The following is a 106493-nucleotide window of genomic DNA, read 5'->3' as shown; positions in this document are numbered from 1 at the left end:
ATATATTACCGTAACAGTTATAGAACTGAGGTACCAGATCCAGCTCTAGGAATTGATCGAATGCTTATTGTTTCCGCGAATCCAAGACGGGGAAGAGTCACTCCGGGAACCCACATTGAAGTATTTATTAAGCTCCTCGGGTCCACCCGAGCTGCATAATATCTACAGTATCATTCTAGATCCATCCGGATTGACCACCTTACCATCCATCTCGTGATGAAGGACGAAAACGAAGAACACAACTTCCAACTCTTTCGAGAATGTCTGTCTACGCCACTTATTGAAAATTCATCCATTGCTCCAACAAAGAAAGTTCGAAAGGCTCGTGCGGGGCGTAAGACGGCTATCAAGCCCGTCTCAACCTCAGCGGAACAACCCGATGATGCAGCTGAGCTTGCGGATTTCATAGATGTAAGTATTATCTATTTGAAAAGAGATAGCAACATCCTGATCAAGGGAACTATAGTATCTGGCCACAGAAATCTTCACAAATCTCCCACCCGAGCTCCAAACACTCACATACTCAACATGGCTCAATACACCCTCTCTACAAAACCAATATAGCATCCCCGTCCCACCCGACACCATATCTAAGCTCATAAACACCCTCCCACTATCAATAACCGACACCCTAACCACCTACTCAATCCTCAGCCCCACAAAAACAACCCTTGAATTCATCAACCCAGTCTTGACATCCTATCTAGAGACCCTAACCACCGCTCCTCTACCAGGGTCCCAACTACGCGCCAAAGCAACAGAATGTGAGATCTGTCTACGGGAATGGGTACCGTTGACGTTCCATCATCTGATACCGAGAGCCGTGCACGCAAAGGTGTTGAAGCGGGGCTGGCATACCGAGGATAGACTGGAGAGTGTGGCGTGGCTGTGCAGGGCGTGCCACAGCTTCGTTCATCGGGTTGCGAGCCATGAAGAGCTGGCCAGGGAGTGGTTCACAGTGGAGAGGTTGATGGAGAGGGAGGATGTGAGGAGGTTTGGGGGAGTGGGTGGGTAGGGTGAGGTGGAAGGCTACTTAATTACGTGAATTGATGTTGGGATTTACAGATGCGCGAAGATGAGAAATCGTTGGGGATGAGAGGAAAGTGTATGTTTCAAGGTGACATTGGGTTATCAGCTGTGGTTTTTGGTTGAGCGTCTTTGAGAAAATGCTTGTCCTTCAGTCAATTGACACCCCGTTTTGTAAACCCGACTAACTCGTGAAGTCTGCTATTTCCTGCTTGGCACCTTCAATAGCCGGGACCCAGGGTACTCTGCTTCTCGTAAAGAGCTCGACTTGAGGAACGAACTCCAAAGAAGCATCTTTTCCATCAATACAGCCAGCTTTGATCACCATTACGCCAGGATATCCGTCGCTGGTCCGGTACAGAAGACTTCCGCACTCTGCACAAGCACTTTCAACAAATCAGTATGACGAATTCCAAAAACACGGAAAGAAAATCCAGGGCTTTGAATGCTGGTGAGGCAAAGGGTACGAACTGGTTGGTAATTGTGTTGCCACTGTTGGCGACCTTGGACCAAGTTTTGAGTTCACCAGAGAGAACTTTGAGCTCATCGGTAGACCACAGAATATTGAGGGCAAAAGCCGCTCCAGTGAGCTTTCGCTCGTCAAGACAATGACAGCGGAAGTTGAGGATTGGGGTTTCGCCGTAGGAGATGCGGTTAGCGCCGCAGAGACAGGAGGATTGAGTCATCGTGGATTTGAGTGTTTTTGGTTGTCGTTGGTGTCGAGTATTGTGGAATGGAATATATTTCTTGGTGATTGACGAATTGGAAGTGGAAATGAATGCATTGCATTGAAAGAGAAGGGAATACAGTTTCCTTTATAGATTTGAGATCTGAGAGGACCTTTCTTTCAGTCTTCTGTCTTCTCTCGGCCGGTAACAAGAGTCAAGACAAAACTTGGTCATCATACGGTACCTCTCATCAATCAACTTTTATCGTAGATTGCGGCCATGATACTATCTGCAAGCACAGTCCCGCTACGAGTGAGAATTTAGTGCTCATGTAGTAAAGTTATAAACGCTTTCTCCGCGGTTTGGTGGGGATTAATAAACACTTTATTCCAAAAGGAGCAAATGCGATAACCAATTGCAAGTTGACGATAGCTTGGCTTCAAAAGACTTAGAAGGAAAAGTCATGAACAGAAGCTGCTGTACAAAGATGACAAAGGTTTTATTTTAGATCGATCGACCAGAAAAGAATTTGGTGTGGTAGGATGTCCTTGAGCCAGCTTATTTACTCATCTTGAATAGGTTGATATGATGGCCTTTTGAAGCCATTATTTGGAATAGAGTCCTGTTCAGCGACAACATCTCTAGTCTTATTCCAGATGCCTAGATGATTAGAAATACTTCCGTCGGGAGAGGATACGACCATGGTGGGCAAAGCGAAGAAGAGAGAAGCTGGCGAAGGCCCAATAACCAATATCGGAGGCCAGATACTTAATATGTCTTCATCTGTGATAGGATATGTGATACGCTACTACATTGTAGAACGTGATGTGGGTGAGTTTGAGTTTGAGTGTCTGTAGAGAAGAAAGGATGGTTGACTGGGGATCCAAAAGTTTACTCGTAGCGGGCGGCAACTTTTCAGCCTCGTCGCGAGACGCGTTTTCCTGAGGAAACCGCGACGTCCAGCCCAAACTACCGCCACAATGTCTCTCGAAATATGAAGCATTCTCCTTGGGACCTTCGAATACAACAACATGTCATAAGTCCCCGACCAGATTGTACATGAATGTCCAACAGATTCCAGAGAAATGGCTTCGGTCGTTTCGTTAGGCCTGCATCAACCTACAGGACTTCAGCATGCAGTCCAAGAACACCTCCTCCCTGCAGACCCGCCCAGTACCTCATATACCTGGGACAATCACTTTGATAATAATGCCGGCTCGACGTACGATTCGATCGTGGATGAAGACGAGCTACTTGTAACTCCACGATGCGTTATTTGGTCGAGAGGAGGGGTCTACCGCAAAAGCTATAATTTTGACCTGGAGAAGGAGCCGGTCAGCCAGGCTTTGTTGACCTATTTTCCCAGTATTGGGCCTCTCGAATCCAAGGACACAACAGCTACGCAGAAAAATGGGGGCTCTAAGAGGTCGGCGGCCATCGTAGTCTTCTTGAAGACTCAGGCGCATGTTTACTTTCTTTCTGGCACGAGCCATGTTATACATCTGCCATTCGAGGTCGAATCTGCGATTGCTGCTCCAAATGGCATTATATTACAGCGAAAACTACGAGTCGACAATCTTGTCCCGGCTTCTTTGAAGTTTCCGAAAGTACCTCCAAACTCTTTCGTTTCGTCACAACCGCAGCCATGGTCTGCAGCAAGCTCTCAGCAGTCCACCTTCTCGATCGCCGACCTTGGAGCGCCGAAGCAGTATTCGACGCGATTCAGCTCTACATTGAAGGATTTGTGGGATCCTCCAGCTCTGAAGAACGATGCAAACTGGCCACGGTTATTCTCCCTTACGGATCCTCTCTCTGAGATGGGTTTGATAGTGGAGGGACCTTCGAAAGCTAATAGCAAGGGACATCGGAGGAGCTCAGGAAAATTTGCTGCGTTGGATACGGCAGAAGAAATACTGCATGTCTCACGTCGAGGAGAGTTCTCTGACAAAGACACCGAACATCCTCTTGTCCTGGCCTTGACATTAAACCGGGAAACCAGCATGTACACTGTCTGGAAGCTATCGTATATTAATGAAGAGTCTGCGAGCGAAAAACGCCGTGTTGCAAGTGATACGGCTCGTCGAAGAAGCTCTTTCGTTCCCGGTACAGCAACCGGAGCTACAACTCCAATCTTGAGTAGCCAGCCAAATTTTAGGGAAAGTCTCGGGGGCAACGCTGCTGGAATAGGGTTGAAACTAGGCAAGAAGCAGGCTGATGTTACGAAAGATAAGCCTGTCGATGTAGCTGCTGCCATCGATCCTGACTGGGAAATCCCCACAAACCCAAGAAGGAAGTCTCGTCGTGTAAGCTCTATGCTTGCACGAGCAGATCTTTCCGCCAACCATGAACGATCAGCATTTTCTGAACTGGCCACAGGCCATCAGCATACGACAAACAGACGCGGAGAGTCTTTAGGGAGCCAGCATGGCAGAGTCAGTAACGGGGTCTATAGCGGAACCGGTGGACCTAGTTTATCACAACCGTCACAATTCAGCCATAGCCTTAATAGCTTTTTGGAAGCCCCTGTAGATGAGCTACTCGATGAGCTTCGTGCGGGTGGGGATTTTGAAGGATTTCATAACATGGGCCTCGACGATGAGGAATTTGACGCTTTGAAACAAGAAGTTGTTCTCTCCAAGGTCTGCGATGTACCCGCTGAACACAGTAATGTCCGGTATTCGAGTCAACATATGCCTGCTGCAAGTCAATGTAAGATATTCATGCTTACTGCGCCGCCTTCTGCCGCTGATGAGCGGTTGGGAAATGCCATTGTTATATGCGTCCTAGATTTGGATGAGAAAAGGCTCCTTGTCCTGACGCTTTACAAGAACAACCTCGATACTAAAGAGAATCATCTTAACGGGAAAAGAAGAGAAAATCATATTTCTTTAGGCCCAAACCCTATCATGAGAGCGAAAGGTGTTCTGGATGCCTGCAGGCTTGACGACGGTCATATCTCACGTATTCTGGTGTTGACTGAAACTAGGGATGGCTTTGGTGAATTGAGCCTCCAGGCTCCATGGAGTGACATGATGAATATCACACTTCCTGTTACGTTCACTATAAGCAACATTCGGAATCTTGGGCATGATGCTACACCACGTGCCAGACGTGAAGGTGGGTTTAAGCGTGTACTAAGCCAAGGACCTCGTGCTCTGCGTGGTTTACGAAACTCGAAGCCGCATGGTTTTGTCGACCTCGTTGACGATGAAGGCAAGATGCATCAGCTCCAAATATTACTTGAGCCTCGGAATCCTCATGTAGGTAAAATCCTCGAGGTTTGTAGAGCTGTTCTTCCTGGTCCGAAACGTGGAGAAGGGTTCTTAGTTGGGTGGTGGAACGCAATGCAATGGCTTCGACTGGAATCAATAGATACAGTGGACATGGAATGGACAGCTCTGGTTATTACGTTGTTTTCGATGGTCCTCGGTCTCGGCAGAAGATCGATGTCCTCTGAAAATAAAACGCATGCCAAGAAAAAGTCAGGTCTCTTAAGATCTAGCAGCGGTGCGCAGTCGGATTTGGAGAGTTGGCAAATGATGCAAACGCAAGAGGCTTCATATGGAAACACTCTGCCCTCCTGGGCGGGGAATCCAGCGTGGAAGTGGCTTGCTGATGATGATAATACCGCCAGTAGGATAAGGGACGCGGAACCTCTTTCTCCTATTTTCCCATCTTTTGACGGTGATAAGCCCAACTTTGTACAATGGCATGCCAAACTGGCTCGGGATTTTACGAGCTCGACCATTGGTCAGTCTTTAGTGTCAGGAATTTTGCCAATTTCTGGAAATAGAGACACAGACTTGCGCAAGAGGGCACTCGTAGATACTTTTGTCGGCCTTCATATTCTTCATGAAGAGCAAAAGCTTGACACAACGATGGCCGACGCTTTGAGCACAGGTGTTGCAAGTCTGACACCCATTCTGGCTCAAATGTCCCACTGGCTTGGTTGGTCAACCTGGATCAACTACTACGAACTCGAAGAGTCTTCCCTGCTGGAGTTAAAGTATGATCGAGGTAATGCCACCTACCCTTTTCGAGGTTGTGTCCTGCTAACAACTACTACAGACTCGCCCATTGATTTCGTTATTCCAGAGCCATTTGAATGTCCTTCTATTCACCAATGGATTGAAATCTGTTTGACTACTCAAAATAATACGACGTTTTTGACTTTACCCGAGTTGATAGCTACTCGAACTTCGGAACAAATCAAGAACGCCTTTGAGTTCGATCACTGGACTCGACTTACCCCCAGAACCCTTCTCTTCGCACAATTCTTTGCTTCTAAGCAACCGGGCTGGTCACCTGTTCAATTTGTTGAAGCTTTGGCGGCTGCGGGGATGGACCGACTACTTCTCGAGACCCTTCCCGAAGCTGTTCTCGCTCCTTTACAGGAGGCTATCGTTCAATGTCAGACTGAACCGCCTACGACCTGGAGCAAGGATCTTTTAGCAATTGTTGGACGAGAAGATGTAAACATATTGTTGACTCCGGGACAACGACCCCGTCAGACCCCGTCAAGTCTACTTGTGAGTAATTTATGTTACCTTCAGATCGTCCACACTAACATTTCCAAGGTTCCAACTCACGAAGCGAGTCTTGATGTCCATGCAATTTGCCTCTCCATAACAGATACAGACGCGACGAGAGCGCTCGATGGGGCGGCAGAGATAGATCGACACTCTATTACCCGTGCTATATTCAAAGATGACCGGAGAATGAATGAAGCTATAAGCATACTCAACACATCAAGGCCCACCGTGGCACGTTGCAGACCTGAACCGCAATGGACCGAGTCTGATCTTCTAGAGGCCCAGAAAGAGCATGCACAAATGTTAGCCTATCGAACACTTGCAATTCCTGCTGGACGAGGGCTGCTGTACTTCAGTGCTCGCGTACCACTCTTGACCGAGAGGCTCATGATCGGTGGTTTTAACTTAAGTTGTGTTATGAAACCCGACAACACTACTGTTGGAGTTGATAAGAACGCATTTACGGAGGAGAAAGTGTGTTGGGCATTCTTCCACGCTGGAGTCGCAGCTGGCCTGACTATATCTCGTGATGCCAAGGGAATCGACACTTCTTGGATTCTGTTCAACAAGCCCGTTCAAGACCTTAGCAATCGACATGCAGGATTCTTACTTGCGCTAGGTCTCAATGGACATCTCAAGTCTGTGGCGAAGTGGGTGGCTTTCAAGTATCTGACCCCGAAACACACCATGACCTCGATCGGCTTACTGCTCGGTCTGGCAGCATCGTATATTGGAACAATGGACTCGTTGATAACACGGTTACTGTCTGTTCACGTCACTCGCATGCTACCACCGGGAGCAGCCGAATTGAATCTCTCTCCTTTAACCCAGACCACAGGCATTATGGGAATAGGTATACTTTACTGCAATACCCAGCATCGCCGGATGAGCGAGATTATGGTGTCTGAGATTGAGCATATCGATACTGAAACGGAAGAAGAGCCTTTGAGGAATGAAGGATATCGACTTGCAGCTGGTTTTGCGCTCGGATTTATAAATCTTGGCAAAGGTACCGATCTCAAAGGACTTCACGATATGCGGCTCACTGAGAGACTTGTTGCACTGGCTGCTGGTAGTAAGAAAGTCGATCTGGTTCATGTATTGGACAAGGCTACAGCCGCTGCGGTTGTAGCTATTGCACTCATCTACATGAAGTCTGAAAACCAGGTTCTAGCTAGAAAAGTCGATGTGCCAGACTCTCTTCTGCAATTCGACTATGTTCGTCCGGACATTTTCCTACTTCGGACCCTCGCAAGGCATTTAATTATGTGGAGTAGGATCGAGCCAACGTTCTTATGGATTCAAAAGAACTTGCCACCCGCTTATCGAGGACGAAGTTCACTACATTGCGTTAGCTCTTTGACAACTAATGATCTTCCATTCTACGATATAATTACTGGGCTTTGCTTCAGTATTGCCCTACGTTTTGCGGGTTCGGGCTCTTTGGTCGTACGAGATCTCCTTATTCATTATCTGGATCAATTCATGCGGATTTGTAATATCAACGCCGACACCTACGACCAGAAGTTGACGCGGAACACAATAAGGAATTGTCAAGATTTGATGGCACTTGGAGTTGCGACTGTCATGGCCGGTACAGGTGATGTCGTTGTTTTCCGTCGACTAAGATCCATGCACGGTCGGGATGATAGTGATACGCCGTATGGAAGTCATCTTGCTGCTCACTTGGCAATTGGTGCTCTGTTTCTAGGAGGTGGAACTTTTACCTTTGGCACGTCAAACTTGGCCATAGCTGCTTTATTGGTAGCATTTTACCCTATTTTCCCGTCTTCGGTCCAAGACAACAAGTCTCATCTGCAAGCCTTTCGCCATTTCTGGGCCCTGGCAGCTGAATCCAGATGCCTTGTAACACGAGACATTGACACAAACCAACCAGTACCAATGCCAATCACGGTAACGCTTCGCAACGGCGAGGTGACCCAGCGGCATACACCATCACTTCTGCCAGAGGTAGAGCAAATAAAGACAGTTCGTACTGACAGCACTGAGTACTGGAACGTAGTTCTGGATCTCGAGAATAATTCAAAGCATATAGCCTCTTTCAAAGCGACACAAACAGTCTACGTCCGCCGCCGGCCTGCTCACGATGCGAATACATCTGCATTCCAAGCTACGCTGCAAGCTTTGAACGATGATGATGGCACGTCATCGCATTCTCTAGATTGGCTCTTCGAACTCCCTGCTTTTGCATCACTTACCAAAGCCGAGAGAGCTCTTGTTCTCCCGCCCCATCATGGCGGCTCGAGCGATATACACGCTGGGACGAAAGAGACAGTCGTGGATGCTCGACTTGTGCTAGAGAACGCAACCATTGATAGTGGGAAGAGAGATAGGTTGTTAGGACTGAAGTTGTTGTTTGAATGGGCGGATAGTAAGAGTGCTGAGGGTGGTGATATGCAGTGGATTCGGCGAGAAGTGGTGGAGAGGTTGAAGGCTAGAGTGTGGATGGCTGCTGAGGAAGCATAAAGAGTGGCATTGGCGTTTTGCTTTGCATTACATTGGTGAAAAGGAAGGAAAAGGTGCATTAGATCTATACTTTGATCCGTGAAATAGAATCAATTGAGATATTAGCAACAATCGGGTGGGTTCCTGGGTAAGGGCGACCTTGTGTTACATAGGTCGAAGTACTGGAATTGTTGAATCAAGCATGTATCTTGGTAGTAAGGGCCGGAGAGGACAAGGCAGCTTTATTTACCTGTTACGAGTGAGTATCTGAGCCTTGATGCTGAGATTTGGGGGAAGTTGTGAAGCCCCCTCCCCACCCCCGGCATTACACGTGATCCCGGGGCTATATTCCGGATCCACGACAGGGGTAAAAAGAAGAATCCCATCATCGTGCAGCATGGCATTTGCCACTCGTTCATCTACAGCAACTTCAATCGTCACATCTAAGTATCGCAATAACGCGAATCATAAAACATCTACACTTATATCTGATAATCATATGTAATAGGACAGCTAATTAGGAGAGAATAAGGCCATTGAAACATAATAAATGCGTTTACATGTGTCAATTGATGTAACCATGCGATGCTTCCTTGTCTATCAAGTTCAAGCCCCTCGCTTCATTCCCCACCTGGCAACAAAGCCATGACGTCGTTACTATAGCATAGCATAGCATAGCTATCTAACTTTCCCTTTAAAACCTCCTCTCTCTTTCCTTCACCTTCTTCATCACAAAACAAACAAAACAAACACATCAATCATCTCCTCACAGTTCAGCCCAAGCCAACACAGCACCCTCATAACAACACAAACAATGTCTTTCCTCACAAGAACCACCCCAATGCTCCGCATCGCCGCTCGTGGCAGCGGAAGCTTCGCTCCCCGCGCTTTCTCGACGTCCATGGCGATGAAGAAGAGTCCGGTTGAGGCGGCCAAGGACGCGGCGAAGACGGTTGATCGGAAGGTTAGCGATACGCTGGTTGATGGGATTGAGATTGGTCGTATGTCTGCCCTGTTTCGTATCTCTACTCTACTCTACCCCTCTTTGCTTTACTGCACTCTAGTACCTTGCCCAACAACAATGGGCGGGGGATGGATGATGAGGAAGAGCGCTTCTGTACCTTTTGAGTAATGTGGGCTAATATATTATTGGTGTTGTAGAGACTGCAACTGAGAAGGCAAAGTCGGCTGCTGGTTTGGCATCGGATAAGGCGTCGGGTAAGACTGCTGAGGTAGCGGGTGAGGCGAAGGGCAAGGCGGCTGAGTTTAAGGGGCAGGCGAAGGGAAAGGCTGAGGAGTTGAAAGGGGAGGCGAAGGGGAAGTTGTAAATGTGATGTGATTTGATGCAACGAATGATGGTGTTGGGATGGGATTGAGTGTATGATAAGAGTGGAATGGAAGCATGCATGCATATATTCGCAAGAAGTACGTTTTCCTTTGCACTTTACACTCTTACTGTTCAATTGCCGTGAGACGTTTCCTTTTGAACCCCGAGACATGATGATGTCAATTATGAGGTTCTTTATCCCCATCCTATCTTGTTCCTCCTTTCACCTCCCAGTAAAGACCGGCCTCCTCTTCTCCCCAAAAGCCCTCAGCGCCTCATCCCTATCCTCCGTCCCCATAACCCTCTCATACATCTTATTCTCAACCTCCTCCCTCGCCCACCCCACTGCCTCCAACGCAGCCCTAACCGCCGCGGGCCCACCCTCACAAACATCCCCCGCCAACCTAACAGCCTCCCCCAACGCGCCCTCCTGCGCTCTCCTTCCCGTCCCCTTCCCGTCCACATCTCCCTCCTCAATATCCACCAACCGATCCGCGAGCCCCAGGAAATACGCTTCTGCAGCACTGACTCTCCGTCCCGTAAGTATCATATCCCTGGCTCGCGCTACCCCGATCAGCGCTGGCAGTCGGTAGGTGCCACCGGCGCCGGGGATGATACCGAGGCGGGTTTCGGGCATCGCGACGATGGCGGTCGAGGCTAGGACGCGGAAGTGCGTGCATAGGGCTAGTTCGAGACCGCCGCCGAGGGCAAGGGATGATATGGCGGAGATGGTTGGGATGGGGAGGAGGGAGAGGGCGGTGAATGTTGTGCGGAGGTTTAGGAGGAATGCTTGGGTTCTGGGGGTGGGTTTTAGTAGGGGTTCCTTGGACTAATGGTGATGATATGAGGATTGGATGGAGTAATAGGGATTGAAATGGAGGTGGAAATGTAGGGGTAGATGTATGGATCTATACTCTTCAGCAGTAAAACCCCTCCGTTCCTTCAAATCAGCCCCAGCGCAGAAACAGCTCTCCACCTCACTAGCCAGAATCAACGCCCTCGTCGGCCCCCTTCCATCTACCCCCGCTGCCCCGCCATAGCTTGCCTTCTGCGGTACCTCGTTCCCTTCGGCGTCGTATTCGGCGGCTATAGCATCGATGCTCGAGCGAAGTTCTTGTAGGAGGGCGCGCGAGATGGCGTTACGTGCTGAGGGGCGCGCGAGCGAGAGGATGCGGATCCGGCCGGTTGATGGCGCGGGGATGTCTGTTATTGTTATTAAAGGTGGGGATGTTGAGTAGAGGCGTGGGCGGAGAAGAAGCTTGGGGAGGGTGGATGGGAAAGGGCGGATAGGTAGACGCATTTTTGGGTTTGTGTCTGGTGGTGGGAGGTTGAGGTGAAAGCAGTTTGGGGAAATCCGGGGAAGCTGAATGAGCTTCAAACGATGTCATCAGAAGCTAGATATCCCTGCACATATATCGATTACTATATATCTTACAACTTCAATGCCACTTTCAAATCCTCTCCGTCCAAACACAAACTTAAGAATCAGGAATTCTTTTATTTATTAATTTTATCTAACATGGATCCTAAATCCTCAAACCTCCCACCCGAAGCTATTGCTTTCGCCTCGAGAATGTACGACGCTGCTAGAGCGGGGCAGATGGATATTTTTCAACAAGCATTGCCAGCGGGACTACCAGCTAATATGACGAATGAAAAGGGTGACAGTCTTGTATGTTTTCATGTTCTCATGTTTTCCCTTTTTTTTCTTCTCCTTCTAAATTCAATAAAACAAAATCTTCCACTGATGATTACATATCAACACAGCTTATGCTCGCAGCATATCACGGCCACGCCCCGCTCGTCAAACTCCTGTTATCGCACGGCGCAGATGCCAATTCGCTGAATGATAGGGGACAGTCGCCTCTAGCTGGTGCGGTGTTCAAGATGGAGTCTGAGGTGGTTGAGGTAAGTGGTTTTTATTATCTTATACGCCCATGCCACCCCCTCTTGTATTGAAAGCTTAGGCTTTTGCATTGGGGGAGTAGTGAGTGAGTGATTTGAATGAGGTTAATGATAACATAGACGTTACTTGAGGGGGGAGCGGATCCTGATTATGGGACGCCGAGCGCGATGGAGGCTGTGAAGTTGTTTAAGCAGGAGGAGAAGTGGAAGGGAAGGTTTGAGGAGGCAAGGGGGAGGGGGAAGGCTGGTGGGAAGTAGGGAAAGTGAAGTTTGAAGACATGTTTTTAATTGGAATAGAAGATAATTTCCATCTCGAAGACATTCCCTCCTTACGCGATCGCGCCTTCCTTGCCACTTTTGATTCTTTCCGAAGATAAAACCTGCCTCTCTGATCTCTCTCATTTACTATGAAGCTCGATTTACTGCTTCCAGAGAGAGGACAGATCACTTACATGGAACGACAACGACAGGAAAAGGAGAGAAAAGGAGAAGAGACTTAGACTTCTATAGAGAAGTCCCTCCTCCCCCCAAAATCAGATTCTCTCTTCAGACCCCTGCGATTTCCTCTGAGATACTACATACCGATAGGACCTCTAGTGTAACAACGAGAGCGATAGGAGTTCGACGACGATGGGGATCGCGGGAGGGTAATGAGTGCGTCCAGGTCTTGGAGAACTAGTTAGATACTAAAAGTGTGCAAATTAATTTTGTTCGTCTTTATGGCAAATGATACAAATTGCAGGCTAAGTAGCTGGACTAGGAGAGAAAACAAATAGATATGAGATCATATCGAAATTATGGGGTTGGGTAAGTTAGTAGTGTCTTGTCGTCGAAATCGGTTATTGCCGCTTCGAAGGATGCAACTTTGAAATTGTGGTGGAATATTGAGACGGGAGAATGCGAGGATACTTTTGAGGCTCCTGTTGCAACCGTTCGCTCAGCAGCTTATCATGGTGACCCGTGGTCTCTGCGAGCTATGATGTTGATGATGCGAGGGTTTGGAGCTTGCCAAAGAAAGAGCGACTCTGTTCTGTCGTTTTTATGACCCAGAATTTGTAACAGGAAGCCTTTAGACAGATCAGCAAGAGTTTGAGATCATTTTGGGACCTGGGTACGTACCTACACGAAGTCCCTCATCTCATCGTGGGAGCGCATCTACGTATACAAAACGTGTCCCGAAGTTCTCGAAAGGCATGAAAGCATTGTTTCTCTGGTTGAACTCCTTCCGTCCAGTCGTCTTGACCCGAGGTGCCAAAGGATGTTTACGCCGCTGGTGTCTAGAAATTTGCGAACAGATCTGAACCATAAAAGGTTACGCCACCAACGGAATCACCACGATGAAGGTTTCTAGGTTGGAATTTGTCACCGGAAGTTCCGACAAGAATTGTAGGATCTGGCGAGCGATCTCTGGTGAAGGAATCGCCAGCTCGGACCCAATTTGCATTGACAACTTGGCAAGCTGTTGGGTAACCCAATATGGCTTTATAGGAGAAAGAATCATGGCATTGTTTTCTTTGAATAATAATGGAGTCTATTTAGAGGTCAGTATTGCGAATGGCTTACTTTCAACAGCGCCAGCTAATGTAACTTTACGTAGATGTGGACATTGTCCGTGAATCCTTTCAATTTCAATAGTCTCCTCTTTCTCATCGGCATTACCGCCAATTATGAACAGGATCGCGTGGGAACATTACTGAAATCTGGCGTTGTTTGCCTTCGTACCTGAGTTTAGACATTCCAAGTATGCTGATGCTGAGCGAGCGAGCGAGCATGAGACCAACTTTACGAAGGAGGTAGTTCTTACAAGTTACAAGTCAGTATCGTAGTGCCTAGTTGGGTAATTATGGGCTATTTTGGGACATTTTTAAGTGTGAATCCGGAGCCCCATCCCATCTCACCCCAACCCTTTCAACCAGTGTACGGATGTACTGTACAAAGCCACCTCGGATTGCGCAGCGACGATGACCATCCCATGATTCCCATCACATCAATAATATTACCTGTGCCTTAGCCTCGCTGCCCGCTTAATATAGGTACATTGATTGCTGGATCCGCGACTCGCGATCCGAAGCTGTCAATTGGAGTGCTGCATTCTGGAAAAGGGATCTCGAGTTTATTGATCCTTTGCGGCAAGCATTGAAGACGGATTGCAGTAGTAACGTGTCACGGCATGGTCTACCCCAGAACGCGTTTTGGTAGTACCGGCATGGCATCTGCTTTTGCTTTCTTTGCGGTGTAAACTCGGTGCGAAGCATCTGGTGCATCGGAAAGATGCGACGATAACGGTCGTATATCTTCTCCCAGTACAGTAAGAAATAGGCGGAAAATCACCAACGAATAAATAACTACTTTAGGCATTACTCCTAAAACTCGCAATCAGAATAGTACACGCCAAATCACGAAGCCCGTGCTTGCAATCTGTTCTGAAGTTCTGCGCCGTCGCGCGCGCATGGACTTGCTCCGTAGTGAGCAAACATCATGAGTTTTGCGGGTTTGCACTTTGCACAGCCATCAGGATGTTAATCCTTCGCCGTCTCCATAGCCTCGCTATCCCCATCCAACCATGACACAGCTACCACATTCGTAGTGTTCCAACAGCCTGGGGTCAGGGCGAAGCGCAGTTATCCGACGTACAGTTAAGTAAACTGTCCAGTCGGAGTTGTTTCACTACACTACCGTCTGCTACTCGTGCTATCTTCCCATTGCGGCATAAACATAAACGTCCTTCCTACCTAAGCTCTTCAGTCTTTTCTCGCCCCTTTCCCACCGATTCGCTTTTTATACTGTCGATGCGGCTCCAAAACTCCCAAGTTCTCTCTGATCTAACAATTGCATCACTCGTAACAACTTCAACTGCCATATGCTCTACTATGGCCAACATGGAACATCCTCCTCGGGCGTCTTCTAGATGGCCCGCACCTGGACTTCATGTCAATCTTGAGTTTGGACTTTCTTTTGCCCATAACGATCCACCACATACCGCTTCGATGAAGTACACATCAAAAAACATGCAAGAAAGGATGTATTATCAACAGCAAGGACTGTACAGGCAACAAAACCCACAGCGCGTGATTCCAGGGAATACGCAAGAAAGGGTGAATCAACAGCAGGAGGGGCTCTACAGGCAACAACCCCCCCAGCGCCTCATGCTAGGGAACACGCAAGAAAGGATGTATCAACAACAAGAAGGACTGTACAGGCAACCAAACACCCAGCGCCTGATGCCGGGGAACACCCAAGAACGTCATCCTCGCTCACCACAACGACATCGAAGTTTGGAGGTCAGGCCGACATATGAATCCGAAAGAGGGCGCTCAGCTCCACCGACTCTACGGCCAATGAGTCCAGTCAGCCCCATGAGTCCGATTGCTCCGCTGCAGCATACTACAAGTATGCCAATAGAAGGAATAGACAGACGGGACAGACCGCTTCCTGCTACACCATCTCGATTTCGTCTTGGTGAAGATGATTTGCCCTGGTCCACTGAACCATTTTATCGGATTGAAGAACCAGGGGTTGTTAGTCCTATTAGACCTGCCATGGTTGAGATCGAACTGGAGGGAAGACGCACTGAAGATCCCCAGCGCGTGAGGGAGTTGGAGGAGTTGCACCAGGCAATGATGACGGTGGATAGTCTGGATCATGACGGATGGGAAGCATGGACTTGGGACAGCGTTGGAGATATTCCAAGAGGTCCAAGAAGTCTCGGGTGGGCTATCAGCACGACCCCGGCCTCAGAAGAGTGCTCTCAAAATAATCTCGAACCCCCGCCTCCACCATATGTTGTCAGTCAATGGGAGTCGACGTTTGGAGGGCAGCGTATCAGGCCACGAAGTGCCTTTTCATAAGATGGATGACTTCGATACTCTTGAAATACAAAACCATCACTTGTGGAACTCACGGACGAAGAAAGACAGAAAATCGGAAGTACGGAATAGAATCAAGGGCTCGACGAGACTACAAAAGGATCATCTATCTTGTTGACAAGTTCTGTTATGAATTAAGCGCGAAATCACAAGGTTTTCCTCTCCATTAGCTATATGCTATGGTTATAGCGGATTATACGTTCGCATATACGGTTGAAAGGGTTAAGGTGGATTATTAGCACTGCATTGAAGCAGGCAGTAAGCTCGGGCTTTCAGAAAGAAACATTTGGAACCACGTCAGTCACTACAAGAGTGCAGATGGGAGATGTATCAGGCTTTCACTCTCAAGTCAAATCAAAATAATATATGGACCAACTGATTTCCCTCTACCTCCGCATAGAATAACGTGCACCATTTCCGAATGTCTTCTGCAAATTCACTTGAATGTTACTATACTGCTATCACTTGCGTCCTTCTCCTGCAACAAGTATACTTGGGGTACTGTATCACACCGACTATTGCGGCTTCAATGCTCGAGTAGAGTAGCAGCTTCAGGATGTCAATCCCGGTATACTGCCCACCCACACAAACGCCCGATAAGAGTAGCTTTCCCCCTTGACTCTTCTAGTGTTTACAGCCTTCCCCACAGAAAGCCCCTGGACTGTAAACTCTTAGACTTTAGACATAAAAGGCGGTACTTGCTATCATCGCCTTTGATGTCCCACGCCATCTAGCACATTATAGTATAAATTGGTACTGCCGCTTATTCTATCAGTGGCAGCGCGAGACTTCTTTTCTTCTCTTTGGGGAAGAGGGAGGGCCGTAAAACACTACTACTATCCCCTACCGTACAGTAGCAGTCAAAATAGACCTTTTCCTCTTATTTATTATTAGCCCATCCTTAGATCAGATCAGATCAACCCCTTACTCCATACCCCAAACCAAACTAAAGCCAAAACGAAACTTCTCCGTGAACCCGACGGTCGGATGAAACCCACCCTGCAGACTGAAAGCTTTGTTTTGTTTTGTCTTCCAACGGAACTGTGACATTGGACGGCTGTGGCGCCTTTGTCGGGCCAATGGGAGAGAGAGCCCTGTCGTGTATTCATGTCCGTCAATTTGCGCGGGGCGGGGCTGAGCCCGCATCAACAAGTTGGGTCGCACATCACATCACAGCATAGCCTCAAATTTCCAGATAATGCTTGTTGAGGTAAAACACTTGCATTTTTGTTTGTTATTCTGTACCGGTACAGTACTCCCTTACAAGTGAACGTTACTTTGGATGTCTATCACATGTGTAAGTGAGTTAGGTTGTGGAGGGGGGTGCTGTATAGGGAGGTATTATCCGTGAATTTGGCCTGTGGCAAGTGACACAAAGAGGGAAGAAAGCAAGTGAGAGGGAATGCGAAAAGAAAGGAGGATGTCAAGTAAATAATGGTGCATATTGCGTTGTTATTTAGGCTTTGAATTGGGGATGAGTTTGAGATGTCCATTTCATATCCATATCCATATCCTTTTGATGGCCTGCTCACTCGGCCAGTTGGTTGGTAGAGTGTTGTTTACCTAGTCACAGCAAAGTCTCTATCAGTTCTCTATTTAAGAACTGTTTTCCGTTTTCTGTTCCTCGCCAGTGCTGGTGGTGTACTCTGCCTGTACTCAACCATTTTAATTGCTCGACTGTCCATTCCATACAAGATTACTTCGAATCGAATCGTGAAGGGAGGATCTCAAGTTCTGCATTTTGTTCGGATTTTTCTTGACTCATCAGTCTATTTTCAAATCCAGACCAGTGAATTTTAAGAAAAGCTAAGCGCTTTCCCGCCACTATTCCTTACTTCCCCCAAATACATCTCCTTCCTCCACGATATTAAAATATCATCACTTCAAGAAAGATTCCATAACCTGCCCAAGCACAACTGATTCTATCACTCGATGCGTCACCTCCACATTCAATATGGACTTGTTTGACGAAGTTAAGAATCTGGCAGTCAGTGCCGCATACGACGAGCCCGATGAGGATGACCCTTCCCAAGGCACGATCAAGATGTTCCAAGAGCGCTTTGGTTACACGTACGACCAAGCAGCAGAACTTGTCGGAATCACCAGGAACGTCAAGATTGCAGCTGCTACAACCCACCAAGCAATTTTATCTCCAGCAAAAGCACGCACTATCTATGCGCTGAAACTCGACGGCCCAATCTCCACTCCGCAAAAGGTCCAAACCGCCGCGAATCTTTCCACGGTGCCAGAGTCTTACCATGGTAGCAACGAGGGAGGAGATGCTGCTTTCTGCAAGGTGGACGGTCGTTCTAAGATAGCCATCGAGAATTGGCTTTCCACACAGAAGGAAACTACTTTCAAACCCTTGTTTGTACCTGAAGGGCGAGCATACAAGGAATTATGTCCGGATTCCCTTTATCCCACACTTGGCAAAGACACAACGCTCCCACAATACCGGCCCCAGAGTCTACATCTGCTCGAACAAGCGCCCTCCTTTGGTCGAACGTGCAAGCAATTTCCCGTCTGGTATTTCTTCTATGGTACGCTGACAGATATCCCGAAACTCCACAGTCTACTCTCTCTCTCTGAAGACGAGGTACCGATCTTGCATGAAGCGGGTGTGGTGGGCGCGATGATGAAGAGTTGGGGTATGGGAAAATACAATGCTCTTGTCAATGGGCCGGAAAGCAGTTGTGTCGGAGGATCGGCGTGCCTGGTTATGTCAGAGGAGCATGAGTATGCGTTGAGGAAATATGAGACGAGCGCGTATGAAGTTGTGAGGTGTTTGATCCAGATGAATGGCATTGTTGTTAAGGGATGTACGTTCAGATTTGCGGGTGAAACGGATTGATAGATAGCTAGAGGCCGTGATAGTCCCCCCAGAGCCCGAAAAGAATACATCGGGGAGACGGGTTATGATACATGATTGTTAATAGTTTCCTAACTTCCGAGTAGTATTCAATTCCAGAAATATACTACTCTATTTCGATCTAGAGAAAGCTTTAACATGATCTCTCCTATGGTTAGTTGAATCAAAATGTAAGCGTGAAAAGCCCAAGATAAAAAGAATAAAAGGACCTCACCACTCCCTATCCGTGGTCACATACCTCCTCTATCCTACAGCACTCCATCAATCAAGATATCAATGTCTCCCTTCGAATGCGAGCGAGCGCAAGCCCGTTAGTAGGGCTAGGGCCTATCCGCCCCGCCGCGGCCCCTTATAAACTTTTCGCTTAGAATATATTTCTTGGCATTAGCTACATTAGGTATTTCTTAGCTAAAGGAGTCCGGCGCTAAGCATTGGTCAGCGTAGGTAGGTAACCTCTCCTCTGCTGTTTTACGGCCGTTACCTACAAGGCTACGAATATACAGCCGGTATGATCCGAAATATGAGTACAATGTATGACAAGACAAGAGATATATCTATCTGCCTATATCCCTTTAATATTTCAAGTCTGATTAATCAATTTCATATCTTTCCAAGCCCTCATCCGATCTCATCCTAAACTCTCTATCCTTGATACTGTACAGTATTTCGCCCTTAATTTGCTTGCTCTTGCTCTTGCTCCTGCTCCTATTTCCTCCCTTGCAATACTCACTCACTTGACAATGGCATCCCAAATCCTCCTCAAAACGGCGTCTGGAATATTCCTCATCGGAGCCATCGGGCACACGATATTCGGCATCAACGATATCTTCGGCGAGGTGTCACCGATTAAGAAACGGGACACGAGAGCTATGGTGAAGAATGTATGGATGCAGCTTTCGGGGTATTTGGTTCTTAATAGTACGTTACGTGTCCCGTTACATCCCATCCCATCCCAATCCATCTCATCAAATCATATCATATCACATCACATTCAGCTGGTTTCATATGTCATATATCCATCCATCCTCATTGCTCCCTTTATGTATCAACTAACCAAATCTATCCCCACAGGCCTGCTAAGCTGGAAGTGGGCCCAATACGGTCTGGAGACATCCATTGACAAAACCATCTTCGGACTCATCTTGGGCATCACGACGACGGCCGGACTGAGTTATGCGAGGCAGGGGATCTACCTTCCTCCGCTGTTGCTTATAAGTCCTTCTGTGGCTTTGGTGCTGAGTCAGGTTGTGTAAGAATAAGAAGATTCCGGACGCGAGAATCAAGGGCCAAGAAAGCGATTTGCATGGAAGTCTACGATGTTGCGAATCCGGCAATTTCATCTGTGATGCTGTACGATGTTGTGTGCGCGCTTTGGGTACGGAGTTGTACAGATAAAATGAAGTCTTCTAGTATTAAATCTCTTCTCTGAGGATTCATGTCATAACATCAATGCACTGGTCCTTCAGATGTGTCGGTAGGTGTTTATTCACTTGAGCTGATGCGTAAAGCTGATTGTTATTATGGATGCAGGTTTTCATTCTTAGGTACAACTCATTCCGGGACAAGAAACAACTTGCATTATGCTCTTATCTGTTCGTCAGAGTCTGGCCGCGCAGGATTTCATATTCATCCAATCTAAGTTTCCAAGTTAGTACAAATATTTATACTGAAGTTAGGGGACTTGCCATTTAGCCGTGCAAGCCAGTCCTAGACTTAATGACCAAGCTAAATCCAACTTCTTCCCAGAGTCATTGATGCATTCAAACGCAGCCTTCATTTGTCCCACGAATACGGAAATTGAAAGATGTAACCCCCGGATTAGGGAGTAGTATGGAATATCCCTCTCAAAACTCTCTCTCTGGCACTTCTCGTACTCCGACCCCATGTCCAGCTCTGTGTTCAAGGAGAAACCTTTTCATATCGCGGGTCCTAAGACACAAATCATCACAAATTTGCGAACCTGAACGTTTGCTTGGACAGAAAGCGTGATGGCTGGTATGGCTGGTACACGCTGTCGCCGAATAGCCTCCAGCTTTTGCACTAATCAACAATTCGGAGTCCTCATCAGTATGGAAGTCGTGGCATTGCAGGCTAGCAGGGTGTTCGTCACTTGCGTTCTATTATCATACCCCGCACCATGGTGGTCTTCTCTCGCTTCCTTATTCCTCTGATCCCACTTAGCCTGTTGTCTCGTCCACCGCCCCTCCTTCTGCTTTGCAGGACACTCGTGGATAGGAAGATGGAGGGATCGACCCTCGGGGTACTTGTGGTGATGTGGAAAGAATGGGCGACTAACGGGTGACTCATGGTGTCGGAGAGCCGTGTTGTAGTCAGAAGAATTCCCTGTGTGGTGATCCTGGGTGTTGCGGTGGGGATAGCAGTATTTATTAGGAGCTCTGTTCCTAGAGGAAGCTCGGGGCTGAGATTCTCTAGAATGCCGAATACCCATAGTGGCAGACTGGTATTGATGATATGAATGATTTTAGATCTGCGAGTTTGCGTACACTGCACTGCTCAACTTATCTCTGACGCATTGCTATTTGCTGTTGCATCCACATCCGTTGTTGGCTCTCCCGTCGGGCTTTCGCTGCTTCTTCCAATATTTCCTCTCGTATAGCCTCCTCCGCACGCTCTCTCGTCCTTTGTGGACAGTTATCTTGAGGTTGGTGGTGACTCCAACAACCGGCCCACTCGTGGTGATGTGGGAATGGAGGGTGATGGCCGGGAGGTTCGTGGCGTAGCAAAGCTTCCTGATAGTGACATGAGTGTTCCGAGCGGTGATAACGAGCTTTGATGAAGGCTTCACGTTGGCGTTCGATATCTTTGCGTCGTTCAGATATCCGTTGTTGGGTAGCTTTACGCCGAGCTTGTTTGGATTCAGAGCTACCCATAGTAAGATGCCATGATATTGATGAAAGGGTGGATTGGTTTATAGGGTTAGTTTGGAGGTTGAAGAGCAGATATCTGAGGAAGAGGTGGGATAATTGTAGCCAAAAGTTCAGGTCTCCACCTGACAATTAGCTGTTGTCAAGAGAAGCAGGCGCGGCCCAGGTCAGACGTTTTCTGGCGGGGACCGCGAATGAAAGAAAACAAATGCGATATTGACCCACGAACAAGTCGTAGGCTACTATCATTTGTTTTTCAGGTTCAAACTGTATGTACTGACAATTTTCTGGTCTGGTCTAATTGATCTCTTGCTCATACTGCTACATTTCAATACCCACTTCTCACCGCACACTTTTGTCTCTATTTCTGGTGCTTTCTATTTTCTGTCTCGTTGATAGAGGGATGAAGTTCTGCTCTCTCCACCGTCTTGCTTACCATCATATGCCGATCGTTAAAAGAGCCGCCTAAGGTAACGCAGCATCACTCGTTCACTTGAGCAGTTCTTCAGCATGGATCAGACGAATTATCCCTTCCAAACGCAATGTAACAAAGACTTGTAAATAGATCAATATTCTGGACGGCTGAAATATGTATTGTAGGTTCGAAGCAGGGTTACAGACCAACAGATTCATCATTCATGGGCTGCCTCCTACTTCTTCCCCCTAACTCGAATTACAAAACGGCTCTGACTTCAGCGCAGCAAAACCACCCATTGAGCAGATGACAGGTCTGTAGAAAGGATCTAGGAACATAGGTAGAAAAACGTGCTGGGTAAAATGATATATATAAATGAAAAATTTGTCATCAAGGGAGCGATGAAGCGATCTTTTAGTTGACCGCTTAAACAACAGACCTTTCTAATAACACCAAGGCCGTGCCGATATCTCTCATGATAATATTTCGAGGTAGCATTTCTGTACCGCAAAGCTGTTATAAATATTCAAGATTGAAGATGAAGATATGCTTGAATCGCTCCCCTTTCCAGGAATCACAGTGACAGTTAGTCTACTCTAACAACCGGAAAGCCAACCCCTATCCCACTTACCGAATCCGATATACTGGGTCTGACAACAAGAGGCCCATATTAATGAAGTGCGAGGATGTTGAATGTCCCTTTCCACCCCACAACAATTTTGGCGATCCATCACATCAGCATCCCTGTTTACAGCGATGTGTCTCACAGCCCCTCACGTAAAAACGGCACAGCTTCCTTGTCAGCGGTGACCGTTGTACGAAGTACGAACAGAACAAAAATATAAACGTAGCCCTCTGTAGACAACGTGCTCTGTCCATCTCTATTCACATTCACATCAAAAATGCAACCTGATCCTCGCCTCAAGAAACTACCCAGAAAGCTGTTTGACGCGTTGATGACCACCTGGGTCCTAGGCACCATCATCTGCTGCGGCCTCTGCTTGTATCTTTACCTGTCGACATCTTCGCGGCGCTTGCCAAGTCTTTATCCGATGGAACTGGTGAAAGGGAAATGGGATTCGGAATATGAATATGAATCGAAAGCGACTGTGGATGGGAAAGGGAAATGGGATTCGGAATATAAATATGAATCGAAAGCGGCTGTGGATAGGAAAGGGAAATGGGATTCGGATTATGAATATGAATCGAAAGCGGCTGTGGATGGGAAAGGAGGATTGCCTGAGGTAGTGGTGCGGTGATTCCTGTGGGGGCAGGGAAAACCACCATGCCAGGGGGTAGAGCTTGAAATCCTGGTGCTGGAATATGCAGCCGGCGAGAAGGCAATACGACACGTGAAGGCTTTTATTATCCGTTGTGTAACGAATGTAGAGAGCACGACTTCTCTCGTTCTCTTCAAGAATAAGCCGCTTCGGTGGCTTATTATACTTGATGCTGGTGCACTTTGGAGCTGGGCATCGAGTGCCTATTAGCAAGAAGCAAGAAGCAAGCGATGGAGTTTTAGGTCCTCAAGTCGGCTACCTCTTAGGTTCGGACCCAATCCGCAATTACTGGACGCCAGAGTCTTTAGCGTTACGATGCTTTTTTTTCGGTATGAATTTGATATTCAGGCTCCTTTTGGACCCCTGAGACACTGGGGCTTGCCTTGGTCCCGAAGAGCTGGACGCCATCTTACTCGACAACTATTATTGCACACAGCAGCATGCCTCTCAGAGATCTAAATACCCTAGGCTTTGATATTATTTACTATTTGTAAGAATTATTAGGTTTATTTTCATCGCAAAATGATATCATTCATGGATCAGCTGGCATTTCAGAAGGAGCGTAAGAGGCTCCCGATAATTCGTGCCGGTGCCAATGTTTTTGTCGAGAAGAAGCTTCACTCGCTTCGTGAACAGGTTCCTCGACCGGAAGTTCTGACGCTCTGTTGACCTGGCGCCATTTTATACTACCTCGACGTCTCCGGAAAAGAATCCATCCGATGCCAGCAAATAAACACAGACCCAAAGGTACCCCAAGGCCTGCGCCCAATCCTATTGTATGCGCGTTTGAGTTCGAGTGTGATGCTATTATTGTTGCGGGCGGGGATGAACTAGTTTGGCGAACCGCCGGGGAAAGGCTCGAGGGAGAACTTGTTGTAATGGTAGATGCAATTGATGATTTCGTAGCTGACAAGATTGTCGTGATGGAGGATGTAAGGTGAGTGGTGATGGTTGTTGTTTGAGGTTGCCAACCGGCGGTCGTTAGAACAACAGGATCCTCTGCAGATGTTTGGAATCAGCCTCAGCGAGCTAGTCAAACAGTCGGCATTTCAATGGATTAGACTTACGATCAGGTAGCATAACATTCTCTTTCGTCGTGCAGTTCGAAGGAACAGAATCAACACAGTAGTAACCGCTTGTCGTCAACGCATCGCCATCGCAAGAGCCCATTGATTGCGTCCCGTTGAGAACATCATTATACGGAGGGCCTCTCTGGCAGAAGCTGGGACACTGAGACGATCTCCATGTGGAGTCAGTGCAACTACCACGCATCCATTCAAAAATAGTACTGTCGGGGGCGATGGGAGTTACTGAGGTCTGCATACACATGCCGTTATTAATGCATGCAAAGCCTTGTGGACAGCAAGCAGAATCTGCAGAATCATCTTGACACGCAATGTCACCAGGGGTTTGATCACCGCTAGGATAAAAGCATACTGAGCAGACGTGAGGACAATTAGACACGAGAGCGATAAAGAACAGAGATATCTGCTGAGGTGTTGAAAGTCGCATATTTGAATCTGTCAATTTGAACCGAATATTGGCGTGGAAGAGAAGAAGGGAAACACAGCTATTCATTCGTATCTCGATCAAGACTTCAAAAATAGTCTAAGCCTGTTGCTAGCATCATCCAACATGTTGGTGTTTTTCAGGCAGTTTCACTGGCCAACAGGTGACTAGCAAGATATGAACAAGGCTGAGTGAGCAGCTATGTTCCCGACAGAGCGGTACATCCCACCTTCGGATTGTATATTCAAGTAGGCAGACAAACAAGCATGGCGCAGATACATACAACAGCCCATAGCGATCGACAAAATGAAGACGACTTGAAAAGAAGTAGGCGCAGTTAATTGCATACAAAAAGAAGTGTGGGAGAAGCATCGTGTATGCAGAAGACTCTACGTCTCCTGCATCCTGTATGCGATGCGTCTACCATGAGGCATTGGCTGAACTTGCAGGACCAATGTTGTTTACGGAGATTTGAACATATTGGAATTAACTGTATCTTCGAATAGCTTCAAGATTCCGTGTATAGTAAATGGTGTACCGGTAATTGAAAAACAAGATGATGCTTCAGAATCGGTAGTCCGATTTCGGACACTTTCAATCTGTATATAGGACTTGGTAACGTATCTTATTTTTGAAGATATTATATGGAATACTTCATAAAGCCAACGCACCTAAATCTAAATTTATTATTGAGATTTGTAAAAGACTAAAAGCAAAGGATGAGTGAGATCGTGAGTGATTGAGTGAGTAGTGAGAACGTGAAGTGCAAGGCAAGATATTAGTTTCGGTCTCCGGATCGGGGTAAGATCCCTGTATGGAGGGGCAACGAAGGCTATTCCTACGCTAACCAAAAATATTCATGCCACCAAGTGACACGCCGAAAGAAATTTCGAGCTCTTCTTCCTCTTCATAACAACTCCGAAATATACACTTCTCAATCCTTCGCCAGAGACCCTTCGTAACCTTTCAAGAATACCCCCGAGATACCAGCAATCATGGCGTCTAATGATTATGCTCTCACTAAATCCCACCAGGATGTAAGATTCTAGTTGATATGAGGCCTACTTTGGATACAGCTGACTCGCCATCACAGATGCTGGAGAAGTCTTTGCTTGAAACTGATCCTGAGATCGCCGAGATCATGGTAAATAGCACCCCATGTCATCCCTACTACTTTTCTAACTTGGCTTGCAGAAACTCGAAATCCAGCGTCAACGCGAATCCATCATCCTCATCGCCTCCGAAAATGTTACCTCTCGCGCCGTCTTCGATGCTCTGGGATCGCCTATGTCAAACAAATACTCCGAGGGATACCCAGGTGCTAGATACTACGGTGGAAACCAACACATCGACTCAATTGAGTTGACCTGTCAGGCTCGTGCCCTCAAGGCTTTCAATCTTGACTCCGAGAAATGGGGCGTCAACGTCCAGTGCTTGAGCGGTAGCCCTGCCAATCTGCAGGTATACCAGGCCATCATGAGACCTCATGACAGACTCATGGGCCTCGATCTTCCCCACGGTGGCCATTTGAGCCACGGTTACCAAACCGCTCAACGAAAGTAAGTAAAACCCGCCACCCTAAAACCTAGAAAACTTTAGCTGACCACACTTGTAGGATTTCTGCCGTATCAACCTACTTTGAAACCTTCCCATACAGAGTTAACCTCGAGACTGGCATTATCGACTACGAGCAATTGGAGCAGAATGCCTTGATGTACAGACCAAAGGTCCTCGTGGCCGGAACCTCCGCATACTGCCGTCTGATCGACTATGCCCGCATGCGCAAGATCGCAGACCTTGTAGGCGCCTACCTCGTCGTTGACATGGCACACATCTCTGGTCTCATCGCCGCTGGTGTTATCCCTAGTCCCTTCGAGCACGCAGATATCGTCACGACCACCACCCACAAGTCCCTCCGTGGTCCCCGTGGTGCCATGATCTTCTTCCGCAAGGGTGTCCGCAAGACAGATGCTAAGTCCGGCAAGGAGACCCTCTACGATCTTGAGGGCCCTATCAACTTCTCCGTCTTCCCAGGTCACCAGGGTGGACCCCACAACCACACCATCACCGCTCTCGCCGTCGCTCTCAAGCAAGCCACCACCCCAGAGTTCAAGCAATACCAGGAGCAAGTCGTCAAGAATGCCAAGGCGCTCGAGGTCGAGTTTAAAAAGCTAGGCTACAAGCTGGTTGCCGACGGCACAGATTCCCACATGGTCCTCCTGGACCTGCGCCCACAAGCCCTCGATGGAGCACGCGTCGAGGCCGTTCTCGAGCAAGTCAACATCGCTTGCAACAAGAACTCTATCCCCGGCGACAAGTCTGCTCTCACACCCTGCGGTATCCGTATCGGCACCCCGGCTATGACCAGCCGTGGTTTCGGCGAAGAGCACTTCAAGCGCGTAGCCAGCTACATTGATCAGTGCATCAAGATCTGCAAGGAAGTGCAGGGCGCACTTCCCAAGAGCGATAACAAGCTCAAGGACTTCAAGGCTAAGGTTGCTGGTGGTGAAGTTGAGAAGATCAATGAGATGAAGAAGGACATTGCTTCATGGGCTGGCTCGTTCCCTCTCCCTGTTGAGGGATGGAGAGAATAGAGAATTTTTCATTGATGATCAGGGGGGCTTATTTGTTTTTCACGGGAAGGGCGGAGTGTGGGAAAAAGCGTGGATTTAACGGCGCATTTATCGTGTTGGCTACTTCAACCGTAGTCATTTTTGGGCTACTTCAACGCAGTCTTATGAGAGATATCATGGAGTTCAATGGGCATTCAACGGCTTATTAGCGTCGAGGTTCGCATTAGAAAGAGGATACTACCGAAGTAACTTGAGAAATGCAAGAGCATCTTGCCTGGGCCGCGCTCTTTATGCCCATTGATAAGTAGAATCTTAGTTTGCCTCATATGCCAAATCATGTGAAATATATAGGCTTATGCAAGACAGAGTATTTAAGCATAAGGGTATCATTTTCGTACTTCATAATATTCACAAAATTTACTCCTAGCAATCAAAGAATTCCAACAATATGCGCATCTCAAACTAGACGTTTCAGCTTCTCCTGACTCTCTGGACTAGATCCCTCCCTCTTCAACTTCTTCATCTTCTTCCTCCGCTCCTCACTTGTCAAACTTGGATCCGTCGCCTTCGTTAGCTCTTTGATAGACAGCGCTTGCCCGGGCGTCGTAGGAAGCTTGCTGTCTCTATGCTTGTGCTTGGATTTCTTGACTTTAACCTCACTTCCATTCGAGATAGGGTGTGCTGAGGCGGAAGGAGGTAGGTTTGAATGCGTGGACTTTGAGGGTTTCAGAGGCGAAGAAGCGGGTTCATGTACTAGCTTCTTAAGGATCGATTTTGGCGCGTCGGATGTCTTGAGTGGTGGTGCGGGGGGTGGGATTGGCGTTACGGTCTTAGTTGACGCTGATACTCTGTCTTCCTGCGAGCCGTTCTGCTTTGTCTTCTGTCGTTTTAGCTGTCTATCGTCAATATCTGGTGCTGGTTTCGACGAACTGTGCTTTGTCTTCTTCTCTCCTCCTTCGCTGTGCTTCCTCTTGAGTGGAGCGGAGCTGGCTGGTGCTTTTGAGACTTTGGGTTTGGGAAGGGGCGGTGCTTCGGTCATTTCTTCGTCCGACTCCTCATCAGACGAAGAGGCTATAGATGCCGGCTTTCTAAATCCGTTAGGAGCTTCTTCTTCGTTGTCAGAATCCGAGCTGCTCCCGTCTACCGAGTTTGTATCTGAGCCGATCGTGCCAGGGTTTCCGGTGCCGAATCCAATTGGGAGGAAACGCATCTTCAGGCCTATGGGTTGAGGACGTACGCGCTTCTTAGCTGGGACTGTTGCTTTTGCTGATGTGGCGGTGGAGTCGTCCATCCCTGGTATTTTGATAATCTGCTGAAGGTGAAGAATCTGGTCAATTGGCTTCCGAACTATCACAAAGTCAGCGGCATGTGCAAGGATAAGTAGTGCGCCTATGAATGCTTACCAGTCTGATACCCATCATCAGAGCTATTTGGAACCATAATCTTCGTATATGTCTTATCCTCCGCTGTATCTTTTACGAACCCGTAATCATGGTTGTTGTGAGAACAGACCTTCTCGCCATCTTCCACAGCCGATAGTGACATTTTCTTGATGGACGAGATAGGTACAGATGCTGGAGCAGTGAAATACCATATCTGCTTTCCCTCCAAACTAGACTTCTTGAACGTTGTAGCTGTTTGCGATGTGCCATTTATAGAGGAGGATTCGAAGCCAGCCGGAGCCTTGTATGGTGGGGGTGGTTGGATCGTAGCAGTCTTTGAGGCTGGCTCTTTGGAAGGTTTTCTATAGTTCAATGAGCTGCCGTAGCGTGTGATAGTAGCATCTAACTTACCTGACAGCTTTTACTGGCTGTATATCTTTCTTGGAAGGCTCTGCCTCTTCGTCGTCCCCGCTTTCCTCTTGGCTTCCTTTTTCGCTCTCACTCTCATTCTCACTGGAGCTTTCACTTCCGTCCGGGGCGGGCAATTTGCCATTGGACTTGGGCAAAGCATCTATAGGGTTCTCTGGTAGCGAATCATCTTCGCTATCAGACTCCTTGCCGTCAGATTCCTCGTCACTTTCTTCGACGAATTCGGAGCTTAGAGCAGCATTTGTGGTCGTGGGAATTTTCTCCGGCTTCTTTGGCACCGCAGCCTTTTTGTTCTTGGCCACCTTGTTCAGGGCATTTAAAGAAGGCATCTTTCCCAGAAAGCGAGTTCCTATGGCTGCGAGGCGAAAAGAAAAGGTGTTACGAGTTGTGGAAATTTCAAAGGCGCGCGTTGAACCTATAACTTTTTTTCAAGTTGCATCGGAAAATCGATCGGTAAATATCCGGCTTAACTTTTTACCCCAGCCAGCCTTGCCCTTCGGATTTTATACAGACAGAATTGGCAAGTCAACTCACGTCACTATAAACAGTTACCTTATGTCTTCATATAAGAAGAAACGAAAACTTGGCAATGAAACTCCGCGACAAACTCCACGTAAGAAGCAATTACCTAAATCAAGACCACATGCTAACTATATCTAGAACTGAGTGCTGTTGCTGCGAGACGAGCTCTGCAATCCAAAGCCTCAGCTCCTCCGACTCAGAATAACGACTTCGAGTCAAACGTCTATGATGATACTGACAGTTCAGCCTTTTCCGTCTTGAAAAAAACCGCTCCTGTCCCTCAAGAGGTGTCGGTACACGAGACGACCCAGAAAGACAGGAACGATGAGACTGGGAGCAGTACACCAATCATTGATGTTGAAGAAGAGGATGGGCAGAATGCATTATCTTCGTATGTCTTTTCTGAAGCCAAATGACATCTTCTTTCCATTTCTGACTTCAATAAAGCACTGGGTCACGTGTCGGATCCCCTGAAGTTGTTCTCGAGAGGCCTTTAATACCCTTGTCTTCGTTCAAGCCGAATAAGAACAACGTGAAGGAATCAAAAGGTAATACCATAGTGCTTAGTTTGGGCCCCGGTGAAGTAAGCTACTTGTCAAGACTTTTGTTTGCGATTTACTGACACGTCGAAGCGTTTGGTCTTTGTTGGTCAATGTGCTATCACCGTCCGAAAAGGGCAAATCACTCTCCTGGGTGCCACTCTGCAAGCCTCAAAAGCACTACACAGGGTCTACGCTCCATCTTCACATGCTTTGCCAGTCATTCGGTGTATGGCCACTGAACTTGATGCTGCAGAAGTTTGCCTTCATCAGTGTGAAAGTGGTCTGGGGCATTTGAAATCTCTATCACCGTTATTTGGCAAGCTTTGGAATGATGACTCAGAGCCTTTAGGCCCAGAGTTTGAGTCGATACTAGGAAATAAATATGCTAGTACATATCAAATAGTACGATCCACTCCCAGCCTAAATGAACATATGCTCAACTTCGACCAGTTATTCTCCTCGCAGGACGGGCCTCCGAAGGCATACTTATATCCCCTAATTTCTCCCCCAGAATGGAATGCCGCTCTGTCAAAATTGACGGAACCAGGTACTCAGGTCTCTGCTATCTTCGTTTGTGGACCTAAGTCGTCTGGCAAGTCCACATTTGGAAGACTATTAACAAATAGACTTCTGTCCAACCCGAACGGCATAGCTTTGCTAGATCTGGATCCCGGACAACCTGAATACTCAACACCTGGACATCTATCACTAGTCCACCTCCGGGAACCGAATTTCGGTCCACCATACACACACCCAATACCACATGGCAAAAGTCGAACAATTCGTTCTCATGCAATTGGCGCCGTAACGCCTTCAATGGATCCAGCTTTCTACATAGCATGTGCCTCTGACCTCCTCGCCCACTACCGCAATCTACTATCAAACTTTCCCAATTGTCCCCTCGTCATTAATACACCCGGTTGGGTCTTGGGAACAGGACTAGAAATCCTAGTTGGCCTAATCACTAAAATCCGCCCAACAGACATCATATACATGTCTCAAGCCGGACCTCCAGAAGTCATTGCAAATCTCAAAGAAGCAGCCAAAGAAAAACCGCTCTTCACATTACCATCACAAGCCAGCGAGTATACTACCAGAACAGCAGCACATCTAAGGACCATGCAATCAATGTCCTACTTCCACCTAGACCCATTATCAAACGGCGAAAAGTTTGATACTAAACCACTAACCTCAATCCCGCCCTGGGAAATACGTTACTCGGGGGAAAATCCCGGGATTCTCGGTATAATATGCTACGGCGAACAGCCACCAGCTGAGTTTCTCGCGGACACTATAAACGGCTCCCTAGTCTCAATCATAGCCATCGACCACGACGCTGCGATCCCCGGCTGGCACAGCCAGGACGAAAACAAACTCCGGGCAATAGACCAAGAGTTCATCTCCCTCACTACAGACCCAAATCTCGACCCCTTCGACACCACTGCCCAGCCGCTTCAAACACCCCTTCTAATCCGCACCCCAACCGAAGACCTACCTTACTTCAACCCTCTAAACAACATTACGCTCGACCCGACACACTCCCACACAATCGGCCTCGCGCTCGTACGCGGTATCGATATCCCTCGTCGTCGACTGCAAATCCTCACGCCGATTCCTGCAGCTCTGATTGAGGAGCTTAATGAGAGCGGCAAGAAGATAGTGCTGGTGAGTGGGAAGCTTGATACGCCTGGATGGGCGTATACCGAGTCTTTGGTGCTGGGGAAGGAGATGCGGAAACGGGGGGAGGATGTGCCGATGGGTGGGGGGATGGGCGAGGCGCCTTGGGTTGAGAGGTTGGAGGGGAGTCAGGGGCGGGGTGTTGGGGCAAGGGTTTGGAGGGTTAGGAGGGATTTGGGGAAGATGGGCGATGGCGATTGAGTGGTGTAGTTGCAGGTGTTGAAGATTCGGATGTACTGTATTATATTTATGACTCCTAAGATAATGTAACGGAAATTCTGAGTGTCCAAAAACGAATGATCCAGGAGCTTCTATATGTAGCGGTTGGGGCGTTGGCGTCTGTCTCCCTACTCCAAATAGTGATAATATCGATGGGGGAGGCAAAGGAGGTCTTGCAGAATTTCTGGCCAATTCGTAATCTCCCATACGAAGTTCTTCTGGCGAATACTTCTCATATTGAGGATCACAGCAGATGTGAAGAAATGACTCTACGCCGTTGTGTGAATCGCTCACTATGGAGATCATGGAAGTTAGGATCAATATTCCTTCAGGCATCTATGGGAGGGGTGGGACATTGTGGTGTTATTATCCCAACACTTCTGCTTGAGCCAGAGCACCCTGATTATAAGCTCTGTCACCGTTGTACACAGTAGCACATTTGGCCTTGAGGTCTAACTCCAAGCGGGCCCAATGGTTTGCGCTTCCATTTAAAATGGTCTTTTTGATATCCCGCTTTTTAGTATGTCCAGCTGTGGATATGATAATAAGCACCCTCTTTTTAGCGTTTAGAGCTCCTGGTCGAGGAAGGTCTCCGCGAATAGCTTCAAGACTTGCATGCCAGCTTCGCTCAAAGTCCGGACCAAATACTGCAGTTTCAGCATGACTCCATGGCTTGCCAGTAAGCTCAGTCTCGTGTAATAGCTGTAGGATTGTGGCGCGCATAACATCGCCGTGGATCCATTGATTATCTTCTGCATCTAGATTTGATCGTAGCTCGAATAAATAGGGTAAAAGTTCAGATCGAATAGGCCCAAGTAAGTCAGAATCGGAGATATGTGCTAGATCATCTAGAAGGACAGTATCGCGGACCATGGAAACGTCACCATCACTTGAAGGGGGTTTACCTATTAGAAGCCCCTTTTTCTCGGTTGATTTTAACGAGAGGAAATTGTCAACAACCATTCCATCGGAGGGGTCTTCAATCCGTTACTGTCTTGGAACAGGAGGATCACAGTGAGAATTGTCACGGTTTGGTCCGTTACGCTGTAATTGGGCTGAAAAGGAAGAAACATTCGCGTTGCGATATTTCAAATATGCTATTCTCGCTTGCCAAAGCGGAAAGCATCTAACTAACAAGCCTCAGTTACTTTCTTATAATAACTCATGATTGTAGTCTTCCTTAGGTTGGTGGTGATTTCTTTCGGTATATGAAATTGATTGATAGCTTTCTACATAGCTTTATATACGGCTTTCTATGTAGCTTTGAAATAGCCGCAACAGGGCACCGTAAAGCGAAATAATAAATGTAGACTCAGTCTAAGGTATATATATATGATACTACTGTAAAATTAATTGTATCCGTTTCTGCGTATTCGTAGTACAAGGGAATGATAGAGTTGGGGGGGGGGGGGGGGGGGGGAAATCACATGATACTCAATTCGCTCCTTCTCCAGCAAGCAAGATCTCTGTCCAAAATCGATCCCATCCCCTCCAGGCGTCCCAATTCCTTCGATACCCATATTAAATCGACCTCATTTACGGCGATGGCAATAAACTGAGCAACACGTTCCTTGGGCCCTCCGTCTTCGAAGCCTATTAGGTGTTATTTCTGTTAGCTCTGGCTATGGTCAACAATCCACAATCCACAGATATTAATCCAAAGATACAATCCGCAGAAACTCCACAAAGGGGTTCAAAATAGCGAGATTCATGATAGGTGATCCTCCTAACTGATAGTATCCAGTCTAAAACAGGCCACGGATCACGTGCGAAGGCTTGTACACGATATCTAAATGGACACAAGAAGCTTAATAGTAGTAATACGTAGTAAGCTTGTATCTGGATCCAACAAGGAGGAAGGAAGGAATTAATTTAGAAGTTGTCGGTATGAATATATGTTTGTTTTCGCTTAAAGCACGCTCCTTTTTTGAACGGCCGCCCCGCCTATTCTTATCTTACTCTATCGCCTAATCGTAACAGGACAGGGGAGGGGTCAATTCAATTAAGACGCGAAACTTTTACAGTAACACAGACGCGTTCCCGACGCGACTTCAACTCCAAATACAAAATAACTTAACTCTGATCAACACCAACACTGTTAAAGTCACAGCTGAAATGCCTCACTCTGTCTCCCCTGCGAATTCTGGAACGCCTGACCAGGTTCAGGACGATATGGTTGTTGAACCTCAACCACAAGCAGAAAATGGCGAAACTCAAAATACAGCAAGTCCAGAAATTCCAGTGGTTGTAAATACCGAACCGGAAAATGGTAGTACCCAGGGAGACGAGGTCGCAGATCAAGACATGGCAATGGAAGACGTCGGAGTTCAAGGAGAGAAAGTACTGGAATCTGCAGTCAAGGAGGAAAGCAAGTCAGAAGTGAAACTTGAGGATCTTTTTGCAGACGTTGAATCGGACGAGGAGTTCCCCAGCTCAGCTGCCCTGAACGTGAAACCCTCCAGCCCTCCCGAGGCCCCTTCATCTCCAGTGTAAGAGTCTCTGGCTTTGCCTAAAGCAATAAAATGTACTGAACCGTTTCTAGACATGTTGGTCCTGCTTCAAAACCGTCAGATTCGGATGTGATGCGATCTTTTTACCAGCGATTATTCCCCTGGCGACACCTTTTCCAATGGCTGAACCATTCTCCCACTCCTTCGACAGATTTTGGCCACCGCGAGTTTGCGTTCACGTTGCAAAACGACGCATACCTTCGATACCAATCATTTCCAACTTCAGATCTGTAAGTAAGGATATACTTTAAAAGGAGCTATGCTAATAGATTTGATAGCCTCCGGAAAGATGTCCTCCGTCTTATGCCATCCCGATTCGAAATTGGCCCAGTTTACACAACGAATCCACGAGATCGAAAAACACTTCGAAAGTCATCTGCATTCAAACCTCTTGCCAAAGAGATATGCTTCGATATAGATTTGACAGATTACGACGACATTCGAACATGTTGTGACAAAGCCAATATTTGCAACAAATGTTGGCAATTTATCACGATGGCTGTAAAGGTCATAGACGTTGCTCTACGAGATGATTTTGGCTTCAAGCATATCCTGTGGGTCTATTCAGGTCGAAGAGGTGCTCACGCCTGGGTTTGTGATAAGAAGGCTAGATTCCTAGATGATCAGAAGAGAAGGGCAATTGCGGGGTACCTAGAGGTAATAAAAGGAGGAGCCCAGAGCGGTAAGAGAGTCAACGTGAAGAGGCCATTGCACCCGCATGTAGCGTATGATCCCTCGACCCGAAATAAACTTCACCGCTAATAAGATATGTAGACGGAGTCTCGAGGTCCTAAAGTCACATTTTCAAACTGACATTCTTCACGATCAAGATCCCTGGGAAACAGATGAGAAATTCGACCGACTTCTTCAACTCCTTCCCGACAAAGCCTTGAACGAAGCACTTCGGAAAAAGTGGAGTTCCGCGCCTGGCCGGGCATCTACTTCGAAATGGGCAGATATTGATGCTCTAGCAAAGTCCGGGGCAAGCAAAACCTTGGATGCGAAGGCACTACTGGAGGCAAAGCAAGACATCGTTCTCGAGTACACGTACCCTCGACTCGATATTGAAGTCAGCAAGCATCTGAACCATCTTCTCAAAAGTCCTTTTGTGGTACATCCTGGAACCGGTAGAGTTTGTGTGCCGATCAACACGAAAGATCTTGAAAGCTTTGATCCACTGGAGGTTCCGACTGTAACGGAACTTCTGGGTGAGATTGATGAATGGACTCCGGAGGGAGAGAAAGAGGGAAAGGCTGTTCAGGACTGGGAGAAGACGAGCTTGAAGCCTTACGTGGAGTACTTGAGGTCTTTTGTCGTGGCTCTGATGAAGGATGAGAAAGATGTTAAAGTCAAGAGGGAGCGGGAAGAGAACACTGCTGATGCTATGGAGTTTTAATGGATTATGATGGATGGGGTACAGGCGTTCTGGGAGTATCAATGTTGCTACTATTACTGTTGGAATGGATGAAATGAACTGTCTCAGACAGTGGAATATAAGCTTAGCTACCGCATAGTATTATAAAGTTGGTGAAAGAACTCTAAGGTATTGTCAAAATCTTCTTTGATGTGATCTATGCACAATTGATCATACTTTCAAGAGTACTACAGCCTAAAGTCACATACGAAAACTCGATCCATGCATCATCTCACCAATTTTGAAACTTCAAAGTACTACCTACCTAGGAAGGTAGGTAGACTTGGGTTGTGGTCACGTGCTTCCATGCAGCCTGGTCTTGGCGTCGGCTAATAAACTTTGAGCTATGAATCGTCAACTTCGACAGTCAACCTCCACCTGGCAAGAAAAGATCCAACTCCCACAAACACCCTCCAGCCTCTCTCAAATACGAACTCCGAATTCTCTACAGTCAATTGAAGCACTGCGCATAACATTGCAGTAACAAAAAGCCCGAAGATACTGAGGCCAAAACTACATTACAAGGCCAAAAGATTCAGATCACCCCTCTATTCGACCTCAACTTGTGCCATTCACCTCCCTCCCTCCAACGATTTCCGAGACTGAGCTTCCGCCATTTTGCGGAGCCCTTCATGCGACTTCTCACCTTCTACTACGACTCATAACGACGATATTACCCACTTGCACCCCAAATTCCCTACACCCGGCGTCGTCTCTAAATTTTTTTATAGAGACGGGATCCTTGAACAAGAATGGCAGACTTAATAGCAAACCAACTGGACTCGACACATCTTGCGTATGGATACCTGCTTACATACCAGACCTCATGCAGAAGTGCTGACCCTATATAGTGAGGGGGCTGGACCAGAAGATTGGAAAAAGGCACTCAAAGTTCCTGCAAAGGACAACAGACACCAAACCGAGGTACTTGGGCTCATATTCATTTTCGCAGTATTTATTGTGCTAAAGATGCCCAATAGGATGTGACTGCTACCAAAGGCCTCGAATTTGAGGACTTCAACCTGAAGAGAGACTTGTTGATGGGTATCTTCGAAGCTGGATTTGAGAAACCATCCCCTATTCAAGAGGAGGCGATACCTGTCGCGCTTACCGGACGAGACATACTTGCTCGGGCGAAGAACGGTACGGGCAAGACAGCGGCTTTCGTCATCCCCGCTCTCGAACGAATTAACCCTAAAAACTCCAAGGTCCAATGCCTCATCTTAGTCCCAACTCGAGAGCTAGCACTACAGACTTCTCAAGTCTGCAAAACCCTCGGGAAGCACTTGGGTATCAACGTTATGGTTACTACCGGCGGCACCACCCTACGAGATGACATTGTGCGCTTGGCAGACCCGGTTCATATTATTGTAGGCACACCAGGAAGAATCCTCGACCTGGCAGGAAAGAATGTTGCCGATCTCAGCGAATGTCCCATGTTTATCATGGATGAAGCTGACAAACTCCTCTCCCCCGAATTTACCCCTGTCATTGAACAACTCCTCCAATTCCATCCCAAGGACCGCCAGGTCATGCTCTTCAGTGCAACATTCCCCATCACTGTTAAAGACTTCTCGGACAAGAACATGGCCAATCCCTACGAAATCAACCTTATGGATGAACTCACTCTTCGCGGTATTACACAATACTATGCCTTTGTGGAAGAGAAGCAAAAGGTTCACTGCCTAAACACTCTGTTCTCCAAACTCCAAATCAACCAATCGATCATCTTCTGTAACTCTACCAACCGTGTCGAACTTCTTGCTAAGAAGATCACCGAACTTGGATACTCCTGTTTCTATAGTCACGCACGAATGCTTCAGGCTAACCGCAACCGTGTCTTCCACGATTTCCGCAATGGTGTCTGCCGCAATCTGGTCTGCTCCGATCTCCTCACGCGAGGTATCGATATTCAAGCCGTTAACGTTGTCATCAACTTTGACTTCCCCAAGAACGCCGAGACCTACCTTCATCGTATCGGTCGATCAGGGCGCTTTGGGCATCTAGGTCTTGCTATCAATCTCATCAATTGGGAGGACCGATTCAACCTATACAACATCGAACGAGATTTAGGCACTGAAATCCAAGCTATACCAGCAACAATTGACAAGAATCTCTATGTCTACGACAGCCCAGAGAGCATTCCTCGACCGGTTTCCAACTTTCAAACAAACCGACAACCGTCTAGCTCGCAATCACAACCTCAGCCGCAACAACAGTCTGGCAATCAACGAGGAGGTGGCTACGCCAACGGCCGCCACAATGGATCGAATCAAAACCAAGGCCAGAGACAACCACAAGGCGAACGCCAAGGTCAAGGCTTCTCGAGAGGAAATGGCCGTTTCGAGAACAGTCGCCGAGGTAGTGGCAGAGGAAATGGCCGCGGAGGGCAAGGCCGAGCGAACGGGTTTGATGAACAACAAGGCGGCCGGGGTCAGCAATTGCCGGCACAATAGCCATAGTCCAAAAACCAGAGGGGGCTCGTCGACGTTTTTGTAAATATTTCTTCCTTCTTCATTACCCACTTTGCGATAAACACGAAGCGAGCACCTGTCAGTCACGAGATTCCCGCCCCTTTTCGCTACTCGATCTCGATATTTGCATCTGGCCTGACGATTTCGGCTGACACGCTTCTTGTTTGTACCATAACTACGATCTTTTCCTTGTTATTTTATATCTATTGGACGGCCCGCCTCTGGTTGGTTGGGGAAGTTTAGCGGGCAGTGGTAGTTGGTGGACTCTTTCAAAAGTTCAGTGAGCTCGCATCATTCATTGCATTCCGATATCATGACTGGATGGGAGAAGGGCGTAATGTGGCGTTTTTCGGATATTGAGACTACTCACTCGCGCGGGTTGGTCTCAGGAGTCAGGAAGGGCATGATTGGCTGGCGTCGGCAGAGAGCTCTGTTTCTTGCGCTTTTATGCTTGGCATTGGGTGAGCTGGTGATGGATGGTTTTTGGGTTGGGCGTCGTGATGATGCGGTGGTTGGCAATGGCAAGAACGGTTACTCTTCATACGTTGAAGAGCTAGACCTTGATGACAATGATGGTTACTCTTCATACTGGAGAGCTGGACTTTGGTGTTGATGGGGATGATATCTTGGGTTTTGAAAATGGCGTTATACCGACAATGATGGTCACTCTCCGTACGCTTTTGATGCGAAGAGCCTTGACATCTATCTAGGGGGGATGAAGGGGGATGGTAAAATGACAGAAAAGGCATAAAAAGAATTTTATTTGGGGAGCGCTGGATGGGGACATGGCTCGTATTGAGGTTAGGCTCGATGGTTGTGCTATCACTTGGCAAATATATTTTTTTCTCCTCATCCCGGTGGGAATATGCATTGCTGTGATGTGACTGCTTTGCTAGAGAAGTATACCGGTACTTACTGCGCCTTTAACATGCTTCCGCTTCCGCTTTCGCTCCTCTCCTCTCCTTTTCTTTTTCTTTCCCGTTTCCGTTTCTTTCCTTGTGCGTTTCGACTCTGCGAATCAATACCTCTGAGACTGACACTTCCCAACTTCCATTTACCCGGATACCGGGATCAAGCGCCTCTTCCAAGGGTCCACCCATGAAGTTATTCATCAAACCATCCCCAAATCGTATGTACCACTTTCCCCACAAGCCGTCCTTCCACCCCTTTAGATTTCAGCCCAAGCCAAGCACGCCTTGTTATATATTAATGCCACATGATTTCAGGTTGGAGGACTAGTTTGAGGGAGTATGGAGTGGGTTCTTTTCATATATGTGGGGTACTGGTGAGGGAAGGGGAGTGGGGCCGGAGGGGTTGGGCAAACGAAGGATAAAAAATCCCTCATGTACAGTAGGTGTGGGGTACAGTAGTGTGAGTACTGATGATAAAATTGCTAGAATGCTGTATGGGAGGTCGATTGAGAATGAATGAATAAATGAGTGAGATGTTTAATTAAGTTTAGTCTCGAGCAAGCAGTTTTCAGGGAGGGTTACTGTATGTTTTTCAGAGCTGTGTGTTGGTGGATATAGGAGGGGGTTTGTTTATACATGGATGCTTAATAAGCTCGACCTACTGTACATACATATAGATTTAGACATAAGGTACACGGATCAGATGGTTGTTGTGATGGGATAGCAGGAGTGCTTGATCCTGACGACTGGGAATGGTTGGAGGAGGTTTAAATGAGTATTGCGGGTGGAGACTAAATCTGCGTCTGGGGAGTGAGGGCACCATACTATACAAATGGGCTTTTGCTGTTCAAGTAAGAAGAGGCTCTGTGAGGTATGAGATCAGGATATAATAAGACAGATGTTGTAGCATTCCTAGATACTATAGAATAAAAGGAAGGATGTCGGTCCTGCTGGTAGGTATATCAATCAATGAACCGAACACATTTACTCCGTATTATTGCTATGAAAGTGGCAACCTAGATTCATTCTCCTTGAAGCTAGATTTGTCGAGAGTTGGTTTTGAAATGACTGCATTCAACTGCACTCCCTAATTAAAAATCGAGTCTAGTAGGTAGAGTTGGGATTATTACAATTATCGCAAGAATGTCAAGTGATCGAAAATGGGGAAAGGTTGCACGTAGTACAAAGTCAATCCAGCTGATCGAGACATATAGAGGTAATTGTCCCGCTGACATTTGCTAGCCTCGGATATAATGACGATAGGTATCATCTTGACACTTCATTATGTATAGTGATCGACACATGAAATGGTAAAGCTGAATTACGAAAGTACGACGATGCGGAGAAAAGCGTAGAGAACAACATCTACCATCTGAGAAGCAGATCTCAAGGACCTATATGTGATTTCATAGAACTTCGCCTCCGTTTAAATGGTACGGGAGGGGTATAGGGAAAATACGATACAGTACGACTTTCCCATTATAGTACTCCGTATATCTCATCTCTACCTCCGGGAAGGAAGCAGACTCTCCGCACCGTGACCCACGTCCATGGAAGAAGCGTCTCTGGCCCCCAGAACTCGGTAGGTGCTAAAAGACTTCGGGTTACATTGTCCCATGTGAAGAATTATTGCTGCGAAGAGACCACCCGAGCTATTGTCTAACAAGGTTGTATTCCTGCAAAGTCCTTGCTGGGTTCTGATGAAAGGATCGCCTTTCAGCCGTCGGTATGGTACAGTACGGAGCGTAGACCTATGATCTGCAAATAATGAATGAATGCACTTCATTTGCGGAAGCAAGGCTAAGGAAGGAAGGACTATTTGAGAATCGGATCAATTTGATTATGCTGCCGAGGGAAGAAAAGGTACCTCTGTACGGGAGGTACTGTATGAACGCCCGTCGCATTCATTGCATGGCAGGGCAGGGTCTGCAGGGTTCTACCAGTACTTCTACTTCCACAAGTACTTCGTACGAGGTACTTCCATGCAAGGCGATAAGCAAGCCGGGATTGGGGATTGCACAGGTAAAAGCAGGGTTCGTCTGATGTTTGAGTTCGAGTCCATCTATGCTATGCTATGCTATGCTATGCCATGCCATGCTTGAAGAGGCAGCAGCCACGATCTTGTTACTCATACTTCTTCATCTAGACGTGGCACTCTCACTCACTCACTCACTCACTCCTCTTGACCACATAGAGTGCTGACTCCTCTCCATGTTACATACAGTCAGATGTCAGATGTTAGAAGTAGATGTTAGATGTCCGAGTGGTAGTAATCCGAGGGACGGGCCGAAGTTGATGATCCCACCCCTCGTACTTGTGGCCATGTGGCCTTGAACATCCAAAAGGGGTGGCGACGGGGATCCCCCAGCGGTTTACACGTGCGTAGTAGCCGGGAAGACAGTTCCATGGGAAAGGGAAGGGAAGGAGGAAGGGAAGAATGAAGCGGTGAAGAGTAGAGAGTGTACACTACTACACTACGAGACTACGAGTAAATGCAGTGCCCTGCCCTTCCCTACACACTGAGTCGAGTTGTACGAGTCGAGTAATAATAAGTAATTCCCTTAACATTCTCTACTGCTTACATTACTTATTAGACTGACTCGCCCACCCTTGACTTTATTTATTCTCTCTCTCTCTCTCTGTCCCCTCACTTCATCCTGGACTTGCCTCGCCTTTATTTCTTAGTACCTTATCCTCTGTACCTTGTATCTTTGTACCCTCGCCTCGTACCATCCCATCGTACCTTTGCTTGCCCAAGACAATGAGACATTGACTCACATTTGCATTTACTCCCCTCCAACTGATTGTGACTGTGACGTCGAGACCGACCTGTTGACGGCAATCTTTTTCCCGTTGCCCTGGCTAGCCTTCTCCATACCGGCACCCACTGCGACCTCGACTCCCATTTGCGCACACCACTACGGCCTCACGTCTCTTGGTGTGTGTAGTCGTGAGACACCACGCGCTGAACTTCCTCCACCAGAACCAGAATCCTGGGTTTTTATAATCCTAGTCATGGCCACTATTGTAAGTGATAATCCGCCCTTGTCCCGCGCTTCGTTCTGCCCCGCGGTGCGCCTTGCGTTTGCCTACCCCATGCGGGCGCCACAATCTTTTGCCTCGAAAACATCCTAGGAATACTTACTGACTCTATAACTTTATAGTTATGCCTTGCGCACTATTGCGACACCCATGGGCCGACCCCTTTGATGGTGACCGAGGGGTTGCCTGTCGGCTGCACATCATGTTTCGACGACGAAGAACCCAATACTCGGCGACCCAGCACGAGTTCGCGATCTCTGAACCCCTCAGATGGATTAGCCGGGATGGCGCGGGGTGTGAGCAGGGCAAATCCAACCTCAGACATGGAAAATAGAGCGCAAAGACCTACAGTTCAAACCCAAACCTCGAAAGACCAGTCTGCAATCGAAGGCCCACCAGAGAGCCCAAGAGTCGCAGCATTACAGGGAGGCTCAAACTCACATATTAGACGGGACTCGAGCTTTCGAAAGACCTACGACGAGAATGATAAAAAGAGGGCCATTCCTTGTGAGAACTGCGCTCTCACGCTACCTAAGAAGACCAAAGAAGACTTGTCTGCAGCTGGCAAGATTGACCACAACGGTGGTCCTATCCTTCGAACAACATTACCTTACGAGAGAGTATCTTCATCTGCTCCCGCAGGCGAACGATCGCCTCCCAAATCATCCGCATCTTCCTCCTCAGACTCCGAGCCAGCTATGAAATCACACCACCATACACGCCCCTTGATACGCGCTACAACGTCCTCCAGTAACTCCTCCTTCAACTCATTATCCTCACACGACCACTCGATAGACTACGTCTCCACCCACGAACCACTTGCCCCAACATCCTTTTCCATAATCAGGCAATCCTGCCTACGAACCCTCTCCTGCGAAACACTCCCTCCCTCATCAATACAAAACACAGTCAACTCCCCCACTTCTCCTCTGGCAAATCCTTTCTCCTCCAGCTCCAACACAAGCACAGGCACCTCTTCCGGTGGCCCCATCTTCTTCGGTGACCCCCTGGCAGGCTACACAACCGCGTACATCTTCCGCATCCCAGACCCCAATGCCCGCGGCCGGCGACGCGTCTATGCACTCATGGCACTGTCAACCCACCGCCAGCGTCTCGCCATGAAAACCTTTGATGCCCTAACCATTGCCTTCAAGAATCTCGCAGCTTGGATCCAAGGCCTTGCTGAAGCGGAACTAGACCGCTGCGAGAGTCCGAGGGGGGCGGGGATGAGCGAGGGTGGCAGTAATTACAATACACCCACGAGTTCATTCCTGAGCGGCAGGAATAGGGGACCCGATGGGAAGTTTGCGGGAATGAGTATAAGGGCTAGGGGCCTAGCGGACCTGGTGGGACAGCCGGATTTCTTTTTCGAACTGCATAAGAGATTTGTTTGGTTGTTGATCGAGTTGAGCGTTGTGCTTGGTGTTTAATACACAGCATAGCGACCAACTCGACACGATCACATTTTCTTTCCCCTCTTGTTTTTTGGAATGACTGAGTGCGCGCGTGCGCTGGATGTGTAAGACTACTGTGACGAATACGCGGATAGATGATGTGATGATGGTTTTGGATGCATCGTGCGTTGGCGTTTTCCCCCTTTTTTGGAGGGGGGAAAGAGATCTGCTTGATTGATTTGATAGCGTTTAGCGAATGGGAGAGGATGAAGAGAGGATGACATTTTGATGAGATCTTGATGAATGTATTATTAGCTAGATACCATGCTGCGAGACCTAGGGAGTTAGCCAGCTATATCTAGATAGAGATGTATTTTATGTGTACTATGAATCCTTAATCAGACTTTTTCTAGTCAACTTGTTGGTATGAGGAAGGAGAGAGCAGTCAGTTTAGGTAGACTAAACACCTAGAGCCCCCATCCATCCATCCACCATCTTTGACATGGAAATATTTCTTCCATACAAGCAAGACACACGAGTTTTCAAACACAACAATACAACTAGCTAGGTAGGTAGCTAAATAGCTAGCTCTTTCTATTCAAATAACTCAACCCATCAACCAACCAACCAACCCACCCGTACGTACCGTACATCTATCTATCTTCCCCAAATGATTAATTGATTGATCGATTCATCCTCCCTCCACTCACTCAACTTCCCCCAATAACCCCCTCCCCCCACAAACTGCGCTTTGCAGTCAGTCATCAAATGCAACCGACATATCTAGATTCTAGTCTCTTGTACCCAACATCTCCTATTCCCAATTCCCCAGTCCCCAGCTCGAAAGACGGAACTGTCAAGTCAAAGCATAGCCAGTCGGCCGGTTGCCTTTACAGTACTGCGTTGTAGGCGGGACTATATGTGTTCGGCGTACTGTGCGCAGATGATCCATCTCCCTTTTTATAAGCAAGTAAGGCCATATCCAAGCAGTTTAATGTCGGAAGCCTGATGCTTGCTTTACTCAAAACTCACGAAGATTACTGTGGGGGGCAGTATAGCATAAGCCCCAGATCTCATTCCATTGCCTGCATGATTTAGCATTCAAGTTGCAATCCTTGCCCAAGATTAAAACTCACATGAGGTCCCGGATAGCGGGAGATGAATACCAGGTTCATTTATTCATATGAAGACAGCTATCCATGCTGTGGGGGGATCATGTGGTTCGGGAGCATGCTGCAGAAAAAGGGAGCACGCGTTATAGGGGAGATGAAGCTGGGGAAATATGCATTTACAACTGCGAATTTGGATATTGTTATTACAAGTGAAGACGTCTGCCTAGTGCTCTTGATTCTCATAGGTTCCAGATGCAAAAGAAGGCATTGCCCCACCGCGCTTGTTGCCTGCTTCATCAATCACTCTCCTTGCCTCCAACATCTATCATCCACCAACCTAGTGGATAAACCACTACCGGTAAAAATCGAATTTGTCTTTCTCTTGGGCCCCCTTTACTTGGCTGGAATATGCATCTTCAAGGTCGACCTGGATGATGTTGTATCTGTTCTTCCTAACCGCTCTCAAACCTGCCTCCTGCATGATAGCCGCAATAATAGCGCCACTCAAAGGATCATTTCGGACAATCAAGCTGTCAAGATCCACTTCTGGAGATAAGGACATCTTTGATGCAATAGTGGTGAAAATCAACCGTCTCTCTCTTCGATCTCGGAGATTGGGAAACTCGATCTTCCTGTCAAGACGACCGGGACGGAGAAGGGCAGGATCGAGAGTATCAGCTCTGTTTGTCGCCATGATAACCTTGACATTTGAAGTCTGATCGAAACCATCCATTTGATTGAGCAGTTCCAGGAGGATACGTTGTACTTCTCTGTCAGCACCAGTCTGGGCGTCGAATCTCTTGGTAGCAATAGCGTCGATTTCATCGATGAAGATGATGGACGGGGAATTCTCGCGAGCCATTCGAAAGACATCACGGACCATACGGGGTCCCTCTCCAAGATACTTCTGTACGAACTCGGAACCGACGACTCGGATGAAACTGGCGGTTGTTGAGTTCGCTACAGCCTTGACTAACATGGTCTTTCCTGTTCCTGGAGGACCGTACAGAAGAACACCTCGGGGTGGGTCGATACCAATTTGCTTGTAGAGATCGAAGTGTGTCAAGGGAAGTTCGACGGCTTCTCGGATCTCCTGCTTCTGCATATCTAACCCGCCGACATCTGCGTATGTCACATCTGGCTTCTCATCTGCACCCAACATGGCAATGGATGAATCAGCCTCAGGAGGAAGAATATCGACCAGGGAGTTCGAGTGGCGGTGGAGGGCAACGGAAGAGGATGGCTTGAGTAGCTCGCGGTCAAGGGTAGAGAGTATGCGGACGACATAGTTGGAACCAGTTGATGACTGTACGATGCCGGTGCTGTGATGTGTTAGTGATGCTTCCAGAAAATTACCCGCCATGCTTACTTTTGATCGATCGCCTCCATAAACTGCCCGATGACCAGCGGCACACTTTGAATGCGCTTGATCTCTTCCTGTGCTCTCACTAACTCTCTCTTCAGACTCCTGAGTCATATTAGCGGTTGTTCCATAGCAGATATCTGTTCAGCCGTACCGTTGCTCATCCTTGATGTACTCTTCTTGAAGCTTGATATATCTACCAATGTTTAGCATGGTCCATCAAATTCAACTTCATTGTGACCTACTCCATATGGCGCTCAAGTTTCTTGAGCGTTGAATATTCATCGGTTCCATCGGTTCCTAGACCCTCCAGCGAATCGATGTTTGGTATTGAGGATGGCAACTGCTTTCGATGCGGCAACACCTGGTTCGCAGGGTTTTCTACCATTACATCCCCCATATTGATGAATTCGTGACTTCGGTTGCTCGTAGATGGAGAGTTGACGTGGATGGAGAGTCGTTTGTTGAGGGCTGGAGGGCTGGAATTCGGAGGAGGATGAATTTACTGGAGTTGATGAGGCGCGTTAACAGGCAAGCTCTGGTTACGAACAGCTTCAGGTTCAGGTTAGATTCAGGCACACACGCTAAAATCTTAAGGCGCCCAGGCTCCCAAATATCGGCTGCAAACGGCACGGTGTAGAACGGCAGAATGGACCCGACCCCACTTCCCACTCCACTCCACTGCCACTACTGCAACTCACTTCACTTCCGTGCCAGCGGAGCTCTAGGAGTCTTGGCTTAGTACCTATAGAGTCACATCACTCACTTGCTCACTTGTTCAGGCTTCCCTATTTTCTTTCGACAATTAAACCTCGACAACGACAACAACACACAACCACGGGCACTTCATTTTGCATTACGGTAATTTCTTGCTTACTCAAACCATTGCTGCCCTTTCGCCCAATACCATTCGCCATGTCCTCCTCTATCAATATCCCGAGCAGATCCTCGTACGGTGAGAGCAGTAAGGCTGCACCAAGCTCCAGCTCGACATCCTCTTATTCCAGTTCTCCTCAAACACCACAAAACCAAACTGCCTCCTCTTCTACTTCTCCCAGTTCATCCTATGGTCATAATCGGAGACCTAGCTTGCTCAGTGAGTTGCCCTTTTCATCTCATAAAGTCTTAGCTCGAGTGAGGACATTCACGATGCCTAAGCTGGTGCTCCCGGCAGGAGTCTAGGCAGACCTACAAAAAAGATGTCCAAGATATAGATCACTAATTCCTTTACAGGCTCGTCACTTTCGAAGCAAGAGCACACTGTCATCAACATTGGTGATCCCGATGGGGTTCCGCGTCTGGTGAGTTATACATTTAGACCTTAAATCTGCCACCTAAATCCAGCACTGCTAACACAACCCCGCAGATTACTTGCGTTCGTTCATCTCAAGGTTTTGATTGGAACCCAGGTATGTTTAATCCAGTAATGGATTTCTTGGAGAAAGCAAATTAACGCTATGCTAGAAATCTTCCTCCCCTCCTATGTCGAATGCGACTTCGAATCCCTCGAGCGAAAGCGTGACCCCGTCCATGAGATCGTCCTCAGTGACGAGGAGATCAAAGAGATGCTCCCTCAATAAACTTGCTATCTTATCGGAGTACTACAGGGGTTATCCGCCAGTTCCTTGCTCACGCTCAGGACTTGGAGGTTCTGCACATCTCATCTAGCGCTAGGACCTGAACATATATGATTCCCATGAATTCGGACGAAGGAGTACTATGTTTTGTTGAATTGGAAAGCCCGGTTTCAAGGGGGAGCGTTCTGCTCAATTTGATAATATGGGGTGGGTAAAGATGGAGTTCAGCATTTGCACAGCACAACACGGCGATAAGGTTATTATGTTTGAGGAGGTTTGGTTTAGGCGTCAATCTCTACTCTATGGTTCAGGCTCTATAATCTAAGACTTTCGTTTTTTTTTACAGACACTGAGTTGGGGCTTGGCTATGAGGTTGCGATGTGTCTGTGATTGAGTCTTCGGGATATCGAGACCGAGTCACACCTGGGGAACTATCTTGCGGGTAGTCTGGAACAGCCCCATCACCATTCTTAGGTGTCCCTACTCGAGTAAGTTTGTAAAACTAGTTACGATATTGTATCTGCACTGTGACTATTCATCGTTCCACTTTCAGCTCAAGCTGCTCAATGAGCTTCAAAGGTTTTGAGCCGATCTCCTGTTTGCAGCGAGATCCATGCCGGATGAGCCTACTGCATCAATAGCTCACCATACGGTAGTTGATAGCATACCGGGAAACATTGCCGATTACTACGTCGAGTATTTTGATATGCATTTATGTACTTCGTATACATCTTCAATATGATGCCTACCTACCTAACCTACTTCCCTTCCATTCACATGCCAGAAGAACCCATATCTTCCGTCCGTTAGTCACTCCATTCTAGCAAGTTTCAGCTCGTCCGAAAAGCTTGCTTATTTTGTTACTGTACTCGGCCAAAGAAAGCAGTGCAACAAAAAATCTCGAGTTTTCAAGTTACAGCACATAGGCCAGCCCTTTCCCACAAGGTGGCTTGCAAAACTCACGGTGCATGCAGCATGCAGCAGCGCCTCGCATATAGTAGAGTGAAGGGTCCCCTTTTATGTGCCTTTGCATGAAGCTTGTGTGTTACTTTAAGTTAGCAACACAAGCCACTTTTTTGTAAATCGACTTGCGCAATTAAGTTGTGGGTGGGAAATAGAAGAAATGTAATTTCGAATTTTATAAGTGAAGATGAAAGGAAGAGAATTGATGGAATTCACCTCCTATCTCCCCGCATTTCATCCTTATCCCACGCGTACAAGTAGCGTACTGTAGCGTGGCGTCGGCGAAAAATTAAGCTTTTGCTCCGACTTCTTCATATCATACAACCGTAAAGTAAACATTGACGAATTTCATACCCAAGTCAAAATCAGCCACAACACCATAATTGATTCTTCTCTCTCGACAAAATCTGATATCTTCAAGGGTGTAGAGAATCATAAATATGGCGGAACCGCGCAAGATCGAACTCCAATCCCCCGAGGACCTACAACATTTGATCGCGATAGCCCGACGCGCTGCGAATGAGAAAATAGACCAGGCGTTACCGCCTATGGAGGGAGATGTCGAGGATGCGATGAGAAAAGCTGTTGAGAAGGATGTGCATAATGTATGTCCCTCCCAACCCCCCCTCTCCTTTTTCTTTTCTTCCCCAAATCCCAATCCCGCATGCTTCTTGCGAAATCGAGACGAGACTGATGAGGTTTGCATAGTACATCAACAACGTCTACACGGCCACATTCCCTTCCATAACACTCAACGGCCTCACCCCCGACCCAGAAATCCTTCAAAAAACCGACATCAACACGCAAGGCGTAGAAGAAGAATACGAGCCCTTCAACGCGAAACTCTTCTCGCGCGCCAAAGACCTCGCGCGGCAGGAAGAAGACTTGATTGAGGAAATCGCCGCGCTGCGACGGAAGGTGCCAGGGAAGGTTTTGGAGGCCACGAAGAAGGGGTATAGGGAAGGTGTTGAGGCGGATGAGGAGGCGGTTAGGGGCGTGGAGGAGAGGGTCAGAGGCGGGGTGGTAAGGGGGGATGTGTTGGGTGTGAGGGCGTTAGATAGGCAGGGGGGTGTGGAGGCGGGGTGGAAAGAAGGTGTTGAGGGGTTGCAGAGGGTTTTGGGGGAGATGCCAGGGGTGGTGGCCCGGTGTGAGAGGGCGGGGAAAGCGGAGGGGTATGTGGATGGGATGGAGGGAAAGTGAGGGTGAGATTGAGGGTTTGAATTGCATTGGTGTGGGATCATGGATTTGTGAAGGCGTTTTTAGGTGGGATATGTCATGCGTGACTGGCTTATGATATCCAGGGGAATTAGGTATTGGTTAGAATTGTATAGTATTGCGGGGTTGCAGAGATATATCTACATCTCCAGAGCAGCTGGAAAATACCCTACAAAGGCACTGTCTGTTAAACTTACTCGGCTCTCAAATCCTCTTCCTCTTCAAGCTTCACCCCACCATCTTCCCCAGCACTCCCACTCTCGCTTTCATCCCGCTTCATCACATCCTCATCCCTCTCTCCACCTTTTCTCTTCAACCTAGCCTCCTTTCTCTTTGGAATAACACTCAGAAACGCCTCTCCCCAATCCCCCGTCTCCAACCACTTCAGCATAATCTCCACCACATGGTTAATAGCCAACACACTCCGACTCTGCATCGTCATATATTCTCCAATTGGTAGTTTGGCGGTTGGGATGCCGAGTTCACAGGCACGTTTGTAGCAGAGGCCTTTGTGTCTGTTTTTGTCGACTATGCCTCCGATTATGTATGATGTGTTGGGGGAGAGGGTGGTGAGGGTGTCAGGGGAGTCGGAGGTTAGGTAGACTATTTGGGGTTTTGACTTTGTAACTGGAACTTCCGGGGTGGAAGATAGCTCTTCTGATAGTGGTGGGAGTGAAGGTTGTTCTGCTGGAGGTACTGGTATTGACTCCGTACTTAATGGATTTGGCTCTGAAGCATCCGGTTCTAGAGAAGGCTCTTCCATAATTTGAATTGGGTCTGACGAAGCTGGTTTCGGTTCAGGGGCTGCCTCCGCTCCATTCTCCTGGGATTTTGAAGCTTCCTTGTCCACTTTAGGTGCCAAAGCTCCAACCAGCCGCCCACCAGTAGGCCCTCTCATAATTCCATCCATTTCCTCAGCAGCAGCCACGAAACCCTGTTCCATAAATCTCACCCCCTTCCAACTCAGGTGATTCTTCGTCAACACAGTCTCAAACCTAGTCTTCAACGTTCCACCCCAAGAGCTCATAGTAAGAAACGACCTGTACGGCGCACATTTATTGTCCGAATAGCACCGCGTGAGCTGAGCACTAAGGGAAATAATCTCCTTCTCCAGCATAAGCTCATCGAAGTCACAATCTAGGATTAACGTGACTGGCACTTGAATTGGTCTACTCGGCCCTTTCTTTTTCTCGGCAGATGTTTCTGGGATTGTGACTTCTCCAGACTCGATCTTGGCTTGTAGATCTGCTCGCGCGTCGGCTTTGCGGGCTTGTTTCTCTTTGTGTTTTTCCCGGCGCTTGGCTTTTCGCCAGTCTTTGCCGGCTTCCCATTCTTGCTTTTTGCGTAACTTTTTCAATTGGCTCTTGGAAAGACCCGTTGTACCTGGAGGCTGAATTTGATTGCCCTTTTCAGAGTCGTTTGTTTCTTCGTCAAGCTGCTCAACTGGCTCTGGCTCATGCTCTTGTTGAACATTGGCAGCAATGGCGGGGTCCCGATCTGTAACTTCGGATCCATCTCCGTTTGCTGAAATTACTTCTGGAGTATTCAACTTCCGCATCTTGGAAGGGCGTTCTTCTATGTCGCCCATTCTGTGCAGATTAGCCAAATCTCGATGTTGACATTGGACAATTCACGTTGTAAATTTAAACATGCGACTCGGAATTTTCTTGCGGGGGACAAAGGCGGTGAGGGGCATAAATATTTCTTGGGACTAGCGCAACACGCCGCGACCACGCTTCGCGTCTCCCAACCTCAAAGCGCGACGGACTCGTGTAAAGTCGAGATTCTCCTTGAAAACTTGTACAGAATCCAATCTGTCTTATTAAATCAAGCAAAAGACTAGAGATACACCCACAATGTCATCACGCCCAGAATTGAAGGTACTTTCAACCCCAATCGATGACTTGGGAACGCCACTCTAACTTGCACAGGTTGACGATGAAGGAGGCTTTATCAAATTCTTCAAAGCTTTACCAACTCACAATGCTGACACCATCCGGATCTTCGACCGTGGAGATTACTACACTGCTCATGGCGATGATGCATCCTTTGTAGCTCGGACCGTAAGTCCTCTTCTCACAATATGTTTTCATTACTAACACATGATATAGGTCTATAAAAGCACCGCAGTGGTGAGACAATTGGGCAAAAATGACTCTACCGGTCTCCCCTCGGTCACTATGACTATCACAGTCTTTCGAAACTTTCTCCGAGAAGCCCTCTTTCGATTAAGCAAACGAGTTGAAATATGGGAAACAACCGGACGAATGAACTGGAAGATCACAAAGCAGGCTTCACCCGGAAATCTGCAAGATGTCGAGGAAGAACTGGCAGGAGAGTTCGATGCTGCGCCAATCATTTTATCTGTCAAAGTTACAGCAAGGGCTGAAGGAAGAAATGTCGGGGTATGCTTTGCAGATGCTAGTGTTCGTGAATTGGGAGTTTCCGAATTTCTAGACACCGATTTGTATTCGAATTTCGAGTCCCTCCTGATTCAGCTGGGAGTCAAGGAATGTTTAATACAAGTCGACAAGTCTGAAAACGATGTCGAGATGTCGAAGCTCAAAGCTATCATCGACTCCTGCGGTGTCGCGATTTCAGAACGAGCCGGGTCTGATTTCGGCATCAAGGATATAGACCAAGATTTGGCAAGGCTCTTGAAAGACGAGAAGGCGAGTGGAACTCTGGCTCAGACTGATCTTAAGCTTGCGATGGGTTCGGCTGCTGCTTTGATCAAATACCTTGGACTTTTGCACGATTCTTCGAATTTCGGCCAATATCAGCTCTATCAGCATGATCTTTCCCAATTCATGAAGCTCGACGCTTCGGCGCTAAAGGCGCTAAACCTTATGCCTGGACCAAGAGATGGAGCGAAGACCATGTCATTGTATGGCCTACTTAACCACTGCAAGACACCTGTCGGAAGCCGATTGATGGCACAGTGGCTCAAGCAACCTTTGATGAGTAAGGAGGAGATTGAGAAGAGACAGCAGCTTGTTGAAGCATTTGTTGAAGACACAGAATTACGACAAACGATGCAGGAAGAGCATCTACGATCCATTCCAGATTTGTATCGACTTGCCAAGAGGTTCCAGAAGAAATTGGCAAATCTCCAAGATGTTGTTCGAGCATATCAAGTTGTCATTAGGCTACCGAACATTATCGGCACTCTCGAAGGTGTCATGGATGAGCAGTACAAAGATCCTTTAGATGAAGCATATACGACCAAGCTCAGGGAATATTCGGATAGTCTGGCAAAGCTAGCCGAGATGGTGGAGACGACAGTTGATTTAGATGCCATGGACAATCATGAATACAAAATCAAGCCCGAGTTCGATGATAGTCTCAAGATGATCAAAAGGAAGCTGGATAAGAATAGGCACGAGATGGACACAGAGCACAGAAATGCCAGTAAAGACCTGGGCCAGGATATGGACAAGAAGCTTTTCCTCGAAAACCACAAAGTTCACGGCTGGTGTATGCGTCTAACCAGGGCAGAAGCTGGTTGCATCCGCAATAATAAGGGCTATCAAGAATGCTCTACTCAGAAAAACGGTGTCTACTTTACAACACAAAAGCTGCAAAGCGCTCGACGGGAATACGATCAACTCATTGGAAACTACGAAAGCACTCAACGCAGTCTAGTCAACGAAGTAGTCACCGTTGCCTCTTCATATTGTCCAGTGATTGAACTCTTAGCAGGTGTCCTGGGCCATATGGATGTCATTATCAGCTTCGCACACTGTTCAGTACACGCACCCACATCTTATGTCCGTCCCAAGATGCACCCCCGAGGAGAAGGCAACACGGTTCTGAAGGAATCTCGACACCCGTGTATGGAAATGCAAGACGACATACAATTCATCACTAACGACGTCAACCTCACTCGCGGCTCCTCCGAGTTTCTTATTCTCACAGGCCCAAATATGGGCGGCAAGAGTTCGTACATACGTCAAATCGGAGTCATTGCCCTCATGGCCCAAATTGGCTGCTTTGTACCGTGCGCTGAGGCGGAACTGACTATTTTCGACTGTATCCTTGCACGTGTGGGAGCATCAGATTCCCAACTCAAAGGCGTATCTACCTTCATGGCTGAAATGCTCGAAACAGCCAATATCTTGAAATCCGCGACCTCAGAGAGTCTAATAATTATCGATGAGCTTGGCCGTGGTACAAGCACATACGATGGATTCGGACTCGCTTGGGCGATATCTGAGCACATTATCAAGGAGATTGGATGTTTCTCTATGTTCGCTACACATTTCCACGAGCTGACTGCTCTCGTTGATACCTTTCCGCAAGTAAAAAATCTTCACGTCGTAGCTCACATCGACGATCAAGGAAAAGCGAAGCGCGAAGTCACGCTGCTGTATAAAGTTGATGAAGGAGTCTGTGATCAAAGTTTCGGCATCCACGTCGCTGAGCTTGTGAGATTCCCTGAGAAGGTCGTCAACATGGCGAAGCGGAAATCGGACGAACTTGAGGATTTCACGGGGAAGCACGACGCAACCGCGCTTAATGTTGGGAAGGAGGATGTAGAGGAGGGCAGTCAGTTGCTGAAGGATGTTTTGCTGAGGTGGAAGGAACAATGTGAGGGGAAGGACTTGAGTCGAGATGAGAAAGTAGAGATGATGAGGGAGCTGGTAAAGGGTGATGAGAAGTTGCTTGCCAATCCTTTCTTTAAGAGTGTAAAGGCTCTGTAAAAGCGCTTGTGGGAGGTATTGGCGTTTTGGGATTCCTGGTAAGCGCGGTATTTGAGCTTGTGGCTATGGTCTGATGATAGATGAACTTAGTGCATTTACACGAGACTGGCATGTAAGATAATATGAGCAGGAATGATGTTATTATATCTATCTTATCGAAATAAAGTGAAGTCAAGATTACTCGCAAATTCAGGGGCAAAGTGACTTGTGTTCCTTCTAAGCGAGAATCATCTTCCAACCCCTCGCGGACAGAAAACGGCACTTATAACCATCGACTTGAATAATAAAGTCTCACTTCACCTAGGAAATTATAAATCAGTACCGCCTCTTTGTCCACTTTGAGCCCTCACTTACTTACATTTAATTACTTGATTATATACGCAATCTGAGGTATCTAATGTATAGGCCGCAAGTCACGTACATCATTCACTTACATGCTAGCTATTCTCTCGGGTCTACCGAATGGTTGTAAATAAGTAGACTTGGCCGTCACTAACAACATGGCAATCAAAACTATTCAGCACATCGGCGCCACGAGGAGTAAAACTCGCCGGTCAAGTTAACGGTCTCGAGGCAGTTCCAAGATATATACATGTAGCATTGAAGATTCTCTCCAAATAGTCCATCTAGGTGATCAGTTCTAGTAGTGTTCACTGGTGGTACATGTGAAATATGATACTTTGACAGCAGCTTACAGCTTGACAACAACTCGACAGCCATTTATTAACTCCCATCGGCCAATTGTCTAGCCTGGGTAGTTCCACGCAATTTGAAATCATAGTAGTCTGGTCAGGTTGTTGAGAGTGTCCACCGACCGACCCAACAGACAAGTCTTCTTCAACCCTAAGTGGATCTTCAGCAGCTTTGAAGCGGACCCGTGAGCTAGTGATCTGGGAGATTAGGGACCTTTATACTTGCAACGAGGATAGATGGAAGGATTCCCGTTCTACTCTACATGCCACGAGCACTGAGTGGTTTTGCTTTAGGTTCTGATCGACAACTTTGCCGCAACTCTATTCACTCGGAACCTCTCCTCAAAGACTCGTTACTATACCGTTATCCCTGAAACATCTACTGCTCAGCCAAACTCTAAGCCATAAATAAAATTCATCAAGTCGAAGACCTAAGCTTGAGGAGATAAACGCTTCTAGGCCAGGGCAAGGTTTGGAATATCGGGAAGAAGAATTCAAGGACCACCAAATTCATGTCAGAACGGTTGGTGGTAGTAGGTCAGCCTATTGAATCTCAAGAGACGGTGGTGCTCAGAAGACCAGTAACTCATAACCGCACCATCAGATGATTTGACAGCAAATTCACAGCTTGACAACAATTCACAGCTTGACAACAATTCCGGAATTGACAGCACCGCTACCACAGCTTTAAAAATCAAAAGATTAGGAACTACCTACAACTTTGCCTCTTGGTCTTAAGATAGAGGGGTCTCATGTTTTCATTGTGCCCTGTATGGAAGGTCCCAAGTTGCTCCTGGAGGTAATATAGATTATGGCGCGTTTAGACGGATTGTTATGGACGAAGAATGAGATGCGAGAGATATTTATATTTGTAGCAGCGGGTGTCGTATGGATTAGGAGCGCACTAAAGCAGGTAGGCTGCTAGAGGAAAAAGTAATGTAGTCAGCTGAATCATACGAAGCAAATCACTGGCGAGCGGTCGACTGTTCAAGAGCGGTTTCATTTCTTCCATATGCAAGATCATTGATTGTTCTTACTAATAGAGCGTCGTATGGGTATCTCCTCCGCATGCATTTCCATTTCCATTTCCATTTCCCATCATGACCACATATCTCATCACCCTCTCAATTCTTAAATGTATGACTCCTTCCTGGCCTCTCTGTCTGCGCCCTCCTCATCCCTTTAGCCGCATTCTCACTCTTGCTATACGGATCAAACGGCTTCTGCTTCTTGTTCTTACCACCCTCTCCTCCCCCTTTATCATTCTTCCTCTTCGCATGTAACACTGATTCCGCTTTGCTATAATCGAATGGCTCTTCTTCATCCTCATCCTCAACTGCGTCACTAGTTGGTCTCGATGCTTCGGCACTAGCGGCAGCCTTTTCCTTCTCAAGTTTTCTTTCCTTTCTAATCAGCTTCTTCTTTTCTTTCTTCGTTAGTGGGCCAGGATGATTGGTTTTCGGGTTTTTCGGGGCTTTTTGGATTGCGGTAGCGTCCGAGGGGCTGGAGAATGATATGTCGTAGTCGCTGTCCTCTCCCTCTCCCTCTTCATCAGAGTCAGCTACAGATATATTCTCGCTGTTCCGTTTAGTGCCGCGTTTCAAAACGAATGGTTCGTCTGATTTCGGTACTGCTTTGCTTGGCTGTATTGGTAAGGAAGTGGTGGTTGGTAAAGAGGCTTGTTGTGAGAATGGATCATTGGAGGATTGAAAGATGTTGGGTGATAGTTGTGGTAGTGGGACGGCAAGTCTGATCTCTGCGCCTAGTTTTGTGGGGGTTGATTCGTCCCAGATGCTGCTTCCAAATGCACCGCCCCAAAACGTAGAGCTCGAGCTGCGTAGGTCATCTCCATCTACTACTGCGACCAGTGGTACGGATGTCGGGGACTGAGTTTTGGCCTTGCCAGCTAAAGATGGAACGTTGGCTTTTGTTGTGTCATGACGAAGAGCATCCATCATGCTTGGACCATCTTTTCCTTTGGCCTTTGCAGTCTTAATCACATTCAGCAACTCGCCAGCGCGAGACTTTACGCTATGTGATATTGGTCGAGCGAGCCCAAGCAGAGCAATTTGGTCTGTGGGTATCACCTTTGCAATACTGAATATAACGTGGTTTGGCATCAAGAATGCTGTGCTATCATCATCCGCCCGTGCGATCTGATCCCGCCACTCGTGAATAGCCCTGAATACTGCAAATTGCTCATTGTTGAAAAGCGCTGGCGTCTTCACAAGCAGTGGGTACCATCCGCCAGGACCTCTGCCACTTTCTGTATTGTAAATTTGGCGTTCGTAACGTAGCAGGGAGACCTCTTTTGACTTTTGAAGAACCATTTCCATGCGATTTTCGTCAGGCACATCGGGATTTGTTCTATCTAACAGTTCATTACGCATGTTATCGTAGATGTAGAGAAGGAAATGCGTGTCTGCTCTCGCATAGAAGAACATTTCCTGTGGAAGGGGTCTGAAATATGATCAATAAGATGAAAAAAAAAGTGAGCAAAGAAAATTACTGACCGAATTCTCCAATCGGCTAGCTGATATTTCTTGTCCGCATCGAAGTCAATGAACTTTTTCAATAAGAAGGCTAAGCTTCCTCCTTGGTAGCCTAGAGTTTTACTTGCCCAGTGTGTATCAAATAAGCCAACCACATAGAGTCCAAGATCTCTTTGAAGCCAGACAATGTCCATATAAGCACCATGAAAGACCTAAAATGTTAGAGGAAATAATAATTCCATGGGTATGTCAAAAATTACCTTGATAATTTTGGGATCCGCAAAGACTTCGTTAAGAACCTGTAGCTTATGTCTCCAAGGCTTCAGGGTATCTACAATCCAGTCTTTGCCGCGAATGCTGATTTGCATTAGTGAGACGAGACCAACGTAACTTCGAGAATCGTGATGCTCCAGATCAATGGCGATTTCACTTGCACCCTTGAGATCCCCGAGCATTTTCAACACACCCTCTTCAGTATCAACCCAGGTAGCTTCAGTGGTATCAACCGGTTGGTACATGATCGGCTCTGCTCTCTGGTAAACCGAATCTGGGTATTGAAGGTGTAGGATTTCTGTCTCATAGGGATGTCTGAATCTAAACAAGTTGTCAGTAACTGCCAAGCTCTTGTCCTAACATTGTGCTGCCCATCTGCTTATACTTGTCGACATGCTTCTTGAAACTCTGTCTTCGATTTCTTTGTTGTGACTTGCTTAAGCCCTCAAGAGAAGTAGGTGGCGATGGGAGAACAAGTAACGGAAGAAAAGTGGTGTAGTCATACTGCTTCTGGTCGTAATCATTCGTTATTATGCCAAGGCTTTCCTCCAAAGGTACTGTGGCGTGGGGCTTCGAGGTGAGAAGCGGTTTCCATGGCGAGGTGTCTTGGTTGTCTGGTTTGATATCGAAAGCAAGCTGCGGCTTGACAAGGTTCTGGTTCCGAAAGGCATTGCCCAAGGAAGTGGTGTTTTTCTTCTGATTCGATGTTGCCTGCCAATTTGTGAGTTGAGATGTTTAGATTCAAAATTGCAAAAGGGCATACCTGATCCGCAGGCGATTGCTCCTTGCGCTTGATCATGCCCGTGTATTCATCCAAGCAAGTGTCCGTCTTCTCCAGGAGGGAGTCAATAACATCCACCACGCTCCGCCAATTGTTTTCCACATCATCAAGCTCTTCAAGGGCCGGTGCCCGCAGGTCTGAGATCGAAGTGGCAGACTTGAGCAACTGGGAAGATAGGTCAAGCAAACGATTGCTTTGCTCATCCAGAGCGGTCCCAACTTCGCGATTCAAGGAGCGCTGAAATGCAAGGTCTTCGGAGGATATTTGGCCTGTGGTCCGAGTGGTTGCAATCAATGAAGCCTGAACCTGTTCTTGCAAGGACTTGAAGTCCAGGGTTTGCTCCATATCGGCGGTTGACGCAATAGCAGTGGGTTGTAGAGAATGCTGAGAGGATATGCGCATGCGGGACAAAATTGTCCAAAAATTCAATACCTACCCCTGCTCGCGCTGGGGCTGTAAACATATCGGCGAACCTAAACGCCGGCAGAGCATACATAACTTTAATTGACGGCGGAGCGGGAGCCTCGTCTTTCTTTCTTTGCTGTACGGACGATTCAACTCCAAAATAAGTCTCACGATGTCTGCCTCATTGGCTCCAGAATGTAACGAGGTCAAGGAGTAAGTCCCTCAACATTATCAATACAATACAATATACTTATTGACTTTCTCTTAGACGCTACGATTCATGTTTCCTCAAATGGTACAGTGAAAGTGCGTCATTCGCCGCCTCTTTCTTCCTGCAGCTGAGCTGATTTGATTTGCCAATAGAGTATCTTCGAGGGAAGGGCAAAACAGACGAATGTTCCGCTCTTTTCAAAGACTATAAGCATTGCTTGACCGTTTGTTCCCTTGCTCTAAAGCTATCAAAGCTCAGCTTCTGATTCCAGGTAGAATGCTTTGAAAGAGCGTGGCATCGACAAGATGCTGGAGGATGCTCGAGAGGACCACAAGGAGAATGATGCTGCAAACATGCGGCGAGGTTGTGGGTATATGGACATATTCTATGACTTTTGCTAACATTCATAGAACAAAACAAAATCTGACTATCAATCTGGACAGCAACATTGGCACGGCGTTAGGGGGTTCACTCGGCTCAAAATGTAAATGTAAATTTGAAGGCATCTCTATTAACTCATGGAGGGGAACTGTACAACAAATGAAAACTTTGATCTATTTGAATTCCTTCAATTTAACATGATAACAAAATAAACAAAAACAAGCCAAGTTTAGATTATAAAAGCCAAGAATCCGGGGAAGGTCTATCACATGATGATATCCACAAGCTTTAATCATTAATCAATCACTCACTTAATCAAACAGATCCCTGCAAAGAGAATCTACACCTTTATCCCAAAGTGAAATTGACCCCAACAGGAACCGAAAACATGCTGTACATAGCTTCGCCGCCAGCTTGATGATGTGGGAATCTGATCTGCACCGAATATCTCACCGTCGTCAACAGCCTCCCGCCTTCACCAACACCATTCGCAATCTCTAAAGTACTGTACTGTACCTCATCCCTGCTTGTGGCCGCGTCTACCCCCAACAGACCAATATCTACACGACAGTGATGCACCTGCGATAGAAAGAGATTCATGCACCCCTTCTCTGTTCTCACTCTTGCGATCTTCGTAGCCGGCTACATCACTGCAAGGTGGGATCTGGTTACTCGACTTTATGAGCTTGCAAACTTCGCCTGGGACCACGGAGTCGTCGTACGTATTCTAAAGCTCCCCCCTTCCTAAAATCTACTAAGAAACTGTGGCATAGACGCGTACGGCAAAGGGATTCGCGATCCTTTCCCTGTTCTTCTTCCTATTCATCATACCATTGGAGAGGCTAGCCTCGAGGGAAACGCAGTTGGTGAGGTGGTTTCCCCAGGCGCATTGGATGCGACTAATGCCATAACAGCACCCACGAGCTTCGAGTGCCGGAATATCTGCGCGAGAACAGTTACGCCGTCGGGGCTCTTTTTAGAAGGCCACCAGTAGCTGGGAATCTGTCATGCCCGATCATGATGGGCTTATGAGAATATTTTGGCCCTCCGATCTATCCAGAAGCGATGCCCCGGGGATCATAGTGGGATGGAGAAACTCCGGGCTTGATGTTTTTGTGGTGGCTATACTGGAGGAAGTCGATGTGAGTTGTGAGGAGTTCGTTCAGAGGAGCATTTTCTGACGAAGAGTTAGGCGCGCAGTGTGGAAAATGCCCTGAAGGTTGGGACCCTGTTTCGAAGTGCCAGTCATCCGATTGCGCGGATCTACGAGTTATGCGGACGGCCGTCTATGGAGGTTTTGGGTCTGGCAAATTCCCCACAGATTGAGGTTGAGGTTCTTCAAATACATGCTTCCAAAGGACCACATTTACGAATGCCACAGATCTCGTGCGCAAGAGCTTCTACAGTACAGATAATCATGTTTGAGCGCCCGTTACCGAACAGGATGCAATACATATCTCTAAACCCGATTTCGCTAGCTTTAGGGGACAAGGCGGAAAAGACAAATCATGCGCCCGGGAGCGTAGATGCGGAAGAGGAAAAGGAGGAAATGAAGAACAGGGCGAGGACCAAACATTTGGTCGAGAAGCTAAGACTTCACACAGTATCCGTTCATCCACCGTCACAAAAGGAACAGGCACTGCCAAGGATTGTCAACCAAATCAATTGCTCTTTCGAATTGAACAAGCTTCTTCAAAAGAACATATCACTCGTAGGCAGGAGATCGCGACGAAGTTTAAGTGTGTCAGAGAGGGTTGTAGAATCTGCAACGGGCATGCGAGACTTTGTAATTGTGGCTCTATGGCGGGTGATGACTCTATATATCTATCCCATCATCCGAAGGGGATTCATACTCGGTCTTGTATGCCATAGATTTACTGCAGAAGCACTGCTGCTTGTTTTGGAATGGAGGGCCAAGCCGGACTACGCAGCATTGAAAGACATATCAGCTACCGCTCAGCAAGTAGAGATACGGCTTCAACAATTTTGCTACTGGCCGATGCAGTACATCACTTTACGAAAGAGGAAAAACGACTGGGAAAGTGTGACTACAAGCCACCCAGACTATATCAGATTCTACAACAGTCTTTGGTTGGTTGCAAACGATGTCATTATTGGCATTGCGCTGGGTTCGTATATCATTGACAACTCGGCATGGGTAGCTGAATCTATCAGCGAGTTTCTAAGTCTGTACTCTATTGCAGTGTTGCGAAGAACCATTGCCTGGTTGATGGACTGGCCTGCTGGATTGAAGCTGAACAATGAACTGGCTGCCTTCCTTGGTGATCTATTTCTGTGGGTGATTGATCACTGGTCAAGTGAGTACCCCTATTCCCACATCCTATGACTTCTTATTAACGAAATTACAGACTGTCTCGAAGCTCTAAGGCCTGTGCTACCTCATCTGATTTGGTTCATTGGATTCTCCAGTTTCGCTGGAGCCAGCATGCCAATAGCCCTCTTCTCAGATCTCCTCTCAATCCTAACCATCCACATCTACTCATTCTACATGGCCTCCGCCCGCATCTTTAACTGGCAATACACAATTCTCCTATCCCTCTTCCAACTCTTCCGAGGAAAGAAGCATAATGTCTTACGAAAGCGTATAGACTCCTGCGACTACGATTTGGACCAGCTACTCCTAGGCACCATCCTGTTCACACTCCTGTTCTTCTTACTACCAACCGTGATTGTATTTTACCTCACCTTTGCATGTTCGCGCATGGCGATCATCTCCTTGAAAGCCGTTTTAGATACGCTACTTGCTTGTCTGAATCATTTCCCCCTTTTTGCTCTTATGCTACGAATTAAAGACTCCCAACGACTGCCTGGTTTGTCTCCTCCATTCTCACTTATTATAGCTAGTACTAAATGTCAAATTAGGTGGCATCTGTTTTGAACTTAAAGATACCCAACAACTCACCCTCTCCACCCCAACAACCGACTCCCATGGGCCTCCCCCAACCTCCTACATCTACCTCAAAGTTAGTATCCTTCCCTTCCACATCCTCTTTTCCGCTTCTCCCCTCCCCCAAAATTATCCAACTAACAACCACCAGTCTGTCCCCCTAACCTTCCGCGCAATGTTCCACCAATACTTCCAACTCGGCCACCGCATCCGCAAACACTACCTCTCACCCCGCGTCCTCCTCTGTCTCGCAACGGGCAAGTTTGTGCCGCCCATACACCGCAAAAACCTGTACAGTCTGCAATACAGCATGTTGCCAGCACGACGAGCGGGAATTATGGATATGTGGCGTGCATTGACGGCGAGAGAAGAAGGTGGGAAGGAGAAGTGGGATACGGGTGGTGGTGGGGGTGCGTGGAGGGTTAATGGGAAGAGGCTGAACGGGGGCACAAGGAGGTATGCTCATTAAAGGAGGGGGCGGGGGTGGTATTTCTTGTATATATTGTAGAAGGATAGACGTAATGATAATCGATGGACGGTTAGACAATAAATACCCTAATAGCTTGTTATCTTACCTTGTCATCAGAGTCCGGTTCCATGTATGCTGAAATGCTCTCCTACATGAATGTGCACACCCTGGCCTCGACAAACCTATCGTCGTTCAATTGGACCTTGACCGCGTGCCAAAATACCTCACAGATCTAGAGCCCGTATAGTAAGTACTGTAAGGATTTCGAAAAGCGGAAGTAGAAGTCAGTGTTAATATCAACACCACTCACTATTGAAGCAAAATGCAAGGAAATCTACTACAATACACCATCCACTCGCATATGAAATGATGCTGCGATGATCTCGGTGTACCATATCCTCCTAGTTTGCTAAAGTAAGTTTAATACGCAGATGATTCAAAAGGAATGACACTGATTAAGAGCAACAAAATACACGCCTATATCCCAGTGTAAGTTTAGTTTTCTTCCCTGACCCCCAACCGCCTTTGAGTGCAATCTATCAAACCCGGATTCTCATCGATATGTAGTTTATTTGCAGTTTAGCCGCGAAAACCGAACACCGTTGAGAGAAATATAACGCGGCCTCTGAGCCTAGAACAGCTGACTGGTGTGGTCTTATGTAGTCTGAATTTGAGCAGAATTTGTGACGGGAAGAGAAGAAGGCAAGAAGAATATCTCCTAGAATAGTTACAATTTAGAAATTACATACGGACCTGCTGATAATCAACCATAGACGCTAATGAGCAGGGAAGGAAGAGCTGAATGAAATTAATGATACAAGCTGAAAGTGTTTCCGTCAAAACAACCACGAGACGCCATTTACTCTTTTCCAATTTCCCAATTCCCAAACACTCCATTACCAGCAATTAGATCTCTCGGCACGCGTTGCCCAAGGGAGTAAGTATCCTACAGCAATGCTCATCTTAAAAGGTGCTCTATTAATCTAAGCCAGCTTCCCCGCCTTCCAAAGCGTCCAAACCGGCACCGCAATACTCGCGCCCCAAACACTCGTCCGGGCCAGTGCAAGCACCTCACTAGTCGTACTGATATAAAGCGCGGTATACAGACTCCTGAGTCCGATATACCATCCTGCACTCTTATTTAGGTCTTCGGACGGGATGTGCATCATTGTCCCAGCGAGCTGCGTAGGTAATTTAGCATGAGAATGATCTTGTTCAGTTCGGTAAAGGTAGGGAGGGGTAAAGGTAAGAAGAATGAAGTGGGGGGGGGAGGGGGACGCACCATAGCAGCTGCAAAGAGAGGAAATCCCTCCAGAGCGTTGATGTGTGCGCAGCGTGCGCGGTAGCATTGGCTCCAGATGGAGACTGGGACTTTGCCTTTCAGGGTATCCATGTTTGTTCGCGGCCTGGGCTTTGGGTTAGAATGATGATTTGTTTTTGAAATATGTATCTTACAAGCACGAGTAAGTCATCAGTGGGAGGAGGAACATACATGGCGAAACTCCACTTCCCGCCAGTGGCAGCCATCATTCGAAGAACATTATAATAATTCGGTACAAAGGCCAGGCCATAAGCGGCTGCGATGGAGGGGAGTGCATAGTTGGTTTGTTGATGAGACATTTCGAGCGAGTTTGATTTGATCGAAAGGTTTGTAGATAAATAAGACGACAGAGAGAAACGGTTACTCTTCTACTGTACTTATACTTCATTCCAGATACTTACTTATACGGCGACTTCTGCCAACTTTACCCTGGTCGTGTGCCATTGCGGGAGGTCTCGGAATCCTACAACTCTGATCTTTGGCCCCAAGTTCCAACAGATGGTCACGATCTCCCATGTTGATGTCAAAGGAAGGGGAGCCTCTCCACCAGCCGGAGATACTTGTAAACGCGGCGGAATGAAATTGGCGAATTTTGTAGTACGTGCACAGATTTAAGTGGTATTTTTCAGTACGTCCAGGTCCCTATATTCCGCCGCGTTTATCTCCGACCGTCCGGTGTAGAAAGCGGTCCTCCTTGTCGAGCACGTTGACGACCGTCCGGCGTTCCTCTATTAAAAGAACTAAATATTTTCTACAACCCTAGTTATTGGACGAAACGAGTTACAATAGACGACGCTTCCTCAGCTAGTGCTACTATTTCCCTACTACCCCGTCTACCTTTCGTACTAAATTTTGAATCTCAAGCCTTAGCCTTCTTTCAGCTAGCTAGCTGCGGGCATTGAATATGCAATGGGCGAGATTGAACTTGTTATTCATTGCTGTAGACGCATTAAATCTTTGGAAATTGGGTCCTATATCGACCCTGAAGGTAGAAGAACTATGTACAGTAGAATTAGGATAAAAATAGTGCTGACTTACTAGCTACAGACTCGCAAAGGCAATTTGTCGATAAGTTGTTTGTTCTTGCTTTGATGGTAGAATATGTCATTCATAGCCAAGTATGTCGAGGTTAGTTATAGCTTGGGGTATAATGTCTATGAGCCGCACCGGGCGCAAATCTAAAATATATGCACAAAAACCTCCCAAACATGCATACCCAAAATTCAAATCAAAAGCCATAAACCGCACAGTCCTGTAAACTCAAAATCATAACCAGACCAGACCAAACTAGAATTCCTCAAAACCCATCCCGGCAAAATAATAAGGAAGTGGAGGACATAATATATATACGCGCCAAAACACACATCTTGGGGTTCATTCATAATCTCATCACCAGCCAAACTTCTCAACCGCAATCTCGACATCAAGGCCATCTCGAACCATACCGGCGCATGTATTACGCACAATTCTGTTCATGCCATCTGGTCCACTGACCAATACACCAATACTCCGTTTCGGTTCTACAGCATGTTTACCAACGGTCTCTTTAACAATGGCTTTCAAGTCCGGTCTTCCAATCTCAGAAGTAGCGCGAGGGACTAGAATCTCCACCCCCATATTCTCCACATCCCCTAAAGCCTTCCGTCCAATCCAGTCAATATGGTCACCTTCGTGGATAATCCACACTAGCACAATCCTCTTCCCGCGTAACGTCTTGGAACTGGGGGCGGTCTCCATATCGGTACGCCGCCTGGTATCGAGGAGATGGTGGATGAGAGGCCAGGCGACGGCAATACCGCTTCCACCGGCGATTATGAGTGCTGTGGAGCAGGATTCGACGAGTATGCGCGCGTGAGGGGAACCGTAGGGTCCATCGAGACGGATGGAGAGGGTCTTGTGGGAGCGAGCCCGCATTAGGAGGTCCGCTGAAAAGCCACCTTGAGCACGGATTATGAGGTCGAGAACCGCTTTTTCGTCTTCTGGGCCTGGGGCTTGGGAGGCGATGGTGAAGGGGTGGGCTTGCAGAATGTGTTTTCGTCCTAGACTTGGGATGCTAACGAAGACGTGGTCTGTTGGCAGCCAGCCTGCTGTGGTGGGTTTTCCGAAGATATAGCGGGGTTTGCGTTGAATAGTGATGATTGTGGATAGCTTGACTGTATCGTCGTCTTCCATGATTGTAGCTCTCGCTTCGAGGGTGCTGGATTTTACCCCTATTCGGTAAACGAGGCGGTCTATGAGGAAGATGGCGAGGGAAACGCCAACGTAGGGTCTTGCTGCTGAGTGGTGCAGGAAGACGAATATGAGGCCGATGATTTGGAGAACTATGTGTAGGCCTAGAAATAATTCGTACCAACGCTGACGGAAACTGGCAAGAGATGTGAGGTATAACATCTCGTAAGATATCAAGGCAATGAGGCCAAGAAATGTCACTTTTAGTGTTAAGAAACGTATGAAACCGAATCCGCTAGGACGAAAGGTTTGGTACCAGGTAGCGATCATTCCCACGAAGTGGAGGAGAGCCTCAAGACATAACAATTCTCCCAAACGACGGTGTATGAGGTTCAAAGATTCATAAGATTGGCCCATGAGTAACCTTAAGGGCTGGTTCTTCGCGGCCAGTATATATAAGTAGGGGAGATTGGCTACGAATAGCAGACCAAATCTATCGGCCCAGACGAATGTTTCAAAACTGTTGAAGTTGATATGGTAGTACATATAAAAGATATTCAGTCCAATGAAGGCCAGAACTGCCAACGAAGCTCCATTTGATGGAAGGACTTTGTTGAAGAAGGGTATTGGTCTTGGCTGGTAGACTAAGAATGCCCTTATATAGGAAATCATAGTTCGTCGAGAATACACTGGATGGGGTGCATTCCCTTGATGTAGAAGCGGGGTCTCCTCGTCTTCGTCTTCATCCTCGTCCTTGCTCAGATCCCTCCGTGGCGGGCTTGCAGACCCTTCACTGCCTTGTGTAGTACTACTACCTGAAAATGAAACCCCTTCGACTTCACAGACACTGATCCTGTCCCTTTGAGAGTATGGAGTAATGGTCTTTGCATCTGCATCATATTCGTCCTCGGCCCCAAAGGTTCGTAGCTTCATCGCCCGTCGTCTCCTCCATCGAACCAGTTTTCCCGACCAGTGTCCTACGGATAACGAGAATATAATCCCCAAAATAATAATATGATAGGTCAAAATGAATCGTCTCGAAAACAATATCCCTTCAACTAATTTCCCCAGTCGCGGATCCGCTTGGGGAGGCTTGTCGTCGGCGGTTGTGTAGGAGGAAGCTTTGAGCGAGTATCGAAGGACATCTTGTAGCCATTGTGATTCCTCCATCGTCATGTTATCGACCAGTCGCCGCCGCGGTCGTATTATGATGACACAACCACAACGAGCAGGTACTGTACACTTGTACAACTGATAAGAGAGAGAGAGGTTCCGAGAGCGGGCCGGCGGGGGCGGGTCAAGCCACCCTAGCGTGCCAAGATGCCAAGACCAGGTTCAGGTTCCAGCTGTTGAATTTCGAGAGCCTCCAGAGCAGAGCTCCAGGACAAATTTGCCTGAGCTGTTGTTCAAGCTCTCCACAACGCCGAAGATGGCAGACAAGGAGCTCAAGTAAATAACACCCCTGAGTATTATCTCACCATACGATCGAAAGCAGAACTGATGCCTCAAGCAGGAAAGATGGAGCGGCGACCAATCCTCGAGGCATCCCATATGCGCCCTTCGTCGACAAGGTGGAAGATTATGTTACCGGCCGCGCAGAAGTCGAGGCGACCTTGAAGAAGTTCCAAGAGATGATACAGTACGTTGTCAAATCGAGACTACCATTGACCCAGGGCTCATATTTTGGTCAGAAAATATCAGTTCATGGAAGCAAATAAGCAAAGGGCAGCAATGGGCCACAGAGAAAAGATACCAGACATACAGAAGACGTTGGATATGGTGAAGTTTCTCAAGACAAGAAAGGTACGTCTCCGAGTTGGAACTTAAACTTCGAAGTTCAGGAGCTGACCAGATGTGATAGCCTGGTGCGGACCCTATCGAGACAACATTCGAATTGAACGACACTCTGTATGCAAAGGCAAACATACAACCTACGGAGGAGGTTTATCTATGGCTTGGAGTGAGTCCCCAGTCTTCCAGAGTTGATGTTCGAAGCACCACTGACAGGGGTAGGCAAATGTTATGCTTTCATATCCCATCGATGAAGCCGATGAACTTCTTACGACGAGACTTGCAACAGCCAAGCTGAATTTGACAAACTGTGAAGAAGACCTTGACTTTCTAAGAGAGCAGGTTACGGTATGTATACTCCATGAAATGCAAATGGACGTTTTCATTCTCTTAGTGGTGAAACTAACAATAGGCAGACTATGGAGGTTGCTACGGCACGAGTGTATAATTGGGATGTGACTATGAAGCGGAAAGAGAAGCAAGACCAAGTAGCACTGGAATCTGGAGGAAAGGATGGGTCGCCAAATGGATGATATGGCCAAATATTGGTCAAATCGAGCGCAATTAAAAATCGGATAAAAAGACGAGCTTAATTGAACTCATATAGTGCAAACAAACAAACCCTTTTATGTGAATATTGTGCGATTGTTGTCTCGTATGATCAACTAATCTTGGCCATGTTTGAATGAATAACATGCTCGAAAAGACAATTAATTAATTACCCCTTTCTCGCTTCCTTCCTATAATTTGATTGGCCCCCACTTATTGCCGCATCGTCACTCCGTATTTGCCTCGAGCTCGAGCGTGATTGCCCCTGCCCTGCCCTGCCCCAAAGAATTTCCAGGCTAGAACCTTGCTTGTGTTGATCGATATCAATACCCAAGCAGCAACCCCACGAACAACTCTCAAGGTCCCACAACTCTTCCTACCTCCTCTCGTCTCACAACTCCTTCCTACCTCCTCTCGTCTCCTCTCCCCCACCGTCGCCATGGCTTCAGAATATCCTACCATTGAGAATCTCGATCCCAAGTATGATCATTACGACTATCCCACCGTATCGTCCAACAAGCAAAGCGGCCACCCAGGACACACAACCCCCCAGCAGGATGCCCAGGTTTTCCAACTACGCACAAAGCTCGAGTCAGATGGATACACTGAGCGACTGGATACCATAACTCTGGTACGTCCCCTGCCCTTTCTAGATTTTTGAAGTCTGTGGCTAACTTGGCGGTGTAGCTACGATTTCTGCGTGCCCGCAAATTCGATGTCGCCCTCGCTGAAAAGATGTAAGCTACCCCTCACCAACTATACGAGACATCTGCTAAATACATGGCACAGGTTCGTCGACAGCGAGGCATGGCGCAAGGAAACCAACCTCGACGATTTGGTGAGGAACTTCGACTACACGGAGAAGGAAAAAGTATTCGAATACTACCCTCAATATTACCACAAGATTGATAAGGTAATCCCCACTTCACATCTGCTACCGTGGACATATTACTAACAAGGGCATAGGATGGGCGACCAGTCTACATCGAACAATTAGGCAACATTGACCTCACCGCCATGTACAAGATTACCACCTCTGAACGAATGCTGCAAAACCTGGCCGTCGAATACGAGAAAGTAGGCGACCCCCGTCTCCCCGCCTGCTCACGAAAGTCCGGCGCACTCCTCGAGACCTGCTGCACGATAATGGATCTCAAGGGAGTCGGCCTGGGCAAGGTCTCCTCCGTCTACGGCTACGTCAAGCAAGCTTCCGCCATGTCGCAAAATTACTACCCCGAGCGCCTCGGCCGCTTGTACCTGATCAACGCGCCATGGGGCTTCAGCACCGTCTTCAGCGTTGTCAAGGGCTGGCTTGATCCCATCACCGTTGAGAAAATCCATGTGCTCGGCAGCGGCTACCAGAAGGAACTGCTCGCACAGGTCCCTGCTGAGAACCTGCCCAAGATCTTTGGCGGCACTTGTGAGTGTGCTGGTGGATGTGCGCTGAGTGATGAGGGTCCTTGGACTGATCCTCAGTGGGCGAAGCCCCCGAAGTGGCTGCAGGCAGGGGAGAAGAAGGCGGAGATTATTAATAATGAGAACGTGAACCCGGCTACTACTGATGCTGCTCAGGCGCCCCTCGCTGCTGCGCCAGCTCCTGAGGCAGCTGCTGATGAGATTAAGGCTGCTCCTGCTGCGCCATAGATGAGGGTAGGGGAAGTTGGGGAGTGAAGCATGATTGGATGGTGTGGTGTGAAGTTGAGACTTTGCAATGGGAGCGGAAAATGGGTTGAGAAGAGATGCTGAGGTTGGGCCTCTTTATATAGGATTTCCTATGCATCGCGAAGCCCTCGGCGATGTTTGAGTTACTAGAGACAGTACAGGAAAGAAACAATACCTGAATTGGGGCCCAGAGAATATGATTGTGTCTTTCTGCAAGTTTGTGTGAGATAGTATTTTCAGACCCTCCTGTCATTCTAAATTGGAGATTTATGTAACTTCCTGGGATGCTTATTTTTGTCTTCTAAAGGACATCCTAATATCAGTTCTTCAACAATATTCATTGAAACACTCAAGGTAATCAGAAGATAATTCGTTTGACAGGCATTTTCCTACTCGTATAATCTTGCGAGATAGCGACTCATCAATCCATCTATTTAACACAACCATCATACACAAATCTACTCATCCTCACTCTCCTCCTCACTCTCCTCATCACTCCCACTCTCACTCTCACTCTCCGCCTCCTTCAACCACTCCACAAAAACCCCCGTCTTCCCCCTAACCCTCATCATCTCTACATCCTCATCCTCGCCCATGCCCTCCGCCTCCTCCCACCACCTCAAGAACGCCTCTTCCCCAACAACCTCCTCCTCATACAAGCGCTGGCACACCGCCGCAAGAACCAAAGGCCCACTGCTTCGATTCACCGCATCTTTCTGCAGACAGCGCAGGAAATCAACAGCGTCTTCTTCCGTCCCCGTACTCAGCGCTACGTTCTTCAGGAACTGCACCGCGCCGCTGGTAGCGAACGCCGACGCGGCCGCTTTGCTGGCTTCGGTCTTCTGATCCTCGCCGTCGACGAGTTGCGAGATGTGCTTGCTGAACGCTACGGCGATGGCGCGGCGGATCTGGTGATCCGTGGCGTCGTTGCTGAGGCGCAGACCCATGAACTCGAGTTTCGCCGAGTCGAAGTCGCCGTGTTCGTGCAGCGTGTCTAGAATTCCTTGCACGGCGTCGTGGTGGAAGCCCTCGTTGTCGCCGTCGTCGGAGAGGGAGGTGAAGGAGGAGAGGCGCGAGCGTGGACCGGTGGGTTCGTCGTCGGCGGAGAGGGATGAGGAGAGGGTAGAGATGGAGGCGTTGGAGAGGTTTAGGTGTTGCGTGCTGTATATTAGGGACGAGTGGAAGGCGGCTTCTTCGTCATCGGAGAATTCTTCAGCGTCGCGGAACTCGTACCCGTGGCCTGATGGGCCGACTATTGAGGGGTCCGAGGGAACTTCTTCCTCTGTTTCGGAATCGGCGTCGCGTTTCCGCTTGGCGCGGGTGATGCGCTGGTTGGGTTTTATTTCAGTGTTGTCTGATATACCGACTTTGTAGGATATTAGAGCTCCGGGTTGGATTTTGCAGGACTTGCCAATAACGGCTTCGTTGGCGATAATTGCTCTCTCAACATTGGAGCCATCCCCGATAGATACGTTGTCCCAGATGTAGGCGTCCTTAATAGTAACGTTTTTCCCGATTTGGCAATCCCTTCCAATGATACTGTTGGACACCACGCTCCCAGCGCCCACACTTGTTCCTTTCCCAAGCACGGTTTTCTTACCCGCTTTGCACGTCCTAGCCAGCATCACATCGTTCTCCTTGTATAATGAGCCCCTTTCGAACTTGTAGCTTTGCCCTGCCACAAGATTGCTGTCCGGAACGAGAGGATATGTCCACCTCCCAAGCACATCTTTGCTAACCGAGTCGTATGATTGTAAATTGAAGACTCTTGCCGCATATCGATCATCCACAATCTCCGTATGTATCGTCTTCCCATTCAGTTCATAATCCTTCAACACGCCATGCAAAAAATGCCGCCTCGGAACCTCATAGTCAAAACTCTCAGCCCACAGCGCCAGCACATCCGGCGTGCAGATATCAATGCCACAGTCGATCAGATCCGTCCGGACCTCGATATCCTTATGATCCTTCAGCAGCTCTTCGTCCAGATCCACATATTTGTGTGCTTGCAGTGGATGCATCTCTTCATAATGCACACACCGATTCTTGCTCGGATCAACCACAAAAACAGGCGTAACTCCCTTCGCCTTCGTCCTATGCTCCCCCAGTCCCCCAGCTCTTAGAATCATAGTCATAATAGCATTCTTGTCTTTAATCCTCCTGTCCCTATGATTCCTCAACGCCTCATCGATAGGTAAATTCGAGACCAGGTCTCCATGCACCAGCAAGAAATCCCCTGTAATCATATCTCTCGAATCCAAATCCCGCAGCGCGTCGCCTACGGAGCGGGCTGTAGTTTTCACGATCTCGAGCGTGTTGAAGGGCGATGCTGCTGAGGTGCTGGGGTGCCATTTGGAGGAGAGGATGTAGGATTGTACGGCGGTGGTGTGCGCGCCGCAGTAGATGAAGATGTCTGCTACACCGGCCATAGCGAGGAACTCGAGCGTGTATTCGATGAGGGGCGTGTTTGCTAGAGGGAGGAGGCACTAAACATGGCGTTAGCCATTGCTCAGCAATCCTCCTTTTATCCAATTGACTCCAAGGGTATGAATAGAATAGAAGAGCTTACTCTTGGTCTTTCCAGTGTAAAGGGATTAAACCGCGTCTCGAATGAATCTGCGAGAATCTGTCTAGAGTTAGTATACTTCTTTTCCGGCATAATTGAGCTTGCACATACCACAGCTTGGAGTGTATCCTCTCTGTCATTCTCCGATTTCTTCCCACCAGCTGCTTTCTTCGCCTTTGCCGCTCCTTTCCCCCCCGCGGCTACTCTGCTCTTCTGAGCATGCGACATCTTGCGCACTTATCCCCCCCGGCCTGTCTCGGTATTTCTTTTTCTTATAACAGAATACGTTAGGTCGTTCAGTAACTTTCTCTCAACTATTCAATATACCAGTATTCAGGTAATTTAGAGGTAAATCGAGGTAAATCGAGGTGGGGTGAGAATTGGAGGCTCAAAAATAAAAATATTTAGAGCTTGACTCACAACCCGACCCGACTCCCGCGCGCTAGTGTGACAAGGCTGGCTCGCCGGCCAGGCCAGGTTCCCTTCAGGGGATTGCTTGCATGCCATCAGCTCATAAGAGTCTAGACGTCGATAGACCTTTTATATCCCGAGGGAACACTCTTTATCTCAACGTCTCTGCATATCTCTGTTTCATTTCTTCTTCCTATTCACACTTTCTTTATTTTGCGAACTTCTACGCTTGTCATCCTGCCCTCTCTGCTTCGTTTGCCCGAGAAGCATATATTTCACCCGACATATCCTCAAATGTCAAGGTAGATAGTGTATAAAGTGGTATGTCGAGACTAAATAATGGCCACACCGACTGTCTTGTCAGGATGAAATGTCATAACCACCAGCGCCAGCAGACCAAGCACCGAACCATGCAATTCAAGCCTACCCTCAAACGCCGCTGCGAACTTGCAATAACCATATTTCCACCAGCGCCGAAAACATGTCTTGTCTCATCTCTTCCCATCAATCAAACACCAAATGCACATGAGCGTTCTGTGGGGGCAGACCACATATTAAATATACAAATGTAACGAGCAAACCATCAGATGGCCATCTTGGAACAAGGGATTCACCCTTTATATCTTTGCGCTATACTTCCTGCTACTGTTGGAACCCCCCTTGGCTGCCTGGAGGTGGAGGAGGGAACATCCTCTGTCGCTTCACATCTGGATGCTCCTCCGAAGGACCACCGCTCATATCCGACATGACCCTCCGATGCTGTGGAGTTCCTCTCGGCTGTCCAATTTGGTTTGGTGGAAGTTGGTACCCATGTTGCGGATGTGGATGTGTGGGGGTCATGGGATAGGGATTATCTCTCATAGGCGCCTGCATGTAACCAGGCGGGTGTCCTACAGGCGAATGGCCTGGTATTTGGTTCGGCGAGTGCCAAGATCCTGCTGTGGCTGGTGACTTTCCCGGGGACGTCTCATCTTTCAAAGACTGCCCTGCGGATAATTGGGCCATGTTCAAACCCAGAGGAGGATGAGGGGCGTTCTGTGGTGCGAATCCACCTGGGTGTGGCATTGGCGCTGAATTAGGGAACTGAGCGCCTTTCAAGAAGGATGCTAGATGCTTCTGAAGTGATTTTAGCATGCCCTCTTTGGTGAAAGGCTTGGGTAACACATCATTCATTCCTATTCAAGTCAGAAGTTATGCTAGAAGCCATGATAGTGGACTAACCGTATCGGAAGTACATATCAATATCGTCGGTTCTTATGTTGGATGTCATTGCTACAATTGGAATATCTGGCCGGAATTCTCGTATACAGACGGTTGCAGAGACACCGTCCAGGTTGGGCATAATAATATCCATGAGGATGAGATCATATTGGCCCGCACCATTGTTAATCTTGTTTACGGCTTCGAGACCATCACGCTGAGAAATATTAGCAAGAGGCTAACTATCATATAACCAAGAAAAACTTACAGCAGTCTCTACCCCGCATTCAAAAGCTTGCAAAAATTTGGAACCAATTTTTGCACACATCTTATCGTCCTCCACAAGTAGAACTCTGGGCTTGTTCATTCCCCATATAGGTTCCATAAGACCCTTCTTTCGGCCAAGATTTGCATTTCCCTCGGGCACCATTTCTGGCATTGGATTAACAGGTATCATGCCATGAGGAGGTAGTGCGTAAGGAATATTGTTGATATGCTCGCTATTTATCGGGTCGATGCCATTTGTATGGCCAACAGGATAGACCATACTATCTAGGTCATTGCCTGCTGAGTACCCAATATGTGTGCTTGATGTTTCAGATGGTGGAGCCATGGTGGCACTGTGATCATTTGGAGGCGTAGAATAGTCATTGCGGAATTGCAAATCCGCCGACAACTGCTCGAGCTCCTTATTCTGGAGGCTATCAACAGAAATTTCACCGAGAAGTTCAGACGCCTGTTGCAGCGGAGAGGCAGGATGGTCATCTACCGGGCCATCGTTTGACAACGGTTCTCTAGACCCTATCCCAGGCGCAGCATTGTTCCCAAAAGGCCCTTCGATCCGGCTGTTGCGCCTTTGCGCGTCGACACTGTGCAAGAACCCCATCACTCTATGCATAACCCCATCATGATTCTTGACGAACTTTTGTAATTGTACAACTTGTTGAAGTAAGACGACGTGACCTTGAGCCAAATCTTGGTACCTCTCGGATAGGTGTTGAAGCTGTTGTTGAGTTGCCATTAGTTGGCTATTGATAAGATCTATTTGCTGGGCTGGGTATTGATCATCTATGGCTTGGGCAGGTTTCCTTGGGGCGGGGGCTTTTCGTCTGATATTATCCAACGAGTCTTTCTTGTTCGCTTGAAACTCGGGGTGCTTGAATTCCCAGGCCTGGTCGATAATTAGTCTCTAATACTTATAGCCCAGAACAAATAAATACTGACATTAGGCCCATACTGCGACGGCGCGTTATCTTCGTTGTTCTGTCTGACCTTGTGGAAGTCATACTTGTTTAATTGTCGGACGAAACTCGCAAAGTTGCTGTGCTTAAAATGCTTTGGGAGGATAGACTTGGTAAACTTTTCGTTCTATGGCGGGCGTCAACATCAGCAACAACAACAACAACAGCAAATAGGGTATGATTGCGGCCATTCCATACCTCAAGTACCACAAAGCTCTCGCCCCCTTCTCCCCAACGGACAATGGCATCGTACGAGGGGTCCTCCAACATCCTAGTCCAGCGCGTTAGTCAGTTGTCGCATCAACATATTACCACATGGCTCTTCTGAGACAATGGCTACTCACTTGTATAGTTTGCGAACCTTCGTGTGATGATTAGATGTGGCGCCGTGAAGAGAGAAGATCTAGACCATGAGGAACTTACAAAATCACTAGAATTGTTCGCGGCAGAACCTGCCATATCCCCCTTGTCCATCGTGATGCGCTTTTGGGGGAGGGGGGGGCTAGCTGAGCCTTCGTCGCAGGGGGTGGTCCTGTCGTATGGTATCCTATCCTGTGCTATTCTATCCTTTCCTTGCCTATCTTACAGGCGCACAGTGGTATTCGCAAAGGTTGAAGGCGAACGACAAGATGGATGAGGTAAAAGCAGACAGACGCACGGGCGATGAAGAGTTCGTCCGAACGTCACTGTGCAGCAAAAGATCCCTTGGCGAATATTAGGGGTGTGGTGTGGGTGGTGGTGTCTCGAACTTGTCTGGCGATGCTACAGTACGCCGGATTCGGACTGGCACTGGTGGTGGTGCTCTACAGGTACAGTAAAGGCGATTGATATTGATTTAAAGATCTAAACAAGGCGAGAAGAGACAGGACAAGTAGTTTTGGGAATGAAATCGGATGCAATCCAATGCGCCCGGCTGCTCGTAGCCTAATCGGGACTACTTTACTAGCATGTTGCACACACTGTTGACAAGGTTGATCAAGTAAATACAATTCTGATGATATTACTGTAGGGGTGCTGTGATTCCCATCGGGAATCCACTACTCCAGCCTCCAATCATTGAACCATCCCACCACAAAGTCTTGTACCGAGTACTCTTGTGCTGGAAGTTATGAAGCCATACAGCGCCACAAAAAAAGCCATCGCCATCTTGTGCTGGCCCTGCTGGGCGGGTATTGATATCGCGGCCATACCATATCTGGACTCCATCCCAGCAGCGCCTCAAGACGTGGAATGTGGACTGACTCGGTGCATGAGTAGGGTACAGTGCGAGTACCGTACCGTACCTACTGTACAGATCACCATCAAACTTTGACCGGCCAACAATCAACAGCGGGGCCAAGGCGGTGAGATACACTGCTTGGGTAAATATATCCAAAGGATCCGATCTTCAAACTGCAATGATCGCCTACGGAGTAGCAATGCCGCCCAGCAATAATGGCGTTTTTATCACAGATTATCTTCATTTCCGACGCAACTACCTCGGGGGAAAAGAAAGTGTTGTACAGTACCGTACCGTACCGTAAAAGGAACCATGGGCGTCTACGGTACGGTACGGTACATACTTCCTGGTGCTCCCCTCTTTCCCCTTATAGCCTCCTCCTACTGACACTCTCAGGTCCCCCCGCTCAACCCACCAAATCAATCCATCCTATCCCAACCAGCTGGGAATGACGCAGTCAGTGAGATTCTACGACGCCACATCCGAACAAGCAGTCTCGGGGTCTCGGACAGACTTTATTAGCAGCAGTATCAATGATTCAACAAATTCTTCAAACCGATTACTGTAACTCTATTGCTCGTATATCTTTATATCTCCATTCTCCTCGGGAATCGGAAGGAAACAACCCCACATATTTCGGCCTGCCTGCCATCCTTTGAGTTCGTTTCGAACCTATCAGACAGATCTTTCCGATGATCTTTATGTCTAGCTGAACCTGAAAGGGCTTTGATCGCCCCCCGGGTATCACCAAAGCCCCTAGCCGCGCCGCATAGGAGGTCCCTCCATGCCAGCCTGCCACTCCTCAATATTGCCTCAAGGGTTCAAAGACGGGACCATACTCCGTAGACTGACTGCTACGCAAAAAATCGTATCTCGTCGCAATCTCTCTTGTGGTTGCGCATCGCGATCCTCTACAAATTTATTCGGACTGTTCCTCCGTCCCGCCCGCGTGTTTGGTCGTAGTATTGGAGGAAAAGAAAAGACAACGTATTTACAGTTTTGTACAAAGCCTAATAATAAAGCCTTTCAATATTGCGGCTTAATACGGAGACAAAGCTCCTGGTATTTTGTCATCAAAAGCACGATTGCTTTGTGTAACAATCATTTGGTGGGTGTATCCTTGCGTCGATCTTATCGAGAGAGCAACATCTATGTGCCTTCTCCATAACTCCAGAGCCTGCCGGGAATACCTGAGCTTTATATGTCTCGCGGTGGAGCGAAAACAAGGCGCCAACTTATCATGTCGCAGCCTACTCGCAAGCGGGGCGGAACATTAAAAGTTGATGCTGTGCCGCTCCTTCTGTCCCCCACGAGCGTGTCTATAGTACTTCGTTTTTCGACTTTCGTTTTCAAGGGAATCTTTTTCATCTCGATAGCAGCTCTAGAACATAAGTCTCATACTCCAATTTTAGACCCTATAATGATATGCTATAAATCCCGAGATACCTTCCCATCAACTCAGTTATTTCGTTCATGTTCCCAATTCTCAAGTACGCTTTATAAAGTAGTTAGATATTACGGCTGGAAAGCTGATAGATATCCTAGGCTCTATGACTTAGACAACGCTCGTCAAGAAAGGCAACTGAGAGAACAAGCTTACCTCAACCGGCCATCAAAAGTCCAGTCCTAATCATCAACAGCGTTCTCGAACTTTTCCCTAATTCCAGAGATACACTTCTCCTCGTCTCCTTTGATATCGATCCCCTCAATAGCAACCGTCTTGTTACGTGATTTCATGCCTCGAACGATCTCTACATCTGACTTAGGACAATTGAGAACCTGCAACTAGATCAGTTTGCCAATTATCTTAACTTAGAACTGTAAATGAACTAACACTACTAATTACTTCTCTCACAGCCTTATTTGATTCACCCTCCCTGGCTTGCGCTGACACGCACACCTCGATGACATTCTCAGAAATAGAGACGATCCCTTCTCGTTGCTTACTTGCACCGGGCTTGACGTGACATTTTAGGTAGATATAGCCTAATGCTGATTTTGCTGATTTCGAGGACAAGGCTACGTGCCGAATTGCGAGTGAGGCCATGGATGGATGGATGAGGTTGGATGCATTCGGCTAAGCGCCGAATTCGAGGTTGGTGTATTAAATGTTGGCAAGCGAGAGCGAGCTCCAGAACCCTCGAGGCTGCCGATGGAAATCTTGAAGCATAAAATGCAACTTCATTCACCACATCCTCTTCTACACAATCACTCTAGCTAAATCCTGCGCCTGATTCAAAGTGTCTCCATTCTTCAGAAAGCTGTGCGGTTTTGACCCTATAGTCATTGCAAGAATGACTGGTCCTGCTAATTTTCCCCATGACATGCCGCAAACGGTCACTGCACTAGCTCGCTGGTCTGTCGCCAACAAGCAATTGCCTGGTAGGTCCTGGTTTTCTTCCTTTGCAATAAACCGACTGATAAGCTCTAGCTGCCGAGAAGATCAAAGCATTGCACGTCTATGATTTTGACAATACCCGTAAGTAGCCTTGCGCCCAGTTGGCAGACATTCGTTGACTTATATTTGCAGTCTTCAGCAGCCCTCTACCCAACTCGAAACTATGGAACGGTCCAACCATAGGCTTCTTGCAAACCCCAGAGTCGTTTACGAATGGTGGATGGTGGCACGACTCGAGGATACTCGCAGCTACTGGGGAAGGCGTAGAGAAAGAAGAGCCTCGCGCATGGGAAGGCTGGTGGAACGAACGCATAGTTGAGCTTGTTGAGCTCAGTATGCAACAAAAAGACGCCCTCACTGTCCTCCTGACCGGCCGCAGTGAGGATGGCTTCGGAGATCTTCTCAAGAGAATGGCTAAGAGCAAAGGCCTCGACTTCGACCTGATATCCCTGAAGCCAAAGGCGGGTCCAAACAATGAGCGTTTTTCAAATACCATGAATTTCAAGCAGAACTTCCTGGAAACCCTCATGGAGACGTATAAGTCTGCTGAAGAGATTAGGCTCTATGAAGACCGCGTTAGGCACGTTAAAGGCTTCAGAGAATACTTTCAGGGGTACAACAAGCGTCAGAATGGCATTGGAGGAAAGCCTACTCGCGGCCCCATAACCGCTGAAGTAGTGCAAGTTGCTTCTGGAGCTACGCTCCTGGAGCCAGTTGTAGAAGCCGCTGAAGTGCAGCGCATGCTCAATGATCACAACGATCACGTCGACCGAGCGAAACGTGGCACGCGCCTTCAGATCAAGAAGACGGTTTTCTATACTGGTTATTTAATCAACAACACTGACACTCAAAAGCTACTTACACTAGCCAACCTCCCGCCAAACATGCCAGATACTGAGATGAAGTTCCTCGCAAACAATATCCTCATCACTCCTCGCCCAGCCCCGGAAAGTATCCTGGAGAAGGTCGGCAATATGGGCAGCAAGACCGCCTGGGAAATTACAGGCACTGCAGTTTATGAGAACAAGATCTGGGCTGCTTCTGTCCAGCCTGTTCCCAAAACTAAACAGTACTACACCGAGAACCCAGTTCCAATTGTTGTCCTCGCTCTCCGCAAAGGCGCTCGTCCCATTGATGCAGGTAAGATCCAGAATTGGCAGCCTGTTCCACCAGAGAAGCAGTTTATTTTCGAGAGCACTGTTGGCGAGAAAGTTTTGCTTCGCATAGAAGAAGAGAACCCAGCTGAGAATGAGTATGAGAGTTTATTCCCCAACAAGTCGCTGAAACGCAAACAACACGATGACGACGAGTTCAGGCAATCAAGTGGCTCACACGGCAATGGTCAGAACTACGCAAGCGGTGGGCGAAATAACTATAACAGCAACCAGTCTTATGATGGACGTGGACGAGGACGTGGCGGCCGTGGTAATGTCACCCAGCGCGGTGGGCGCGGTGGTAGAGGCAACGGGGGAGGAAGAGGTAGAGGCGGGCGCGGGGGAGGCTACCATTACCGGTCACTAGACGACGTTGACAGAAATTCAAACTCTGGCACGCCACACAGCTACAATGCCGCTGTCGCTTATGAGGATTTCCCGCCGCTGCAGAAGCAGTATCAGACGCCACAGCAATTGGTTCAACAGCAGTTCCAGCAGTTTGAACAGTATCAGCAACAACAGGCGAAAGGTGGCAAGCAAGGTGGCAGTAGTAGTGCCGAGTTACAATATTCCTGATACGTTTTTCTTTGACTGGGTCATTCTTCACTGTATTTTGCCTCTGGGAGGACATGTTATGAATGTGGGCTTTGTAGGATTAGCGGCATATCATGAATTCGGGGTATGTTGTTTTGCTTTGCATGAATGGAGTTAGGGATGAGATCTCTGGCTGTCTACCGGCTTAGGACTCTTTTTGTGGATGCATTCGAATTGAATGCTGTTACGACTATGGGTGGTGTATGTTCATCTTATATCTTAACGAAATCCAAAGGCTTTTAGCACGATCAACCAATACGCATGTATTAGTACTTGCACTTAATATCCAAGTGCTCAGTTTCCTCTATCGACTCACTCACATGTACGCATTCACGCGGAAATTTTAACTTCTTACTTAAATCGTACCCGACTGGGTCTTCCTTATCTTCACTCAGTTCAAGACTCCAAGATGCAAGGTAATTTTCATTCTATTCGTTATCATCTAAATCTATCATCTATCATCTATGAGGGTATATCATTTCTCATGCCAGCCTTCCTCTCAGGATCAAGCTCTCTCATAACCCATTCGTACACAGCCCACTGCGCAGCATTGACAACAAAAGCCCTAACACTGCAAACAGCTAGGCCTCTGAAAAACACACCTGCCCCTTCAGCCCTATACGCATTCCTCGCAATCTCTACAGCACCCAGGCGTTTTGACAGTGCTGGGCTTGTTTCCGCTGAAGTTCCATTAGCACCTAGCAAAGCCTCGCTTTCAGCTGCATTTCTGAAGATATTGACCTGCGTCTGAACCCGTGTCTTCACAACATCAAGCGGAAACACACTCGCCCACGTAACTACGCCCGCCAGTCCCCCGCACAGCAGAACCTTTGCTGCCTCTTGTCCAGACGAGGTACTCTGCTTGGACCTCGACATCATGAGACGTGTACTGAGTTCATACGACCAGAAGTAAAACCCATACCCAACACTATCCCTCAACGCCGTTACGGCGCCGCCGAAATACATTCCCCGTACCCCTTCTGCACGCATAATTTCTTTCGTGATGTTCCAGCTTGAGCTAGTGGAGAGTTGAGCGCGGCATTTTACTAACTCGGTGGGCGTGCTGACGACCCAAGTCGCAAGTCCTCCGATCGCGCCCGCGAGCCACGTACTCCATAACCCGGCCGGTGTTCCTGCTGGGTTTGTGTTCAAAAATGCGGAGGTGCGGTTATAGGTTACGAAGAGCAGAGCATTGAGAGCCCCGTATCCGAGGATCGGGGCTGTGGCGCCGCGGATGAGGGAGCCTGCGGAGGAGAATTGAGAGGTGGGGGAAGGGGTGGAGGGGGCGCCTGTTCCTGCTTGCAGGCGTACTTTGAGGACATCGAGGGGGTTACCGATAATTATCCCAGCGGCGCCCGAGATGTAGCCCGCCCAGAAGTCTGCGGACATTGTACGTGTTGTTCGGGAGTCGTTTGTGGGATTATTGGGACATGGCGTTGGGATGTTAAGTTGGAAACTCGATTAGGACGCTTCAGATGTCCTCTTCCACTTCTTCTGTAGTGACTGCGCAAGGACTGGATCTGTGTGATCTCTTATAGTCTGCTTCGCGAGTGTGATCTCAGTCAAGAGTCCCAGAAACACAACCCCCCATCCAAGACCCGCTCTCAGCGTTCGAGGGAAATTCGTAGCTCGGACTGCCCCTTTGACCGAGGAAGCAATTGAAGGCTCGGTCCGCTTGATATATTGGTGATGGCAGATTTGAGTTGCGAATGCTCCCATAAGAATTGGAGTCTGGTAGCGGGCGAAGAAGAAATCTATTTGTGTTGGAGGCGGGGCCATTGGGAATTTAGGGCGGGGTAGCGGAAGGGAACGCGGCGTGAAATAAAATATGGGGAATAATACAGTAAACAATTGAGCGAAACTTTTTAGAAACGAGTGTCAATGTCTAGAAGTTCTCATATATTAGGACAAAAAGGATGAAGAGAAAATTAAAAGGGATGAGATATTTATGTTGCAAATATTCGTCATGACGATAATTTCACGGCGAGGTGTTCTTTGCAATTTTTTAGACAATCACGTGAATCTAGCACGTGCAAGCGCGTTGGTCTAACGCGTCGCGAAAGCTGTTGACATCCATCGACACATAACCTCAAAGTCGCATCAGGCAACCACTACGAATCAAAAGTATGGTGAAGAATGTTTGAAAAGTAACGAGTAGAATACTCGATCATCAAGATGATGATCACTCCTCCAGACGAGGTTTCGAGTACGCCAGTGCTGGGCACCAAGCGGACTGTATCACTTGCAGCAACTCCTCAAAGTGGCGACCGCTTGAAGAAGCCGTTCAATCTCACCTTGAGCGACGACAAGGAGAATACACCAGTTTCGACAAGACGGCCATCTGCTACTCAATCTGGACGATACACAGGAACTCCTCAATCCGCAAACCGACTCTCCCAACCCTTCAAATGTCCCGGATCCGCAACTATAACTCGAGCATCGGAGAAACCAACGCGAAAACGACGAAAAGTAAATTATAGCGGTGCTGATGGCGAGGAGGAGGATGGGGATAAGCCGTGGACGAACGAGGATAGGCTGGCACTGGCGAATAGAGATGTGAATCGATTCCCAGTCTTTGAAGTCAAGGACAAGGAGACTATGTTCCGAAAACGCTTTGCGGTGCCATTGATCAACAAGGACTCTGCAGCATACAATCCGAATCGACCTCCACCCACACTGGGACTGAGACAGGGGGCTGTGTTCATCGCAAAGCCATTGCACGACCCGAGCGGAGAGTTCGCCATTGTTCTGTACGATCCTACGATTGATGAGAAACCGAAGACTATTGAAGAGGCGAAGGCGGATGGCGAACCACCTAAGATTGAAGCTCCGCTGGTGCACAAGAGTCTTAGAGAGATATTGGGAATCAAGAAGGTGGTGGAGGGAGATCGGCCAAAGGTCCCCGTGGTTATTGATCCGAAACTTGCGAAAGTTCTACGGCCCCATCAAATCGAAGGTGTCAAGTTTATGTACAAGTGCGTTACAGGAATGATTGAAGAGAACGCGAATGGCTGTATTATGGCAGATGAGATGGGTTTAGGAAAGACTTTGCAATGTATTGCTTTGATGTGGACCCTATTGAAGCAGTCTCCAGATGCGGGCAAACCGACGATTCAAAAAGCCATTATTGCATGTCCTTCGAGTTTGGTTAGGAATTGGGCGAACGAGCTGGTGAAATGGCTTGGACCAGATGCCATCCAACCTTTTGCAATTGATGGTAAAGCTACAAAGGAAGAGCTCACTCAGCAATTACGGCAGTGGGCAATTGCAAGTGGCCGAGCAGTAACAAGACCTGTCATCATTGTTTCCTATGAGACATTACGATTGAACGTCAGCGAGCTGAAAAACACCAAGATTGGACTTATGTTATGTGACGAAGGTCATCGGTTGAAGAACGGCGACAGTCAGACTTTTACAGCATTGAACGAGTTGAATGTTTCGAGAAGAGTCATCTTGTCGGGTACACCTATCCAAAACGACTTATCCGAGTACTTTTCACTCATCAGCTTTGCGAATCCTGGCCTCCTTGGAACTCGAATGGAATTCCGCAAGAAGTATGAACTTCCAATTTTGAAAGGACGGGATGCTGCTGGCAGCGACAAGGACCAAGAGAAAGGAACCGAGCGCCTACGAGAACTTTTAACCGTTGTCAACAAATTCATCATCAGACGAACCAACGACATTCTTTCCAAATACTTGCCAGTCAAGTACGAACATGTCGTGTTTTGCAATCTTGCTCCGTTCCAGCTCGATTTGTACAATCACTTTATCCGCAGCCCCGATATCAAGGCGCTGTTACGTGGCAAGGGAAGCCAACCTCTCAAAGCAATTGGCATGCTGAAAAAGCTTTGCAACCACCCGGATCTCCTTAAACTCCCAGAAGACCTGCCTGGAAGCGAGGAGTTCTTCCCAGAAGACTATGTCCACAAAGATTCTCGAGGTAGAGATCGAGACATCAGGCCATACTACTCTGGCAAGATGCAAGTCCTCGACCGCATGCTTGCTCGAATTCGACAAGACACAAATGACAAGATTGTTTTGATCAGCAATTATACACAAACCCTCGACATGTTCGACAAGCTCTGCCGCCACCGTGGATATGGTAGTCTGCGACTCGACGGCACTATGAACGTAACAAAGCGCCAAAAGCTCGTTGACAAATTCAACGACCCCGAAGGCGCCGAGTTCATATTCCTGCTAAGTAGTAAAGCCGGCGGCTGCGGCCTGAACCTCATCGGTGCCAACCGCCTCGTGCTCTTCGACCCAGACTGGAACCCAGCTGCAGACCAGCAAGCCCTAGCACGAGTGTGGCGAGATGGGCAGAAGAAAGACTGCTTCGTGTACCGCTTCATTGCAACAGGTACAATCGAAGAGAAGATCTTCCAGCGACAGTCCCACAAACAGTCTCTCTCCTCCTGCGTCGTGGATTCTGCTGAAGACGTCGAGCGCCACTTTACGCTCGATAGTCTGAGGGAGTTATTCCAGTACCATGGCAAGACGACGAGCGATACACACGATACATTTAAATGCAAGCGGTGCAAACCGGATGGGAAGCAGTATATCAAAGCGCCGGCTATGATGTATGGTGACACGAGTACATGGAACCATTTTGTTAACGAAGGGATGAAGACCATCCAAGATCTGTTGTTGAGGCAGGAGGTTGGTGCGGATGAAGTGTCGGCTGTGTTCCAGTATATTTCGCATTGATTAATCTATTGGAGTACTACATCTCTAGATCGCTCTATGGTGTGAGAAAGGGAGTTCGGTTTCTGTCAGATGGGTTAGGCGTAGGCGTATTCGGTATGGCGCGGATATCGGATATCAGTTGCTTAGATTAGCTCTTGCGTGATACTATAGCATAGCGTTTACAACCTTATAAATGATATTCAAGTTCAAATGAGGTTTCGGGGAGCGGCAAGAGATGTATACAGTACTACATGAATACAATGGTAAGGCTGATTGGCGTAGTAATGAGGGTTAAAAACAAAAACCGACCGTTTGAACACGTACGTCGTTCTCCAGGAATATATTTCAGATAAGTCCTTCGTTGTGTTTGTATTGCTAATTCATGCTGTATGCAGAGCCCTTTTGGCACCTTTGTAAAACTGTCAGAGCAAAGGTCGGAGTAATTAATCAGACACTAGTGATCTGATGCACTATCTCGATACTCTTATCTAGCAAATTATAATTGCAGCACTCATTCATGTTGGGCAAGTTCAAGAATATGGCCAGGATGATGAAGAGACAGCTCCTCCAAGTATTCTTCTGAAGCTTATACTGTACCCAGGGGAGGTGAACTTGAACTCGACACTCGGCTTTTACTCAAGTACAGTTCTAGCAACGAAAGCAATTAAGTACGTAAAAGCACAAGATTGTAAAAAGGATCTACGCTTTTACGTACTTAATTGCTTTCGTTGCTATTAAAAAAGTAGTTGAGGCAGGCAAATAGAGCGAGAAATTAGAAAACAGAAAGGGGCTCTCCATTCCATGCTGTGTTGGATTTGATTCTGGCTTGCCTTGCATTTCTCAGGGCTCGAAGTCGTACTTGCTGTGAGGAGAACTGTGATAGAGGTTTTATGCAAGTTCTGAATATCATGAGTGCGTGCTACTCCCCGTTCGGCGATGATAGCTTTCATGTAATGTTGCACTTGCTTCGTTGACATGAGCCGACATGTGCTAGATAGAATCTTGAGGCAGGTACAGACATGAATATTACGAGAGCTGCTTTCTGTCAAACTGGCATCCGCGGGAAGATATAATTCGGGATCTAGATAGGAAACCACGGTCCAGACTCTGGGATAAAGTAGCTTAGAGAAGCTGGCTGATATTGGTACCATGAAAGCTAGGCAACGAGCTTCGATTCATATCGATATCCTGTGGGATAATCGACAGTCTCCATAGTAAACGTAGCACAAGATGGTCATGTAGTCTATAGTAGGTGTAGGTATCTTTGCCGCCGAAATACCCATTCCTAAAATTCTCCGCCTAAACCTTCGCCGACGTTTAGTTGATATATGCTTAAAAACCGGGTTATTGTGGGCTGTTGATATCCTCCCGATGATCAGACTCCTGTAAAATTGGTCGAGTTAGCTTTTTCCTCGTAGAATATCGTGGTAAATATGAGATGTTCGAACTCTGGAAATCGCTCCGAGGGAAACCCACCCACACACTCCACCATATCCCCATGTTTGCCGCGACTACGAGGTCTAACATCTTAAACCCTTCGTCGTATATGATTAACTTTCCAAGCTTTGCACGCTTGCCCCTGTTGCCCCCTCCGGCTTTCTCCTGTCCAAGGCTAAGGTCAAGACGGCTATCATCTTCTCCCACCCACGAGTCTGCTGCATATGAAGTTGCATTTGGTCGTTCCGGAAGAGGGGGGCGTTCTCCCTCATCACTTGAATCTGTCACCAAAGAATCATGATTCAGCCGAGGGGGAAGTGGAGGACGTTCGTCGTCATCATCACTTGGATACGTCGCTGCGTACGAAGTTGAGTGTGGCCGAGGCGTAGAATCGAGAGATGCTTTTTCTGACGATAGCTTGTTTCGAATATGACCTATCTTTGCTGACAAGCCAGAATCCTTGAATTCTTTTTTGATCGCGGATTTGGCAGAGGCGAAGACGGCTGCAGCGGGTAAATTGAAGCGCAGCTCACTCACAGTTGCAGATGAATGTGCGGTAGCCAAAGACTCTGTCGTAGTAGTTGGATTCGGCAGAGAATGCTTGCAACGCACTGTGCGACCAGCACCACCCGTGGAGAACTTACAGCGGCCGTTCCAGGGGCTGTAAAAGACATATCCCTTGGATGAAGAATTGTTTGGATCTCCACCAGGTCCCAGAGGAGTGTTTGCCAATGCCTCGGTGAAAGAACTCCCACTAAAGCTTCTGCCTCGGGCACCTTGTTTGCTGGACGCATCGGAGCCTCCTGTTTGGCGTTGACGAGTCCAGAAGCTAGAACCCTCCATACGTATCTCACGATCGAAGCTTTGACTGGGTAGTGCTTGCGATCCACCGGCCTCGAGACTATCTCTTATAGAATTAGACACAGATGATTGTCCCCTCATTGTAGTCATGTCTCCTAGAGAGCCAACAGGTTGTGGGTTGCGGAAGTATGTATAACCAGGACTTGTGAGCTGGATCGACATGTCATAGTATGGCTTCTTCGATGGAGATGAAGATTTTCCCTGTCGATCATTTCCATCATCTACAGTTGGTCGGCCAGAGACAGTTCCGACGTTCCACTGAGCACCAGAGGATGGATCACGGCGGATAATGGTTATTGAAAAAACATCATACGAACTTTGTCTAAGCTTGCCAGCATTTTCGAAGACTGGATCCTGAGACTTGTAGCTTCTTGCACTCTCCCTACTGACTCTTGGGTGGAGAGTTTGGTCTTGCGAGGTCCCTAGCGGTGTGTTCTCGGCACCAGGGAGTGGCTTCCTTTCAAAGGTCTTTTCAGTCTGCTGCGGGCGAGGTCCCAACGGCCGCCGTGGAATTGACTGTTTTACTTCAGTGGCGGGTGGGCGATCTGCTGTCAAACCGACAGTTGCCCCATCTCGATTTGAAAGATTCGTTGAAGGCTTTGCCAGTGGATTCGGCTGGTCAAGTGACGATCGAGCAGACTCTGGCACTGGTTTACGAAGTAATGGCTTCTGCAAAGACGCAGCAAGAGATTGCGTCTCTTCAGGTATGGCAGCATCGTCCTCTTCAAGAAAACGAAGGTCATCCTCAGTATTAAGATGTAGATAGTAAAGAGAACTAGCAATGTCCTCAGCAGTGACATTTTTCAGCAGCGGTCTGAGTGTTGTGAGAATAATATCTGTACGTGCTTAGCACCGTGACCCAAAACTAAGGACTTATCAGAGTGACCTACCTCTGGTGCCAGGAACCCTTTCAAGGTAGAGAGTCAAAGGCTTCCTCTGCTGCTCTGTTGGATTTCGAGGGTATTTGGGTGGGTTGGAAGCAAGCCGTGTAATATCGGAGAGCGAATTCGCCTCCATGGTGGGGGGGGGGGGGCGGGGGCCTCGGCGTCCAGGTCCAAGGTTTTATTTTGAAGAATGGTAGAGGACATATGAAGAGAGCTTTGCTCCCGTAGCATGAGGGAAGAGAGAGAGTCTTGTATTAGTATTAGAGTTTCAAATGCGTTGTCTTGAACCTGGGGGACAGGCAACGATTTAACGAATGTGGTGCTTCAGCCCAGGCCAGGGCTCTGGGTTACAAACGAGGCGTGGCAATCGGTGGTCTGAACTCGCGGGCCATTGTACTGTACTCGTAGTCCAGCGACGAAACATTCACCGACGATGCATTCTACTTATTGTATTGTATACGTAGTTAGAGTTTGTGAATATATCGCTTGTTGGGGCTGAGAGGGTCGGCTTTGGATGTATTGTTATCTTGATGCTGCGTAATATCTGAGGCTGAGTAGTATTTATTTTATGAGCGAGTGTGCACTGTGAGGGTAGAGGCGTCTGGGCTGGGCTGGGTCTCCTTATCGTTCAGGGGTCTACTCTATTTTAGCGCCAAGCTTAGTTTAAGCGATGTCGAAAAGTTCCATCACACTACTAGAAATATTCTTACCTCTAAAAGTTCGAGCTTGGTATTATTATAGAGCGCGGCAATCATTGTTTTCGACAGCACAGCGTTGTGCTACAATTGACCAGAGACAGAACGATACTCTGTTTATAACTAATTATTCTCATCGAAACCTTTCCACCAACGCCTGCACTATGGCAGAGAGTTCCCTCCAAGTTCGTCGACTTCCCCGCCTTTTCAAAAGAATGCAATTGACCCAATTTTCTACAGGATCGATTGCGGGAGCACGCCGAAGCTTTCGACGGTCTCTTGTCTCTCATACCCGCGAAACACTACTATGGAAAAGATAATAGTGTATGTTAAATCCGAAAAGTCTCAGTCTTTTCTTCAGTCAATCCCGACTAATTCGTCTCGCCCTAGGATCAATGGAAGAAGAAGAAGCAAACCAAAGAAGAAGCTGCCGCCGCGAAACGAGCGAAACTCGATCCTGATTCCGAATCCTCAAAAACAGCAAAGGATGTCATGGATGAACGAGAGCGAGCAAGGAAGAGAAAGCTGGAAGAGATGGACGAGTCGGACATCGAGGGCGTGGAAAAGGAAAAGCCCATGCAGGGCTTGAAGCAGCCACAAGACAAGAAGGCCAAGAAGCAGAAGGTGGCGAATAATGCAGATGCGTCTAAACCTTCAAAAGACAAGCCGGAGTCCGCTGAGAAAGCAAAGTTAAATTCTGGTGATAAACGGCGGCTTAAGCAGGAGCGGAAGAAGGAGAAGAAACAGAAAGAAGAGCAGAAGAAAGATAGGAGCAAGAAAGCAGCTCCTCCAGCGATTGAATCGACAGACGCGCCAACCGAAGAGACAGTTGTAAATGGTGAGAAAGATAGCGAAGAAGCTGCTGAGGTGGATGAGGAGGATCTTCCTGGGGGCGAAATAGGTCACTTTGAGGCCGAGGGACTGGAAGAAGAGAAGGCCGACACACCAAACTCTACACCTCCAAGTCCAAACCCCCTTTCACCAACCTTCGACCACCCAACAGATCCAAGCGCCAGTACCTCCACATCCTCCGTCATCCCACCCGCAACTGCGCCAAAACACATCAAACTCCCCACAGACCCAGAACTCCTACGATCGAGATTAGCAGCCCGAATAGAAGCCCTCCGAGCAGCACGCAAAGCCGACGGACCCGATGGAGCCCCTGCGAGAAATCGCCAAGAGCTCATGGAAGCACGGAGGAAAAAGGAAGAACAGCGACGAGCGCATAAAAAGGAGCTGCGCTTGATAGCCAAAGCAGAAGAAGACGCCCGCCGCGAAGTAGCTCTAGCGTCAGCCCGAGACTCCCCAGCATCGAGCATGATGTCCCCCTCCATCCACTCCCCGCCCCACAGTTTCTCCTTCGGCCGCGTAGCCTTTGCAGATGGCCAGCAGCTCGCCGAAGACCTCTCTACACTCCAAAGCGCGCCTAAGAAAAAGGGACCACAAGACGTGAATACCGCGCTGTTAGCTAACGAGAAGAAGCGCCTGCGATTAGCTGGCCTCGATGACGAGAAGCGCGCTGATATCGAAGAGAAAGACCTCTGGCTGAACGCCAAGAAGCGCGCACACGGCGAGCGAGTCCGGGACGACAATTCCCTGTTGAAGAAAACGCTGAAGCGGAAAGAGAAAGCTAAGAAGAAGAGCGAGGGTGAGTGGAAGGAACGGAAAGAAGGAGTTGCCAAGAGTCAGGCGATGAAGCAGAAGAAGAGAGAGGAGAATCTTAAGAAAAGGCGAGATGAGAAGGGGGGTAAGGGCAAGGGCAAGGGGAAGTCTTCGTCTTCAGGGAAGAAGAGTAAGCCGAAGAGTAGACCGGGGTTTGAGGGCACTTTTGGAGGGAAGAAGAAGTGAGAGAGGCAGATAGATATATGCTGCCATTTTATGTTTGTTACTAGCGGTTATGTTTCTTGCCTGAGTAGGTTGAGCGATCACACACATACTACTAGGCATACCAGAATGAAAATGTCTGAATCCGAACCCTCTATTTCTGTTACTAATTTGTCAACGTGCCGGGAATATGTTACGAGTTTTATGCATCCGCTTACAGTGCACTGAGGTGAGATAATGGTCACGAAGATGCGAATTTCGAGTCTTACATCGTAGGCAGAGCTGCCATAGTTATCACTACCCTGAGAAGTAAGCACGAGGAAGTATTTCCTTCAGTGCTTAGCTTGAATCCCGTTTCCTCTGACTTTCGATTTAATCCGACAAGCACAAAAGCCCTAACGAACGTGAATCGCTCTTATATCTCCCAAGAACGAAAACAGCACTAAAAGAGTGTTCAACCCGTGTGAAGAGCCGCTCTCAACATCAACATCAATTTCACAGCAAGGTCAATTAACAGCACAGCAGAGCACAGACCAATTCAGTAGATATAGATTCCTCATCATACTCCCAAACAGAGAACGCAAGCAAAACGCACCAACAATATATCTTATCTGTACACCCGAAGCACAAATATCAAAGAAGAGAGAAAAGGCTTGCAGCCCCACGCCGAGGGCTTTTTGTGTGCAATGTACGGTAACTGTCTGTGTTTTTCTTGCTCGCTTGTTACGACAATATAGAAGGTCATTGCTCCATACCCACCGATCCATTCTATCCCTAGCACTTACTTAATATCATGAGCGGCTATAGCAAAGAGTCCAGTCGTGTAAAGACGCTCAGACATGCTGCTACGACCTGGGAGGATGTTAGTATCTGCTGGTGAGTGAGTATTAGGATAGGGGGTGCTTACCTCAAGCTGCAACTCTTTGTCCTTGCCGTTGGTGACCTCCTATGAGTAATGTTAGCATATGTTTCAAGATTATGTATAAATTTTTGGTCAAAAATCGGGATTCTTGCGGTTCACATACTTCTGTAATGACTTGTCCCAAGTTCGCACCCACTCCTCCAGAGGCACCACCCGTCCTCTTTCCAAAAGGCCATTGACTGTATTCTGCCAGCAATTCGTCAACCTGAGCAAAAGCACGCTCTCTAGCTTCATGACCCAAAGTAGCAAGTGCATTCTCAAGCACATTAGCAGCATACGCCGCGCACACCATCGCAATCGTTCGGGTGTATCTAAATTCAAGATTTTCAGGGAGGAATTGACTTCCGGGAAGAACGACGGTTCGTTGTGTAAGGACATTTCTAACTCTTCGTCGGATCTCCTCTTTAGCTCCTCCATCTGCCACAGGGTGTGTTGCCATGTCGAATAGGAGGAAGTTTCGCTTTTCTGTACGGAGGATGCCCTTGTCTACCAGTCCTTTAGCCAGTCGTTCCCGGACTTGCTTCAATTGGTATCCGATTTTCATAAGGTTCCATGTTTCACCTAAATAAGTATATCAGTTAGCAATTGCTCCCTAGAGAAAATAATTCTTCAGGGCTAGGCAGCCTTACCACTCATCAAGTCAATCCACGAACTGACGCTCATCTTCTCGCTGGCCTTCATCATCTTCAGCGCCTCATCCAGGAGGACTTCCCCAGTCAATGTATCGTCGATAACCTCAATTACTCGGTCGGCCAGGGGAAACCGCCGCCTTGACGAATCCTTCTGCATGCTCACGCGCCCTCTGAAAGCAAGCTCGATGACAATACATCCTCGAAGCGCATATGATATGTTATCGTTCCAAAATGACAAATAGCCCTTACATATGTTAGGCCGTTGCGCAGGTAAAGAATTGCGTCTCCCTTAGCTAACTTACTTGCTTGTCCTTCAATCCGAGCAGCAACACTTCCTCCATCAGCGTGAGCTTAGGCTGCTTGCTCCGCTCAGCGCTCTCACTTATATCCCTAGGGTCAAAGGCAATCTTGTGTCCATTCTCGCTGTTCTCGTATGAAGTTTCTGGTCCGCTAGTGTCGCGGGAGCCGCCAGCCTTGGGCGTAGGAGAGGCCACACGACTCGAATCTCCATTCTCATTCTCGCCTCCAGCTGCTCCTGCACCGCCGCCTCTTCTTCGCGTGAGTCCTGATGACATATTTTAGGGTTGCTGTGCTTTGTGCGTCGTTGTTAAATCGAAGTGTTGGGACAAGGGGGGGATCCTCCTCAGTGGCATGCGAGTAAGACAGGGACAAGGACAGGTCTCCAAATTCCCATTTATTCACCCCAATTCGTCAGACTCCAGGGGTCCCACACAGCGTGAATCAGACTTTCCGGAGAATCGTGTGTTTCGTACTATTCGCAGTCGCAAATGCTTTGCGGGGCGCTGTTGGTGGTTGGAAGACGATTCAAGGGCATTTAATGAAGCTGTCGCGCGATATCAGGTTTGTCGGCAGGGATGTTACATTTTTAGTGGGTCGCATACATATTTGGGACGAGGCTACAAGTACCACCTACCCAGGCCAGGCCAGGTACTCTTGTACTTTAGTGGATGGTGAATGGTAAGAACATGTCAATATGTTAGAAAGACAGCGCCAAGAGTAAGATTGTCTAGTCATTTTACAGGTGCGCAGAATCCATATGCTGTGGTGAACATATCGAGTCTGTACAAAGTTTCCCCTTGGGTTTATCCCCCCATTGCCATGCATCAAGTTCATACCCCAAATACCCCCTCTCTTCTCTCCTTAATGTACATACGTAGCGTTCAGTGAGCTATGTCCCAAGTTAGATTGTCATGCATATAAAAATGAGTGTACGGACTTACCATCTGGTTGTGCAAGGATGTATTCAACGGCCTTGTCAACTGTCGGACGTATTAGACTTTTTGCACATATATATGAGCGACACCAAATCTTGACTTACCACTGTGAATGGCATCCGCCTCCTTATCCGGAATCTCAATGCTGAATTCCTGTGCTCAAAGTCAGAGGTTGGCCTGCATGTTCCCAGATTCCGAAAACTAACCTCTTCAATAGCCATCACAACCTCGACGGTATCCAAACTGTCCAGACCCAGATCGTTGGCAAAGTGGGAAGAAGCTGAAAGCTATATCTTGTCAATGCCATGTATGAATCGTAGCTTCGGTTCATATCGTACCTTTGTAGGGTCAGAAACCTGAGATTTTGATTAGCATAAGTTCTCTCAAAGCAAGGGTGAAAGCTCACTTTATCAAAGTTCTTCAGGAGGTCAATTATTCTCCCCTCAACTTCTGGTTTCTCGAGGCCAGCGGCAGCAGAGTAACATCTCGCAGCTTGGAAGGCGGATGGGGCGAATTGTGACTGCTTGACGAAAGAGCTTGCGAGAGCCGGGCGCGCGATTGGGCTTGATCTTCGGACTGCCTGGCAAGTAGCACTACGTGCTGATCTAAGGAGAACTGTTCGCAACATATTGAGGGTGGTTTGAGGTACAAAAAGTGCTTTGGGTGGATGAATGGTAGAGATTGATGATGTTGAAGCTCTCGGGCTCGCACATCTTCGAAAGCTTAGCTCCGTTCCGTTTTTGACACGTGATCTCAAGTAATTTGGGATTTGAAAATCAGCCTCAGCGCTGAATTTTATTTTTAGTTTTTAACGCCTGAGTTATTAAGCTCATTTCGTAAACTATTTAACATAAGTAAAGGCCAATAATAGTTGTTTTGGTGGCAATTGGAGCTTAGTCAAACAGGCCAATCAACGCTGCCGTATTTATACGCTGATAGAACTCCGAATCTCAGGATCCATGATCCCCTCTTCAACAACAATTGCCACGAGCAACCCCATCAATGGCATCCGCAAAGCCTTTAACTATGCTCGTGGTTCGCAGCCGACCAACGGCAAGGCTCTCGAATACGGCGCGCATCTTTTCACCCACCTCTAGCTCTCTCGCAGCTTTCTCGACAACTGGTCCTCGCGGCGCGACCCCTGCTGGACCTCCACCCGCTGGCTTCCGGTTGCCAAAGCCTGAGAGATGGGATCAGAGCAAGGAATCGACGTTAGACAAGGCAGGAAAATACTTCCTTTTGACTGAGATGGCCAGGGGGATGTACGTGGTGCTGGAGAACTACTTCAGACCTCCGTGAGTCTCGCCATTGAGCTTCGAAATCGCGAGGACAGCTGCTAACACACTGTAGATACACTATATACTACCCATTCGAGAAGGTATTTGATAACGAATGATTTCTGGGCAAGTGGCGAATACTTACGGACATAGGGCCCCATCTCCCCCCGTTTCAGAGGTGAACACGCTCTACGAAGATACCCAACCGGTGAAGAGCGTTGTATTGCTTGCAAGCTTTGTGAAGCCGTAGGTCTTCCGCAGTGTACCCATGAACTCGTTCGCTGATTAAATTCAAGATCTGCCCCGCCCAAGCCATTACGATCGAAGCCGAAGAGCGTCAAGATGGAAGCAGGAGAACAACCCGGTACGATATCGATATGACAAAGTGCATCTACTGTGGTTTCTGCCAAGAGAGTTGCCCAGTTGATGCCATCGTTGAATCGCCGAATGCCGAATATGCCACTGAGACTAGAGAAGAGCTTTTGTACAATAAGGTGCGTAACCTTGGACTCTCATCTAATGCAATGTAGTGCTGACTCGATATAGGAAAAACTTCTTTCAAATGGAGATAAATGGGAGCCGGAATTAGCAGCAGCAGCCAGGGCAGACGCTCCTTATAGATGAGTTTTCATTGTCGTTCTTGTACATAAGAGAATACTCTAGCAACTACATGTCTACTTCTCCTACGTGATCAAGACTTGTCTCAACCACCTGTGGATTTGTGCAGGCAATATGCCAGCTTAACAGACGTTCATCCTTCATACTCTATCAAGTGATCAAGATTATCCAGGCCTTGCCGTTTTGTCTTTATTCTGCTTCAAATGGGTTCGAATGAGGATTAAGAGTGCTCCTACAGTGCAGTTAGAGGCTCATATCCTATGATTCATGTAGGTGATTCATGACACACTTCCATTGACACAAGATGGTCGGTCAATGAATCACCAGGTCCTTCAGGTTGCTTATGGGAATCATTGGACTTTCAAGAGATTTCGCCTGTCTACAAAAGCTTAAGCACTGGCCTAAACATATACCTCTTTTCTTTTCAACAACAATCCTCGGCACTTCCTGTTTCCGTCTACTACTCAAAATAAATCTGTCATCACTTGCAACTCACTCGCCACATCCCGTTACTATCTAATACCAGCTACGAATGCTTCGTCGTTCTGAAATGGCCTCCACAAACTCAGACTTTCTCCTGTAAGCATACCAAGCCTTGGTCTTAATATTGAAGCTAACAGCACCTAGGACCCTAGGGAGTGACCTTGTCGAGATCTCCGTCGGTGGTTCAGAAAAGTGCGACGATCAAAAATGGTCCAGCATTTCATTTACAAGAAGCTCCTCGAGAAGATGCTTCCTCGCTTCCTTGATCTGTACCTCAGGGAGGAGACCCCCAATACAGTCATTCTGCGTGACCTCGAACCCCATGTCTTCGGTGTCCTCATCAAATGGCTTTTCAATGCCGGTACCGAGCTAGAATATGAGTCCGCTTTCGGTCTTATTGGTCTGTATGGTTTCGCCGAGTCATTAGGTGGAAATTCCTTGATGGACGACGTTATGACTGCTCTGTACTCTAAATACGAGCGCAACACCGGGAAAATCATGCCAGCTCTCTACACCTATACATACAACCACACCAAACCCGGTTCCAAGCTGCGAGACTTTCATGTGAGCCTTTTCGCATGGGAATTGTTGGGCTCGGTACACGGCTGGCAGCAATACAAGGAAATAGCGGGTAATATAAAGGATTTGAGTGATGATCTGTGGCCAACACTGGCCAAGATGTCTCTCGACTCATCACTTTATATCCAAGGGCTCTGCAGGTTTCATGTGCACTCTGAAGAAGCAAAGGAGACGTGTCCAGGAGCTTGGAGATTTCCAGAGCAGTATTCGTTTACCCCTTACGGATCCTTCGCCGGCTCTGCTGGCTATGGCTCTCGACATACTTGGAGGAGCACCAGTCAAACTCGCAGCGTCAGCCCATACCTCGATAATTGGGCGAGCCGCCAAGGATCCACACAACCAGCCCGTTCCCGGGGATGTTCTCGTGTCAGATCTCCCTGCCCGCATAGTGATAATTGGGTTCCGTCTTCGCACATTCCTTCGGACCACGCTTCTGGTACAGATGGTGGCTTGGCTGAGTGAAGAAATTTGTTTCCCAGCACTCTTGGTATTCGTCTGAGAATGGATCCCGCGCTGCCTCTGCGTACTAGACTGAGCAGGGCAGGGTTCACCTTCGATGGATGTGTATTCAGTAGCGATCTTACACATCGTTTTCGTTGAGCTTTGCATGGAGGTGTAGGCGGGGGCATTTAAGGTGCTGGGGAGCATATCTTTTCAATGGATTTGCTCAACAAAAGTTTCACCGTTATGCATACAGACGTAGAAGCTATGGTGTTTTTAAAGAAAATGACTTTGACTTTAATATGGCGATATATGTGCTTAAATATTTGAGGTTCTTCTTGGCTTTCTGTTTTGCTTCTGTATATGGTGGCTGTATTGTAAGTGTATGTATGTACAGTATTTCGACCTAGTCGGTGAAGGCGAGCATTGACTCCGAGATCTTGAGACAATGTTCCACTTCAAATGAACTGTAAGAGTCTTCCAATATAGTGGTGGGCCGAGTTCAGAAAACATTATATCTCTGTCGCAGAACGCTCTGTTCTGCTTGGACCACTGTTTTGTCACGTGTGAGGTTGCCTTTGACCCCCAGTTCTTGTCTAGCCCTTACCCTTACGCGATTGGCTTTAAAGTGAAGAGCCTCCAGACTTCTATATACGTACTTATAAATGTGTAATATCTTACGTGAGGGTATTACTCATGAATGTTTCCAATAAATACGCTAGCGCCTATTGGAATCAAGAACTCATGGGGGATCTAGGTTCACCTGAGCTTGCCGGAGCAGACACCTCTTCTTCAATCTCAATCTCGTTGTCCATCTTCCCTTTACAGCACATCTTCAGCACGTGGAGTCTTCCTTTCGCTACCGACCTCGTCATTCCTCTGACAGATCAGCAGTGGTTCTCGGAGGCTCAGAAAGTAAGTCTTCCTTCCTGGCGCTTCATACATGGAATATGAGCTGATGTCCCTGTCCAGAATATCATTGTCACCAAGGGCTTCTACCATGACTACCAAGTCAATATCTCCCGATGCGGACGCAAATGTTGCTCCTAAATTTGGACTGTGAGTGCCTCAGGAACTGTGGATGATTATCGTGTGGTATTAATATGCCATAGGGAGCTTGGGATTGGCATGGTCGACATTCTCGTTGGGCCTGAACAAAAGGCTTTCCGAGTCCACAAGCACCTGCTATGTACTAAGGTCCCCTACTTTCATAAGATGTTCAACGGCGGATTCAAAGAAGCTTCGGATTAGGCGGCTAAGATGCCAGACGACGACCCGGTCACATTTGGCCTTTTCCTCGAATGGCTCTATGCTGGCCGCCTTCCCCGATTCCTAGCAACAAGGAAACGCATACAAATTTATCTCGAACGCGTTAAGCTGTACTGCTTTGCAGAAAACATTGTGTCTCCGAATCTCATGGACTACACAATGACCATGATCTTTTCTAGCAATCTTCGGAACGGCACACTCCCTGCATTCGAGCCAATCACTTTCGGTTACCAAAACAGTCCCTCTCATTCTCCTATGAGGAAATTCATGTCGCTAGCAGTACATTATATAGTCACAACGTGCTCTGAAGCAATTTGGTCCAATGAGGATATCTGCACATTCTTGATAGTGGGTGAGGAAAGAGTCATGGACGTGACGAAACTCCTGAGAAACTCCTGAGAAAATCCAGTGGCAAGACCGCTCAAAGCCCCAGCAAAATGGCAGTCTGCATCTTTCATGAACACCCGGAGACTGAGGAGTGCCTGTTTAAAGTTGAAAAGGTCTGAGGTGATAGCTTTAGGTTTGTCAAAAAGTTAGGACCTCCAAACTACATCATCTTGCTTGTTGTACAAAGAGATGAATCATTAGCTTAGTATCGTGGAAGGATGTCTATTAAGTCATATCTTACATCAACAGGGAATCTTTGATGGACTAATACCAAGACCAATAACAACAGACCACTTTCCTGCGATTTATTTCAGCACGACATCATCTGAACCGTTGTGCAGTGCACGCCACACATGTCGTCTAACGCCTGTCAAATGATCTTCACCTCGTCCAAGATATTCAGAGCGTTGCATCCGTCAGAGTTTTCGGGTAGTCTTCAATTCGAAGACCTGCCGGCATCTACACTCCTGTGGATATGCACATAAGGCAAGTCCACACAAGAGTTCCCTATGAATGCTATGATCTTCTCTCTTCCGTCCCTTAATATGGTCCCACCCCTCCAAATGATGCACATTCCCCCACCACGTCCCATGCATCTGGAGCTGCCCCCCCAGGAGGTCTGTTCAGCGCTTCCTGCGAGAGATAGTGCCAATCGTGCGCAATTCTTGTCAAGCACGTCAAGTGCGCCTCCTCTTCCTAGATGTGTGTCAGCTACACGGACTAAATACTCTATGATATATTCTTTATTATATTTAACTTGAGCAAAGCAAAAGTTAGGTAGAGCATATTAAGCTATATATGGATCTACTTAACGGTTAATTAGTAACTAGTTACGCAAAAGAAATTACGCGAAAGTAATAATACAAAATTATAGGGCAAAAACGTGGCCCTATCAACTAATGTGTTGTGGTATAAATCAAGTAAAATGGTAGATAAAAGCTGTCAGGATCCGGAAGGACGTACTCTGTACTTTCTAATTGTAGCTTCAAATGCTTGGAACTAGCTTCTCAAATGCCACGAGTCTTTTAGAATGATTACTCCACTAGGCAAGGACAAGCTCTCTGAACATCATCGAAAAGGAGGAATGTCACGTGACTGTTAGGGCTTGGCATGGCGCTAAGACGAAAAGCTGTATGAATAGGGGCTTCCATCTCTAAAAACTAACGCAAGAGTCTTTCAGACGCTTACACATTCTTAATTTCCTTACCCCTAAAAGGAACCCAGAAACTCTAATACCTTCCCTTTCCTCTCAGAATTAATTGCAAACTCCACTAAACCACAATCACGCTTTCAACATCATGCCCCTCATCCTTCATTGCCGCCAAACCCATTAACCCTAACCCTGCGTGGCGTTGCTGCGGTCAGTTCTTGTAGTCAGTGATCTAGCTTGAGACAAGAAATGATTTTATCGGCAAGCAATTTTGGCTCAGAGAGCATCGGCATATGTCCCGTAGGGATTCTGATAACCTCGGACTTGGCAAGTCCAGAGCACATCTCCTGGACCTGAGGTGAGATTGTGCGGTCATGCTCTGTAAGGATATAGCTGCTTGGAGCCTTTTCCCATCCCGTATATGTGCACTCGACACTCCAATCATCCATCAGGGGTTGGCTCTTGATGAAGGGCTTGCAGTGTTTTGCAGCGACAGCCGGATCAACATCAAAAAAGAACTTGTCGTCCGGATCTTTGACCCACGTTTCGCCGTCCTGCATAGGAGTTTTCGTGTCAGTACTGTATCCGCGATCTCAAGGTACCTATCAGCTGCTGGCAATGAGGCGGACTTGCCTTAGCTTCCCAGTTCGTGGGAGGATGCGGTGCTCCGACGGGCAAAAGACCACCAGCAATAAATATGAACCGCTCAACACCGCCCCCACTCGGTGCAGCAAGTTTCTGGCCGACCTCGAGATCTTCCGTGGCCATAGCCGATAGAAACGCGCCAGAACTATGACCGATGAGCACCAGCCGCTGCCCTGCTTCCACGAGTGGCTTGATAACTGCGCGAATGCCCATCGCATCGTCGAACATATTCGGAGCACCGGGGCTGCGCGTGCCTGTTGAGGCAAGCTGGGCGAAGACAATGTCCGTGAGCGAAGGCTCCGCCTTTTTCAGCTCGTCGACAAGCAAGTCGTATGGGCGCGGGCCTAGCCAGAAACCAGGGACGACGACGATTGTTGGGACGACCATGTTCGCGGTGGTGGTGCTTTGGGCAAATGAATGTGAACTGCTGATGATGTCCTTAGCTTGTTGTTTGATTTCGGAAGAATCAGTACTGTAGCATGCGTTACAGGGCTTTATTCTCCGTAAGGTATGTATGGGAGGTATGGATGGCTCTAGGTATGTCTTATGAGACTGAGATGAGGCTTCAATAACCTTGTTAGGAAGAGTCTAATAGTAATAATAATAACAAGAGACCGCAGGTGCTCTACCTATCGGAAGCTCGTGGTCCAACCCAACCCAACAGTTGCATCGGCTGCAAGCAAATCGTTACCGTACCTATGCCCGGCACTACTTATGCGTTACCGTTACACCAGCATCAGGCATCAGGCATCACCGGCTAGGGTCGCTCTCAGCGGGCTAAAGGACAGGGATGAACAACCACCAACATACATCAACCTATAGGAAATATAAGGTAATATAATGTAATAATATAATTCTGCAACTCCCTGTCACTCCCATCCATGCCACAGCCGTGCAGTTCAACCACCTTCCGTAACGTTCCACTGGGCACCTGGCATATTGCATTGCTTTGCAAGGGCACCCACCAGCTTCTGTAGCAAATCGCCATCGTGATCGTGGGTTGCCACTGCCCGTTTCATGCAACTTGCACTCACTCGTCGGAGTTGTTTTGCATGGCTACTGTACAGCCTAGTGGATATCTATCTTAACCTGTATGCAAACGTATGAGTGACTAGCTGTGGATCTAGCCAAATAGGAATATCAAGTACGTGCCCGGAGTACATCTCAAAGAACCAGGATATGTACCAGGTGCTTCTTGATAGGACAGATTACGACAGGATGATAGAGCTGGTTTGGGAGCTTCTTACGAGCCTTCGTATGGCGCACTGTGGTGGGGTAATTGCAGTCAGAGTGGGCAAGGCTGTCAAGACTGGCACCAGGAACATGTACTGTACTGCACTGTACTGTAAGAACATCTTGACAACATCAAGGTGAGATAACAGACAGGGCTGACGAACTGCCGAGCCGTGCTGTGCCGTCCCAGACGTCTCCCAGTGGCTCTAACGGCATGATAGCATACATACCCAGGCTTCATTACTTCAAAATTACTCGATTTGAGGACTTGAAGATCACGAAATTATCTCTCCATGACGATGCAACAACAGCAAGAAGATTTGTATCTTCTTTCATATCGCCGGGACAACGTTGAAGAAGATCGTCGCCTGGACACCCAGCACGACAGAATCACACATGCCATTTTGGAAGGCCATTTAATACATCCATCCATTCCAAAGTCACAGATAACAGAATCTATTGCTGACCTTGGCTGCGGTACTGGTATTTGGCTAGAAGATGTAGCAGGCGCGCTGTTTGCCGACCGCAAGCCTTATACAGCGGATGAAAGCTCCCCTCTTCTCGTTGGCTTTGATGTCAACGCTCATGCTTTCAAGCCGAACCCAACCCATAACGTACGACTGGTTCAGCATGACTGCACTAAACGATTTGATCCCAGCTACATTGGCAAGTTTGACCTTGTTAACATGCGCGGTCTTGCGTATGCATTGACACCAGAAGCCTTCTCTCATGTCATTGACAACGCAACCCAGCTTCTGAGTTAGAATATCCCACTTCCGATCTCACAAGCACAACCTGGCTGATTGTAGTATAGGGCCTGGGGGTTATCTACAGTGGCTTGAGACTGAGACAAGACTCTTCAAAGTGTACCCTGAGACGCCAGAGATTACTGAAGCACTGAGCTCAATCAATTCTGAACGTGAAGAGCGTCAGCTCGCTCCGTAGTACGTTTGCTTATATTCTATTTACTGCGGCGTGGATTTTTCCGGCTAACCTTTAGCACAGCCTCCCGCACTTCATGCTTCGGCAGGTTTTGTCTTTGAACTCCAAGTCAGATGTTTTGCAGCCCAGTGGAGATCTATTGACAATCCTCCATTTCAACCTCTTACCTGGAGGTATCAGTAGAGAGGGACGATCGGAGGACATCATTTTGAACAATAAATTCTCCGAAACGGTCCTCGAAACGGTGAAACTCCTATTAAAAGCTTCCTGGCTTCATCAGGAATCGCATGAGGCAGACGATTTATCTGGTGGGAAGAACAGCACGAGACTTAGTCAAATGGCTAAATTTCAGGGGCTGATGGATTTCATTGATCAGGCTCGTAAATCTGATAATATCAAGATGGGTGGTTTCTTCCCTCAATTGATTGCACAAAAATCAACAAGTCTTTGAGGAGAGCTTGCGAAAGAAAGTTGAAGTCTTTCAATACTTAGATCTGATCCTCCCGGCACATTTTGACTTCCATGATCTCTTTCCTGCCCTTCGTGACTAGACACTCGTACGAAAACCAATTCTTTCGCTCCATTGTATTTCTAGTTGGCAACTCCACCACCATAACACTTTCTGCTTTAGGGTGGGCTATCAAGATCATGCGCTCCTGGCAATCGCTCGATCCCATGCTCCTCTGTAGTAAATATCTGATGTTCCGTCACCCAATCTTTCAAAGCATCAAAGTCACGACACTTGTGCTGACTGGAAAAACCGAGTTATTAGTCCATGCTTGCCGGTGCAGATATTCAATCAAAGAATCAGGGAAACGTACACGCTGAAGTCTGGAAAAGGCGCTGGATGTCCTTTGACCCAGACATAGGTCAAAATGCCCGCATCGGCGTCACACATTAACTACAGGTAGTTAGCATCTTTTTTTCTTAATCATTTTTCTTGAGCTGTGCGAAAGCGAAGCGTACCTTTTGCCGAAGATTATCAACACAGTGATCTTTCCAACCATCAGTAAATGTTTTGTGTACTCAAGTAACAATGAGGAGGAATCTACCAATATGATAACGCAAGGTCTGTGGGCTGTCTTTCCAAGCCTCTGCCTTATCTTTGTAGTAGGATTCGTACGATGCCTGTCGCAGGAGGTCGAGACAATGCAACTGATGCAGCGCTTCTACAGAGGCCATGTAGCCGCCCCCAATTTCTGGTACGAGCTTGACCGAATATTCGGCAGAAGCATTTATGGCAAGTAGTTCATCCTCGGAAATATTTATAACGCCTCCTGTGAGCATTGTTTAGTACGCTATATGTCCATGAGTAGATATGAGAGAATACCATCTCCGTATGTAATACTATTCCAGTGTTCATCAATAGACGGACTGGGCGTGCCTTTGAAAGCATTGGGGGTAGAAAAGCTACCATCAAAACGCTGGTAGTGACCTGTGTTTCTTACGGCTTCGAAAGCGGGAGACCACATTGGCATGTATTCCTCACAGTTGCACTGCGCCGAATTGCGAAGCGAGAGTGAGCCCTTCAGTAGTATGGAGCAAGAGACGAGAAATAATATCAGTTGGAAAACCCAGAAGTATGTTCGATATTGGAATCGATGTTCCGAGCGACGACGTGAACAATTCTCGTCATCATCCTCATCGCCGAAGTCTTTGTGGTTTCCAAGGAGGTTCTCTTCAGAAAGTTCGTTTTCGGAGTACATGATTCTAGAAACTGGGTGATAGATGGCACTTCTGTAGCAATATTATGAATAATAGTGAAGTTACACGGGTTCTCACACATGTGCAAGCCTCTTCTTACCCTGAAAGAAATCGCCGTTGTGAGCAGGTATGCCGGGCAGATATGCCGGACAGATATGCGGGTGCTACAGCGAGCCCTATACCGTTACATGTGCAGGTGACCTCCAACATAGAGCTTACACACTTCAATGCACATATTACAAATTATGCACCTCATCGAGATCAAAGCCGGATAAATAACCCAGGGCTATTCAAGGTAGGTCCGAAGTACTTCGTAAGTGGCGGTAAGTCTAAATCGTGGTGTCAATCAATATCAAAGCAGGAAATTCTCAGAGCGAAGCGGGACCAATACATACCCAGTTCTTCAGAAACTAACAACGGAGTGATTCTACATTCACACTTGACAGGCCTATGGAGTAAGCTTGTGATCAAATATAAAGGTATAAGAGCGGCTTCTCGTTCTTTTCCCGAAATAATTGAAGTTCTGCCTCCAAACAAAATCTTTCATCCTCCAAACTCACTCACGAATCAGCCCACTTCCAGCCATCATGCAATTCAAATCTATCCTCATAGTTTCTCTAGTTGGCGCTGCCGCTGCCGCTCCAACAGCCAATTCTAAACTTGATGCTGTCGTCAATACTCGCTTCGGAGCCTACGAAAACGAAGCTCGCGACGCTTCACCAGAAAACGCCGTGGTCAACACCCGATTTGGAGCATATGAGAACGAAGCTCGCGATGCTTCTCCTGAAGAAGCCGTAGTGAACACCCGATTTGGAGCATATGAGAACGAAGCTCGCGATGCTTCTTCTGAAGAAGCCGTAGTGAACACCCGATTTGGAGCTTATGAGAATGAGGCACGCGAGGCAGCCACCGAGAACGCCGTGGTCAACACT

General features: G+C 47.7%; 35 protein-coding genes across 35 annotated transcripts; 21 read left to right on the top strand and 14 right to left on the bottom strand.

Annotated features, from left to right (window-relative positions):
- Positions 1 to 1210: 1210 nt before the first annotated feature.
- LHYA1_G000786 (uncharacterized protein) lies at positions 1211 to 1712 on the bottom strand (the record flags this gene model as incomplete). The annotated part of the gene is made up of 2 exons (XM_031145775.1): positions 1211 to 1412; positions 1447 to 1712. 2 exons carry the CDS (start codon positions 1710 to 1712, stop codon positions 1211 to 1213), a joined length of 468 nt encoding a protein of 155 aa, XP_031009657.1.
- A 1067-nt stretch (positions 1713 to 2779) lies between these two features.
- bimE (Negative regulator of mitosis) lies at positions 2780 to 8713 on the top strand (the record flags this gene model as incomplete). The annotated part of the gene is made up of 3 exons (XM_031145774.1): positions 2780 to 5711; positions 5763 to 6223; positions 6272 to 8713. The coding sequence occupies 3 exons, from the start codon at positions 2780 to 2782 to the stop codon at positions 8711 to 8713; spliced, it is 5835 nt and encodes a 1944-aa protein (XP_031009658.1).
- Positions 8714 to 9506: 793 nt separating this feature from the next.
- On the top strand, positions 9507 to 10020 carry LHYA1_G000784 (uncharacterized protein; the record flags this gene model as incomplete). The annotated part of the gene is made up of 2 exons (XM_031145773.1): positions 9507 to 9693; positions 9854 to 10020. 2 exons carry the CDS (start codon positions 9507 to 9509, stop codon positions 10018 to 10020), a joined length of 354 nt encoding a protein of 117 aa, XP_031009659.1.
- A 222-nt stretch (positions 10021 to 10242) lies between these two features.
- Positions 10243 to 11319, bottom strand: LHYA1_G000783 (putative enoyl-CoA hydratase, mitochondrial; the record flags this gene model as incomplete). The annotated part of the gene is made up of 2 exons (XM_031145772.1): positions 10243 to 10816; positions 10934 to 11319. The coding sequence occupies 2 exons, from the start codon at positions 11317 to 11319 to the stop codon at positions 10243 to 10245; spliced, it is 960 nt and encodes a 319-aa protein (XP_031009660.1).
- Positions 11320 to 11400: 81 nt separating this feature from the next.
- On the top strand, positions 11401 to 12182 carry LHYA1_G000782 (putative ankyrin repeat protein; the record flags this gene model as incomplete). The annotated part of the gene is made up of 3 exons (XM_031145771.1): positions 11401 to 11691; positions 11787 to 11927; positions 12045 to 12182. 3 exons carry the CDS (start codon positions 11401 to 11403, stop codon positions 12180 to 12182), a joined length of 570 nt encoding a protein of 189 aa, XP_031009661.1.
- Positions 12183 to 14794: 2612 nt separating this feature from the next.
- Positions 14795 to 15772, top strand: LHYA1_G000781 (uncharacterized protein; the record flags this gene model as incomplete). The annotated part of the gene is made up of 1 exon (XM_031145770.1): positions 14795 to 15772. The coding sequence occupies one exon, from the start codon at positions 14795 to 14797 to the stop codon at positions 15770 to 15772; it is 978 nt and encodes a 325-aa protein (XP_031009662.1).
- A 1972-nt stretch (positions 15773 to 17744) lies between these two features.
- On the top strand, positions 17745 to 18641 carry LHYA1_G000780 (uncharacterized protein; the record flags this gene model as incomplete). Its single annotated transcript, XM_031145769.1, has 1 exon — positions 17745 to 18641. The coding sequence occupies one exon, from the start codon at positions 17745 to 17747 to the stop codon at positions 18639 to 18641; it is 897 nt and encodes a 298-aa protein (XP_031009663.1).
- Positions 18642 to 27778: 9137 nt separating this feature from the next.
- Positions 27779 to 29461, bottom strand: LHYA1_G000779 (uncharacterized protein; the record flags this gene model as incomplete). Its single annotated transcript, XM_031145768.1, is given in 3 exon segments — positions 27779 to 28710; positions 28725 to 29065; positions 29115 to 29461. The coding sequence occupies 3 exon segments, from the start codon at positions 29459 to 29461 to the stop codon at positions 27779 to 27781; spliced, it is 1620 nt and encodes a 539-aa protein (XP_031009695.1).
- A 226-nt stretch (positions 29462 to 29687) lies between these two features.
- Positions 29688 to 32074, top strand: GRC3 (Polynucleotide 5'-hydroxyl-kinase; the record flags this gene model as incomplete). Its single annotated transcript, XM_031145767.1, has 4 exons — positions 29688 to 29745; positions 29793 to 30045; positions 30102 to 30202; positions 30255 to 32074. 4 exons carry the CDS (start codon positions 29688 to 29690, stop codon positions 32072 to 32074), a joined length of 2232 nt encoding a protein of 743 aa, XP_031009694.1.
- Positions 32075 to 34207: 2133 nt separating this feature from the next.
- pri1 (DNA primase small subunit) lies at positions 34208 to 35998 on the top strand (the record flags this gene model as incomplete). Its single annotated transcript, XM_031145766.1, has 4 exons — positions 34208 to 34581; positions 34635 to 34832; positions 34872 to 35327; positions 35377 to 35998. 4 exons carry the CDS (start codon positions 34208 to 34210, stop codon positions 35996 to 35998), a joined length of 1650 nt encoding a protein of 549 aa, XP_031009697.1.
- Positions 35999 to 36768: 770 nt separating this feature from the next.
- Positions 36769 to 38472, top strand: dhh1 (ATP-dependent RNA helicase; the record flags this gene model as incomplete). The annotated part of the gene is made up of 3 exons (XM_031145765.1): positions 36769 to 36812; positions 36868 to 36940; positions 36997 to 38472. 3 exons carry the CDS (start codon positions 36769 to 36771, stop codon positions 38470 to 38472), a joined length of 1593 nt encoding a protein of 530 aa, XP_031009696.1.
- A 3944-nt stretch (positions 38473 to 42416) lies between these two features.
- LHYA1_G000775 (uncharacterized protein) lies at positions 42417 to 43873 on the top strand (the record flags this gene model as incomplete). Its single annotated transcript, XM_031145764.1, has 2 exons — positions 42417 to 42428; positions 42566 to 43873. 2 exons carry the CDS (start codon positions 42417 to 42419, stop codon positions 43871 to 43873), a joined length of 1320 nt encoding a protein of 439 aa, XP_031009699.1.
- Positions 43874 to 45301: 1428 nt separating this feature from the next.
- Positions 45302 to 46712, bottom strand: tbpA_1 (26S proteasome regulatory subunit 6B-like protein; the record flags this gene model as incomplete). Its single annotated transcript, XM_031145763.1, has 4 exons — positions 45302 to 46271; positions 46319 to 46417; positions 46467 to 46508; positions 46558 to 46712. The coding sequence occupies 4 exons, from the start codon at positions 46710 to 46712 to the stop codon at positions 45302 to 45304; spliced, it is 1266 nt and encodes a 421-aa protein (XP_031009698.1).
- A 515-nt stretch (positions 46713 to 47227) lies between these two features.
- LHYA1_G000773 (uncharacterized protein) lies at positions 47228 to 47892 on the top strand (the record flags this gene model as incomplete). Its single annotated transcript, XM_031145762.1, has 3 exons — positions 47228 to 47408; positions 47546 to 47613; positions 47758 to 47892. 3 exons carry the CDS (start codon positions 47228 to 47230, stop codon positions 47890 to 47892), a joined length of 384 nt encoding a protein of 127 aa, XP_031009701.1.
- Positions 47893 to 49292: 1400 nt separating this feature from the next.
- LHYA1_G000772 (uncharacterized protein) lies at positions 49293 to 50052 on the top strand (the record flags this gene model as incomplete). Its single annotated transcript, XM_031145761.1, has 2 exons — positions 49293 to 49457; positions 49561 to 50052. The coding sequence occupies 2 exons, from the start codon at positions 49293 to 49295 to the stop codon at positions 50050 to 50052; spliced, it is 657 nt and encodes a 218-aa protein (XP_031009700.1).
- A 106-nt stretch (positions 50053 to 50158) lies between these two features.
- Positions 50159 to 51655, bottom strand: TRM10 (tRNA (guanine(9)-N1)-methyltransferase; the record flags this gene model as incomplete). Its single annotated transcript, XM_031145760.1, has 2 exons — positions 50159 to 50207; positions 50265 to 51655. 2 exons carry the CDS (start codon positions 51653 to 51655, stop codon positions 50159 to 50161), a joined length of 1440 nt encoding a protein of 479 aa, XP_031009703.1.
- Positions 51656 to 51923: 268 nt separating this feature from the next.
- Positions 51924 to 54770, top strand: msh-2 (DNA mismatch repair protein; the record flags this gene model as incomplete). The annotated part of the gene is made up of 3 exons (XM_031145759.1): positions 51924 to 51947; positions 51999 to 52130; positions 52179 to 54770. The coding sequence occupies 3 exons, from the start codon at positions 51924 to 51926 to the stop codon at positions 54768 to 54770; spliced, it is 2748 nt and encodes a 915-aa protein (XP_031009702.1).
- A 1816-nt stretch (positions 54771 to 56586) lies between these two features.
- On the bottom strand, positions 56587 to 59353 carry rrp6 (Exosome complex exonuclease; the record flags this gene model as incomplete). Its single annotated transcript, XM_031145758.1, has 5 exons — positions 56587 to 57922; positions 57976 to 58166; positions 58215 to 58501; positions 58569 to 58938; positions 58991 to 59353. The coding sequence occupies 5 exons, from the start codon at positions 59351 to 59353 to the stop codon at positions 56587 to 56589; spliced, it is 2547 nt and encodes an 848-aa protein (XP_031009637.1).
- Positions 59354 to 59585: 232 nt separating this feature from the next.
- MDM35 (Mitochondrial distribution and morphology protein) lies at positions 59586 to 60051 on the top strand (the record flags this gene model as incomplete). The annotated part of the gene is made up of 5 exons (XM_031145757.1): positions 59586 to 59626; positions 59682 to 59719; positions 59777 to 59847; positions 59900 to 59990; positions 60035 to 60051. Coding segments are annotated over 5 exons (243 nt in total). The 3' UTR covers positions 60037 to 60051.
- Positions 60052 to 60603: 552 nt separating this feature from the next.
- gpi1 (N-acetylglucosaminyl-phosphatidylinositol biosynthetic protein) lies at positions 60604 to 63367 on the top strand (the record flags this gene model as incomplete). Its single annotated transcript, XM_031145756.1, has 7 exons — positions 60604 to 60723; positions 60779 to 60871; positions 60986 to 61147; positions 61198 to 62323; positions 62375 to 62836; positions 62889 to 62989; positions 63065 to 63367. Coding segments are annotated over 7 exons (2367 nt in total), but the record flags the coding sequence as incomplete, so codon positions are not given.
- Positions 63368 to 66092: 2725 nt separating this feature from the next.
- On the bottom strand, positions 66093 to 68048 carry FRE1 (Ferric/cupric reductase transmembrane component; the record flags this gene model as incomplete). The annotated part of the gene is made up of 1 exon (XM_031145755.1): positions 66093 to 68048. The coding sequence occupies one exon, from the start codon at positions 68046 to 68048 to the stop codon at positions 66093 to 66095; it is 1956 nt and encodes a 651-aa protein (XP_031009642.1).
- Positions 68049 to 68133: 85 nt separating this feature from the next.
- On the top strand, positions 68134 to 69196 carry LHYA1_G000765 (putative prefoldin subunit; the record flags this gene model as incomplete). The annotated part of the gene is made up of 6 exons (XM_031145754.1): positions 68134 to 68321; positions 68368 to 68511; positions 68564 to 68675; positions 68734 to 68832; positions 68886 to 69011; positions 69080 to 69196. Coding segments are annotated over 6 exons (786 nt in total), but the record flags the coding sequence as incomplete, so codon positions are not given.
- A 455-nt stretch (positions 69197 to 69651) lies between these two features.
- Positions 69652 to 70856, top strand: sec14 (Sec14 cytosolic factor; the record flags this gene model as incomplete). The annotated part of the gene is made up of 4 exons (XM_031145753.1): positions 69652 to 69843; positions 69900 to 69949; positions 70002 to 70125; positions 70179 to 70856. The coding sequence occupies 4 exons, from the start codon at positions 69652 to 69654 to the stop codon at positions 70854 to 70856; spliced, it is 1044 nt and encodes a 347-aa protein (XP_031009640.1).
- A 476-nt stretch (positions 70857 to 71332) lies between these two features.
- On the bottom strand, positions 71333 to 73668 carry tif225 (putative translation initiation factor eIF-2B subunit epsilon; the record flags this gene model as incomplete). Its single annotated transcript, XM_031145752.1, has 3 exons — positions 71333 to 73360; positions 73444 to 73500; positions 73552 to 73668. 3 exons carry the CDS (start codon positions 73666 to 73668, stop codon positions 71333 to 71335), a joined length of 2202 nt encoding a protein of 733 aa, XP_031009645.1.
- An 825-nt stretch (positions 73669 to 74493) lies between these two features.
- On the bottom strand, positions 74494 to 76766 carry SKN7 (Transcription factor; the record flags this gene model as incomplete). Its single annotated transcript, XM_031145751.1, has 6 exons — positions 74494 to 75026; positions 75073 to 75268; positions 75320 to 76222; positions 76276 to 76419; positions 76491 to 76563; positions 76654 to 76766. 6 exons carry the CDS (start codon positions 76764 to 76766, stop codon positions 74494 to 74496), a joined length of 1962 nt encoding a protein of 653 aa, XP_031009646.1.
- Positions 76767 to 79137: 2371 nt separating this feature from the next.
- On the bottom strand, positions 79138 to 79558 carry LHYA1_G000761 (UPF0235 protein; the record flags this gene model as incomplete). The annotated part of the gene is made up of 2 exons (XM_031145750.1): positions 79138 to 79290; positions 79346 to 79558. The coding sequence occupies 2 exons, from the start codon at positions 79556 to 79558 to the stop codon at positions 79138 to 79140; spliced, it is 366 nt and encodes a 121-aa protein (XP_031009643.1).
- A 277-nt stretch (positions 79559 to 79835) lies between these two features.
- SPBC4.02c (Uncharacterized protein) lies at positions 79836 to 81639 on the top strand (the record flags this gene model as incomplete). The annotated part of the gene is made up of 3 exons (XM_031145749.1): positions 79836 to 79893; positions 79943 to 79990; positions 80042 to 81639. 3 exons carry the CDS (start codon positions 79836 to 79838, stop codon positions 81637 to 81639), a joined length of 1704 nt encoding a protein of 567 aa, XP_031009644.1.
- A 480-nt stretch (positions 81640 to 82119) lies between these two features.
- On the bottom strand, positions 82120 to 83436 carry Slc25a29 (Mitochondrial basic amino acids transporter; the record flags this gene model as incomplete). Its single annotated transcript, XM_031145748.1, is given in 2 exon segments — positions 82120 to 83113; positions 83126 to 83436. The coding sequence occupies 2 exon segments, from the start codon at positions 83434 to 83436 to the stop codon at positions 82120 to 82122; spliced, it is 1305 nt and encodes a 434-aa protein (XP_031009712.1).
- A 396-nt stretch (positions 83437 to 83832) lies between these two features.
- rhp54 (DNA repair protein rhp54) lies at positions 83833 to 86364 on the top strand (the record flags this gene model as incomplete). Its single annotated transcript, XM_031145747.1, has 1 exon — positions 83833 to 86364. The coding sequence occupies one exon, from the start codon at positions 83833 to 83835 to the stop codon at positions 86362 to 86364; it is 2532 nt and encodes an 843-aa protein (XP_031009711.1).
- A 1323-nt stretch (positions 86365 to 87687) lies between these two features.
- Positions 87688 to 89658, bottom strand: LHYA1_G000757 (uncharacterized protein; the record flags this gene model as incomplete). The annotated part of the gene is made up of 2 exons (XM_031145746.1): positions 87688 to 89477; positions 89532 to 89658. 2 exons carry the CDS (start codon positions 89656 to 89658, stop codon positions 87688 to 87690), a joined length of 1917 nt encoding a protein of 638 aa, XP_031009708.1.
- Positions 89659 to 90384: 726 nt separating this feature from the next.
- On the top strand, positions 90385 to 92068 carry RRP14 (Ribosomal RNA-processing protein; the record flags this gene model as incomplete). The annotated part of the gene is made up of 3 exons (XM_031145745.1): positions 90385 to 90405; positions 90461 to 90544; positions 90611 to 92068. 3 exons carry the CDS (start codon positions 90385 to 90387, stop codon positions 92066 to 92068), a joined length of 1563 nt encoding a protein of 520 aa, XP_031009707.1.
- A 777-nt stretch (positions 92069 to 92845) lies between these two features.
- Positions 92846 to 94173, bottom strand: vps74 (Vacuolar protein sorting-associated protein; the record flags this gene model as incomplete). Its single annotated transcript, XM_031145744.1, has 5 exons — positions 92846 to 92896; positions 92952 to 92990; positions 93070 to 93527; positions 93596 to 93842; positions 93901 to 94173. 5 exons carry the CDS (start codon positions 94171 to 94173, stop codon positions 92846 to 92848), a joined length of 1068 nt encoding a protein of 355 aa, XP_031009706.1.
- A 634-nt stretch (positions 94174 to 94807) lies between these two features.
- nuo-12 (Acyl carrier protein, mitochondrial) lies at positions 94808 to 95461 on the bottom strand (the record flags this gene model as incomplete). The annotated part of the gene is made up of 5 exons (XM_031145743.1): positions 94808 to 94878; positions 94938 to 94986; positions 95040 to 95120; positions 95172 to 95189; positions 95240 to 95461. 5 exons carry the CDS (start codon positions 95459 to 95461, stop codon positions 94808 to 94810), a joined length of 441 nt encoding a protein of 146 aa, XP_031009705.1.
- A 398-nt stretch (positions 95462 to 95859) lies between these two features.
- nuo21.3c (NADH-ubiquinone oxidoreductase 23 kDa subunit, mitochondrial) lies at positions 95860 to 96734 on the top strand (the record flags this gene model as incomplete). The annotated part of the gene is made up of 5 exons (XM_031145742.1): positions 95860 to 96128; positions 96184 to 96211; positions 96264 to 96356; positions 96407 to 96604; positions 96657 to 96734. The coding sequence occupies 5 exons, from the start codon at positions 95860 to 95862 to the stop codon at positions 96732 to 96734; spliced, it is 666 nt and encodes a 221-aa protein (XP_031009710.1).
- A 2193-nt stretch (positions 96735 to 98927) lies between these two features.
- On the top strand, positions 98928 to 99482 carry LHYA1_G000752 (uncharacterized protein; the record flags this gene model as incomplete). The annotated part of the gene is made up of 3 exons (XM_031145741.1): positions 98928 to 99124; positions 99204 to 99290; positions 99344 to 99482. 3 exons carry the CDS (start codon positions 98928 to 98930, stop codon positions 99480 to 99482), a joined length of 423 nt encoding a protein of 140 aa, XP_031009709.1.
- Positions 99483 to 106493: the final 7011 nt, after the last annotated feature.

This window comes from Lachnellula hyalina (genome assembly GCF_007821495.1).
Source record: "Lachnellula hyalina strain CBS 185.66 chromosome Unknown contig00003, whole genome shotgun sequence".
In the NCBI taxonomy this organism is placed as follows: Eukaryota; Fungi; Ascomycota; class Leotiomycetes; order Helotiales; family Lachnaceae; genus Lachnellula; species Lachnellula hyalina.
This window is presented reverse-complemented; position numbering and strand designations above follow the sequence as displayed.